This window comes from Stereum hirsutum (genome assembly GCF_000264905.1).
Source record: "Stereum hirsutum FP-91666 SS1 unplaced genomic scaffold STEHIscaffold_21, whole genome shotgun sequence".
Classification (NCBI taxonomy): Eukaryota; Fungi; Basidiomycota; class Agaricomycetes; order Russulales; family Stereaceae; genus Stereum; species Stereum hirsutum.
In genome coordinates this window covers 590,338-721,077 of record NW_006763151.1, presented here as the reverse complement: position 1 = coordinate 721,077, position 130,740 = coordinate 590,338, and the positions used below count along the sequence as shown (strand labels likewise).

The 130,740-nt window shown below is 52.0% G+C and overlaps 35 protein-coding genes across 35 annotated transcripts in view; 17 read left to right on the top strand and 18 right to left on the bottom strand.

Annotated features, from left to right (window-relative positions):
* STEHIDRAFT_126208 (uncharacterized protein) overlaps nucleotides 1-5,044 on the top strand; it is a 6,385-nt gene extending 1,341 nt beyond the window's left edge. Inside the window, exons 5-20 of the mRNA XM_007310787.1 lie at nucleotides 273-457; nucleotides 561-785; nucleotides 948-1,822; nucleotides 2,002-2,023; nucleotides 2,080-2,115; nucleotides 2,216-2,306; nucleotides 2,432-2,591; nucleotides 2,691-3,133; nucleotides 3,239-3,295; nucleotides 3,367-3,606; nucleotides 3,691-4,005; nucleotides 4,088-4,129; nucleotides 4,203-4,331; nucleotides 4,417-4,635; nucleotides 4,698-4,762; nucleotides 4,840-5,044. Coding sequence (XP_007310849.1) covers nucleotides 273-457; nucleotides 561-785; nucleotides 948-1,822; nucleotides 2,002-2,023; nucleotides 2,080-2,115; nucleotides 2,216-2,306; nucleotides 2,432-2,591; nucleotides 2,691-3,133; nucleotides 3,239-3,295; nucleotides 3,367-3,606; nucleotides 3,691-4,005; nucleotides 4,088-4,129; nucleotides 4,203-4,331; nucleotides 4,417-4,635; nucleotides 4,698-4,762; nucleotides 4,840-4,942 — 3,207 coding nt within the window. The 3' untranslated portion in view covers nucleotides 4,943-5,044. The remainder of the gene's footprint in view (nucleotides 1-272; nucleotides 458-560; nucleotides 786-947; nucleotides 1,823-2,001; nucleotides 2,024-2,079; nucleotides 2,116-2,215; nucleotides 2,307-2,431; nucleotides 2,592-2,690; nucleotides 3,134-3,238; nucleotides 3,296-3,366; nucleotides 3,607-3,690; nucleotides 4,006-4,087; nucleotides 4,130-4,202; nucleotides 4,332-4,416; nucleotides 4,636-4,697; nucleotides 4,763-4,839) is intronic.
* A 90-nt stretch (nucleotides 5,045-5,134) lies between these two features.
* On the bottom strand, nucleotides 5,135-5,788 carry STEHIDRAFT_163122 (uncharacterized protein; the record flags this gene model as incomplete). The annotated part of the gene is made up of 3 exons (XM_007310786.1): nucleotides 5,135-5,548; nucleotides 5,611-5,700; nucleotides 5,753-5,788. 3 exons carry the CDS (start codon nucleotides 5,786-5,788, stop codon nucleotides 5,135-5,137), a joined length of 540 nt encoding a protein of 179 aa, XP_007310848.1.
* Nucleotides 5,789-6,479: 691 nt separating this feature from the next.
* Nucleotides 6,480-8,334, top strand: STEHIDRAFT_163121 (uncharacterized protein; the record flags this gene model as incomplete). The annotated part of the gene is made up of 10 exons (XM_007310785.1): nucleotides 6,480-6,552; nucleotides 6,613-6,748; nucleotides 6,818-6,836; nucleotides 6,905-7,003; nucleotides 7,062-7,216; nucleotides 7,279-7,429; nucleotides 7,501-7,581; nucleotides 7,649-7,946; nucleotides 8,014-8,103; nucleotides 8,186-8,334. 10 exons carry the CDS (start codon nucleotides 6,480-6,482, stop codon nucleotides 8,332-8,334), a joined length of 1,251 nt encoding a protein of 416 aa, XP_007310847.1.
* A 152-nt stretch (nucleotides 8,335-8,486) lies between these two features.
* STEHIDRAFT_172882 (uncharacterized protein) lies at nucleotides 8,487-11,993 on the bottom strand (the record flags this gene model as incomplete). Its single annotated transcript, XM_007310784.1, has 9 exons — nucleotides 8,487-9,587; nucleotides 9,644-9,935; nucleotides 9,989-10,434; nucleotides 10,500-10,523; nucleotides 10,603-10,656; nucleotides 10,723-10,761; nucleotides 10,825-11,084; nucleotides 11,156-11,359; nucleotides 11,765-11,993. 9 exons carry the CDS (start codon nucleotides 11,991-11,993, stop codon nucleotides 8,487-8,489), a joined length of 2,649 nt encoding a protein of 882 aa, XP_007310846.1.
* Nucleotides 11,994-12,781: 788 nt separating this feature from the next.
* On the bottom strand, nucleotides 12,782-15,553 carry STEHIDRAFT_68582 (aconitate hydratase; the record flags this gene model as incomplete). Its single annotated transcript, XM_007310596.1, has 8 exons — nucleotides 12,782-13,284; nucleotides 13,356-13,796; nucleotides 13,856-14,237; nucleotides 14,300-14,839; nucleotides 14,933-15,100; nucleotides 15,185-15,214; nucleotides 15,271-15,379; nucleotides 15,435-15,553. 8 exons carry the CDS (start codon nucleotides 15,551-15,553, stop codon nucleotides 12,782-12,784), a joined length of 2,292 nt encoding a protein of 763 aa, XP_007310658.1.
* A 1,556-nt stretch (nucleotides 15,554-17,109) lies between these two features.
* On the bottom strand, nucleotides 17,110-20,375 carry STEHIDRAFT_68511 (phospholipase D/nuclease; the record flags this gene model as incomplete). Its single annotated transcript, XM_007310594.1, has 10 exons — nucleotides 17,110-17,364; nucleotides 17,482-17,583; nucleotides 17,749-17,840; nucleotides 18,094-18,208; nucleotides 18,352-18,537; nucleotides 18,669-18,899; nucleotides 18,990-19,130; nucleotides 19,184-19,264; nucleotides 19,411-19,617; nucleotides 19,689-20,375. The coding sequence occupies 10 exons, from the start codon at nucleotides 20,373-20,375 to the stop codon at nucleotides 17,110-17,112; spliced, it is 2,097 nt and encodes a 698-aa protein (XP_007310656.1).
* A 389-nt stretch (nucleotides 20,376-20,764) lies between these two features.
* STEHIDRAFT_143007 (uncharacterized protein) lies at nucleotides 20,765-22,680 on the top strand (the record flags this gene model as incomplete). Its single annotated transcript, XM_007310783.1, has 2 exons — nucleotides 20,765-20,809; nucleotides 20,867-22,680. Exon 2 carries the CDS (start codon nucleotides 20,902-20,904, stop codon nucleotides 22,678-22,680), a length of 1,779 nt encoding a protein of 592 aa, XP_007310845.1. The 5' UTR covers nucleotides 20,765-20,809; nucleotides 20,867-20,901.
* A 10,513-nt stretch (nucleotides 22,681-33,193) lies between these two features.
* Nucleotides 33,194-33,826, bottom strand: STEHIDRAFT_126207 (uncharacterized protein). Its single transcript, XM_007310782.1, has 2 exons — nucleotides 33,580-33,826; nucleotides 33,194-33,512 (listed from the first exon to the last, which is right to left on the bottom strand). Exons 1-2 carry the CDS (start codon nucleotides 33,711-33,713, stop codon nucleotides 33,422-33,424), a joined length of 225 nt encoding a protein of 74 aa, XP_007310844.1. The 5' UTR covers nucleotides 33,714-33,826; the 3' UTR covers nucleotides 33,194-33,421.
* A 519-nt stretch (nucleotides 33,827-34,345) lies between these two features.
* Nucleotides 34,346-35,640, top strand: STEHIDRAFT_126206 (uncharacterized protein; the record flags this gene model as incomplete). The annotated part of the gene is made up of 2 exons (XM_007310781.1): nucleotides 34,346-34,941; nucleotides 35,139-35,640. Coding segments are annotated over exons 1-2 (949 nt in total), but the record flags the coding sequence as incomplete, so codon positions are not given.
* Nucleotides 35,641-35,891: 251 nt separating this feature from the next.
* On the top strand, nucleotides 35,892-40,440 carry STEHIDRAFT_150792 (uncharacterized protein). The gene is made up of 14 exons (XM_007310780.1): nucleotides 35,892-36,382; nucleotides 36,462-36,559; nucleotides 36,717-36,857; nucleotides 36,950-37,523; nucleotides 37,609-37,623; nucleotides 37,692-37,770; nucleotides 37,856-38,066; nucleotides 38,172-38,352; nucleotides 38,459-38,599; nucleotides 38,688-38,796; nucleotides 38,873-38,909; nucleotides 38,991-39,087; nucleotides 39,244-39,369; nucleotides 39,427-40,440. Exons 1-14 carry the CDS (start codon nucleotides 36,083-36,085, stop codon nucleotides 39,724-39,726), a joined length of 2,409 nt encoding a protein of 802 aa, XP_007310842.1. The 5' UTR covers nucleotides 35,892-36,082; the 3' UTR covers nucleotides 39,727-40,440.
* A 1,695-nt stretch (nucleotides 40,441-42,135) lies between these two features.
* Nucleotides 42,136-42,513, bottom strand: STEHIDRAFT_163116 (uncharacterized protein; the record flags this gene model as incomplete). The annotated part of the gene is made up of 2 exons (XM_007310779.1): nucleotides 42,136-42,395; nucleotides 42,492-42,513. 2 exons carry the CDS (start codon nucleotides 42,511-42,513, stop codon nucleotides 42,136-42,138), a joined length of 282 nt encoding a protein of 93 aa, XP_007310841.1.
* Nucleotides 42,514-44,684: 2,171 nt separating this feature from the next.
* On the bottom strand, nucleotides 44,685-46,526 carry STEHIDRAFT_163115 (uncharacterized protein; the record flags this gene model as incomplete). Its single annotated transcript, XM_007310778.1, has 2 exons — nucleotides 44,685-44,703; nucleotides 44,767-46,526. The coding sequence occupies 2 exons, from the start codon at nucleotides 46,524-46,526 to the stop codon at nucleotides 44,685-44,687; spliced, it is 1,779 nt and encodes a 592-aa protein (XP_007310840.1).
* A 481-nt stretch (nucleotides 46,527-47,007) lies between these two features.
* Nucleotides 47,008-49,702, top strand: STEHIDRAFT_163114 (uncharacterized protein; the record flags this gene model as incomplete). The annotated part of the gene is made up of 7 exons (XM_007310777.1): nucleotides 47,008-47,170; nucleotides 47,235-47,274; nucleotides 47,644-47,869; nucleotides 47,944-48,057; nucleotides 48,146-48,718; nucleotides 48,826-49,132; nucleotides 49,224-49,702. 7 exons carry the CDS (start codon nucleotides 47,008-47,010, stop codon nucleotides 49,700-49,702), a joined length of 1,902 nt encoding a protein of 633 aa, XP_007310839.1.
* A 1,364-nt stretch (nucleotides 49,703-51,066) lies between these two features.
* STEHIDRAFT_68728 (uncharacterized protein) lies at nucleotides 51,067-53,037 on the bottom strand (the record flags this gene model as incomplete). The annotated part of the gene is made up of 2 exons (XM_007310613.1): nucleotides 51,067-51,535; nucleotides 51,674-53,037. The coding sequence occupies 2 exons, from the start codon at nucleotides 53,035-53,037 to the stop codon at nucleotides 51,067-51,069; spliced, it is 1,833 nt and encodes a 610-aa protein (XP_007310675.1).
* A 1,156-nt stretch (nucleotides 53,038-54,193) lies between these two features.
* Nucleotides 54,194-59,399, bottom strand: STEHIDRAFT_126204 (uncharacterized protein). The gene is made up of 6 exons (XM_007310776.1): nucleotides 57,743-59,399; nucleotides 57,358-57,539; nucleotides 57,136-57,191; nucleotides 56,392-56,513; nucleotides 55,840-56,156; nucleotides 54,194-55,646 (listed from the first exon to the last, which is right to left on the bottom strand). Exons 1-6 carry the CDS (start codon nucleotides 58,439-58,441, stop codon nucleotides 54,716-54,718), a joined length of 2,307 nt encoding a protein of 768 aa, XP_007310838.1. The 5' UTR covers nucleotides 58,442-59,399; the 3' UTR covers nucleotides 54,194-54,715.
* A 3,668-nt stretch (nucleotides 59,400-63,067) lies between these two features.
* Nucleotides 63,068-65,265, bottom strand: STEHIDRAFT_116079 (uncharacterized protein; the record flags this gene model as incomplete). Its single annotated transcript, XM_007310775.1, has 3 exons — nucleotides 63,068-63,133; nucleotides 63,154-63,197; nucleotides 64,776-65,265. 3 exons carry the CDS (start codon nucleotides 65,263-65,265, stop codon nucleotides 63,068-63,070), a joined length of 600 nt encoding a protein of 199 aa, XP_007310837.1.
* Nucleotides 65,266-66,305: 1,040 nt separating this feature from the next.
* On the top strand, nucleotides 66,306-66,995 carry STEHIDRAFT_143003 (uncharacterized protein). The gene is made up of 2 exons (XM_007310774.1): nucleotides 66,306-66,325; nucleotides 66,379-66,995. The coding sequence occupies exon 2, from the start codon at nucleotides 66,383-66,385 to the stop codon at nucleotides 66,950-66,952; it is 570 nt and encodes a 189-aa protein (XP_007310836.1). The 5' UTR covers nucleotides 66,306-66,325; nucleotides 66,379-66,382; the 3' UTR covers nucleotides 66,953-66,995.
* Nucleotides 66,996-67,459: 464 nt separating this feature from the next.
* On the bottom strand, nucleotides 67,460-69,279 carry STEHIDRAFT_163110 (uncharacterized protein; the record flags this gene model as incomplete). Its single annotated transcript, XM_007310773.1, has 2 exons — nucleotides 67,460-67,504; nucleotides 67,579-69,279. The coding sequence occupies 2 exons, from the start codon at nucleotides 69,277-69,279 to the stop codon at nucleotides 67,460-67,462; spliced, it is 1,746 nt and encodes a 581-aa protein (XP_007310835.1).
* A 374-nt stretch (nucleotides 69,280-69,653) lies between these two features.
* On the top strand, nucleotides 69,654-72,256 carry STEHIDRAFT_172874 (uncharacterized protein). The gene is made up of 2 exons (XM_007310772.1): nucleotides 69,654-70,212; nucleotides 70,272-72,256. The coding sequence occupies exons 1-2, from the start codon at nucleotides 69,946-69,948 to the stop codon at nucleotides 72,066-72,068; spliced, it is 2,064 nt and encodes a 687-aa protein (XP_007310834.1). The 5' UTR covers nucleotides 69,654-69,945; the 3' UTR covers nucleotides 72,069-72,256.
* Nucleotides 72,221-73,986, bottom strand: STEHIDRAFT_68498 (uncharacterized protein; the record flags this gene model as incomplete). The annotated part of the gene is made up of 11 exons (XM_007310592.1): nucleotides 72,221-72,329; nucleotides 72,388-72,462; nucleotides 72,525-72,598; nucleotides 72,656-72,724; nucleotides 72,783-72,828; nucleotides 72,893-72,996; nucleotides 73,067-73,117; nucleotides 73,174-73,278; nucleotides 73,349-73,417; nucleotides 73,491-73,764; nucleotides 73,829-73,986. The coding sequence occupies 11 exons, from the start codon at nucleotides 73,984-73,986 to the stop codon at nucleotides 72,221-72,223; spliced, it is 1,134 nt and encodes a 377-aa protein (XP_007310654.1).
* Nucleotides 73,987-76,515: 2,529 nt separating this feature from the next.
* STEHIDRAFT_143000 (uncharacterized protein) lies at nucleotides 76,516-78,612 on the top strand (the record flags this gene model as incomplete). Its single annotated transcript, XM_007310771.1, has 8 exons — nucleotides 76,516-76,597; nucleotides 76,665-76,734; nucleotides 76,788-76,815; nucleotides 76,875-76,939; nucleotides 77,006-77,074; nucleotides 77,171-77,283; nucleotides 77,414-78,046; nucleotides 78,179-78,612. The coding sequence occupies 8 exons, from the start codon at nucleotides 76,516-76,518 to the stop codon at nucleotides 78,610-78,612; spliced, it is 1,494 nt and encodes a 497-aa protein (XP_007310833.1).
* A 1,685-nt stretch (nucleotides 78,613-80,297) lies between these two features.
* Nucleotides 80,298-83,850, top strand: STEHIDRAFT_116073 (uncharacterized protein; the record flags this gene model as incomplete). The annotated part of the gene is made up of 11 exons (XM_007310770.1): nucleotides 80,298-80,655; nucleotides 80,706-80,801; nucleotides 80,938-81,156; nucleotides 81,227-81,501; nucleotides 81,558-81,602; nucleotides 81,664-81,693; nucleotides 81,753-81,794; nucleotides 81,854-82,293; nucleotides 82,344-82,656; nucleotides 82,724-83,195; nucleotides 83,249-83,850. The coding sequence occupies 11 exons, from the start codon at nucleotides 80,298-80,300 to the stop codon at nucleotides 83,848-83,850; spliced, it is 2,892 nt and encodes a 963-aa protein (XP_007310832.1).
* Nucleotides 83,851-84,011: 161 nt separating this feature from the next.
* STEHIDRAFT_163105 (uncharacterized protein) lies at nucleotides 84,012-84,223 on the bottom strand (the record flags this gene model as incomplete). The annotated part of the gene is made up of 2 exons (XM_007310769.1): nucleotides 84,012-84,031; nucleotides 84,061-84,223. 2 exons carry the CDS (start codon nucleotides 84,221-84,223, stop codon nucleotides 84,012-84,014), a joined length of 183 nt encoding a protein of 60 aa, XP_007310831.1.
* Nucleotides 84,224-84,996: 773 nt separating this feature from the next.
* On the bottom strand, nucleotides 84,997-85,482 carry STEHIDRAFT_68701 (WD40 repeat-like protein; the record flags this gene model as incomplete). Its single annotated transcript, XM_007310607.1, has 1 exon — nucleotides 84,997-85,482. A coding segment is annotated over one exon (486 nt), but the record flags the coding sequence as incomplete, so codon positions are not given.
* A 2,593-nt stretch (nucleotides 85,483-88,075) lies between these two features.
* Nucleotides 88,076-89,830, top strand: STEHIDRAFT_87820 (SET domain-containing protein). The gene is made up of 4 exons (XM_007310768.1): nucleotides 88,076-88,512; nucleotides 88,601-88,978; nucleotides 89,073-89,269; nucleotides 89,408-89,830. Exons 1-4 carry the CDS (start codon nucleotides 88,115-88,117, stop codon nucleotides 89,770-89,772), a joined length of 1,338 nt encoding a protein of 445 aa, XP_007310830.1. The 5' UTR covers nucleotides 88,076-88,114; the 3' UTR covers nucleotides 89,773-89,830.
* Nucleotides 89,831-95,406: 5,576 nt separating this feature from the next.
* On the top strand, nucleotides 95,407-96,558 carry STEHIDRAFT_68625 (uncharacterized protein; the record flags this gene model as incomplete). The annotated part of the gene is made up of 2 exons (XM_007310601.1): nucleotides 95,407-95,751; nucleotides 96,448-96,558. The coding sequence occupies 2 exons, from the start codon at nucleotides 95,407-95,409 to the stop codon at nucleotides 96,556-96,558; spliced, it is 456 nt and encodes a 151-aa protein (XP_007310663.1).
* A 347-nt stretch (nucleotides 96,559-96,905) lies between these two features.
* STEHIDRAFT_135504 (uncharacterized protein) lies at nucleotides 96,906-99,320 on the top strand (the record flags this gene model as incomplete). Its single annotated transcript, XM_007310767.1, has 3 exons — nucleotides 96,906-96,946; nucleotides 97,018-97,097; nucleotides 97,162-99,320. 3 exons carry the CDS (start codon nucleotides 96,906-96,908, stop codon nucleotides 99,318-99,320), a joined length of 2,280 nt encoding a protein of 759 aa, XP_007310829.1.
* A 4,006-nt stretch (nucleotides 99,321-103,326) lies between these two features.
* STEHIDRAFT_172869 (uncharacterized protein) lies at nucleotides 103,327-104,714 on the top strand (the record flags this gene model as incomplete). The annotated part of the gene is made up of 3 exons (XM_007310766.1): nucleotides 103,327-104,029; nucleotides 104,094-104,406; nucleotides 104,488-104,714. 2 exons carry the CDS (start codon nucleotides 103,327-103,329, stop codon nucleotides 104,333-104,335), a joined length of 945 nt encoding a protein of 314 aa, XP_007310828.1. The 3' UTR covers nucleotides 104,336-104,406; nucleotides 104,488-104,714.
* A 1,582-nt stretch (nucleotides 104,715-106,296) lies between these two features.
* On the top strand, nucleotides 106,297-109,830 carry STEHIDRAFT_172868 (uncharacterized protein). Its single transcript, XM_007310765.1, has 7 exons — nucleotides 106,297-107,223; nucleotides 107,292-107,440; nucleotides 107,527-108,263; nucleotides 108,412-108,560; nucleotides 108,680-108,824; nucleotides 108,936-109,337; nucleotides 109,412-109,830. Exons 1-7 carry the CDS (start codon nucleotides 106,414-106,416, stop codon nucleotides 109,462-109,464), a joined length of 2,445 nt encoding a protein of 814 aa, XP_007310827.1. The 5' UTR covers nucleotides 106,297-106,413; the 3' UTR covers nucleotides 109,465-109,830.
* Nucleotides 109,831-110,236: 406 nt separating this feature from the next.
* On the top strand, nucleotides 110,237-113,206 carry STEHIDRAFT_135502 (long-chain-fatty-acid-CoA-ligase; the record flags this gene model as incomplete). Its single annotated transcript, XM_007310764.1, has 5 exons — nucleotides 110,237-110,640; nucleotides 111,310-112,226; nucleotides 112,299-112,617; nucleotides 112,675-113,110; nucleotides 113,186-113,206. The coding sequence occupies 5 exons, from the start codon at nucleotides 110,237-110,239 to the stop codon at nucleotides 113,204-113,206; spliced, it is 2,097 nt and encodes a 698-aa protein (XP_007310826.1).
* A 2,297-nt stretch (nucleotides 113,207-115,503) lies between these two features.
* Nucleotides 115,504-116,265, top strand: STEHIDRAFT_163098 (uncharacterized protein; the record flags this gene model as incomplete). Its single annotated transcript, XM_007310763.1, has 3 exons — nucleotides 115,504-115,528; nucleotides 115,597-115,627; nucleotides 115,869-116,265. The coding sequence occupies 3 exons, from the start codon at nucleotides 115,504-115,506 to the stop codon at nucleotides 116,263-116,265; spliced, it is 453 nt and encodes a 150-aa protein (XP_007310825.1).
* Nucleotides 116,266-118,039: 1,774 nt separating this feature from the next.
* Nucleotides 118,040-120,122, bottom strand: STEHIDRAFT_135501 (uncharacterized protein; the record flags this gene model as incomplete). Its single annotated transcript, XM_007310762.1, has 6 exons — nucleotides 118,040-118,122; nucleotides 118,207-118,576; nucleotides 118,615-119,060; nucleotides 119,116-119,197; nucleotides 119,253-119,423; nucleotides 120,087-120,122. 6 exons carry the CDS (start codon nucleotides 120,120-120,122, stop codon nucleotides 118,040-118,042), a joined length of 1,188 nt encoding a protein of 395 aa, XP_007310824.1.
* Nucleotides 120,123-120,841: 719 nt separating this feature from the next.
* STEHIDRAFT_116065 (uncharacterized protein) lies at nucleotides 120,842-121,793 on the bottom strand (the record flags this gene model as incomplete). Its single annotated transcript, XM_007310761.1, has 3 exons — nucleotides 120,842-121,195; nucleotides 121,293-121,693; nucleotides 121,724-121,793. 3 exons carry the CDS (start codon nucleotides 121,791-121,793, stop codon nucleotides 120,842-120,844), a joined length of 825 nt encoding a protein of 274 aa, XP_007310823.1.
* A 2,300-nt stretch (nucleotides 121,794-124,093) lies between these two features.
* STEHIDRAFT_38127 (sodium/hydrogen exchanger) lies at nucleotides 124,094-126,189 on the bottom strand (the record flags this gene model as incomplete). Its single annotated transcript, XM_007310588.1, has 5 exons — nucleotides 124,094-124,874; nucleotides 124,926-125,132; nucleotides 125,188-125,264; nucleotides 125,302-125,391; nucleotides 125,917-126,189. Coding segments are annotated over 5 exons (1,428 nt in total), but the record flags the coding sequence as incomplete, so codon positions are not given.
* Nucleotides 126,190-126,405: 216 nt separating this feature from the next.
* Nucleotides 126,406-127,908, bottom strand: STEHIDRAFT_150780 (uncharacterized protein). The gene is made up of 6 exons (XM_007310760.1): nucleotides 127,806-127,908; nucleotides 127,582-127,637; nucleotides 127,432-127,519; nucleotides 127,175-127,351; nucleotides 127,052-127,112; nucleotides 126,406-126,987 (listed from the first exon to the last, which is right to left on the bottom strand). Exons 1-6 carry the CDS (start codon nucleotides 127,812-127,814, stop codon nucleotides 126,539-126,541), a joined length of 840 nt encoding a protein of 279 aa, XP_007310822.1. The 5' UTR covers nucleotides 127,815-127,908; the 3' UTR covers nucleotides 126,406-126,538.
* Nucleotides 127,909-130,740: the final 2,832 nt, after the last annotated feature.

The window sequence follows — 130,740 nt, the reverse complement described above, 5'->3', positions numbered from 1 at the left end:
CCAGCATCATGAACGGTCTGTGCCACTGTACTGACATCATTCGTCGTGACCATGTCCACACCGAGGCCAATCGGCTGGCTGGCGACCGGTTGATGCCTGTGGTGCATTGGACTGTGAACACCATTCACAAGCTATCTCTATTTGACCTTCTCGTGCTCTCGCAAAGCCGCACGCAACTTATTTTCCAGCCGTGTCAACCGCACCCTCCACCTCCTTCCTTCCTCCCATGTCCACGTACGAATACCCACTAACGCCAATCTCCCCACATCCAGATAACCTCCCTCGCACTAAAACTCGTCCCCTCATCCTCACCGTCCTCATCATCAGCATGGCCAGACTGGGTCCTTTCCTCCGTAACCTCTCTTTCCGGTCGAGGTGCCCCGCCGGAACATATCCTCGATTTTCTGGAGATTGTCGCGCAGGAGATGAGTGGGGCGGAGATGTTGGTTGGACATAGGTGCGTTTTTGGGGTCCCTCTCATACTATTCTTCTCTTACTTCATCGCCGTGGTTTGTTGATATTCACGCTTGTGATACGTACATGTTCACGACGATTCACAGAGCGAAAATCCAACAAACCCTGCAAGACGCCGTCCCGCTCGTCACACAAGCCATTGGCTCGACACTCCAGCTCGCGATCTCGGACTTTCAGACGCGACAATCACAATCAAGGGGCTTTGAGCAGGATATGGATCTGGGCACGGGGACTAGAAATGTGGGTGTGGAGAGGCAGTTCCAGGCTGCGATGCGCTGTTTTGAGGCTTGGGTCGTTATTTTGCCTGCTAGGTATGTTTCATCATTGAGATAGACTTGCTAATCTATATCTTCTTCTCTCACTCCTCCTTCATTCCTCTTCCCTCCTTCCTTTCGTTATCCCACTAATTCTTCACTTCCCCTTACAAACACCACCCTCGTACTAACCCCCACTCCTCTCCACCGCAATCGCAGCGACCTAACCCCCCTCCTCCCACCCCTCTTCACACTCCTGCACCCGCCCTCCCCTCCCCACTTCATCCCAAGCACCGAAGCGCTCCTCTCCGTCCTCTCTTCCTCCATCTTTGCCGACGGGGCCGCGCCGCGTACGTTGACGGAACCGCTGCTGGTGTGGATGGAGCGGTGGGGACCTAAGATCGTCGAGCGGATGCAGAGGATGCTTGCTAGTGGGAGTGAAGGGCAGAGGGAAGGGGAGGCAGAAAGTGGGATGGAGGAGGATGAGGAGGAGGTGGGAGAGGTGGCGAGTGCGTTGTGTCGGTTGTTGGTGGGATTGGGAGATCAGAGTACTGAGTATCTGGCTGAGAATATTGTGGAGAGACGGGTGGTCGAGCCTGCGTTCGATCCGCTTGCTATCTCCATCTCTCCTTCCCTTTCCCTTCCCACCTTAACTCCTAACCTCCCTTCTACCTCGTCGTCGAAGTCGCCTCCACCTACGACGCCCCAAAAATCCAAAGCCACCCTCGTGCAAACCTTCCTTCATCTCCTCCTATCTTTCACAGCTACACCGGGCTACTACGGCATAGACGAAGAAGAAAGCGAGAGTACGCTCGGGTTCTGGTATCTCTTCCAGGAGGCGCTCTGGAGCGTCGAGGTGCCGGTGCCGTCCTCCGAGGAAGAGTTGCTCAAACGCGAGTTTGGGAAGAGTTCGGGTGGATTCGGGAGTGGGTACGGGTATCAAGGTGAAGGTGGAGAGGGAAGAGGAGGAGGAACGGAGGAGGAAGAGAGGGAGAGGGAGATGTTGGGCGTGAGTAGGGCTGTTTATGCGAGACTTGTGGGTGTGTTGAGGGAGAAGGTGAGGTGGCCGAGGGGAGGGGCTGGGTGGGCAAAAGGTGCGTTCCTCTGACACTTTTTTGTGACGAGATGGCTCTTCCCCTTTTCCGCACTAGCGTTTTCTCGGGTGTTTGTGCATTTTTGAGTCGATGTATGCGTTCTGATTTCTTCGTGCTGATCTCATCTCATCATTGGTGCTTGATGCTTCGTGTTGGCGGCTTGTACGATGCGCTTGTAGACCAGGTGGACAGGTTCCAAGTGTAAGTGGATTGTCCTGTCGTTTTGGTAGGGAGACTGACTTTAGTCGTTGTGATAGGTATCGAAGGGATGTGGGCGATACGTTGATCAATGCGTGCGTCCCTCCTCTCACCCTTTCCCCCCGTCCTCTGCATCATCTCGCACACGTTACTTGTGTGTAAATTCGCGGTTGTATGCTAATGTTCTGTGTTCAGGTACTATATCCTCCGGAAAGATATGGTCGCGTACTACGTGAACGATATAGTCGAGCGGCTGTCGAAACCGCCTGAGATCGGAATGTGGGAGGTACGCTTCGCTTCCCCTCGCTTCCCCTCGCATCCTTGTCTTTGTCTGTCCTTCTGATTCCCCTGAACTAACTATTCTCGGATTTGCCGTGTACATACCCAACTACCCACCTCAAACACACACAGGAAATCGAAGCCTCCCTTCATTGTCTCATGTCCATCGAGGAGGCCGTCCCGAAGGACGAGCGCGAGCCTTCGCTAGAACGTCTTTTTGGACCAGAGGTGCTGGGGAGGTTGCCGACGAGTGGACATACGAGGTTGAGGAGGACTACGTTGGGACTTATTGGTTCGTCTTTTTTACAGTACAAGTCGTACTCGCCGTGCCTCTTTCGCGTTGTACTCACCATGACCTCGTGAACCTAACTGATTCTGATGCGTACGATAGGCTCATACGCACAATGGTTCACCGTCCTCCCGCCGTCCTCACCTCTCCTGATGACCGTAATCTCCTACGTCGTCTCTGCTCTATCTTCCCCACCACCACAACCTTCCTCACCCACCGCATCCACATCCGCATCCACACCCATCTCCTCACGAACCACCATCACCAACCCAACCACAACCACGAATCGAACCACCGCCCTCTCCCTCCTCTCACACCAAGCCTACAACCCGCTCTCCCTCCAAGCCGCCAACGCCCTCCGCGATCTCTGCGACGCGAACCGCACCGCGCTCGCGCCGCACATCGCCGCGTTCGGGGAACTGCATGCGCAGCTGGCTGGAGGTGTAGGGACGGGGTTGCCGGAGACGGAGAGGGCGAAGGTGTTGCAGAGTATTGCGAGTGTGGTGCAGGCGTTGCCGCCGGAGGAGGGGGTTGGAAGCGTCGAGGTACGTTCTTTTTTTTGATGTCTTTCGTGAATGGGATGCCGGATGGGATGGTGGAGGGTTGGGCGAATTCTGGGGATTGAATTTGTTTTTTCTGCGGAATTGTAGGCGATCGTGAGCCCGGTGGTGGCGAAGCTGTTCGAAGCCTTGAGATCTTCGTCACAGGTGCGAATTATTCCCCCGTAACACATAACAGGCGTCGTACCAAGGTTGAACACCCTTGCCCTCCCTTTTAGCTTCCTGAAGAATCCCGCCTCCTCGCCATCTCTCAACTGCAGGCCCTCACCGGCGTCTCCAAGGGCCTCACACGGACCACGGACATCATCGCACTCGAAGACGACTCTGCCGTCGCGGCCGAGTCGCACAGGATGCAGTCGGCCAGGGACGATCCGAGAATGGTCAAGGTCAGGGAGGGAATGGTAGAGGCGATCAGGGCCGTGGTCGATCTTTGGTGCGAGGATGCCGCGATGAGCGATGTGAGTTCGAGTCTCGTCCGTTGTTCCGGTTCCACCGCATCGCACTAATCGTGTGATATTGTGTGGTGGATGTGAATGTGCCAGGCGATAAGCGACCTCTTCAAATCAATAACCGCCCTCCCCTCCGACGCGACCCTGATCTCCCTCCCACCAGCCCCCCTCCTCGAACTCGTCTGCAGAGCTGCCCAACGCCACCTCACAGCCGTGTGGCTTTCCCTGGCAAACATGCTCATCGTCCAGCTCGACGCGCCGCCGCCGTTCTCGATCAGCTCGCGGGCGCAGGCGCTGAAGGTGCAGCCGAGTGCGGAGGTGCTGGGGATGGTGAGGGATGTGGTGAGGTTGTTGGTTGAGGTTACGGTGGGGATGTTTGGGTTGGGACAGATTGGGGGGATGGAAGATGTGAGTTTTACCTTTTTTCTTCTTTTGTTTTAGGTGATTGTTTGGAGTGTTTGTGAGAGGTGGAACTGATTTGAGACTATAGAATCCAGATATCGTGCAGGCCTTCTTTGGGTGTATGGAGAAGGTAAGCATCCCACGCTTTATGTATTTTGTCATCGGTGGCTTCGCTAACGGCAACTGTTGTCATTCTACATCAGGCCGCACATCACTTCGTAGCGGCGTTCTACCAGCTACCAGGAGAAGTGTTCGATGCACTCGTCCGATGCGCCATCACATCCCTCGCGCTACAAGAACGATACTCGCTGGTCGCCGCTTCTGGCTTCCTCGTACGTACCGCCCTCTCCTTTACACATGCTTGAAGCCTCTCCCTAAACTCACCAATCTCGCTCACCCCTACAACGCCACGTCCAGACCACACTCATCAACCGCACCCACGCCTCCGACACTCTCGGCGATGCCCGCTCCATCCTCGTCCAAACACACGGCCCATCCATCATGCGCGCCATTCTTGCCGGTTTCGCGGGCGTGGCGCCTAGGAGTGCGACGCAGAACTTGATTGAGCTATTGGGGACGTTGGTCACGAAGTATCCGGCGGAGAGTAGGGTATGGATGGGCGAGGTGCTTTTTGCGGTGAGTCTCATATCCTTTATGAGCGTAAGGATGGATATTGATGTGTTATTATTGAATTGTAGAATGACTTTGTGCAGTCCAGAGCGGGGCCGGACGCGAAGGAGAAGTTTGTCAAGGCTGTATTTAGGTACGCCTTTCGTCCTTGTCATTGTCTCTCTAGATTCGACTCGCCACTGACTAATCACGGTCGTCTGCGTCATTCAGTTCTCGATCTGTGAAGCGCACGAGAGAAGCAGCACAGCAGTTCTCGCTGGTGGCGAGGGGATTGGAGGGGTCGAGTTTTGGGTATGCGACTGTGACGATGTGATTTTCTGCATGACGTACCAGTGACTGTCCTTTCCCTTGCGACTTTGGCATAAGTCTCGCGAGGGGAGGGTGTCAGTCGTGAGAATATATTAGAGAATTCGAACAACAATGGGCAGAGACAAAAATCACAGAATTAGAGAACGACAACGTGTATGAACGTAAAAAGGTGGATATGATAGATTCGAAGATGGCCTCACATGGAGAAGGGAATGGAAGTGGCAGGATTCACGGAAGAGACTACCTCTCTAACCGGGACCTCGAAGTAGAACGGAGGCATGCCCGGACGCCTCAACTCGACAACCACCCCCTCCGGAAGACTGAAACGCTCCTCTCCCGCCGGAATGTCGCTCTTTGCCATCCTGCCCGCCTCTTCCCACGACATGACATGGCCAAGGAAAGGAACCTGGCCGGGGCGGAAGTGCGGGTAGAATACGAGCCCGTCGGGCATGTTAAGAGCTGTTTTGGAACGGAGGTCGAAGAGGTCGAACATGTACTGGCCTCGCAGTGCGAGTCCGCCATCGAAGAATCTTATAGCGAGTGACTCCTGTGGATGGGCGGCGGGGACCTGTGTGATCCTGACGCCTGCTTCACCTGGGCGGGGTTTGGCCTGCAGTACGAAACATTGCATCCTTATGTGAGAATTACTTACTATTGGGAAAGAGAACATACGCCGTAGACTGCGACTTTTCCTCCTCCCAGCTCTACCATTCCGTTCATTCTCCGGTCGTAATCGGCTCGGCGGGCAGCAAGCTCGGACTCCTGAAGCTTGTCAGATAAGTACTTAGTTTGACGGCAACTTAAAATACGGCACAGAACTAGCCTGGCCGGAGGAGTATACTCCATCCATTTTATGTAGATTTTAGAGTGGGCACTGGTTATCGAACTTCGTAAGGACAAGCAAGGAAAGAATCTAACAAAAGAAAGACACGGTCATTTCAATTTCCGCTTTGTCCCGCTGTTTGGCTTTGATTGGCCAATGGCCATTGCCGACGCGTCAACGCGGCATGGAGGCGCCGCCACCTTGTTCAAACCTTGTTCTTTCTTCCCGCCACTTGTCTTTCTCTGAGTGGGGTATCCGACTCTCGCCAGACATATGCCACCTCACCATCATCAGCACGCCAAAGTCAAACAGTCTGTACGAGATGCCACATTCGGCGAGCCCCGTGTCACTGACATCGACTCAGACGTGCGTTCTGTGCTCGAAGAGCTTGTTAAACTAGGTGCTCCGCAGATAACACTCGATGAATTGAAGCAATTGCGCAGGGATTCTCCCTCTCTCGTTCATAATCTCGCCTTGATAGCTGAGCGCCTCAGAGGGCGTGATGGATCTAAAAATGTCAGGGCACGGATCGAAAGGTGGGGGACAATAACTCCATAGTGCACAGGGCATCGACGCTCCGCGCCACCGATATTGTTTACCGAGATACTGACATACTCATCCTGGTCGATGAAGAGTTCGTCACGCGAAGACACAAAGACACCTCCTTGCAGAAATAGATCCGACGTGGTCCGAGTACAACAAAGCCGACTATCATCTGATGGCTGCGAGAAGGACTGCAGCTGATCAACAAAAGGCACTGGATGAGCAACTCGTTGACCTCCTTGCTTCTCGTACGTGACCTATTAACGGCCATTGATTTGAGATATCTTATTTATGTGCTGCGTTTTTAGAGCGAGAACTAGATGACTTGAAATCTGAGCTGGGGCGACGACGGCGTGTGCTTCTTCTGCTTGAGACACTGAAAAAGAAGGAGGAGATTCGGATAACAAGAATGAAGGAGATTGACCTCTTGTTACAGAGACTAAGGTAGAGAACTCCTCCCCAGGGATCTTTCAGGTTACTTTTACTGATTCGGATACTATCTTGTCTTTGTAGGGGAGCACAGTCGACCGAGGTAAGTCAAATTCGCCTAGACCACCTCCCACTCGTACGACATGCGTCTAATGGGGCCATTCACACCAGAATGCGGTGTACCATCCGGTTGATTCTCTCGCTTCTTCCAACCCAGCTTCCTCACAAGGCAAATCTCAGCCCATTTCCTTGACTCGGGACACTCTTACAGTATGTAGCGACGCATCCACTCTTCCATGACCTTAGTCTAATTCGATATCCTGTCAAGCAATTACATATCTACCACAGTACCCACAGTCGCATCGCTCGCTCGCTCGTCGCGTACGATGCCCGCTCAGTACGAGACCAACAACGCCGTCTCCAGGAGTCGATAGCGAACGCTCTTCACGTCACAGTCGACGATGACCGAGCGGTTGAGTGGTGGTACGTACTAAGTTCTGATTCCTGCCGACAGGATTACAATTTATGCTGACCCGCCCCGTCAGTGCCAAATTATCAGCCGAGGCTGAGCGTCGGGCCTACAAAAAATTGGTGTACCGCCGACCATCCCCATCAATAGTCATGCAACACAACCCGAAGCAACCGGAATCGACGCATAGTATCCAAAGTTCGGTAGAGGATATAATAGCTCGTCTCGTACGTGGCACCTTTACACAACAATGGTCTACTCATATGAGAGTACCAATTGACTTCTAAATGCTATACAGCATCAGAAGGAGCAAAACCTTCAGCATCTCGCGAACGGGGCCACAGCTTTAGGACAAGGCTGTCTGTCTCATATAGATATGGTACGTGGCCCAGTCACTCACAGCCTTTGACGCTCAAACTTCTGAATAATCGTCATGTCTACCGCAGATCTCGAAGGCTATTCATCATACTGCTCCGGAACTGCACTCCTCCCTTCAAACGCAAGCTCGAGTCTCTTCAAACGATGGGATGATTATGCCCGATCCCACGAATGCTGCCAGTACTTCAACTCAGGCCTACGTCAACCGACTCGTCGAAGACATCCTTCGCTCGCAGGGCCTCCTTCGAAGCGCTTCATCCACAAAGAGAGAAAGCAAAGGAGAGACCGTCGCGAAATTGGAGACGGTCTTGGGTGTCAAGGGACGACAACAGATAGTCAGCAGGGTAGAGGAGATGTTGGAACGAGGTGAGCCTCGCTTTCTTGTATCCTCCTTCGCGGATAGACGACGTTGACCGTTATCTGATTCTCACAGACCACCGCACACGAACCTTCGCGTCAAGGATTACGCTTCCTCTCCCTTCCTCTACTAGTGTTGACCCATCAGACCGCCATCAATTAATCAGTATGCTACCTTCCTTCCCATCACATCCTTAACATCCTTCCCCCGCTCTCCTTTATCCTGAACCTGACTCCGATCACATTAGACGCAACGAACGACTCGGTCCTTACAGCTCAAACAACAGCCACCGACCTTCTGCATGCGAAGCTCAAGCAAGCCGAAGACGTCGAGGGCATGGTGAAAGAGGTGAGGAGGCTCAGGCGGGATGTAAGAGCTTTTGTTGATTCGATTTGAGTGTCGCTCTGTTGGTACCCGTTCTATGAAACGTTGGGATGGAATGTGTATGCCATTCCATATTAACCAATCCATATTTATAATACAGATGGAACAACAGTTCAGAGACGTCTACAGTGCCCGTCCTCCCCATATTCTGCAGAAAGCCAGGTCTACAATACATTGCTCTCTACCTTCCCTGCTTCTACGATCGAACGCTTGTTCAAAACCGGACTATCATACCACGCAGAACCCTCCCACTGAACAGACCAAGCTGGCTTTGCGTCCACAAGACTAGTTGGCCTCTCGCTCGTGCATGGAGGTTCGATGGGCTCTTCAAGTTCGGAGTTGTCCTGGTGGAGTATTCGCTCGTACGTTTCCCGATGCACCGGGTCGATAATGGCGAAGACCGTATCGGAGCAGCCTAATGTGCATATTGCGTAGCGAGGGTGGCCAGTTTCCGTTGCTGGCAGAGTTGTCGCTGAGGGTTTTACAGGCGAGGCCCTCCCGCCTGGCTGAAACACGGTGTCCCGAACGGCGGACGTTGGAGGTATAGACACTGGTGATTCGGTGGCGTTCCTTGCTTTGTCGGTGACGAGTGACTGAGGACTTGAGAGGTCCATAACGATGGTGATATACGGACGCTTGGCCTTATCCTCCGTCGAAGTCGAACCCGTCGGCGAATCAGCCTTCCAGAGGGAAGGGAAAAACCCAAAGTCTTCGACTGAGATCTGGCGACTTTCACTCGTCTTCCGAGGCTTGACCGTCCAGAAAATGGCCGACATCGCATATTCTCCAATCTTCACATCCCAGAGCAAAACCGGAGCGACGAGGTCGACGAATGGGTCGTCGGAACCACAGCTGCAGATAAATGCAAAGCCTCGGATGAACGCCGCCGCCATCCTCTCTGTGTTCAGCTCATGCCCGTCCTTGACGCGAACCCAGTGCGTGATGCGAAGTCGAGCGTGCTGGAATGCCTCTCGGAAGGGAGTCCCGCTTTGGATATTGTCAGGGAAGGATTCGGTGATTTCACGATGTTCTTTGTAGAGCTCTTCCACGAAGTCGATGACTCCACAACCGGAAGCCAAGGTCGAATCGTTGGTCTTCTTGCATCGTAGAGTTGCCCGATCGTAGGCCTCAGTGATCAGAGCTCGAGCTACGAGCCTAGTCCGCTCACCGGCATCCAAAATGCCTGACCCCATATATTCGTCCAGAACATTGATCAGAACCGCACTTTCCGACTGTCTCCAATCGTTCAGTTCTCGAGTTGCAGCCTATGCCGGTATGATGAAAACCAGCTTCGCGTGGGTAAGGGCTGTATAGGACACACCTCAGCAACGATGGGCTCGCTCGCAAAACCCGATAAGAACCAAAGTTGATGTTCCGGGTATGAATCGATCGTTCGCATGTGGTGCATGACCAATTCACCCTGGGTTTCAAGAGCAAGCTGACTATTCTGGCGGCTGTATTCGAGGCAGAGCCGAACATCGACGACGGCCAGTCGTGCGGTCCTTGGACGATATCCCGGCAGGCCCAGTAACATTGAACGGGCGAGATTGATTACTCTAGTAGACATATCGTTCAGTTCCTGGCCTGTTCGACCGTGTAGCATCGCCCAAAAGCTGAAGAGAGGACGTTAGTGGCGATGGACGCGTAAGCGCCGAACAAAGCTCACATCGCGCGGCCAAACTGTGCCATGAATTCGATTCTCGAAATCTCTTGTAGGGTGTGCTCCCTCGGTGCGATGGGAAGACGGGGAGAACAATCGAACGGCATCTTGAGAATTGGTGCATGAAGTGATACGTGCGGAACCCAACGAGCTGAACTAAACAGTCGACCACCCGAAGGCTGGGCTTTCCGAGAGACGTGGGGCACACTGGACAAAAACAGGATGAAGAACGGCGTATGGACGTAGATGTTCAAGACGGAGCAGAGGACGTCGTAAAGAGACTTTGGAGGACTGGAATCGATTTGTCTTCGAGATAGTTCCTGAGATTCGTCAAAGGAGATGATAAAATCGACGGAGCGTTTCGGCTTCGTGTCGTCGCGAACTGATCTGAGTGACTCGAGTAGGTTATCCAGATGATCTGTTGTGCGGTAGTAAGTAAGGTCGAGTTGCAGCTGGTTTGGGATGTGCTTGTCAGAATAAACGTTTTAGATAATCAGTCAAGCAACTTATCACGCACCTCATCTGCTGACTTGTTTTCCTCCTGAAGGACGTGAGGAAGGATTTACAACACAAAAATATTTCATCAGCGTCAAGTCGAAGACTATTCCAATGAAGCGAACGGGCACCTGTCTTCGAATACAGTCTTCGCCAGACGACTCAGTCCTTTTGGCTGCCTATGTAAATATCGCCCTTTCGATGAGCGCAAGCATAATTAAGACATCACATGGAACGACCCAAACCTCTTCCACTGCCTCACGCGACAGGGATTCTTCTTCGAGCTATTGGTGGCGTTCCATGATTCAGACAGTTTGAGCCTATCTCATAAAAGACGGAAGGCCTACCTTCATATCTCTCACCACTCTCTCATAAAACTCATCACGTCCACTGGCACACTCAGCCCGCAGATACATCCTCCACCGATGCGTTAGCTCGGTATAGGTCATCTCAGGCTTCTCTGCGACTATCCTATCGATTTCGCTCTTCGTGGCAGCGAAGAGCGAACCAAAGAACGTGTGATATCGTATTTGCTGGCGAGTCGGCTCCTCGAAGGTCTGGAGGAGCACGTCGCGGATCGATTTATCGGGCGGGGGATAATGGGGGCCTATGACAAAGAGAAGACAACACGGTCAACTTCTGCATTGCGTTCATGGTGAGCAATGGAATAAGCATTACCGATTTCATCGTAACGGTCGTTCTGCAGATTCACAGGGATAGTAAACACGAGCTCCGCCATCTCGTCCACCATCCTCGACTTACCACTCCCGTGACTCTGAATGACCCGAAGCATATGGGAGCAGGCAGCTGTCGATTTCGGCATCCCGCAGATTGTCTCGTAGAGCTGCTTGTGGCTATCGCCCTGATAGGGAGCCGTCCAGGCTGAGTGGATGATCAATCAGGACACAAACCAGAAGACATGCTTGTATGAAGTATCATGCCCTTACCCGCTAATATGCAATCGTAAGATTCTTTTATATACTTAGGAACACAAGAAGTAGATCTTTAAAGGATTTACTCATTAGCATCGCCGTGTCTCGTGAACGCAACGCTGTTTCGCTCGGTGTTGGTCTACGCAAGAAAGCTGGTGTCCGTATATTATGAGCAAATTTATATCAAGTTACCATGAGAAGAATTGAAGGTGAACTATGAAATAATAGTAACCTGCATGTCTAACCCTCGAGAAGTCACCGTCCATCCAACACTCTTGTATGCACCTCTTGATCGTCGGCTCAGCAGCGTATGCTTCCTGTAGAATATCCGGCCGGTCCGAATTTTCATACCAACTGCGGTGTATCGAGACAGATTCAATGATTATACGCAGGACGATCTGTAGTTGGTCGTCCGAGAGTTGATGCGAAGGCGTCTTCGTCCAAGGCTCCCCGAGGCAGTCTGCCTGTATTTCTTCGAGCAACGACTCATTCGCTTGTCGTTCGAGACGCGGTCGTTTAATTGGAATTTGTGCGAGCTTTGAGCGGACTTCGGTACGAGCGATAGGAGAAAGCGACATGGACATGGTGATGAACGGAGAAGAGGAACGATAGTCCAGCACGAGAATGAGCGAAATCTTCTGTTCAAGTTCATCCGAGTCGTCTGTCGAGGTCTTTTCCCACGCAAACGACCGCGTCTAGACAAATCCGCTCTCAAATCATCTCTCAAAGTCCCAAGCGAAAGGCCACACCCATACTATCAAGTCCTATACTTACTACGACTCACAACTTAAATACGCCCGCCCTCTGAATACTTCGCTGACCACCCTCCCACCACGGTCCACCATCCATCCCCCAGGAATCAGTAGACACGCACACGCCCACACACGATTTCGCATATTCGCATTTCCTTTTTCGTCCGTTTGTATGTATGTATGTCTGTAGAAACTGTAGGTACGTACACGTAACGACGACGATCTCGACGGCCCACCACGACGGGCCACCAACACGGAATGGCGACCACGATGTACAATGACGGAGGGCGATCAGTAATATCTCAGTGTCGAATTCAGACTCGAAGAGAAACTGAGGAGAATAGAAGAGGTAGAGAGACGGGAGACAGATAAAGAAAAGAAAAGAAAGAAGAAGAAGAAAAAGACAAGCGATGAAAACAAGCGGAACGAGAGTGTAAAAGTCATGAGAGAGTAAGAGGCAGAAACCCGACGACGACGACGATGACGATGACAAACAACGAGAACGAGTGGACTGGGAAAAGTGATCCAAAGCCGAGGCGCTTAGTTGCCCTTGGCCTTAGCAGCCATCTATACGAACGAACAGACGATCAGCACGCCGTCCTCATCCACCCTCATCGAGTCTAAGTATAAGAAGAGGGACGTACCAAGTTCAACGCGCTCCCCGCCTTAAACCACTCGATCTGTCCCTCATTGAACGAATGCGCAAGCTCGATCTTCTCCGTACTCCCATCCTCCCTCTTCAACACCATCGTCAAATTCCGTCCAGGCGCGAAACTCTCCAAGCCCTCAATCGTCACCTTATCGCTCGGCCTCACTTTCTCATAATCATCAGGGTTCGCGAAAGTGAGCGCGAGCATGCCCTGCTTCTTCAAGTTCGTCTCGTGGATACGCGCGAACGAGCGGACGATGATGGCGAGACCGCCGAGGAAGCGAGGTTCGAGTGCGGCGTGCTCACGGGAGGAACCTTCACCGTAGTTGTGGTCACCGATGACGACCCATTTGATGCCTTGGTCACGGTATTGGGCAGCGACTTGCGGGACGCCTCCGTATTCGCCGGTGAACTGGTTCTTGATCTTGTTCGCCTCGCCGTTCTCCTCGTTGATAGCACCGATGAGACAGTTTTCTGAACGACAATTGGTCAAACGATCAGTCATCGTACGAAGAAGACGATAATAGAGGAAAGAGGAGACGTACGGGAGATGTTCTGGAGATGACCACGGTACTTCAACCAGGGCCCACCAGCCGAGATATGATCAGTGGTGCACTTCCCCTTCACCTTGATCAGAATCGGCAAATCCGTGGGCGTCTTCCCGTCCCATGGCGCGAAAGGCGAAAGGAGCTGGAGACGGTCAGACTTGGGGTCAACGGCGACTTGGACTGAAGCACGGTCGGCGGGAGGGGGTTGGAAGGTGTTTTCTCCGGGGTCGTAGCCCTTAGGGGGAAGCTCGTAGCCGGATGGGTCGGAGAACTTGAATTCCTTGCCGTCGGTTCCCTTGAGGGAGTCGGTGAGAGGGTTGAAGGTCAGGTCGCCGGCGAAGGCGAAGGCGGTGACGATGTCCGGGGAGGCGACGAAGGCGTGCGTGGCGGGGTTAGCGTCGTTACGGCCAGTGAAGTTACGGTTGTACGAAGTGATGACTATCGAGCACGAAACATAAGTCAAGAGCCAAACGCGATAACACGTGAAAGAGACGCACTAGAGTTAGCCTCTCCCTTCTTCACGTCCCTCCTGTCCCATTGACCGATACAAGGACCGCAAGCGTTGGCGAGGACAAGACCGCCGGTCTCCTCAAAGGCGGCGATCTGACCGTCACGTTCGATGGTGGCACGAACCTGCTCGGAACCGGGGGTGATAGTGAACTTGGACTTGGTCTCGAGACCGTGCGAGGCGGCCTCACGGGCGATCGAAGCGGAGCGGGACATGTCTTCGTAGGATGAGTTGGTGCACGAACCGATGAGGGCAACCTTGAGCTCCTGGGGCCAGTTGTTCTTGATGACTTCCTCCTTGAACTTGGAGATGGGGGTAGCCAAGTCGGGAGTGAAAGGACCGTTGATGTGGGGCTCGAGCTCGGAGAGGTTCTAAGGGACGAACAGTAAGTTAGTCAATACGACTTACGAGCGATGCAGGGGACGGGACGTACGATTTCGACGACCTGGTCGTACTCAGCATTTTCGTCGGCCTTCAAGTTGTGTGCGAACCGTTGAGCGTAAGCAGCGATGTCACCGCGCTTAGTAGCCTGGAGATAGTCGACCATACGGTGGTTGAAGGGGAACATCGAAGTCGTCGCACCAATCTCGGCACCCATGTTACAGATCGTGGCCATACCCGTGCAAGAAAGAGATTCGACACCAGGACCGGTGTACTCGACGATAGCACCAGTACCGCCCTTGACCGTAAGGATACCAGCGACCTTGAGGATGACGTCCTTGGGAGTAGTCCAGCCGCCGATCTTGCCCGTGAGATTAACACCGATGACCTTGGGGCACTTGAGCTCCCAAGGAATGCCAGCCATAACGTCGACGGCGTCGGCACCACCGACACCGCAAGCGATCATACCGAGACCACCAGCGTTGGGAGTATGCGAGTCGGTACCGATCATAAGACCACCGGGGAAAGCGTAGTTTTCGAGGATAATTTGATGAATGATACCGGAGCCGGGTTTCCAGAAACCGAGGCCGTACTGCGAGGTAAGAAGCATGAGTATAAACGGGTCGAAAGCGATGGGAATGGGACAAATGTCGGAGGACGGAGGATGTGCTGTCGAAACACGTACCTTGGCAGTAGCGGTAGCCAAGAAGTCGTAGACCTCCTTGTTGATGTCAATCGCACGTGCCAAATCCTTCACACCGCCGATCTGGGCCTCAATCAAGTGGTCGCAGTGGACGGTGGTGGGGACGGCTGCCGTGTCCATACCAGCAGACATAAATTGAAGCAGAGCCATCTGTAATGTAATACAAACGGAGTGACGTCAGAGATGCGCTCACGAGAACGTTTGGAGAAGATGAGGTCAACGCAGATAACGCACCTGGGCAGTAGCATCCTGGCAAGCCACTCGCTGTGAACGCGTTCGTCAGCATCGACGTCAACCGGAAAATGATTGGAATAACGCACGTCTGGCCGGAGCTTGAGGTAGCTGACGCCACGGGCGATGTCCTGATTGTGAGGGTCATCAAGATGACCGTAAAGGATCTTCTCGGAAAGCGTGAGTGGCCGTTGTAACCTGTACTTACTCGCATCAGGCCTGAACTACGACGACAAAAATACGAAAAACACACCGCTCACGAATGATGACGAGGTTGTCTTCGATGCGTTGGTAGTTAATGTACGCGTTCTTCTCGAGGAGAGACATTGGGACCTTGGTATCGCCAATCCTGCCTTCCGCGACAGTGGCCATGCCCTTGGCCGCATGGTGCACGGAGCGCCATGCCTGCGACGTGCGGTGCGTAAGGGAGAGCATCGTCAAAAACGACGGCGACGACAGCTGCGACTTTGCGAGCGACGACGGCGACGAGGAGGACGACTTGTTGAGGATGGAGAAAAGGGAGGTTCGGCAACAGGCGGAGTTACGCCCTCTCCTCTTATTTGGACCCCGGAGCCCCCGTCCGACCCAATCAGAGCCGTCCCTTTTTGCGACCCCGCCCCGGCTCATCACTCCGGACCTCGGCACCGGAACAGCCCGGCTCTATCACATTGCGCTCAATTCCCAGCCAATCCCGGCCCCGCCTTCTCCCCCGCCTCCATCCTTCTCCGCCTTTACCTCCCGACGTTTCCAGTGAATGGTATTGCGAGCGAACGTAACAATTATTCTCGATATTTCTCTGCATTTTGTAGTAGTATGAATCTTTATATCCCAGCGCTTCCCACGAGCGCCGTTGCCTTTCCCAAACTTCTCATTCTCATCTTCTTCAACGCGCTCTGGAGCTCGGACATCCACGGATGCACCGTGCATTCCTTTCCTCACGCTCTGCCATCGTCGCGCACAATCACATTCATATTCTCCGAACTTACGAAGCGCTCCGTATGAAACGCAACGAAGGAAAAACTTTCTGGTCGACCTGCAGACCACCCCGCCACGTCGCCTAGTCATCAATCGCCTTCCGCGCAGTCCCGGACGCGTCTCCAGGCCGCCCGTATTGGCCTGCAGACCATCCTTTATCGTACTGACATACCCGACCTGGCCTGCAGACCACCCTTTATCGTGCCCGACCCGACCTGCAGACCTTCGATTATCATATATCTTCATCGCCGAATTACCGAGCTTGGCCTGCAGACCCATACGTGCTACGCGTCAAATCATCACTCGGACGTACGAGTCCGTTGAAGTTTTCTTGTGTGGTCTGGAGACGTGCAGTGCGTCAGCGTTGAGGGTTATTTTCGTCTTGGTTCCACCTGCAGCGTCGGTTATCTATATATGCAATGACCTGCAGACAGTTTGGTATGACTCCGTCGATTGTTTCGTCGGCGGGGTCGCCCGATGGTAGGAACGAGGAGGTGTATATATATGGACGGTTTCGTTGTACTCTAAGATGTAAGTTATAATGATATGGCCTTGCTGCACGACGATGACTTGGGTGAGGTAGACCTCCTTGAGTTGAGACGGAAGGACGGCCGGCTGGTTTTCTACAATTCCCTCGAAATTTAAACGAGACATTCAAAGCCGAGTCGTCGTGCATGCCATCTCAAAGGTTCCCCATGGCCAGTACGTATCGTCGAACTCGAGCCTCAAACAGACTCGTACGGCAGCAAAACCGTCGGCCCATTACATATCACTCAAATTCAATTCCAGACTACCGCACACGAACCATCGAACGTCCAAATCTCCTCCAACGAGCATAATCCACAGTCTACCATCGACATCTGACCCAATGCGTCGAACGTATTCAGTGAGTTGTGTCCCGAATTCCGAGCTCAATGCCCCATAGCCATCAACACCTCACTTTCTTCTTGAATCTATGCCACCCATGAAATAAGCATCAACATCCACGTCCGTCTGGTCAAAGTCCAGCAAGGTGCGAAACGAAGAGGGACAGGGAGTGAAAGGTAGAAAGACAGGAAAGGGGAGTGTAACAGATGAAAGACAGATAAACGTACCCAAGGTCTCTCCCCCTTCGCGTACTTCTTCACAGGCCGCTCGTAACAACATACATCTTCGATATCCTTCTCTGAGTACAGCGGAAGGACGATCCCGAGCTCGTAATTCGTGATCTGGGGGCATTCAAACCACACCACGTCAGTCAGAGTCGAGTGCGCAATAACAGGAAGCGAGCGAGCGAGGGGGGCGAATGGAGAGGAAACGCAAGAGAAAGAAGAGAGAAGACGTACGTTCAAAACAGGATGAAACCCACTCCCACTCAACGTCCCCCAAGCCGACGGCGTAAAATTATGCGAACCGACATACGCCCATCCTACCGCCTTTGCTTTTTTCTTCTTTCCCTTCCTATTCTTCTTCCCCTCCTTCGCCTTCGCCTTCCCCCTACCGTTCCCACCTGCACCCGTTGTCGTTGTTCCCCGTCCCCGAGCTTGGGCATTAGCTTTTCCTTTGCCTTTTCCTTTGCCGTTGTACGGTTTCGTCCGCCCTTGCGCATCCACCTCCACAATCTCGAGATCGCTATCCGATTCTTCTGCATCTTGCGGCGGTTCGGGTTCGGACTCGGATTCTGATTCGGTGACGCTGCTCTCGTCTTCGTCTTCGTCGTCTTCGGAGGAGGAGGAATTTGAGGAGGAGGAATTTGAAGAGGAAGGGGCGCCAGAGTGATGTATGCTGCCTCTCGGGAGGGGTTCGAAGGTTCCTAGTGCCATCTATGATGATAGTACGTTCGTGAGTGTGAGTGTGTCAGTCAGCCCTCGAGACACTTCATGTCGAAGAACACGAGATGGCGGAGTAAATGAGACGGGAAGAAGGAAAGGAAGAGGAGAGGGGAGGAGAGAAGGGACGCACTTTGCTATGCATGAGCACTTTTCCCCTCTTGCTCTTCGACTGCCCGAATAGCTCCCTCGGGAATTTTGGGGCGTCCCATTGATCCTTACGACAAAACATCGTCCCGCCGCCCTACAGTCCCACAACCACAACCGCAACCACAACCACACCAACCCAGACCCATCCAAACGCGTCGAAACCAAACCCGAAGCCATAAATACTATCAGCAAACCTTGCACAACGGCACGGATACTGTAAGTGTGAAGGAAACTCACAGCCTCCCCAAGCACACTCCCTTTAACCCATTCCCTCGTCGGAAACAATATCGTCATCGAATCCGGGTACGGCAATTTCGACTTCGATGCCTTCGTCTTGTCGAGGTATTTCTCTGGACTCGTCCCGCTCGCGCAGATGTAGAATTCGTTGATCCATTGGGTGGAGTATGTTCCTATCGACGAACCCTATACCAACAAACATCCGCCATATCCGTAAAACCAAAATAAATGCAACGACATTCACATCGATCATAAGCAACTCAAATACAGGGACGAAGAAGAGAGAGAGGCGAAAGTGGAGAGGTACGAAAACACACCTGATACTCGACCCTCAACTTCCCCCTCTTCCCACCTCCACTCCCGCTCCCGACCTCACACCCAATCTCCCTCACAGCCTTCATCAGCGCCGTCTCCCCGACCCTCAGAACTTGTGGCCAATGCTCGTGCTTACCCGCGAGGCTGGGTACGAGGTGTGCTTTGACGCGGGAGAAGTCGTAGGCTGTGCGAAGGGAGCCGGGGTGCAGGGAGGAGAGGGGGATTGTTGGGTGCTATACGTCGAAAAGGCCAGGCGTAAAGAGGGAGTGGCGAGGTCAGCTCCGGTTCGGGATGAAATGGTGTGGGAATAAGAGGGTACGTACGTCGTTGTGCACGAGACTGGTCAACGCGGGCTCAACGTTCAAGGCTTTGAGCACCCGTTCAAAGGCGGTGGGGAAGTCATCTGCTTTAGGGTCATGTGGGATAGGTTTCGAGCGTTGAGGGACGTCTTGGATCCAGACGGTCTGTACGATCAAAGTAAGTTAAAGAGCGGTTTGTAGAGAAGGTGAGGACGTACGTTTTCAATGTCTTTCCAGTCGAAGTCGACGAGGTTGGCAGTCGATATGGCAATGCGGAGACGGCCAGATTTGTAGAATATCTACATTCAGAGAACGTTCAATCCATAAGTAAAAGCCATACCATCTTGCCGAATTATTGTCATTTTCTTACCAGGAAGAACTGGAATATAAACATGCAGGAAATAAGTTAACGAACACCACCGTCTATCTAATGAAATGTACCCACCTTCATATGCATAACCCCATACCCACTCCTCAAAAACGGCGTCACCCTGATCCAATTCGGCAATATCTCCTTGATCGTCTTTTGCCCCTTCTCTGCTTCAGTGGGTTGTGCCACCATCACGACGGGAGTGCTTGGGTCGAAGAATTCGTAGATCCATGAGAGTTGGAGTGCGTATGATGAGATGATGGCGAACGCGACCTGGGATTTCTGTGGACGATATAAAGCAGGAATAGGCATCAGCGATCTCATTCGACAAAATTAGAGACAAAGCAGTTTACGTCGCCAATGATACTCGTCAACCCAAACACAGGCTTTCCATCCTCTCCATTCTTCCCCTGATCAACATGTTTATTCCTCGTCTGCCTGACTTCGCCATCCCAGAACACCTCCTCTTCCTGCGTTACAGTTCCCTTCGGCGCATTTCTACCTCTTGAAGAAGAGGAAGCGTTGGACTGAGTAGCCCCTCCCCTGACCTCCCTCGTCTCCGGAGTTTTCCTCTTCTTCGGCGGTTCTGGCTTCCCACCGCCACCGCCACCCATCCCATCGTCCACAGAGTCGCCTCTCAATCTTTTCAGCCTCGCCAACCTCTCCTTCTCCATCTGCGCTCTCTCAGACAAGAATGGTGTCGGTGTCGATGTCCCCGATGTTTGATCTGGAGTTTCTGATTCTCGTGCGGGAGGTTGATCAGTCGACGTGGAAGATGATGAACCTCGGGGTTCAGGTTGTGGTTGCGCTCGTGGTAGAGGGCGAGAGGATTCGGCTTTGGAGGCCTCCATGGCTAATCGGAGTTGTTCCTGGAATTGAGCTTCTTCGTCATCGTCGTCTCCGTGGACTGGACCAGGGAAAGGTGCGATGGGTGCTGGTCCGGGGGCGATTGTGGCGGACTCTTGGAGGCTTAGGGCGATGGCCCTGATGGTACCAAAGGACAATACGTTTGTAATGTGAGTATGCGGGGGAAGAATCATATGATGAAGAAATACCTCGCAATGTCTTCGTCTGACATCGTACGATATGTCGTGTTTTAGGGATAAGGCAAAGGCTCGTACGGTCGAACAGAGAAGAAGAGAACGCCACAACAGATGTGATGTTGGTGTGAGTGGTGTCGACGAGATACAAACACGTTCGAGATGTCTCTGAGTTCGAGAAAAAAAACCCTCTGTAATAGACTCAGAAGTACTACTGCAAGCTAGGTCACGAACAGATGCTGGTTGAAGGTGAAATGAACTGTCGTCGCGTCGGAGTCGCGTCCTGTCACGCGTCGCGTCGTAAGCACATTTCGGCAATAGCCGGCCTCACGTTCGGAACGTGACAACGAAGTTGAACGAGGACTTAGACCTTCCCTGGGGCCGACGACCATCATCGTACCAACTTATCGCATTGACAGGATAGAGCTATTGAGGTAAGTTAGTACTGTCGCTTCTTTTTTGGTCAGTTGGCCGACATTTTTATGGTTTAGGGCTCCTCTCTGTTTCTAAATCCCTCAAATCCTCGATGCAGGCACTCTCTGGCCAAACCAACGCGGACGACGATGTCTCAGCGCTGTCCCAGCTGTCTTCTGCCGATGGTATAGATGCTGAGATTAATGCTCTCACCACTCAGATTCAAGCGCTGTCCAGTCGACTCACATCCCTACGCGCTGTGCGAAACGATCGTGCTCTGATCTCGAGGCTTCCGTACGAAACGATGACAGCGATATTTCGCGCCATCGACGATCGTCCCCGTATTATCCACAATCAGGGAAGGGCCGTCGGTAGACCTTGGTTGGGATGGATATACGTGAGCCATGTCTGTCGAATGTGGAGAGATATCGCAGTGCGCCACTCCTTGTTGTGGTCGGACATCTCCTTTGTTCTTGGACCAGAGTGGACCAAAGTAATGTTCGAGCGCTCGCAAACTGCTCCTGTCAATATCGACTACTCAATCGTATTCCTTCATCCTATATTACTCGACAAAGCTACACTAAATGCTCACATGCATCACGTGCGCCAGCTTTCTCTGGTCGTACCACTCCACCCCGCGGGCGTCTCCCATGTACGAGACCTTTTGCTGGTGGTATCCTCCGCCGCGCACTGTTTAGAGACTCTAAGTCTGAAGATGAGACCAATAGACATTCCCCCAGCGGACTTTGCTACTCCTTCCGGGATACCTATTTGGTCGGCGGGGAGCTTCCCTCGATTGCGCCAACTGGAGCTTCACGATTTCCTCATTCACTGGGGATACGAATCGGCGTTCCCCTTTCGATCCCTGCTTACCTTGAAGCTCGGGGTATCTCTTCACCGCGGTGCCAATCTGCACTCGGCATATCTACCCACCTTGCCCACCTTGCTCACGGTCCTTGACCAAATGTCGGAACTTCGAGTGCTTCATCTCAACCACATCCTTCCCTCGATACCACTCCAGAACATTCATCTATCACCTCCCCCTCAAATCGTATCCCTTCCCCACCTGATCGAGCTATATATTTCCGGAAAAGCGCACGAGTGCGCCGATGTTCGTCGCTGCCTAGAGGTCCCCATCAGTACAATGATCCAATCCTTCAATGTCACCTCTCAATATGACACTAGAGAGGACCTTCTCATGATGTCGCCCTTCGTCCACTCTTTTGTGAGTGCCTCCATCGAATCTTGCACGAGACTCGCCCTCGAAGACTTAGGCCAAAACATCACGTTTATGATCCACATGCCCTCCGTCCCACCTGTACCCCCTCAACTTGAGTTTCGATGTAGTTTCACTAATGGAAGACATTCTACCGAAGACAATATTGTCCCATCGCTTCTCGGGCACTGTTCATTTGACCATTTGACGACACTCTCCATTCGCAGTCATATGCAGACGGTCCTTCACTGGACAAGGGTCTTTAACGAGTTCAAGGCCATCAAAGATCTGACAATTGCCACCGCTCCTTCGTCCATCAACAGTGTGCTGTCACCGCCCACCATCAACAATTTCTTCGACGCCCTAGCCATTGGCACTGCTACCCGTGCCTCCGAGGCTGATTCTGCCATGATGGAGGCCGAACCCCATCAGCGCGATTCCCATCTACTTTTCCCAGCACTTATAGTCGTGAGAGTCTTCGGCATCGACCTCACACATACGGAGTCGGACGATTCCCTGAGGCGGGGACTGCTTGCAGCCCTCGAGTGTCGACAACAATCCGCGTCTCCGATTCAGAGCATGCAGTTCAGGTTTTGCACGCTCTCGTCCGGGCTACTACAAAGTCTTCGCGAGATTGTACCGGACGTTGTTGTACATCCTGAGAATCGATCCTGATACGATGTAAGGATTGTACGTATATTTATCTGATTATTCCTTTGTGTCCTGTCGTTCTCATTGGCGGTTCGCTTGCAGGGCTTGACGTCGTGCATGGGTCGTTCGAAGATACGGGTTCAGCTCCATCTGCATGCTTCATACTGCGTATATAGCCTCTACTCTCTGGTCAGATTTTTGTCCAGTTTATGCCATAGTATCTCCTGTACTTGTTATTCTTCTTTGGTGGACCATTCTTGCTTGTACATTTCAATCGAATCAAACATTCAAACCCTTTGCAAAACTCGAAAGCCATACCAGGGACTCGCGCACAACCTTTTTTCCCTGTCCACAGAAACATCTCTGCAGATCACAGAGGTACTTTGCCTAACTTGGAATTCGTGAGCGTCCCCTGGCTTCGCTCGTATAAGTCACTGTAAACTTGCTGCTGACTGTTATAGGTATTTTGTCATGTTTAGTCGACCTCGCCGCCCACAATCTTACGACCGCTACGTTTCTGGCTTAGTACGCAGTCATTTCTTTTACTACTGTTTTCCCCCAAGTGTGTTTTCACTCGTCTGTGGACTTCTCTGCCACCAACGCTCAAAGTAGGTGTTCGTGTCCGTCAAACCAGCCTGTCTTGAAATAGTCTTCCAGCTCTCACTGGCTCAACAGAGGTAAACTCTCACATCTGGTAAGTCCTCCGTTTTAGGTATCATGCTTGTCCCCGTCATGATGATTTACACTGATCGAGATCCAACACTAGTCTCAACACAGCTCGGGGTTTTGTTTCTTGCTTTGAGACACCGATGCTCCTTTGGTGCTCATTCACAGTCAGGGTGTCCCATATCCGAGAACGTACTCTGCCCAGCCTGGATTCTTGGCAGCTTTTGTCTTGTCTTGCATGATCCACGTTCATCATGGTTTCAATCCTCTCGATTAACATCGGGATTTTGCCTTTCGCGCAAAGGCGTCTAATCGACGCCACACAACCTTGAACGTTCCCCACAGAGTTGAAAGATAAGACCTCGCTTGTGACGTTGAGCTAGGCGCCGTGAGTGAGAGGCGGGGCAAAATTCCCTTGTATGAAATATTGGTGAGTGATTAGAAGCGCCTTTGCCCGATGAACCGATAGCCTTCCGTTCCTTAGATGCTTTAGAACTGACACTGGGATCGCTGAATGGCCTGATTTATACGCGCCGTGATCCACGTTGTTTCACGGGTGCGGTTGACGAGAATGTTGGTCTATATTCATCTCATGCGGAGAGTCGCTCGACCCATCTAGCTTTGGCATTTACAATGGATTGTGGTATCTATGAATTTGGTGAGCGCTGGCTAGGCTGCTCTAAATGTGACAAAGAGCTGTCTCCCAACCACACTGTATTGTCTCAGTGAGGGCAGCCCAGTCACTTGCGTTGCTCTCTTCCTCATACCTAACCATAGACCATGCATCATGCAGCTTTCACCGACTAATCAAAGAGCTCTGACAAAAATTTCACATCGTCAGACGCAATGCCTAACGCCACAAGCCCTTCGGCCTCGCACATAAGCTCATCTTCTCCGCGTTTTGTCAGCGTACGAGAGAAAAAGCAGGGACGTACGATGTCGTTGTTCCCGATACAGATGGCTTATCTCGATCGATCCCGATATCAGTAACAAAGCTTCCTCTCATGCATTCTCAGACTTCAGGTCATGGGCCTTGTGTACAGAATGGGCTCTTCATGAAGGCACCAGGTTCTGGTCCGCACTCATCGTGAGTGTAAATTTAAACTATGTTTGTCCAATGCTCGCCTCTGTATTAATGGAGTGTGTCTTCTCGCTTGTTCAGACCAGACTGATGTAGATACCGCGTCGACAGATACTCTCAACGTTATTCATCGAGTCAATTGATCGGTCTTTCCTCGCGTCCTTACAACTATCGTAGCATCGTGAACTACGCGCCGTACCTTTGCGTCCACAGTCATACCGCATTCTTTGGACAACACGTTCGTTCACACCATTGTGTGAGGAGTACGTGATTCCTACTTTGTCGAGTCGTTTCACTCAGCTGATTTATTCTCGGGATGGTCGGCATTCAGAGTAATACCAGGTGAGTTCGCTCGATGCTATCCTTGTGCCGATGAATGATCCCCATACTCAATTGACCTATTCGTTCCGACAGACGCGACTTGAAAACCGACCGAGTTGGGAGACCATACATTGGCAGCTGGAAGACTATTCATGGACGCTCTTGACGCTAAGAATACGCCACATTTTCCACCTGATGCGGCATTTTGAATCTCTGCACTCTAACCCTTTGATCTACGTCGCGACACTGTCGAGGAAGAGGGGCTCAAACGACTGTGGCGCACACTACATGCGCCAGAGTCGGATGCCTACGGAAGCCACAAGCGCTGACTTCACCCCACAGGCACTAGTGACGGCGGTGCACACACACAATGCCGAACGGTTCCCAGAAAACATGGGGCTAGCGAATGCTGTCGCTCGAAGGCGTTAAGATACACAGGTTCGTCATAAGGTAAGCTGTGGACGTTACCATTTCCCGATCCTTATCGCGATCCGAGGATTTTCGATCCCCAATGATCCCGATATTGACTCAGTATCCTCCCATCACGATCCGCAATGCGCGCTCGGGCTCCAGTCATACAGAGGCAGCGTCCTTGGCAGTGACCTCTCCCTGCTACTTTTAGACCTCCGCATCCGTCCAAAGTTCGTCTTTTTCCACATACAGTCAAATCTTCACTGGTTATACCCATTTACGAGCACTCTTTCTAAGGACGGTCTCATGCAAGGCCTCGAGTCCCGAGACGTGAACCTTCTCCTCAATCCTCGTCATGACGGAACCCACGTTCATTATGCTGAACCCTATCCTCAGCTAGCATCGGCACTTCCTCGTCCCCAAGTGGGGCCCAAGAACACACGAAGCATAGTATAGCGCTAGAGTATCCTACCGAAGTGATACATAACGTAAACGATAAACGTAGGCAAGTTCGCCCGTTGACCCGATATTGACTTCCGCCGAGAGGTCTCCGTCGACGATTTGTGTGGGAGTTATCCTTTGCAGGTCGTTCGTTCTCAGCTACAGACTGGTATCCGTCATTCGCGATGGCGGGATAGGAAAAGAATCCGTTTCGAGCTCCTTCTTCATTTTGACTAGAAGCCGGAACTCGAAGATGTTCTGGCCGTGCATTCACTGCAGTATACGGTTCTTGGTGTTTCGGGGGCTTCCGCTGTGAATCTCAGGCAACGAGCGGGATATAGTTTGTGTTTATTTATTTATTAACGAGCATTCTGTGGCCGGTATTTTCCCAAAACTGCTGACAGGGAAGCTAATTTTAGAGCACGATGGTAATTGACATAACTTGCCAAGCATACAGCCCAAGTTTTGCCCAAGTTCTAGGCCTAAGGTATGTTCAGGATCGACTCTGCCTTTCTGTATCTCTGAATTGGAACATGCAGCTCTGTGTCTTATCGCGATCCAGTCGCACAAGATCAGCTGGCAGTTTCCCTCCCTTGCTTCCACAAGTTTGCCTTGAAAGTCGTCTTCCATCCTCTACTCTGAAGCCAGTGGGACTACTTACGGTATGTCAGAGTGCTTCTTTATATTTCTGTACAGCTTGATGCGTGGATCGAGATCGGAATTTTTCCCCATTTGCAACGGACGAGGAACGTCCGGGATTCTCTCACAAGCATCGCATAGGTCAATGCGGAGGTTCGATTTTCATTATACGCTAAAATGAACGGTATGTGCCATACATGCTTTGATAATTCTAGCCTCGACACTCGCAAGGTAGCTATTCCTCGCTTGGCAGGACAACAATCCCCCGATGCGCACTTTCCTCTATCATGCTGTTCACCTCTCGTGGATCCCGTATCGTCCCCATCGCTTTTCACGCGTGAACGCATGGGCCCAATACAGGCTTACCATCACGTCGAGATCTTTCTCCCGTCTCATTGACTCACGATTGACTCGTTCTAATAGTTCGGAGACTCAGTTCGGAAGCTCCATTCGTCCAATTCGATTACTTTCGAGGCAGGCTCTGATTCGTCCAGTTCGTTGTTCCTCAGCTGTTATTAAATACTACCTCGTCGAATCCTCCGTGCAAGTCAGTGCTCTAAGACTCAGTCCCCGGTCCAGCATCCTGCACGAGGCTGTCTTCGCCCGATATCATCGTGAGCAAAGCATTATAATTACCCAGAAATTCCACTCTCCCCCGCTGGCCATGAGCGAAGTGCGATCATGATCCCGATTCAATTTTTGTCACGTCGCTGTTGCCCTCAATCACGTAAGTCGTGTTCGCCCGATACAAAGTTTTGTCTCATCACGACTTACGATATTCGAAGGCAAGGGGCGCTTGTGGCGCTTGGCGAGCGGCTAGTGACAGCTACAAACGCCCTGCTGTGGAGGCCAAAGCTTCGCAACTATGGCTGTCTTGAGAGTATTTTATTTCAGAGAAGGTGAGGCAAAGTCTCCTTGATGCTAGCGATGATCAGTGAGTTCATTTGTTTGTTCACAATTCTAGCTTAAATTGCTAGTGAGAGGCTATGGTACTTTCTTGGAGGTCTGGTGAATGTCCGACTCCATACTTTTCAGGTCTCGGCTTTCCCTTCGTATTTCAAAATTCAAGGCCTGGAATGTCAGATCTCGATATTTCTTCGCATTCCTTGCACTTTCGCCGCTGGAAAGTTAGACTTTTGAATAAAGCGCTGCGTGAGTTGGCGTGGATTTCATCGGGATCAGCATATCGGCGCTGCGTACCGTACAAATGCCGGACCCATAAGGCGCATGCAGACGCAAAGAAGGCGGAACATTTGCACAGGTATGGTCTCATTCAATTGACGGAACCATATCTTGCGAGGTTCTGTTGCGTCGCGTATACTGGGGAAGAACGAGCGGTCCCCCGATGGCCCGATAGTTATCTCGATAATCCTCCCGATTCTAAGTTTGTGCTTCTCAATTTTGTCAGTGACGTGTTCCACATGGTGGGCGCAGAGTTGGGTCTATTTTTTGTCAGGGAGGAATGGAGAGACGCCTAAGGGTTCGGATTGCGCCTGGACACCCTTCCCGCACTTACACACTGTGGTAAATATATTTGGCGATAATATTGATATCCGACGAATATCCAGTTCTCGGTTTCGGAAAATATTTGAGCCCTATGCGCAGCATTTCTCTCCTTTACACTCACGACATGTTATTGCTATTCATTTGTAGGGAAAACTTACATGATTTATCACTGCACCAGGTTTAGTCGCTCTATACCCACACTCAGCACTCTTCCACATTCCATCGGATAGAGTGACATCGCTTCTGCTTCGACGATGCTTCATTCGTGCCGGTTCTGCGTGCAAGGTGGTTCGGAGACTGTCAGCGTATGGTGCTTCGTGATGTCTACTCTAATTTGGTCCCAACCTCCGCGGACTTGTGTCTACTACTGCGCCTTCTTCCCGACTCAAACATACGGTGGAACACGGACGCTCCTATGGCTCTGCAGTCTCTTGCATGCTGATATCGAGGACACAGCCCAATGGCCGCACTCGACCATGATCCCGATGCGAAGAATACATTGTGAGATGCTATCGAGATTCAAGGTTAGTCACGGCTTCCCGCCTCTCCGTGGCCGTGCAACTGTAAACTACGTGATATTCTTCTCGTCGCTCGACTCAGTTCGGGCATGGTACGAAATTGTGTGTTTGTTCTTTGCTTCTACCCGAGTTTTTTAATTTTGGTTTTCCCTTCGCGGACAGAGCTGAACTTTAAGATGTTGTTCCAGACATTCACCTTGAGCAAACTTTCTCGCAGGATGGCCTCGAGATGCTCAAGGCTCACTAAGACGTCCGGTCTCTAACGATCAGGATCCTCGATCGTGCATCCCCGATCCCCCGATTTATGGTTCATCGACTCGCTTAGCGGATTAGGAACTCGTGGCATGAATACGCTCTGTAATTGAATGGATCGGGGTCCCCAGTTAGGGATACGTTAGTGGCGTTTAGGTGGCGGTGGCGTCTAGTCCAGCGGCGTTTGGTAATTTGCGACACAGTGAGTCTCGAGGTCTTGCCATACATTTTTTTTCAATGTCATATTGATATCGGTTACTCTTCCTGGGTAAGATGAATATAGAACGGAGAAGATCATTGTCTCTGAATGTGTGCGAGATGAGGGCTTGCCCGTTTGCCAGGTTGATTTCTGATTATGTTCACACAAGGATCCCGAGTCCCCGCACTGGAAAACCCGAGCCCAGTTCTACTTGAAAGATTCTGTTAGAGTAACTATATGCTAACTCCATACCTGGTATCTCATTTTTCCGTTGAATTTGTAGAACATAAAACGCAACCCGATGTCTTCCTTTCGGGCGAGGCGCGAGCCTGTTGCTAGCGGTCTACCTAAACCGGGACCGCGAAACCTCCTCACCACTCCTGCTTACCCCGTATGTATTTCTTCTGGTGCTTCTAACGGTTTTGATCATCTTCTAACTTGTCGAGAGGTTTCATTGTCCCTTACACTTCACCTTGTTTCTTGTTTCTTCGTCGTGATCCGGAGCCCATGCTTCTAAGGATATTTTTTCACTCCTGCCATTGGTTCGTCGAAGTCTCTTTTGTGTCTGTACTCGCACCCTGTCATGATATTGTATTTTTATGCTAGGAACAATTCTAAACACGATAACTTGAAGCTCCGATACAATCTGACGCTCAAGCTGGCAGAAGTCTGCTCATGACCCAGACAAACTTACTGTGGGTTCTCGAATATCTCTGTCCTTGTTCCAGATAAGTACTAAGTACCAGCTCCGTATTCCCGCAGCGTCTCTGGTCAATTCCGTCGATATTCTGCAAGTATAGCCCGTAACCCCTCCAAACGTGGGGGCGGAGCGTGAGCTAGTATGGATAGCTAATTTATAGACGCTTCGTTTGGCAAAATTATAGAAGGAGGGAAGATTTGGGGCGACGTGTTTGCGAGGTGGTGGCGATCTGCTCGTGAGATTTGGCTTCGTATCTATCGTTTTATTTTGCCTCCGTTCCGCCCTACAAGTCCCCGGCATCCTACAGTGATATTGGCTTGCGTTACTGCAGAAATGTCCGTACTACGGCGCAACCATGGTGCACTGTAGAGCGGATGGATGGATAGAATAGGATGTTCGAAGACAAGTTATAAAAATTTCACAGCCACAATTCCATGGAAGGTCAAGTTCTCCGACGGCACATTTGGCTCTTTACCAAGTATACCCCACCGATAAATTAGTCGCTGGCCTTGTCTTCTGAGGGGGGCGTCTCAATGTCATGGAGAAGACATCAAATTCTAAATACGCGCTCATGTTACGCGGACGAATTTGACCGAATGGTGCGGAGGGGTACTCAACGCCCGCTGAGAACCGCGAGGTGGACTCGACGAGCGCGCGACGAGTTTGGGTTAGTACTGCACTAGGCTCAAGCCACGATACGTAGGCTATGTTTCACCTAGAAGGTACGTAGAATTTTACTAGCCATTGTGGTAGATCCTTGAGACGGCGAGTGTCTGCCCTCTTTCTTCAAGTTCCCCATCGTGTTTTCGGCCTTTCTACTACCCATGATGAACCAACGGCACCGCTGTATTTCTCGAGTGACAGTTTTCCTTAGCGCAAGGCACCCAAGTCGGAGACCGATTTGTATTAAAATTTAACGCGCAGTTTGAATCATGACGAGACACTCAGACACGGCATTTTCCATCCATCTCGTTTGTCAGACTCCTGCGCGCTTCGAAGCTTTTCATCTTAATTTTGTATCATATCATATCATATCATATCACACCATCATCACCCTCGAGTTCAACAATAGCACGAGCGGTCTCAAACTAGCGACATGAGAATCCCTCGTGCACAATCTGAGTCACCACACCTCTACTCCACGACAACGGTTTCCTAATACACTCTTCGTTACCTGCCAAGCGTGAAACTAGCTGAAAATGTCGATCCTATAGACACTCCAACTCCGACAGTTAGGTTTCAAAGCTCCGTTCGAAACCGTGCCGTTATGGTGTTTCTCCGAGCGCTAGCCATGGTCTGTGCAGGGTCTGTCCTGACCGTGTGTAGGTGTCGCTGTTCTTAGTGGAAGATGAGTATGGCGTACGTATTGTGTCACACTTGCCAGTCTTTCTGCCATGCTTATTGTTATTGTGGTGAATACAGAACGCAACGTTCAGACCTCATGCGTTTCCATTTGTCTGCATGACAGATACCATTGTGCTCATGACAAGAACCCGGATATTTTAGGAAGGGGCGCCAGACTATTCCCGATCATGTCAGTACTATACTTACAGGTACTTCTACGCCTAAGTATTTCACTTGTGACTCCTATGACCTGGACAACCCACAACCATCTGGGTGCATGCACATGACAGACGTCATGTCTCCAACGTTCCACAAATCTACTCCTTACTGTAACAATTTCCGGGTGAACAAAGTTTGTCGGACATGCGCCACCGTGGCGCCAACGGTCTGAATTATGCCAATGTAAAAAGATCCCGAGGCTCGAGCGATGATGTCGTATAATGTAACGTACAGTATCTCCTGCGTCAGAACATGAATTCACAGTATCAGTCGACTTAGGCCACGACGTCGTGATCTATATCGTCCAAGCCTTCGTCCCGAGATCCCACCCCGAAGGGTGAACTTGAACTCACCAGCAGCATCATTGCAATCTGACCACTAGTACTGTGTTCCTCTAAGTACGTCCACGTATGGTCTAGATCTCCAAGAGGCACTTCTGCAGACGGTACGGTTACAGTATACTTAGTAGAGTAAGTAGTATGAAGATGGACGGTTGAGGGTTGAGGGTTTAGGCCTCCATTATCATTGGGCGGGGCTTATTACACTAATACAGTATGGCTACATGTGTTTGCATGGAGGTGGAATAGAAGGGAATAGACGAATTCGGATCGTGAGTCACATGTGTGTATGTATGTATGTATCCTGAATGAATTCCTACGAGCGCTCATCGAAGAATGTAATTTTAGTCCACAATGCACATCGACTTGACTCCCCATCGTCGCTAATTATACAAGAAAGCCACAGCCAGCTGGCCAGGATTCGAAGTTCGAACAGCAAGGACGGACATTAAAATATTAAGCCACGACGAGATTCGTGCCTATCGTACTCGAGTACGCTCTATAAAACTTAAACTCATCTTTCCGCCCTCATCGGAGGCGGAGTCGAAATCGGACTTACTTCTATCTCTATCTGCTCTCTGGATCTATGTCTATGTCTGGTACCGCACCCGTCACAACTGAATCCCTCCCTTCCTCCCTACACGGTACGACAAAACAGCAACCCATCAGGGGAATGAACCCTTATTTATAGGCAATGCAGATGTGAGATGTTATATCCCAGACTTTGATGCCGAGGGAATGAAACGGAGTGCGGAGTGTCATTGGTCAATGTAGAGCGGGACGGACGAAGCAGAAGCGGAAGCATCGGGGCACGAATCACGAAGGGCGGATACTTAGCGATGAGACTGTAACAGAGCTATATCGGTCTTTGGAACCTCGAGGCTCGAGACCTCAGATGGATATGTGCATGATACATGATGCAGGAAGCATGATGCATGAAGCTTGAGCGGCCCTACGTACCTGTGTGAATCGGCATCAGGAATCAGGATCGATCGGTTTGCGTGGGCTTGGGCGTGGAGTTTCCGCCGTTTTAAGTTAGGGAAAGTAAGAAACAAAGAAAGGAAGGAAGGAAAGGTGGGAGGGAGGGGGTAAGTGTCCATGTTCTCGTCTCGTCTGAATAGTGGATCAGAGGAACGTAGTGATTACCCTGTAGCTGAGTATACAGTATCAAACTTCTGTATCTCGGACTGGACCAGGAGGTAGGAGCACTAGCGGTTCAATTGCTGTGGGTCAAATACCTCGAAGATCCAACATCGAGTGACGCGTAGAAAACATAGAGCGGGAAGGAACATAGGGAGCGGGGCACAGGGAGAAGCACAAAGCGAGAGCCATTTTACACACATTTACGCTCTTATAACGATCGTAGAACGCCAACGCCACGAGCAATGGAACTCTCGCTCTCGAGCTCGCACTCGCTCTCGGTCGTCGGTCGTCGGTCGGTTCGGCTCGACCCTCGATCGACGGTGCAGACCCTCGATGGTGCGCCCCGATCTAAACCAGATCATCAGTAGTAGCTGTGAGTACCTAGTTGATGCTTGCGACTTGTCTGTCAGATGCGTGTTGAATGACTCGGACTAGGCTAGGCGGGTGAGTATGGTCGTCTGTGTGAGTTGTGGGTAGATCGAGAGAGCATCAGTGGACTGAAAGAGAGAGAGGATGGGAATGGTACAGCGGTGAAGGTCACGATCGCACGACGCAAGACAGAGAAAGGATCGATCGGGAATAGAGAAAGATGATGTCGATCCTGGGTGTTGCCGTTCTATTCACAGGTCTCTTTGCACTGCTCGCTGTCATTGTACAGTGTACGGTTCAATCGATCCATCCAGTGCATCAGGAATATTAAGCTTTAGTTAGGTTGTGTCTCAGTCGCGGTCGAGAAGGATAGAAGGAAGGAAGGCAGGGGTGAGTTATGGCAGAAGCGAAAGAACGAACGAAGGAACGAAGATGAGGGGAGGGTTTGGAGGAAGCAAGGAGCTTACGAACGATTCATAATATTAAGCTCGTCTTACGGGCTCACGGAGCGAAAAGAAGGTGGAGGCTGGACGCAAAAGGATGAGACGTGAATCATGTGCAGGGACACCCGAAAAAGGCTCAAGGAAAGCCAAGCTTGGATGAATGAGCACCTCTTCGTCACAAGCGTGAGCGAAGCCTACGAAAAGCTTGTCCTGTGACAGAATTCATCCCGTACATCGCAGCGGGGTTTCCGTATGCGGAAGATAACCTATACACAAGCATAATAACGGTATATGGAAATGAGAGCGCGAAATTGTTGTGGTAAGTTGTCATGCCTTCGATGCGACGATTCCGAGTCCGATTCAGATGCCGATGCGCCGATTTCGTCGTGTCGTGTGATTGATGGATCAGTGGATGATGGCGCGGCGCACGGACCACCAATGATGCGGTCAGTATTAGTGCATGCCATTAAAATTGTGCGATTTTATCGTGGGGGCGTCGATCTCGAGCTATCCTACCAGTTCAGATCAGAGCGTTCTGGTTCCATCGCTTGCGGCGGATAAGGTACTCAGCGAGATGGGCTGCAGAGATCGTCCAGGGGGAAAATTAGAATTATGGTTGGGAATTCGAATCGGATGCGCAATCCAGAGGGGAGATGCGATGTCCGGTCTTGGGTGAGGTAGGGGTGGCTTGGGAGAGCTGGGCACTGGAAGGGCTCTCGTTTAGCTCTCGCGAATCATGAATCCAGGGGTATTCGTAAGCAAATCCATGCCCATATCCAAGAAAAGGAGCGAGATTGCTTACCTTGTCGAAAATAAGAATTGAGCGAAAGAAACGGGTAATTGACCCATAGTAGAACGCCATCCCAAACGAAGCGACATCTAAAACGAGAGGACGACGAGGGCCGGGTGTTGGGCAGGAGAGAGTTTAGCGCTGTGGTGGGAACGCAGAAGAACGGCGCACGGAGATGGGAATCCCCATATGGGAATATGACCTCCCGTCCAGGAAGATCCTTCGACGCTCACGGTGCCCATTCGCTGACCTCGATATATAAAGTCCGCCGGGCGTCTTGCCACCTACAGTCTTCGCTCCCCCTTCCCTCTCTCCATCACCGCCTCACAACATCCCTCGCCCACCGTCGTCCCCGCGTCTTGCACCTATCATTTCCCATCGTCCGCCACGACGACCGACGACGATGCAGTTCGACCAGGTCTATCACAAGCGCGAGCCTGACCTCGCGGATGCGTTGGCCTATAACACACACCCCGGCGCCGGCCCATACCTGGCTTCCAATTCGGCTGCGAATTCGGCTTCTTTCCACCACCAGCACCACCACCACGACGCCACCAACACCATCGACCCTTACGCCCACCAACACCACCCACACGCGTCCTCCAACACCCACCACTCCTCCTCTTTGCCGATCCAGTATCCCGGCTCGGACTCATACCCCGACTATAGCGGCATCTCCTCCAAGGCAGCACCCCTCGCGGAGTTCGAGTATGCGCCGTCGTATTATCAGCCCGGGTCCTCGAACAGTTCGACGTACGGAGGTGCGGAAGGGTACGATGGGTATGGCGGATCAGGAGCGTACGAGCATGCGAGCAACGTGCAGGACGTGCAGGACAGCACCACACAGGCGCAGTGGGGCTACCCGAGCCCTGTCTCGACGACTGGGAACGGTATGAATGACAGAGGTGCGTTCCTTCGTCCTGTTCGTCCACGGACTTCGTCCTCTTCGCTTCCTTCCCCGCACGCGCTCTTGCATGGCATTCGCATCGCATCGCCATTTTATTTTATATAATTTATGCATGTTGGTCTGATCGAGGCTAATCAACGTCATCCCCCTCTCGTCATCCGCCGTCCCGCCGGCAACTCCCCTCCCCACACACAGACATGTTTGCTTCCGTCTCATCCTCCTCCCCGTCCTCCTTCCTTGCCAACGCCATCTCCTACCCTCCCTCGCACGACAACAACAACACCCAAGCGTCATACACACACTCCCACCAGCCATACCCCCGGTCCGACGTCCAACCCATCCCCGTCACACCGACACCGACCGCCTTCTCCACTTACGATTCCTATTCCCAACACTCGCAGTCCCAGTCCCCACCCGACAGCACCGGCATCCCCATTCCCAACGCTCATGCAGCATGGAACCAGCCCACGCCGCCTCTCACCTCCAGTGGCTCCGACAGTCTCAGCATCAGTTCCGGCTCGTCGCCTTCTTCGTCGCATGGCCATCCCCTCGCACAGGACGACGTCACGATCCCGCACCAGCACCAGCACAAGTCGTGGACGCCGTCTGTGCCTGGGTACGATGTTAGCTCGGGGTATATGATGGGTGGGTTGGATATGAGAGGTGTGGAAGGGAATGCGAATGCGATTGCGATGGATGTGGGTGGGATGGGGGGGAGTAATGGGAATAGTCCGACTTTGATCGCGCCGATGGATCTTATGCCGTTCTCGAACTCAGGCTACGGACCTGGTCCTGTGTACGTGCAGCAGCAGCCCCCGACGACGACTGTGCCAGTGCCTGCTCCGACGCAGGTATCCATCCCTCGCGCTTCTGTCGTCGCGCGCCAAAATCAACACCAGCATCAACACCAACACCAACATCAACACGCACAACATCAACATCAACAAGAAAGCCAAGTCGGCCCAAAGCGGACGTCGCATAAGGATAAATCCAATAAGAAGTCGACGGCGGCGAGCGGGCCCTATCCACAGGACAGCAACAACAAGGACAACAAGGAGAAGAGGGAAAGGGACACCACTAGTTCTTCACCGTCTTCTTCGCCCACGTCGAGTTCTACTTCGCCGTTGACTTCGTCGCCGATGTCAGCGAGGGCCGTCCATGCCCATGCCCATGCTCCGACACAGACGCATAATGTGTTACCGACATCGACGAGTCTCACGAAGGTGGTGGGTTCGCCGACGACGTCCCCGCATGCACATCATCATCCGTATGCGCCCGTCGTGGCTACGGCTACGGCTACGTCGTCAGTCGCTGCTACCCAGAGCGTGAAGAATGGAAATGGTGCGGGCGATGTCTCGACGGGACAGGGACAGGGACAGGGACAACAAGTGTCGATGAAGAGGCCGCCGGGGGCTTGTTCGAGGTGTAAGCGGTTGAAGGTGCGTTTCAGTGGCGTTGTGTATGGGTCCTGGTATTATGGCGTTATTGACGGAGCATGTGTGATGGGGTTGTGTGCAGATGCGCTGCGTGTTCAATGATGATGCGTCGGTGTGTCAGAGGTGTACGGCGGGCGGGCATGAGTGTGTTAGTGAGGGGCGGAAGGCGAGGACGCCCAGGTGAGTTTCAAACTTCAGTCATGATATCCTCCGCCGTTCTATCGTACATCATTTCACACCCGTCTTCATCTAATACATATAACCGACGCTGACCGTCTCATTCCCTCACCGCCGACGCTGACCTTCTCGTCCCTTCAACCCTAAACCCAACCAACAGCGAACGCGAATTCCTCCTCCGCCAGATCCGCTCGAAGAACGAACAAGTGACGAATGTCTTGAGGCAGTTACATACCCTTCCGGGGAGCTACACGCCTATAGGGATCGTGCCTGGTCATTTGACGCTGAGTGCGCAGGAACGGTACGTTTATACTTTACTTGTCAGACTCCTTGTTCACCTTTGTCATCGACCCAAACTGACCTATTCACTTGTTCGATCGTTCGCTCACACAGGGAACAATTCACCGAAGTCCTGACCTACCTCGAAAAACGCTCCACACGACCTCTTCCCGCCCCCGACGGAACGACAAAAGCCGTCCAGCCGTTCGACTCGCGACCGCTCGAGGAGGACGGAGAGGTGTATAGCGATTCGGAGGACGAGGAGATGGACGTCGAGCGACATCTCCTTGGCCTTAGCCGGCATTCGCAGGACCATTCTGGGGACGAGGACTCTGAGAACGAGGATTCCGAGCGTCTTGGTGGTCGGTCAGGAAGAGTAGGGGGAAGTGGGAAGGGAAAGAGCAAGGAGCTGGCCCGCCCACGCGCGCTGCCGGATCGCACGGCCCCCGTTGGTTTCCTGGCCGATGCGAGTCTGAAGTACGGAGCGCGCGGGTTCAGTCCCGAGGATTTTTTGAAGGGGATGGGCGCCGCGGGGGGGATGGGGATCGCGAATGGGTTGTATTTCCGTCCGGGGCCGTATGCGGATTTGGATCTGAGGAGGATTATTATTGAGAGGGAACAGGTGCCGGAGATATTGAGTTCGGGGTTGATTAGTTTTGAGGATGCGAAGGCGCTGTTTAGGATGTACGTCCTTCTGCCTCCTCCAGATCTTTCCATGCGAGAGCGAGAGAAAGAACGAGAGACTGACGCGTGTGATGCGATTTGATAGATACTTCGAGCGAATCAACGTGAGTGCCCGTTTCGCGTTTTCCTCGTGGCTGTTTACTGAGAGCGCGAGGGGTGTTCGTTCGTGTAGACGTTCTTGAGCGGGATCGACGAGACGATCTATACGCCTGCGAGTGTGTTGAGACGATGTCCATTTTTGTTCACCGTTAGTGAGTAGCGATTCTCCTCCTCCCTCCCCTCCCCTCCTGTCCGTTCAGGTTTACTTATCAAAAATCCGACATCAACCCCCAACAGTCTGCGCCGTCTCCTCCCGGTACTTCTTCGAACGGCCAGGCCTCTACAAGATCGCGATGCATTTCGCCAAGGCCGCCGCGGCGTCGACGGTTGTGGACGGCTGGAAGACGGTCGAGACGTGTCAGGCGTATCTTATCCTCGCTGCGTACGGCTTCCCGACGCGGAGGTTCGAGGAGGATCGGGGGTGGTGTTATACCGCTATCGCTACCAGGTGCGTGCCTATTCACTATTCACATCTTCTACATTCGATGAGGATGTTCCGAGCTCACCACGCTGCTGTGTCTCCGTGTATGTGTGTATGGGTGTATTCGTGTAGGATGGCGGTCGAGCTGAACCTGAACAAGCCCCCACCGCCGAACAGTACCCCTGCGAAGCCGGAGGACGAGCGGCACGAGCGGGAGATGTTGAATAATCGAAGGACGTGGATGTTGTGCTGTATTATGGATTATAGTACGGCGATGCAGTTGGGGAAGCCGCCGACGATTTTGGAGGATGAGGTAAGTTTGGTGTTCACACGAGTCCTCTCTCTCTTTCTCTCCCCTCCCCCTCCTGCGTCGATTCCTGTCCGTGTATTAACGGTGTGATACTTTTATGTTTCTGTAGTTGATCCGGAACGCGGAGCATTGGTGCTCGTCGAGCACGTTCCAGCACCCGTACGATGTGCATCTGCCGGTGATCATTAGCTTCTTGAGGATCATGAATGGGTTCATCGAGGCCGTGTCGAATATTCCGCTGCATCTGCAGGTGCGTTTTCTCATTCCACCTTCCCTTGTGTTCAATCCGAACTTTGTGAGCTAACAAGTTCGTTTTGTTTACTTTCGTGGTATTACAGAGGGACGAAACGCACGTCACGGCGAAGATCAAGGAGTTCTATGATCGTGTAGACTTGCTCGTGAAGGTTAGCTTGAAGAGGGGGATGAGAGGACAAGATGAGCGGGATGGTGCGTTCAGCCTCTCCCTCGACGTCTTCGCTTAAGCGAATTTGAGCCTAACCGTCGTATTTTATCCATGTGCTAGATATGGCCATGATCCTTCGCGAGGGCATGATCGCTTAGTACGTCGTTTCTGTCGCGATTGTGTGCGTGGAAGTCAAGAGGCTAAATATCGTATCGCGTTGTTCGTTGTTTGTGTACAGTCTAGGGCATTACTGCCGACTCATCATACTTTCGTATGGATATCAGGCTGATCTTGGAGGATCGGCGAGTGTCTCGCAGGCAACATTTTTGGCTGGGGTGAGTTTGGGTTCCATTTTTGGAGCCGCGCCCCACACCCCGATATAACACACTCCATTCCGCTTCTCCCCTAATATAACCCCTCCCACCCACCCCACGACGATCACGATCCGAAATGTAATGGATGGCTGACTTTGGGGTGCGTTTTTTCGGCAGTGCATCGATGCGTGCTTCCAGCTGGTGGACGTGTGGACGAACCAGATGTTGCCCACGGGAAATATGAAGTACTCGCCCGAGTTCTTCTATATTGGTGCCGGCTTCACGGGAGCGTTCTTGTTGAGAGTGAGTCCATTCCCCAACCCGTCGTTATTTACAGCACTAACACGAACGTGCGTTCAGCTCCTCCACCCCAGCCTCGCGGAAACCATCGATCAGAACAAACGCGTGAAGATCTATAATGTCGCCCAGAGGCTGATCTCGTCGCTCGCTTCGCCGGTCGTGGCGATCGACGAGGAACATACGCCGAAGCAGTATGCGACGTTCTTGGAGGAGTTGATGCGTAACATGGTAGCGCTTTGGGAACAACAGGGCGGTGTGGGCGCGTGTGCTAGTACTTCGAGTGCGAATGCGGGTGGAAGGCAGCACACCAAGAGTCAGAGCGGTATGAGGGAGGCGAGGGTGCAAGAGGTTGCGTGTTGAACAGGTGTGCAAAAGTCCTCGAAGTGGGTGAACTTCGTTCCGAGTCGTGGATAGTCCCTCTCCCCTTCCCTGTCTATGGCTGGTCCCTCTTGCGTTCTTGTCATTGGTCGTTGTCGTCGTTTCTTATGTTTATGTTTCCGGCTATGTTATGCTTTGTACTGTCTTGGATCGCATCGTTTTCTCGTTCTCTCTTGCTCTACCTTTCCTTTTCTTCTCTTTCCCCTCTATCGTTTCTGCTGGTTTCCTCCGTGCTAATATCCTTTCTTTGTACTCGACTCTCATCTCCCCCCTGAACTCGTCTCCTCGTTCGAAGTATTCCGTTCCGCCGTATATACATATACTCCGCCTCGCTCTTTATTGATTTCATTTGCATCGGAGCCTGTTGCTGTTGGCTCTCTGTACTCTTATTCCCTTCTACTTCCTCCTCTTCCTTTCCTCTCTCCCTCCGTTTCCGGCTGTTGCATTCCGGCTTGCCCGATACCGTCCCCCCTGGCTCGAAGTACCCATAAGTAATTTGTTTTTCTTTGCATGCGTATATACATAACCCCATACAATGGCTCATGAAGTTTCTTTTGTTGTTTCTTTTCCTGGATCTGAATTTTAGTCCGCTATATACATAGGTAGCTCTCGAGAGGAGAGCTCGATTTACCCCCGTTTCTACGTACTCAGAGTCGTACTCAGCTTCCCCCTTTGTTCCTTCGTACTCAACTTCCCCCCTTTGTTCCCCTTCGTACGTTACATGGCTCCACTCGCAGTCGCAGTTGTATAATCCGATTCGCATCAGATCAGCAAAGCGTTCCATGGCCTTCCATAGCTCGAATCAGAGATCGATTTTCCTCAGGTGAGTGACAAGGCCGCCTTTGTATCCGTTCTTCGTTCTTCTCCTGCCTCATTCAACACGATATCCGTGACGTCCAACGCCCATATCGGTGCCCCGTGGACGCACAACGAAGGCCAGAGTCCCATAAATAGCTGTCCACTGACACCCGTCCGAATGTGGTTTTATTGCGATGGACCGTGGCCTCGAGGTCCGTACCGGTGCCACGCTCGCATTGACACTAGCTAGAACTCTGGAGGGCTCAGCTCATTGGTTCCTCGAAGGTTAAGTAGTCTGACTCTGTATGTCCCGAAGAGTCTCGCGGGTCGAGACTGGGCGACGTTATTTTGAGTATTAGGGCATAGGAGTAAGGCGAGTTGCTCTGCATGGTCGGCGGATGGGGAAAGTGTCAGTTGAGCCTTTACGATTTGCGCTAAGCTCGTTGGGTATAAGTGAGGAGGATAATCTCGATTCTTCCGCCCCAGTCAGTCGCTTTTTGACTCTTTAAGTGCTCGTTTTTGACAGCTCGGTTGGGGCTATACTGAACGGAGAAAAGGCTGAGGGAGGGTTCGCGTCTGAGCGAGTCGAAGGAAACAACGCGGGGTGCCAGTGGTGAGAATATAACGGCGGGGCTGAGTTCTAGCATGGATTTACAAGTCACTATTGAACCACTGGTGGCTTTCTGTCCCTTGCACGTTTACAAACACCGCTGAGAATCTCAGGCTAAGGCGGCCAGTTCTTGTGGTGGCCTACAAGTGACTCACCGGTTGTTTATCTCCATCCCCATGTGTGTGACGGTTGGGCGGGTTAACGGCCTTCAGATAATGTTCGCCGGGACCGTGACGTTGACGGTGGCGATTGATTGTGCGAGAGCCTGTGGGATTCAAGCAGTGAAGAGAACTTTAGAGATTCTGTGTGCTCCATGGGTCTGCAGAGCTTGACTGGGTAGTGTAATTAATGATGCGGTGGAGTTCATAGGTTTTGAGACGGAAATTGTGGGGTCGTTTGAGGTAGAATTTGCGTTAGAGTACTTGTCGAGGGACTCGGAGGCCAGGATGACTTCGAGCAAACTTCGAGTGCCGAGTGGCGTAGGTGAATCAATGTACTGATGAATACTCAATATATATTGCTCCATTAACTCGACTGGTGGTGGAATTAGACAACATCTGGAATATGCTTGCGTCAAGAACTTGTGGCAGTGCTTTGCGCGAATGTTGCCACATTCGAGCGATTTCTTACGCCACAATGTGTGTTCGGAGGCTTCCGGGATGTCTCGTCGTGGGAAATTTGTGGGTCAAGCCGCCCCGCCCAAGCCAACAAAACTTCACCACATCTCACTTTATAGGTTATACCACGACGGCAACCCCGAATGCGAGTCAGCATGGCCAACGCGGTCGGTTGCATATACCAGAGTAGTCAATGGAAACACTCCATTAGCTTTGAAGCAAGCTTGAGTTGGTGTTGGGCGCTCTGCCACACAGTGACCGCAGAATAGCTGAAATCATAACAGAGTGGTTTTATGGCATAACACAGGCGAGGTTGTGGATATGAACAGGGTGAGCCATCCAGCCAGCTTCCATCGTCACGGACCGTCACTTCGCCTTATTTTTTGACTTCTCCCGCATCTCCTTAATTGCTTTCCCCGTAGCCTCCCAGTCCTCCTCAGTAACCCCAAGGGCCTCCCACGGTTCCTGGTCCTCCCCTACCGGTGGATTCACCGGCATCTTACGTGGGAAAGAGCCATACCGGGTAATCCCATCCAAGTCCAACACACACACCGAGCGCAGCTCCGAAACTCCATTATCGGTGAGCCATTCCTTCACTTCCAAGTCCTTCTCCTGCTCCGGGCTATCTGGAAGGAAGGAAGGAAGGTATATTCAGAGTACAATACGGTCCCATGAGGAACAATACTCCTATCTGTAGCCAGGTACGTGCACTAAATACATACTGCCACAGAGGCCATCGGACATCTCTACCGCTTTGACCCTCCAAAGAGCATCTCACGGTCTCGGATTGCCCAAAGCCAAAAAAATCCACCACCGGAGCCCATCCACCACACACTGAACCAGAGGTGAACCCAGAACGTACCGTACTACTGAATGAAAAAACACATTGCTTCCAATACTAGACGCTGCATCGAGATAAGTCTGAACCTGTGATGATGCCTACAAATCCTTGCCCGAGGCGGTGGATGATGCAGTCATGTCTCGGCCTGCTCACTGTGTCGTCGTGCGCACGTATACTGAGTGAAAGGAAGCAAAGCCAAAAATCTTTCAGTAGATAACGGGTGTCTGGAGGCCCCATAGTCGAGCGATATAGTGTTGAGTCGCGATGTGGTACCACAAGTGCGAGAAATCCGAGTTTTTGAGGCTAGAAAGCGGTGGCGGGCTTGTCTGAACCAGTCATCTCCCCAAAAACCTGTATGCTTAGTGACTGCATGATTGACTGCCTTCGAAGACGCGTCAAGTATCGAGCTAAGTCAGTGCGAGGCTTCTGAGATAGGGAATCCCAAATGGCGGTCCACTGCGGATAGGAGCGCGCCAGTTGAAGTACTACTTGTTTCGTCGATGTCGACTTCACAGTCAAGCTGGTGATTGTACGTCGAAGACTGAGGATAGTACACTAGATAGACTTATATTATTAGTGTTGCCTATGTACGGTGAAAGATAGGAAATTATTCAATCAGCCATAACATGTCATGGATGTATCCGAGTCGATGTGCAGCTGCGAACTTCCGCATAGGAGCGAGGCATTCGAGTTTTCTGTCTGAAAGCTAGGAATAAGTTCTTAGTGCACCATCATATATTCTCCCCGTACACTGTCCATGGAAGGAAAGAAGGTCAGGAGTGCGGGAGGGAGTGCTGGCTGTGGCCCGCGACCAATCCTCCAGCTGTGTCAAGGGCTTGTCGAGTCCACAGCGAAATCGTTTTCAGAGTTGGGGTGCATGCAAAGTATGTTATATACGACGACAAAGCCTTCTCGTGCTACTAAAAGTACATGTTGATGCTTTTGGAAGGTACAGAGGTAGACATCGAAGGCGTAAGGGGATGGATGCCTCGCCGGAAGTCCAGGCAGTCCGGATGACATCCACTCGCCTTCCCTGTACAGTGAAGTATTGGTGCGGGGGGTTTTTTTTTTCTTTTTTTTTTTTTTTTGCAACTTCTTCGACATCGTGAGCGTGGGGTCATTGCCTCCGACGTCAGAGGATGCGCGAAGGTTGAGGTGAATGGAGAATGTCTCTCGATACTATTTCGTTGCAAGCAGGGCTCTTCAGTCTCAAAGATCAGCGAGCGTCATCCGAGCCCCCAGTAATCCATCCATCCCATAGTTTCACGCAATCAGGCTCTGGACACTCCTCGAGGGTATCAATACTCTCTCGAGGGCCTCTGGCTCTTTGATTGGCATCTGTCTTGAGAATGTAGGAGGCTCGGAAGTGCCGACTTCGAACGTACCTCACGGACAACCTGGTCCCGGGTTCTCCTCTTTAACGGGTCAGAACTGTGTGCAAATCATCATTCCTGGCTTCGCGTCGGGGTGTGTTAAGCCAGGTCGATGACATTTGGGCAACATGATCCATGCTGCGAGAATGTCGTGCCTGCCGTTGTCCACGAGCCAGTTATTTATGGGACACTCAAGTCTCGTGTCAGGGACCTCATCGTCATTTATGCCGAGGTTTTTGTTCAACGTTCGAGCGGCGCTGAGATCGAAGAAGTAGCCGCCAAGTTTGATGGTCGTCATTGGAATGACACTACCAGAGAAATGTGGTTAAGTTCGAACACAGACTTGAGAACAAGGACACTCACCGTGGGCGTTGGGCCAGGTCGATGATCTGGTTCTCAATCGATGAAAGCCACGATTCTTACATTATCTCTCGGGCCGAAAAACACGCGCTAAGTTGCAGCACGTAGCATTGACCTCGAGCACCGTGTTGAAGCACCTTCACGTATTGTGCGCTCTCAAAGTTGTACAATGCCAACTACAGAGTCATTCCGATGTCAATTACCATCTATATCTCCGTGAAGGACACGCGCACGATTAGATTGATTGAAACGTATAAACAAGAAAGGGTCTACTGAAGAATAGAGACTGTACACGCAGTATGGAGCATGCAGATGGAGTCGAACCCATATATTCGAACGACCTATGTGCGACGTCGAGCCCTGCAAACGAACCACCAATGAATACGACAGGACTCAAAGGGACGGTCAAATAAACATACGTACACTCCGTATCTCGTATCAAGATCGATCTCAGCCTCTTGAACAACCTCGAGTACAACCTCACGAAGACTTTGTAGTAGCCTAGGCGAGACCTTGCAGTGACTGAACTGGATGCTCTTAATCGGAGACGCGGATCGCTGTCGACACTCGAGGGACGCAAGCAGTCCTCGCCTCAGGGCATCGTCCGACTCCGTGGGCGTGAGGTCGATGCTAAAGAAACTCACGACTGTAAGTGATGGTAAAAGGAGATGGGAACCGCGCGGTCGGTCCTTCAGGGCAGAATCAGCCTCGGAAGCACGGGTGCCAGTACCAATGGCTAGCACGTCGAAGAAATTGTTGAAGGTGGGCCACTGCGCATTGTTGACGGACGAAGGAATGGTGGCGATTGTGAGATGTTCGATGGCCTTGAACATGCTAAAGAACCTTGTCCAATGAGGGATCGTCCACATATGGCTGCGAATATAGAGCGTCGTAAGATGGTCAAATGAACAGCGTCCGAGAAGCAACGGGAAAATGTTGTCTTCCGTGGAATGTCTATCGCTCATGAAAACACATCGTAATTCCAGATGAGGGGGTACATTTGGCATGAAGGGCATGTGCATGATAACCGTGATTGTTTGGCCTGAGTCTGCGAGGGCGAGTCTCATGCAAGATTTAACTGAGCTCATAAAAGAGTTAATGAAGGGAGACATCATGAGAAGGTCCTCTCCAGTAGCATATTGAGAGGTGAGATCAAATGATTGGACCATCGTACTGGTGGAAATCTCTAGGCAGCGCCGAAAATTGGCACACTCATGCGCTTTTCCGGAAATCTGTAGCTCGGTCAGGTGGGGAAGGGATACGGTTTGAGGGGGAGGTAATAGATGAAAATTCTGGAGTGGTATCCAGGGAAGGATGTGGACGAGATGAAGCACTCGAAGTTCCGACATTTGGTCAAGAACCGTAAGCAACGTGGGCAACGTGGGTAGATACGCGGAGTCCAGCTCGATAACGCGGTGAAGAGGTAGTCCGAGCTTCAAGGTAAGCAGGGATCGAAAGGGGAACACCGACTCGGGTCCCCAGTGAATGAGGAAACCGTGAAGTTCCAAGTGGCGCAATCGAGGAAAGTCCTCCGCCAACCAGCTGGGTATAGACGAAGGACCAGTCAAGTCTGCTGGAGGAATGTCTATTGGTCTCATCTTCAGGCTGAGTGTTTCTAAACCGTGAGCGGCGCCGGCTACCATCAATAAAAGGTCTTCTACATGGGATACGCTAGTGGGATGGAGTGGCACGACCAGAGAAAGTTGTCGCACGTGATACATGTGAGCATTAAGTGTAGCTTTGTCGAGTAATATAGGATGACCGAATACGATGGAATAGTCGATATTGATAGGAGCAGCTCGTGAACGCTCGAACATTACTTTGGTCCACTGTGGTCCAAGAACAAAGGAGATGTCCGACCACAACAAGGAGTGGCGCACTGAGATATCTCTCCACATTCGACAGACATGGCTCACGTATATCCATCCCAACCAAGGTCTACCGACGACCCTTCCATCATTGTGGATAATACGGGGCCGATCGTCGATGGCGCGAAATATCGCTGTCATCGTTTCGTACGGAAGCCTCGAGATGAGAGCGCGATCGTTTCGTACAGCGCGTAGGGATGTGACTCGACTGGACAGCGCTTGAATCTGAGCGGTGAGAGCATCAATCTCAGCATCTATTGGATCGGCAGAGGACATCTGGGACAGCGCTGAGACATCGTTGGTTTGGCCAGACATTGCCTGCATCGAGGATTTGAGGGATTTAAAAACAGAGCCCTAAACCGTGAAAATGTCGGTCACCTAGTCAAAATAAAGCAGCAGTACTAACTTACCTTGATTTCTCTATCCTGTCAATGCGATAAGTCAGTACGAGGATGGTCGTCGACCCCAAGGAAGGTCCAAGTCCGCTTTCAACTTCATTGTTGTCACGTCCAAACCGTGAATTTGATAATTTGCCACTCGATCATCCACGTGGCCCTCTTTTCACCTCGATTGACCCAGCAGCTGGCGCGTTTTGACCGTCCACCGTCCATTCAACCCAATTCAGAAAAAAACGTTGTTCGCCTCTCCGTACGTATATAATGGCACTCCTTTCAGATCCTTGTTCTCCACTTTCACCATCAGCATCTCCCCGAACGCTACCAAACACTTTATCAAGTTGGAATTTCCCTGTGGCGAAAATATGGCACTAATGGACGTGATGATGGTGGATGTAGAAATGTCTGAAGCCACTCCTGCGACCGTAGAGGTCCCGACTATTACAGACTCGGATGTCAAGATGGACGTTGCGACTGAGGTGGCCACTGCGCCGGTAGCAGATGGGATGGAGCTGGACAGCACGGACGTGGACGAGGAGAAGAAGCTGCTTGCGATTCGTCAAGGTGCGTTTGTTACACTTTTGTTGGAGAAAGAGCGTGAAGTTGACTTGGTGCGTTGCTTGTGTAGTTGAGTTCTACTTCGCAGACTCCAACCTGCCCTATGACCGGTACGTGTATCGTGCTCATCATTTTCATCTGTCTGGCATATGCGTTTTGGCTGGGTATGACTCGTATGATAGTCATTCGAACCAAGCTTTGGCCATGTGGAAAACTCCTCTTTGAGTCTATGGACATACTGCTGGATATATGATCCACTTAGAGGCGTGAGGTCCAATGTGCTGTAATGTGCTCTCATGAGCTCATCGGAAGCTCGAAGCGGTGGCACCCTTTCACTTCTACCAGCCACATACAAAGCTTGGCTGTTGTACCCCTATTCTCACACCAAACACCTCGCAGTCCATACTCAGCAGCAATCTTCTTCTTTCTCTTGTATCTCCGCATAATATTCATTCGCTCACCTCACCTCATCCTCATAGCTTCATGTGGACCCTCCACACCAAAAACCTCGACCACTGGGTCCCCCTCGAAACCGTCGCCTCCTTCAAACGTATGCGCGAATACACACAAGCTCTCGGCTTGCCTGCGCTGGCGGCGCTGTTGCGGACGAGCGAGGAGCTGGAGGTGGATGAGGAGGGGAAGAATGTGAGGAGGAAGAAGGAGGTCCAGGAGCCGAAGGGACAGTGGGAGAGGAGCGTTTATGCTGTGCGTTTTTCTGTCCTTTTCTCATATTGGGAGTATGGGATGAGATATTGACGAGCGATGTGTGGCGTATACAGAAAGGTTTTCCGGACGAATCTGAAGGACTTCAACGTGAACTCGAAAAGTTCTTCGAGAAATGGGGTAAAGTCAATGCCGTTCGTATGCGCAGGGACGAGCACAAGAAGTTCAAGGTGTGTCTTTCTTTTCAACGCCCTTTCTTCTTCTCCCGCCAATATCGCACTGATCCCTCGTCGGTCGTATCCGCACTACATCCCACAGAACTCCGTCTTCGTCGAATTCGCAGACTTCTCCTCCGTAACCGCCTTCCTCTCCACCACCCCTCCCCCCACCTTCTCTCCCTCTCCCTCCTCTCCCTCCTCCTCCGATCCTTCCTCAACCTCCCCCGCCCCGGAGCCCCTCCTCATCATGTCCAAGGAACAATACGTCACCTCCAAAATGGCCGAAAAAGGCATCGCAGGCAAACCCCTCGGCATGTCGCAACCCGGGCGCACAGGCCTCGACGGCACAGAACACAAGTTCAACGCTTTCAAGCTCGTCGATCGGGATACCTACGGCGCTCGAGGCGGTGATCGCGGTGATCGTCATCATCCCTCGTCGGCAGCTAACGAGCCCAACGACCCGCATGCGATGAAAGTCGATTCGGTGGGAGCGAAGGGCAAGGGTGGGAAAGAGGTGATACTTGAGTTTATGGGGAGTAAGATTAAGGTTTATGAGAGGGAGGGGCAGGGGTGGATTAAGGATGGGGATGTGCCGGATACGAAGGGCGCGACGATGAGGTTTGAGGTGAAGGGGTTGGGCGTTGGGGGAGAGGTCAGTTTCGATGAGATTAAGGTGCGCTTTTTTATTCGTTGTCTTTGAGCTTTGGGGTTTGGAACGTTTGTGCTACGGAGGAGGACTGTGCTGATTTCGGACCTTTTTTTACTGTCCATGTTCATCAGACCCCGCTGAAAGGCCGCTTCGCCCGCGCGCCCTTCGTCAAGTACATCCCCGCCGTCGACCCAGCCACTTCCTCAGAACCTGCTTCCACCTCCGAAACCCCAGCCGCCAATGGAGACGCGACATCTACCACCACTCCCCCGGCCACCAACGGAGAGCACAAACCCCGCGAACCGCGCTACCCGCCCCAAGCCCACGGCTGGGGCTTGGTAGGGTTCGATGTGCCGCTGAAAGAGGAGGACGTGGCATTCGTGAAGGAGACGATTAAAGAACTCGGGGGAAAGGAGGTCACTTGGAGCATGGCGGGCGGTGAGTATCCTTTTTCTTCTTCTCTTTCTTCCCGTTCACTTGGAGACTGAGGTTTGATGTGCTGACTCCCTCCGACTCCTCCGATCGATAGAACAAGAAGAACGGATGTTCTCCCTCGACCGTGCCCGGTCCGCTGCGCGTCGGATCTATACATTCGCGACCAACTCGAACCCTTCCTCGCACAACTTCCGGGATCGATCGGAGTCCAACGGTCGTGGTGGGCGTGGTGGAGGACGTGGTGGCCGGGGCGGAAGGGGTGGCAGAGATGGGGATAGGGGAGGGCGGGGTGGGAGGGGACGTGGTGGCCGAGGACGAGGTGGACGGGGAGGGGGGAGGGACCGGGATTCTGGACCGAGAGAAAATGGGAAGGATGACGCGAAGTCGGAAGGCGGTGAAGCGGCGGCTACGGGGGGAGCAGGCACAGGCGAGGAGAAAGCGGAGGTGGGTGAGAAGAGGAAGAGGGCGGTCGAGCCGGATGGGGGACATGATAGCGGGTTGAGGGGACAGGGTGTTCCGACGATCGTTAGTACGAGTGCGAAGAAGGCGAAGGTGGATGGGGAGGAGTCGTAGTGCGGTAGAAGTGAGAAGTGAAAACGGGCGTGTAGTCCGATTGTAATATGTCTTGCTCCGTGCTCTGGCGAAAAGTCGACGGTCTTTTTTCTTTCTCTGTTTTTCGCGATGCGTCGCTCAGACATGATCTGCTTTGCTGATCTAGTGCGCTGTCCTTAGTCTCGGCTCTCCCAAGATCTTGGTCGTGCTCGTGCTCGTGTTCATAATTGTACTTATACGTCATGTTATCCGAACATTCAGTTGTACCAGTCGATAATAAGAACATTGGGTATTGTTGTGATTGTATGTAGACGAGACCCCGTTTATGAGATACTGAACTCTATCCAAATGCAAACCCATCAAGAAATAAGCCGTTGAAGATGACGTCCCATCATGACAATCCAACGCCTGCACCGACCCAACACAATGCCCAGTCCTCGTACCAGCATCACGATGTAAGCACCCACTATGTCGAAGACACGAACAATACGCATGAACCCCGTGGCAAGCACCACCACCGAACCAATCACTATCACAATCTCTTTCGACAATTGCCACCCCATGGCCAACAGGAATATGGCCATCGCCGTAGTTGCGACACTGAGCAAAAAGCTAGGTATCCGTGACGAAATGGCGAACGAGATGTGAGTATCGTAGATATCCTTGACGTGTTCCTACGATTGATTGAATCATCTCCGTCACTAATAAGGTTGAGGAGAGCATTGGGGCTTACCTCCCATTGGGCATTGTTGAGGTTCGCATATTTGAATATGTAGAAGCCAGCGAAGAGTATTCCAAAGCCTGAGGTAATCCCTGAGACGGCAGTAGCCATTTTCGGTACAGTACCTAGATTGAAAGCCGTTCCTGATGACGCGGAAAAGAAAACAGTAGCGACCACTCTAAGAAACGACAATCAGCCGCTACGCTCAGTGTGAAAACATGATGACGATTGAGACTGACGCTGCAATGGCAAGCATCTACAGCAGTTCGTCAGAACATAATCTTTACTGGCATGGGAAGACAATGGTACTTACAGCGAGTAAAGCATTCCACCATTCTTGTTTGATGCGGGACTGAAGGTTGGACCACCCATTGTCCGTGGAAGTCGCGTTTTCGAGGTCCTTGTAGTATGTGAGTGATTGAATTGTATGCGTGAGGACTTCTCGAAAGGAAGGGTTGACGGTCATGTTTTCGGCATCCTCTGGGGCCAGCGCGGTGTTGCGGATAAGTGAGGGAAAATAAAAACGTAACAGGGCTACGCCGAAGGCCAATGGCATCAAATGTAGGTGGTCATTGAGTAAACCTTCCGTCCTCCCTTCCTCCCACAAACTTGAAAGGCCTCTCGTCTCCGTGCAGGCGGGATCATCCGTAACGGTCCCTGTATTTTAATCGGTGAACGATTGGACACCGAAATATTCATCGAGAGACTCGTCTGAGGACTCGCCTTCCGATAGTAACCCAGTATCATAACCCTCGACATCGTCGTATGGGTCAGAAGGGTCGGTCTGTGACCGGAGTATAATTTCCAGTTCAGAACAGTGGTCGGTTTGTGAGCGGAGTATAATTTCCAGTTGGTTGAGCAGACCCGGCTTGTCAGGATGCGCATCAGGGGTAAGCGAAATAGCTTGTCGGTGAGCAGAAATAGCGTGGTCGACGTCTGAGGAATTGCTTGTATGCTCGAACCGACGCAGAAATGACCGTCCGATGCTGGAGAGATACATGGGCTTGTCCAGATTACTGTCCTGAGTAAGCTCAATGGCCTCCTGCTGAGTAGAGATGGTCTGATCGAGGTCGAGGATATTGCCGAAACGTTCGAACCGGGAGAGCAAGGAAAGTCCGAGGTCAATCAGAAGCCTTGGCTTGTCCGGATGTATATCAGGAGCAATTGTAAGGGCCTGGTGGTGAGCAACGACAATTTCCTCATCAACAGAGGTATTCCTCGTATGCTCTGGCCGACGCAAAAATAGCTGGTTGGTGACGCTGCCAAGATACATAGGTTTGTCTGGACGATTATCATAAGTGAGCTCGATGGCGCGCCGCTGAGCAGAGAGGGCTTGATCGATGTCGAAGACGTCCCCGAAACATTTGAACCGGGCGAGAAATGATAGTCCTAGGTCATTCAGACGCCTGGGTTTGTCAGGATGCATGACAGGAGTGAATGCAAGAACCTGCTTGTGAAAGACAATAGCTTCCTCAACATCGGACTCATCCCTTGTATGCTCGAACCGACGCAGCAACGACCGTCCGAGGTCGCTGAGATATATAAGCTTGTCTGGATGGTCATCAGGAAGGAGCGCAATGGCATTCCGCTGGGCAGTGAGGGCCTGATCGATGTCGAGGAGATCGAAGAAATGTTCGAACCGCAAGAGCAAGGAAACTCCGAGGTCATTCAGGTGCCTGGGCCTATCTGGATGCGCAGCAGGAAGAAGTACTAGGGCCTGCTGGTGAGCGACGATAGCTTCCTTAATATCGGAAGGATTCCTCGTATGCTCGAACCGACGCAACAATGACTCGGACCTTCCGGAGTTGCAGAGATACATAGGCTTGTCCGGATGATCATCAGGAAGGAGTGCAATGGCATTCCGCTGAGCAGTGAGGGCCTGATCGACGTCGTGGATGTCGAACAAATGTTCAAACCGCAAGAGGAAGAAAAGTCCGAGGTCGTTGAGAAACATAGGCTTATCCGGATGCGTATCAGGAGTGAGTGCAAGAGCCTGCTTGTGAACGTCGATAGCATCCTCAACATCGGAGGCAGCCCTCGTATGTTCGAATCGACGCAGGAATGACCGCCCGAAGTGGCCGAGATACATAGGCTTGTCTGGATGAATATCAGAGGTGAGCTCGATGGCCCTCTGCTGTGCAGAGAGAGCCTGATTGATGTCGAGGATGTCGCTGAAATGTTCGAATCGGGCGAGGAAGGAGCATCCGAGGTCGTGGAGGATCCTGGACTCGGCAGAATGCCTGTCAAAAACGAGTGCAAGGGCCTGCTTGTGAACGGCGATAGCTTCCTCAACATAGGAGGGATTCATCGTACGCCCAAAATGACGCAGTAATGACCGCCCGAAATAGCTGAGATATTGAAATTTGTACGGATGATCTTTAGGAAGGAGGAGAATGGCAATCCGCTGGGTAAGGAGGACCTGATCGATGACGAGGATGTTACCGAAATATTCGGCCTGTGCGAGGTAGGAGAGTTGGAGATCATTGGAATGCCTGAGAGAGCCATATTTCCGGTGTGCATTAAGAGCGAGGGCAAGGGCCCCTTCGTGAGCAATGATAGCTTCCTCAATATGTGAGGTGTTCTTCGTATGCTCGAACAGACGCAACACTAAGTTGCCGAAGTTGCCGAGACACATAGGCTTTCCCGGATGATCATCAGGAAGGGTCGCAATAGCGTCCCGCTGAGCAGTGAGGACCTGATCGATATCGAGGGAATTGTCGAAACGTTCGAAGACGAAGAGTTCAGTGAGGGCAAGTACGATGGAGTTCAGGCGCCCAGTGTTCACCGGATGACCATGAGAAGTGTATGCAAGGGCACACTGGAGGTGATGTATCCTGTCACGACGCTCTTTGATTGCTGTATTCACCTTATTTAGCGTTTGCTAGGATGAATAGTTGTTATGTTTTTTTTATTGAATGAAGAGCTTGCTCATTAGCAGGCGTACCGTCACTGGTATCGCGGCAACTGTCACTTCTTCCTGCCAGAGCTCGAATTCGCTAGCCGTACCCTCCATCGAATAACCAGAGGTTTCGGGGTCTGTCAATATGTACTCAGCAAGAAATGTAACAACTACGAGAAGGGATACGAGAGGAACGTACCGAGTGTCGTCAAAGTGTCAACGACAGTGAGGAGCTACTCAAAGTTGTGGATGTTGAGGTGCGACAAAAGTTCAGTGGAAAAGAGACGCCAAAGAGACGCTGGACTCGAGATACAGCATTCCTGCATAGCATGCTCAAGGCCGCGTGTCATCTAAGAATACTTGCATCGCGGGAGCGTTGTTGAATCCAGCGCTCCTGGCTTCAATCGCCGATGCTATATTAATCTTTTAATGGTGCAAATGATGTAGTCAAACGCATGAAAGATATGAATTAAGCTTGAGAACGCGTATGGTATTGATGAGGGGGAGCGATGTTACTAGTTTACTAGAAACGATCCATACAGTCGGGCAAAGGTTTAACGTTCAAGGTTGGAACTTGGGCAAAGGCGGAATTCGAAAACGCTAATCGTGCGCTAAACTCAACGGCAAACGCCGGCGCGCGAGTTGAGAAGCCAGGAGAAGCCTCGCCACAGAACAAGAGCTGCGTCTATGGCCCACATGTTTGTATTCTCGGACGGTCTTTCCGCTCGCTTCTAACTTTCTACGATCACAAAACACCATCTTGAATCCAACGCCGCTGCCACCAACTTCTCATCAGAGCGTGCCCTACTCCGACACCAACGAACCAAGATCCCGACCTGGACAACATATAAATCACCCATCTGTGCGAGGATATCGACGAACGTCTATGGACAACGTATAAAGCACGCACAAACTCGACATCCGATCCAAGGGACAGACTGACTGTCGAGCCTGTGCGAATAATTTGGTCGTACATTATATACAGGCAGAGCGCCCCGCACCCTCCAGCTACACCAAGCCACACGTTACCTCAACGAAGAACCGTCCACCATCCAACCGTCATCCGACCACCACCCGCGTAAGTATGTACAGCAGTAATGACAGAACGAAACTAAGCGAAAGTATATCACAGCAAAGATCCAAAACAACGAGCGAGCAAGCGAACGAAAGAATGGGTGTAAAGCCGTCAAGAGTAAAGGGGGAAAAGGGCAAGCAATTCCCTTTGATCCAAATCTGAAACACCCAAAGTATTCTCGGACCTACTTCCCCCTCGACTCCAACTTTCCACCATCTCCAGCGCAAACACCATCTTCAGTTTCGCTCTGCAACCCACCGACTTCTTACCAAACTTCGCCGTCGTCGACACCCCTCCGAGTCCAACGCTAACCAACCAACTTCCAAGCCAACCCTCAGTTCAAAGCCTCCTCGCCCAACAAACATGCAACACCGCCACGATTCCCGGCTTCCTCTCCACCTCCTCCATAAACTCCCTCCCCAACCTCGCAGGCACACCTCCCCGTCCTCCTCCAAACCTCCTTCCTGCACCTCTTCCCCAACCACCAGCACCACCTACACCTCCTCCTCCAGGTCCTCCTCCTCCTCCAACTCCGCCTCCAGGTCCAGCGCCACCACCTCCAGGGCCAATTCCACCACCACGGCCAGCCGCAACGGCAGCAGCGACGGCAGCTTGCATCCTCCGATTATCATCCGGCTCACTCATTGCTCCCCCGTGTGCGATACGTGAATCATGTCGATCGAGATCATCAACGGTAGCCAGCGACTGAGCGAAACCCCGCGTTATCTCTCTGAATGCGTCCCCTATGATCTCGAGGCCGTACGTCTCAGTCTCCGGCCTACGCCCACCATCGCTTCCGGGGCTATTGGGACTGTGTAAAGGCGAACGAGGTCGCACAGGTCGCGGTTCAAGCGGGTCAGGTTGCCATTGTGATTGTGATTGGGGAGGTGGAGAGGGAGAGAATTGAGGATAGGGACCTGGTGGGTCTGTGAGTGGGTAGGGATCGAACGGAGGGGGGCCGTGAGCGCGTTCACGTCCGTGTCCGTGTGTGTGGCCGTGTCCATGTCCATTGTTGAATCCACCGTCCGGATGCGCGTGTGCGTTCGCGTATGGATTGTGAGCCTGAGGATGAACCTGAGCCTGAGGATGTCCGTCGTGGCCGTGGCGTGCCTGAGCCCTCGGAACCTCAACCTCCAACGCCTCACCCCGCCTCCACGGCCTCCCAATCGGAAAACAGAACCTCTCCGTGTGCGGTTCGCTGAAGACGCCGGGTCCGAGAGAACGGATGAGGTTAGGGACCGCGAGGGCGAGGGTCGGTTGGGATTTACCGCTGTTTTTGTGGTTGATTTGTGGGGGAAGGGAGGAGGGGGGAGAGTGAGGGATGAAGTCAGTGCGTGCTCTTTTTATGCGGTGAAATGGACGAAAGACGGAAAGAAAAGCAAGGAAGGCGACGTGGACGAAATAAAGGAGAGGGGACGGGGACGAAAAGGGGAGAACAAAGAAAAGAACGGGAAAATACGCACTTCACGCCCTCCCCGAAATACTTAAAAAACCTCGTCGTAGCCGGTATCCAGCTCTCCACCGTCTGCCCACTAACACCTCCGACGCCGTGTGTCCCATTCGCACCGTTGACATTTGCACCGTTGGTATTGGCGCTGGAGTTGGCGTTGGTGTTGGCGGTGTTGTTAGCGTACGAGTTGGAGTCAGAGTCAGAGTTGACCCCCGAATACGGATGATCAGGATGCAAAGCCGGATAAAGCCCCCATTCGTAAGAGAGGAAGAGTCCGCCCGGACGGAGCACGCGGGCGGTGTTGTGCAGGAGGGAGGTGTATGCGTGGGACTGTATGGATGGATGGATGGATGGGAGTATGTCAGCGCGAGTTTGGGTTCGGGTACGTTTGGATATGTTTGAATAGGACGCGCATCGGAAGTAAGTTGAGACGAGGAGGAAAGGGAGAGCGGGGAAGGGGAGGGGAGGAAAGAGAGAAAGGGGGAATATATGCGTCGCAGGACCGCCCATGGTCACAGCAATAAGAAAACGAACAAAAACATAGGTCTAAGGAAGAAAAACGCACCGACAACAAAGTAACCCTCGCATGCACCATATCCACACTGCCCTCCGCAAACCTATAAGGCTCCGTCACGTCCGCGATCTCGAAGCGGACGTTCGGGAGTGGATATCGCGTCGCGATGGGCGCTGTTTGGTGTTTGTGTTTGTGTTTTGGTGGTTGGTTGGTTCACGTTGAGGTGAAGGGGTTACGAACATAGAAGAGAACAGCAGGGAAAGTAAGATCAGCATCAAATCCACCCGCAAAATCACGCCCCATTTTGGTTAGAAAAAAAAAGGCGCCAAAGGGAAGACCATGAGACCCATGCACACTGGCCCATGAACGATACACGACGAACGATGAAGACAGAGCCAAAGCTCCGCGCGTCCGAGCGCAGAACGCCTGCGATGGGAAATTGGAATGGACTCATCCCGCGAATAAACTCCATAACTTCGAACCCCGCATTCATCCACTCCTTCAACCATTCACTCCGAATGATGACTCGGACATAACGCCCAGCCCAACGCGAGTGGTGACGGAAGCAAAAAATATCAAAGAAGCCGGCGGTCGTATCACTGCACCCACATCGCGCCACGTTGTCGGGTCGACGGAAGCAAAAATGCGAGGATGTGACAGGGAGTTGAAAGTGACGGTACGAGAAGGATGAGACGGGACGGAAGTAAATGTGTATCACGCAGACGAATAGACGACGAAGAGTGAAAGGCAAATCGAAACGCGAAACGCGAATGAAAGAAAAAAAAAAGAACGCACCGAGATCGATTCCGCGAAACTTGACGTGCGGAAATTTCTCAGCCATAGCCATCACCCTACATAGCACACCGCAACGAAACGTCAGCTCTTTATTCCCTCAAAAAAATCTCGAAACCTCAAACTCTAACAGTACACGAAGGCTCGAAGGGGAGAAGGAGGGGGAAAAGAGGAGGGGAAGAAAAGGAGGAGGGAATGAGGAGAAGAAAAAGAGAGAAAACGCACCACTTCCCAGTCCCCGTCCCCAGATCCACGACCATCTTCTTCCGCGTCGTCGGAGAAGGCGTGTCGATGGAGGCGAAATTTGCAGTTGAGGAGGAAGAGGGAGAGGAAAGAACCTCGTCGACGGGCCCGTGATAGAGCGTTCCGAAGACGAGGGTGTGGATCTTGAGGTGTGCGTCGAGACGCTGTTGTTGTTTGTTGGGAGCGCCACATAAATTATTCAAGGTCAAGTCAGCGTCAGCTCATGACTCGACCGAAATGCGGGTAGGAACGGTAGGATGGGAGGATGGGAGGTGGAACGATGCATCGGACGGTATGGAGGTGTGATGCATCGAAACGTAGCCGGTATCGCATGGTGGTAAGAATACCGAGGAAAAAGAAAACGCACCTGCTGCTCAGGACCATCAACGGGCAACGGATATCGATACTGAGAAGTACCATGAGAATGGAAGAGAGGGCCATGACCATACCCGTAGGTCGGCCCTCCGTTGAATACATCACCTCCTACACCTCCTGCCCCTCGTCCAAACCCGGGTCCTGCTACATCTCCCCCTCCAGCAACACCACCCCCTCCACCGACAAGCCATAACCGACTAGCGCGCTCCTCAAAACAAGGCGCGAACTCGTCGGAGCCTATCTCCGTCAGGTCGGACGAGGAGCAAGAGTCGGAGGAGTGGGCGTCGTCGTCGTCGTTGTCGGAGGCTGAGGCTGACTCCTCGTCGTCGTCTTGGGTGTCGGCGGAGAAATCAGCCATGAGGAAGTCAGGGTCCTCGTCGGTAGGATGGTGTTGGTGGTGGTGGTGGTGGTGGTGGCCAGAAGCGGCAGAACCGTTGTAAACAGGCAGCACTTCTCCATGGGAATGCAACGAAGGTACCGCCAGCACGGTGCCAGTGGGTGGCGCAGGCGCATACGAACCACCGTAGATCGGCGGCTCGTGGGTCCACGCATTGAACCCATCGAACCCATTGCCATTGATAGCCGGAACTTCATACGCATCATCGACAGGGCCTACCGGTCCAGGCGCGGTCGACGTTCCTATCACGATAGAACACGCCGGGTCTAAGTAGGGTGGTTGGCCGAGACTCATGAAGGCGAAGGCTTGCGTACCGGTCGTCGTTGGCACAGGGGCTTGGTGAGCGAGAGAGAGAGAGGAAGGGTTCGCCGGGCTGATGAGGGGACCGAAGCCGGGGGGGACGTAGTTGGTCGGGAAACGAATGTCGTGTTGGGAGAAGGAGAGAGTGATGGGGTCGGGGTAGGGCAGGAAGGGGGTGTGGTACCCAGGGGAGTCGTCCTCCGAGTCTGGGGAGGACGCTCGTGGGTCGAGTTCGATGGCCATATGCGATTGAGTTGAGAGGTTGGACGCGAAGGAGCGTAGGGTTGTTAGTGGTGGGAGACGAAGGAGAGAAGAGAGAGAGCGGGGATGGAAAAAAAGGGGGATGTTATAAGGTGTTGGACGGAGTCGGAGTAGAAAGTTGAGGAGCGCGATCTGGCGATGCGATTGAGATTGGCTGGCGAACTAAACCCCGCTCGGACGAAGCGCCGCCTTGTCCTCGATGGCTTGCTCTCGACACCGGTCCCGCGACTACTCGTTCTGCATGTCCTACCACCAGGACTCGTCTTGTAAGTATTTATGGTGAGTTATCTGGAGAGCGAAAGACAAAAGGGCAGGCTGTAAGCTTGGGGGCGTCGTCGGAGTCGGAGTGTGTCGAGCTAGGCACAGAGCTGTTGGTATGGAGCGCACGACAAGACAAAACAAGGCTGACTCGGAGGAAAACAAACCGGAAAGTGAGGAGAATAAATATTTGAAGGGCCGCCGGGAAATTCGAGCGTTGGAAGCGACTGGATGCGCACAGCGCCCTTACGTACGTTCCCCGCCTCGTAATCACCCATCCACATGGACCAACAACATCCTCCAATCACCGCCCCTCGCCAGCTAAGCATACAGACCCCTTCTAGCCTCCCCCATCCCTTCACATTTCCTCCTTCTCCTCTTCTCTCCACAGAACACTCTCAGAGTGCAGGGACAGCGAGGCGACGACGCCTGCCAGGACAGCGGAAGTCGCCGCAGTAAGCATCATCGGTTTTTGCTTCCGTCGAAGCATCTTTCCTCGTTCCTGGTTGCATCCAATTTCAAATTCAACGCTTTGCTCCCGTTTCCCGGCGTCTGTCTCAGTCTGCGCCACCTGCGCCACCGTCGCCTCCTTCCTCCCTCCACCCTCCAAACTTTCCTCTCTACGAGTCAGCCCATCGATCCACACTGGCGCCGATACCTTCCAACGCTCGACCAGATTGTATTCTTTCTATCCAACTGGTACATCAGCCAACTCCTATCCCACGCATTGAAATTGACTGCAAAGATTTGCAAACGGGACACCGAACTCCGACTTGTCGATGAAGACTAGAAGCGTTTCTTCTTCGCCTCCAACCTCGTGGTTCGTCTTGTTCACCTCCGCTATCAGGTCCTGCTTTGTTCGACTCCTGACTTATGATTTCTCTAACTTAGGTTCGATCGCAGCCTACAGCGAATCTTGGGTGGCAGTCACGGTGCGTGTCTCTCGGTGCTCGGTGTATGTAGGTATCTTCTTGGTATCTTCCCCTTCCTCTTGACTCTCACTAGGCTTGGTGGCAGGACATTTATCTTCGGGGCGCGAGCACGAGGACTAGCGTGTCAACGATGATGGACGTCGACATATCAGTTGTGAGTCTCTCGATCTTGTGTCCGTCTCTGCGCGGCAAGTCACCGCCATCGTCTGAATCAGAAACTTGGATTGAAAAAGTCAGGATCTATCCCGATCTTCAAACTGGGTTGAATCTCATTGTGGCGACTGTCGACCATTGCTCATTATTCGTACTTTTCCTTAGTCCAGGCCACGTCATTAGTGTGAAGAGGAGGCTCTTCAGCCATGCGTCCCTCGTCGCTCTCACATCTGGCAAATATTCTGTTGAATGATTCCTGTGGCCTATACGATCTCGGAAATGCCCAGCATGGATTAGTGAACGATGCGTCTGCCTAGGTCCTCAGTCCATTAATAACCCGCGTTTTGCTTCGCTTTGTTCTTATCCTCTTCATGGAAGGCTAGTCGAGACTGAGGCTTAGGATCGGAGACAGCGGTAACTCGTCTATACCGACTCGCGTTCTTGATCGATATAGTGACCATCAATAACAGGCTTGCTCTGGTGGCAGACAATAAGACAATGCATCGTCGGAGCGCGAAAATAAGGGGCGGTGTGTCAGTGACCTAAAATTAGGATGGAATTCGACCTCGCTGCGAGGTTGAGCTGTTGCTGGTTGAAGTTGTCGATGTCGTGGTGAGTGCTGATCCATGACTATATCTCTTCTTGTGCATCCATTTTCAATCAATGCGTCCCTTGTCTCTCTTTTGACAAATCTCTGTTTGCGACGTTGGTGGGCGGTAGGCCATACTTATACTCCTATCAAAATACTCAGATGAATCCGAAATCATGCGATATGCATCTTCCCAGGAACACAGTGAATGCTTTGCTTTGTTCTGAGGTCTAGGGGCAGCTTGTAAGTGCCTATCGTTCATTCGTAGTTTTGACCATCGATGGCAGGCTCGCTGCAGCCTGCGAAGTTGAGCATTGCGCTGTTGCTCAGTGGTTGAAATTGTCGATGTCATGGTGACTGGTGAGTGCCAATCATTATTTATACTTTTTCTTCGACATCTATTAGCATGAGGAGGAGGATCACCACTTACTACGTTTCTCATCGCCCTGGGTTTTGAAAAATTCTCTCTGTTGGTTGTTTCTTATTACCCATATTATCGGAATACTCAGTGTGCACTGTGAATCATGGATCATGATGCGCCTTCCCAGCCTGATAGTGCCTTAATTGATCACTAATGAGGGCTTTGCTTTATCCTTACTCCATTGTTGGAGGGCTGGTCGAGACCATGACTCGTAAGGCACTTGAGCTTCGATGTGATCTCATCTAGTACATTCACCCCATTCCATCCCGGTCTTCCGAATCTCTCCCTCATTCGCATTCGCGCTCTGAGAACCACTCTCCAAATCCAGATCCTTTCAGGCTCTCTCCTCTTTCTCTTCTTTGTTTGGCTTGAGTCAACCCATCGTGACGGTGACGAGTCACAACTGTCAATGCGTACAGACGACGACTCGGACGCTAGGCCTTGTTTTGGCGGTGGGCCTCCGAGCTGTTATTACTCGGGGTACATACCGGCACTAGTCTCCGTGTGGACCAGTGGTCTCCGCGCTACCAAGATAATGTGCAAGGTCCACTCAGGACCGCCATGTCAATACAGTGTATTATAGGGCATGCTAACCTGCCTTCCCTTTCCCATTCCATGAAATTTTTTCACGGTCCCATTGAACTCGCGTAACTTGGATCGCGACGATGAGGGGGTGAACAGGGGGTTTCGCGAGATCTCCGTCCCACGAGTACTCGACCACTGGATTGCAAGTTGCGGACTGAGCGGACACGCTCCAAGTTGGCAAGATCTGGCACGCCCATTTTCTCTGAATGATCCTGCTTTGCAGGTTTTGTTTCGGGCCTGAGCTGACCGTCTAAGTACGTCTATAAGGCCGTTGCTGAGCTTATGACGGCGTCGATAGTCATGATGACGATGATGCAGCAGGAGGAAGAGGAGGATTACGGTCATAGAGCGCCAGACTGGGATGTTCGTCATAGATACTGCACTCATTCGATCTCACTTTTTAAAATAAGCCTCAGGCTGGAGATAACGTTCTCATTTTCAAGTTCACGCCGTTCGTCGATTCCTCCGTGTCAATGAGGCACTGTATCGACTCCATGCTCCCGCAGAAGTATTGGTATCGACTATCGGCGACGTGGGCGGACCCTGCTTAGGCTTCAGCCTTCTAGGCGTCACACTCTCAAAACCTCTGCTGAAGCCGGATTAAGGGTGAAAGATGTCATTCAGCTGATAATTTTTTGTTGAGGTCTCATTCTTCTTTGGCCATATAACGTCGCTTTATGTTCGCAGCCATACGTGGATCATCTATCGTTGATCAAGCGTCTTTACCTTGTCAGTGAACCCAAGGCAGTTACGACTTAGTACTAAGATGATCACCCTCAACAACCGGGATGTGCTGTCGCGCCGAACATAAAGAACTTCTTCCTTGCATTTGTTTTTGATCCTGCCTAACACACTTTCGAGGTCGACCCCATCGTGCCGAGTGACACCAAACAGCCACAACTTGCTTTTCAATTGCACCCGTTACCACCGTGTGTCCGATTTTTTCACACCGACTTAATCTTCACACAAGATGATCGGTGTGTGGGCCTTCGAGGAAAGCTAGGGTTCGCTTGGCGGTAAGTTTCTGCAGCATCACGGCTCTCTCTGTCGGACAAATTTGATGTCTATTTCGAAGTGTGAAATGTCTCGTCCGGAGCCTAATTACTGCAGCAGATTTGTTCCGCTGTACCTAACATTGCTGAAATTTTGAAAAAAGAAATTGATATACTCTGTAAGAGCGAAGGTGAGTTCACGCGCCTGGATATCTTTATAGAGTGATCCTGTCTTATGCATGGTGCCTTCCACGATAACAATAAATTACAGGCCGCTCAACATGAGGCCGTCCCCAATCGCGTGTTAAATACTTCGTGCCAGTGTACAGTTTCCACTTCCGTAGCAACTCCCTGTCCGATTTCCATAATATTATATCCTCCAAGTGCCACAAAACGTCGCGAAACCAGTCCCAATCTATAATTTAGCCTCTACTTATATACCCCAACGACGACCCTCCCCTTGAACCCGTTCTGTACTAGCTTGTGGCTAACCATCTGTTATCAAAGACACTTACTAAAGTCAGATCTACGAAAAATCCTTGGCCATCAATAGAGTGTACTGAGCGAAAAGGGTCCGTACATTATTGTTACTTAAAAAAACTCAGTACGCGCTTGGTCAAAGAAGGCTGTCATGGGTGGGCTGCATATGTCGATGTTCTGTAGGTTGGGAACGAGCCAGCGCAATTTAACTTGTGGCGCGAACTTGTAACTTGACTTGCCTGCCAAATCGGGCATGACTTAATGGAACAAACTTGTGGCACTTGCGTACCTCTCACTTGTGGCGCACTTGTGCTCCTATAATCCTCGATAACCATGTAGCTCACCAGCGATGACACCCATAAGTATCACACCTGGTGTGCCCTACATCGTTATTCTCCCTCTTCCCGTGTTGACGCGTATCTCAACTACGAATCTTTGTTACTCCTGCTCCGACTCGCTCGTCGATCACTTAGTCTCGGTTATAGCGGGCTTAAACCTCCACTGCGTACACTCTTGCGTAATGATTTCTCGAGCTAGCGCTGTAGCTGGAACCTACCCTCGGAGATTTGATTTGTCTAGACGGGCTATAGATGTCCAGCATGGCGATACGGGCCATTGCAAAGATGGAATCCTTGGGACCAACTTGGGACTTCCATCGATGATATAACCCTCCCGTTGAGGTCAAACAGAGCGGTAAACTTCACGCGTACGGGTTATATCTGAGTGGAGTCCCGAAGTCATTATGACCTCTTTCGACCATGGCGAAACACTAGCCTTTTGTTATCTCGATCTCTTAACGTTCTCTTCACTCTAGTTTTCCCGGTCAGCATGTGTCTGAAATACCTTTTCCGCTGCTACATTCAGCACACTGATCAACTTATGACATGGTGTATGATTCACTTGCGTGTGCTTGTGTCAAACTTGTATGACTGCAGTAATGCAAACTTGAGCAAACTTGTAGGGCCAAGTTTCTCAAGCGAGCTTGTAAAGCACGCATGCTGACTTGCAAGTTAACTAAGGTAGCCTAGTCTGTCGAAGTAAATGTGATCATCCAGTATATATCTAGTCGCTATGAAAGTCTCGCTGTACTTGGATACTGGGGACGCCCAAGTCATCGCTATTGGCATGCTAAAAGTGATGCTTTAGTGGGCACCAGTAGTGGAAAGCTCAGCATCGGTCAAGGTACTTAGTAGGAGGCAGGCAATACATTGATGAGCTAGCGCTTCTGATAAATACGATGGTCTTTGACTACTGTGTCCGCGGAGGCATCATCTACAGTATCCGAGTCCTTACTTGTGATGCTTGTGGTACAGAGGCAAACGGCCAGCTACCCGTTGGCGATTGTGCACGCGAACTAGTCAAACGCGTGATTACATGTAGGTATGTCCGACAAGGCATGGTAAGTGTTATACCAGTGGTAGAAGGACATATTGATGCCTCATGATCTCAGAAGTTTCACAAGTGTGCCAAGCTATACAAGTTCGTAAACGCAAGTTTGACAGCCAAGTGAGCTTGCAAACTTGCGAGTTAACTGGGACAAATTAACTTGTACACCGACAAGTTTGCGCAAGTTAACTTTTGGGCGTCGCAAGTTCGTATTACAAGTTAAAATGTGAACCCTCGTTGGGAACCGTTGATTGGATAGGAGGGTTTGGACCGTCTTTCGTGATGGTCGATATCCAAGCCGTGCTCCCGAAAATCTGCATCATATACAAGAACCTCGGTGGCTTCGGAACCACCGGATCCTTGTTATATGCCTGGTTCAAGTAATCCCTTGCCCATCCATCATAACGGTCGGTTTGAGAGGCGCCAGCTCCGAAACTGACGTGCTGGTTCTTCACCTCAATGATGAGGAAAGGGACGTCTGCGTGTAGATCCTCCGTTCCTTTCACGACAACGAAATCGGGGATAGGATCGTCATCCCTGCGTTGGACCGGCTGGTCATTGGAGTCGATGGATGTACGCGCATTAGGGGCCGTTTCAAGGGACCGTAGGCGTGGTTGTGCTTTGACCAAAAAGTTCTGATCCGAGTCGTATAGCTTGTTGAGGAAAGAATTGACAGGACCGTAGAATGATGCCTCGTAACGAATGTAACCGTATTTCATGTTGTTCAACCTCTGAACTAGCCATTGTGACGGTGCGGCCATGGGAGGGATATTAGGATTCATCGCGTACTGCAAGGTGGGATACTTAGTACGGTAGGTTAACTGAAAGGATGCAACATGGTAGTCCACTCACTGAATTGGAACGGCAGATTGAAGGGAGATGAAGCTCAAGAGACTTCAGAGATTGGCTTGATTAATTGGAAGGAATCTTCGTGATGATGATCCTTGCAGTCAACGAAGACCATATATATATAAATGTTTGCTCAGACCCGGTCCCTACCGCGCTAGCAGCTTGGAGAAAGTCGTAATTGTTGTGGATGACGAAGTGGAGAGGCCGTAGTGTGATTGCAATTCTTACAACTTTGTACTTACAATAACATACCCTCAGAGACGATTGAATATTTTGAACTACGGAAAGACCGGGGATGTTATTGCACGTTTCGTCCAATTGGCCCACGTCAGATAACTTGGTTCATTCTATTGTCGAGGCTGAGATCGACTTCATGCGGCAGGGATGATCGACGAACCTCTGATAGACAGCAGCTACAACGTCATGATCTACCTCTACCATTTGACGCGGTCGACCAACGGCTATCACTTCTAAATTTCCGCAAACAAGAATGAACCCCCGTCGAGAGATCACCGTTCAGCCCTTGGGATGTAATGAAACCAGTTTCACGAGCTGTTGTGATCATTCACCTTCGGAAAGCTCTATTGTTTGTCAAGGCTCACCATAACTACGATTTGATTAGAGCAGTAGTTACATCGGAGACGAGGCGCATTAGGCACCAAACCGAGCGTTATTCGATTCCCTCTGCGGCAATTGAACTTGAAGTTGCTGCTGGCTGTCGCGTGTCTGTACGGGCCTGTGCCTCTTCTTGAAAGTCTGTGGCGTGTTTCATTCCGTGAGAAGTGATGATGGATCGATCAAGGATCGTAGAACAGGATGAAACCGACAACGACGATACGCTGCAAGTCGACGAGGCACAGTTGTCGCAAATATAATCATGACCGGCCCGATCCGAACCGACGTGCAGTATAAAACGTGGCGCCCGTTGTTACTTGTGAGGGCATCCACCACTCTCAACACTCACAGTCACCAGTGAGTACATTGGCTATAGTTTCTGCTCGCCGAGGTTGATTTGAATGCGCTAGAACAATGACCCTCTTCACCAAGCTTGGAGGTTACTTCTTCGACTTTTCCAACGTTCGAAACCTTATGGACAAACTCGGGATAGAGTACTCTGAATCCGATGTCAAAGAGTACCTCTACGAGCGTCCCATAAATGAATGGCTAGCCAGCCACAAACCAAAATTCCTTTCGTCTCGCATACAATGGCCACTGGACCCGATCACCCCCGAGTCCACGGATGGCATCATCGTCTGTACGCAGTACTGGCCCGTTCATCACGAGGACCTTCCCGGTCCGGATAGGGAGGAGAGGGAAGAGGACCTGGAGGTGAAGGAGTGGTTGTGCGCGAATGGAGTGGAGAGGAGTGGGATGCAGTGGGTGTGTTTTCTGGATAAATATGGTATCGCGGGGAAGTCGGGGAAGAAGGACACTGCTGAGACGAGGCAGATGACTGAGGACGAGCTCTGGGCGAGCATGAAACATATGGGGGCCCTCGTCAAAAAGGAAATGGCGGAGACACGGCGACGGTTGGAAGAAGAGAAGAAGAAGAAACAGCAGGATGAGGAGAAAAGGAAGCAGAAGGATGCTAAAGTGTAGAAAGTTGGTTGCCATTGGGGGTGGCTAGAAATATATTAATAATTACGAGAGGTTGTTTAGGTGTGAAGATACAAGCATGGCTGCCGGAAGAATAGTGTTCATTACAGTAAAAATCCGACCTCAATTATCGAATGGCTCTGGATCGATAAAACAACTATGAAACCCTCGAGACTCTGAATCTTGCCGAGGTACACCGTGAACGAACACACCACCGTACATCGTTTTGGAAGGATTGAGACTGGCTATAAGACGTTTAGGATCGGAGGAGCAGAAACATGGTGGGATGTGTTGTTCGTCCAGATGGTCCGAAACATTATGCAACGAGATTCGCTGGTAGCCGTTGACGTAAAGACCTTGTTCTGAGCTTTAGACATGGTTGTATCGAAGTGTGATTTTTGAAACGATGATTCACGTCGCCAGCCAGGTGGATAAGTATGGTAATATCGATAATGAGATTTTCTCTGCCTTCCATTTGGCCGGCATCATACAGCCTTCACTCGAAAGTGGTTAAAATCCATGGTTCGCGCCGATAGGGTATACTTGCGGGAACACCTAGTTGTATTGTTAGCACCATAGCTGGAAGAAAGGTCGCAAAGCCTCTCCGACAGGACCGGGCAAGAACGTACCTTCGGCAGATTCAAGATGAGAGCATCGGGTTCTTTGACCTCCACCAGTGACACGATTGAGCGAAATAACTGGAGTGTGGTCGCTGAGATGTTGCAGAGGATGAGATGGATCTCTTGGATTGGGTCAGACGACGCCTGACGGCGCCGAAGATGCTCGACGAATATTTCATCTTCGCAGTCGGTGTCGAGAAATACGAGAGTATGTAGGGTTGGAAAAAGGGTTCTGCGGGGCGTGTCACTGGCCGGTCCAAGTACATGGCCTTGCACAGTCCCCGATAATGCTTGGGAGAATGAATATATCGAGGAATATCCTCCGAAGCTGACCATAACTTTAGAGACACAATGCATCGACTGAAACGCATCCAACCATTCATCGCTCGTTTCTGCATCCTCGCAATGAAGCAGCAAGAAGTCGATTGGTGTCGCGCTGAGACGACTAATGATCTTTTCTGCGAAACGACGTTCGCCGTATGTTCTCAAGGGAGTATAATTTTGGCCCTCCATGTGAGCATAGGGCACAGCATCCCATTCGACGGGAATTCGTATGTCCACAAAATGGATGATATCGTGGATGGCTATACTTCGGCATCCGGCGGGGAGTGATTCTAGGAGAGGCCTGAAGGACGACGTAAGAGCAAGGAGATCCTCGCCCCGACCATCGTACAATTTTGTTTTGAAGGATTGTGATGCGTTTGCTGGAATATCGAGGAATTGACGCGCATAAGCGCAATCGCACGCCGGACCGACCATGCGGAGTTCCGTGAGGTGTTTGAGAGAAACATGTCGAATCTGGGACGGAATGGTCGAGACCGTGGATGGCCGCGCCAGAGGAAGAAAATAATCGAGATGTAGGATTTCGAGCTTTGGCATCTTCCGAAGCACGGATAGCAGAGATGGAAGGTCAGGACGATAGGTAGGTCTAACGCGCCAAATTTCCGTCGGATAGGAACCGTCAGGCGATAGGCTGAGCTTCAGACTCGAGAGGTTGTGGAAAGGGAATTTGTGAAGCTGAAATGAGATGTTTTGCAGTTCAACGTGTCGCAAACGTGGAAAAGAGGCTGATACCCAATACGGCGGCAACGGACAGAGACGAAAGTTGTCTACGGGAAACTCGAGTTTCAAGCTCAGAGATTCCAACAAAAGTGCTTGACCTCGCATTTTTTCTAATGCCTTGGTGAAGTCGGGGATAGTATTTCCGTTCAAAGGGGATGAAGCGGAGAAAAAACGAATGCGATGGGTGAGACGATCTAACGGAATGGTGCTCAAAAGGCAATTGCAATCGTCATAATCGCTGCGAGCTGTAGCGTACGAAATGGTGAGAGGTGCATCTCGAGATCGTACGAGAGCCTCGTCCATCCAAGCAGGCCCAAGAGCGAGACATACGTTCGCCCACAGAAGTGGACTGTCGAATGCGGTTTGGCGCCACCACCGACAAACATGCGTAGCGTCGATGAGATTCAGCCAGGAGCGCCTTGTAGGGGTGTACTTTGTAAGAGCACCATACTCTTGGTGGTAGACAGGCTCTGCGGACAAGGAGCGAAAGATACGGACCAAGATTTCCGAAGGGACCTTAGAGATTGGAGCATCTGCGTTGCGCCGCGATCGAAGGTCTGCGAGTCGGTGGTTGAGAGAGGCAATTTCATGAGCAACGGACTCAATTTCGGCGTCCAGGGGATGAGAGGGAGTCTGTCCGTTTTCCATGCTGTGGATAGGTAGACTACAGAAGTGGATAGTACGTTTGGGATTGGTTTGGATATCCGACCTGCGTGAAATGATATTGAAGAGAGATGACTAACGCCATTATAACATTACCATTGCACTCACGATAGATAACCCTGATCTGTCGAGATAGTCAACAAGCCTACTACCTTTTGTGGTCGATGGATTGGCAGCAGTATTCGTGTACGCCTTGTAGAGGATCGTCAGACTGCGAGCGGCAGGATCGTGATGAAAGCTGAAACACTCAAGGGGTAGCATTGCCGGAGCCCGCCGAAACCCTAATAACCTGCTCATGTCTCCTCTCGGCCAATCTCACGGTTTCCTCCCTCTTTCCTTCCTCCCCTGTAGAGCTCAGACTGAATATTTCTGATTCCTTACGGCCGTATACGGCATATTATCTCACTGGCGCGCAGACTATATGACTTTATTCCTACTAAGGGAGTTTTTTTGGGGGAATGATTCACTTTTAGACCCATCCATGTCTCGGAGAGAGATATTGGACTCAGACTGCCAGGCCAGACTCGAATGGGCAGATATACTGTCCACCACAAGATGTTTCGTCGCATCTCTATTTCCTCGTGTTGACCACAGGCTGCAATATCTTTTGCTCTCAGCGCCCGGCGCGCATCCTCATCTTGGGTCGCCTTGATGCCCTCTTTGCACCTCCCACTTCGCGAACTGTTAATATCTCGAGATGGAGGGTTTCTCCTTGATGGAGACACCATAGTAGCTGCTAGCTCTGGTATCGAAGATCAGGAGCACTCTGGGTCAGGGAACGAAGGCTCGCATCAAAGTCCTTTCCATAGTCCCGACACACCGGTCTCCGTACAAGCAGACCCGACAGATGTGCCTTCATCAGACTTGCCTGCGTCGACTGTGACATCCACTTCCTCCTCTCTAGCTCAAAGCACCTCGGTGAGTTACCCTCATCTCACATATCTCGCATTTCGCACAACTGAGACCTTTATTCCAAGGCGTCCGAGACGCAATCACAATTGCAAACCACTCAGACAACGACTTTAACCAGTTCTATGTCGCCAACACCTTCGACTTCGTCTACTACCTCGTCACCTACAACTACGACTTCGACTCCCTCTTCGTCCTCCAATATCATTTCCACTTCAGAATCTTCTTATGTCAACCCCTCATCATCAACCGCGGCGGCATCAGCCACAAACACCACCCTGCCTGACCCTCATATCCAGAACGCATCCGCGCATCACTCCGTATCCTTTTGGACAGGGATAACCTGCGGTGGCATTGCGGTCATCGTTATCTTCTTCGCCCTTCTCTGCTTTTGGCGTCGTGTCCGCTCTCCTCGACGCCGAAAGCGAGATGAATGGATGCCTCCTTCACCGGCCGGTGGTTCAGGAGACTGGTGGGCGCCTGCGTTCAGCAGCAATGTCGGCGACTCGAAATTCGGTCGTCCGTCCTCGGCAGCTAAGCGCCCCAGCTTTCTTCGCCGCTTTTATACCGGCATTCGTGACCCCCAACCACGTCCCGTCTCCGTCATTGCTCCTCGTTCTATCACACACTCCACATCTAGTTTCGGGGATGGTCCTTATCCCGCCGCACGCGTATCTAGCCAGTCTTCTGCGGATAGCGAGGACGGAAACCTGGTCGTCGCGAACCTCGCGGACGGTGATATTATGAGCTCGGGAGACGAGGGTAGCAGAGCCTCGAATGTTGGAACGCCAAGGGAGCAGCAGATGGAGATGAGGCCGAGATATCTGGGTTTACGCGATGGAGGTCTTGTCGTTCCTTGGGCCGCACCTGCGCCACCACCACTCGTGCTCCAACCCGCCCGTCAAGAAGAAGGAAACAAGTGGCGCTCCAGGCTTAGGGACTATCCACCTCGAAACATCCAGGCAGACAACCAGACAGCCATCGTCGCTCCTGCGTTTCCTCAGCCTTCAATTCCTCAAGGACAGGCGCCGGCCGAGGGTAACGGATGGGGATGGACGAATGCTCTCCGCACAAATATCGCCGCCGCATTCAATACGTTCGCTGGTACTGCCGCGAGCCAGAACTACGATCCCCCATCCTCACGTCCCACGTCCAGATCCAACTCTCTTTTCGGTCCTCGACGTCAGCCCTTGTCTCGTGGATCGTCGCACAAGCAATCTTCCTTGGAGAGTAGTCGCACCGGCGCAGTTTTCACTAATATCGAGTTGACACCTACCAAATTGGGCTCAAACACGACGGGAAGTGGAGACTACTTCAGTGTATCGAGATCGAGCTCTCACTGCCCAAACCCCTTCGATACGCCCTCGTCATCCAAAACCTCACCAAGTGCAGACCTCGTCCGACCACCTCCGCCGGCCTTGTCCAAAGAGGACTACGTCAGCCTTTCCCGGTCGAGTAGTCACTGCTCAGGTCCTCGTCGGATGCCTCGAAATCGGGCGGCCTCTCGTTCTCGCCGAACATCTCGTACGCGTACCAGTAGCAGCGAGTCGGACGACGATACTATCCCTCCCGTTCCGGCTCTTCCTCCACACGTCAATCCAGCTCCTTACGCCTCCGCCACACCAGCGCGACCGACGCTTTTGCCGAGGCACTCTTCCATGTCCGCATTCAGTATGTCTGTGGGGAGCGACATGTCCAGGACTTCGAGCCTTGCGACGATCAAGATTGGGAAGTTGACGGAGAAGGAGGAGAAGGCGAGAAGAGCATTGAGGGAGAGGAGAAAGAAGAGTCTTGGAGTTAAATTTGAGTGGGAGTGGCAGGGGAAAAAGGCACCTGAAGGGGTGAATGTTGCACGCGCGGTCTGAGGCAATCGGGCTATCGGCACTATTGTCTCTTACTTATGTACGACTGTGGCCTCGTTTCATACCATCTCTTTCTCTTAGTGAAAACGAGTTCGGGGCTGTATCTTGTAGACATAACGCTACGAACTGGACGTCCGAATAAACTTGTTCAACCTTCATGCGGGGGTAGCCCACTCCTTCTCCGGTTGCAGCCCCCATCCTTCCAGCCATTTCTCGAACAAACCAGCGATCTTCTGGTGGCCTTCCACAGTCGGGTGAATGTTACTGGTCATTATGAATTCGGATCAGTTCAAACCTCAGCGATGGTGATGAACCCACATACTCGGGAAAGACGTCTTCGTAACTAACCCATCCAGTCGTGTTGACGAGAAAGACATCCTTGTCGCCTACTGCGTGGCTGAAAGCACAGATCAGTTCACGAGACGAAATTGGGACAGACAATAACGATTGGCTACTCACCGTTCGTTCACTATCTCGGTGTAGCTACCGTTGTAGTAGAAGCTGTTGGGACCTGTCGGTTGTGGCCATCCCCACTACAGTACAAATAGTTGAGTCCCTGAGAGAATGCACATAGAAGGGATGTGACCTACTGGGGTAAATACGAAGATCGGTTGGTGGACGTAGACGGTGCGCAGGCGAGCAAGAAAGTCCAAGTATGTCTAGATTCCTGTGAAGTCAGCAACCCTCCCTGGAAGGCTTGGGAACTAATAAACTTACGTCGACGAATGCATTTGCAGTGATATTCTGTGAGGCGTCGTTCGCGCTAAAGGAGATCACACTCGCTGAATACAGGGAGAAGTCAATGTCGGAATGTTTTCAGAACTCACCCGATGTGACTGACTACGTGCGTTGCCGCAGGCACATCTTTCTTGAAATCCCAAGGCGTGGTGTAGTTGTGGTCTGTCGTATAGTAAAAGCCTGTATCCTCTGTCTGAAAGGATGATAGATAGAAAATTGGCCTGTCTGGCGTTACCTTTAGAAGGAGATTACTCGAAACGTACCTTGAAGAACTGGTAGGATACTCCGTGAACGTTCCCATACGAGACTATATCCTAGGATAAAATATATTTCAGCAGCCTGACGCAAGTGGATAGAGAAACTTATATACGGTCAGTGCCGCTCCTGGCTGGGCGACGACAACATGTTCCGCTTTGAAGGATTCGCTGACCAGAAATGGCCAGGCTTGGTCCACACCTTTAGGAAGGTATTGCCCCTACGTATCATCGACAGTCGATCGATTAGCGAAATACGCTGATTCACGGCACTGTCATCACCATACTCACAGCTGAAAGCGAATCCCCGATGAACTGGAAAGCAAGTCTTGACGGTTTGTAGGGCAAAACCTTTGCACCCTACGGTGATATCCGTATATGAGCCCACAAAGCGATTCCACAGTATAAAACGAAGGGTTCGAAAGAGACGTACAGAGTTCAAGGTTATATTCTCTAGATTGATGCGATTATCCTGCCAACCCTCCGTATTGATCCTGATCACATTTTTGCCGGTGGTATTCTCCTCGGAGTCACTTTGGAGAGATTGCAGAGGGAGGGTGTTTGACCCCTCGGAGACATTGACCGTGGTGAAATCTCCATAGTTGAGGGATACTCCGATGGAAGCGAGGAGACTTGTTGTGTGAGGACCGAGGTTCAAAGTCATAGAGGACAAGTTCTCGACATGGATCTTGAAGCCCGATCCCGCCCTGTATCCATCCAGTGAGTAGCTAGGGTCAGAATAATACTGATGAGAAGGAATCATTACCGCACCACCAGGTCCCAGGCGAATCGTCCCATCGTCCATGGTAATAGATGAGAGGATCTTTGTTCTGTACAACTATGGGTGATGTACTTGCATCAGCACGTACCAAAACTATTGGGGCTAGAACAGCAATCAATAATCCGAGAGTAGGCAAGATAAAGGCCATGAAGCTCAGGTCGAGAGGTGATACTGCCAAGGTTCGGTCGCGATATCGATCTTGAGCACTTGTATTGTGAGCAAAAGTTTACTGACAATCAAAGAGCTATGCATGAATTATTCCGATGACAGACCCCTCGAACCCCGAAGATCATCCGTCTACATGTCGAAAAGTGGCCCACGACTGCCAGCGTACGGGACGGAAGGGGTCATACGCCGAACAGCTGTCGTATCAAGTGACCTTCCAGCGTTTTGACCATGTCACCACGAGTCGACTTGCTTTTAAACGCAGTAAAAGTAGGAATATATCATGACTATGGCTTAGGCTGAAGAGCGGCCCTACTCACAAGCGGAGCATGAAACTTGTTTTATTCATGGTAGAGTTTACGATAGTTATCGCAATGCTACCCCGACACATTTCCCTCCCAATATTATCCCTCGTTCACTTTGTCGTTCTCTGTCCTGGGGTCAAAGTCAATCTCCCGGTCAAATCCGCCTGTTCTTCTACAACAGAGCCGGGGATCACGATCCAACCTCGCTAAGTATAGAGAACTGCAGGAGCCTTTTATGTGTTTCCTGAATATCGCAGCGTGGGTGCAATCTGACGATGACTCGCCTGCTACATGTTGGTTTCGCTTTGACGATCGAAATACTTACGCGCATACGCACTCCAGGACGATATCCTCGTGCGAGCTCATGATCTGGAGAAATTTCAAAACAAAACTAGACGGTAAACATCGACATGCATCATCCGCCCTCAAAAGGGGCATGACGTGTACATTCATATACACAAGGCGTAGAACACGAGCATGTGGGGAAGGCCGGCTAGAAAGCCAAACGCCTAAACGACTATCATATAAGGAATACGAGATCCTGCTTTCTGTATCTTAGAGATCGTTCTATATGAACGGCTTTCGCCAGGTCTGATAGCACGTGGTTTGTCGACACACTTGCATACGCCTCCACCGACGATGGTCAACCATTGGCTAACACCCACGCGTGGTACATCACTTCCAAGCATTGCAGTTGCACAAGTCCAAGATCATATGTAACGCTCGAGGCTGCTGTACAGAATCACATGCACGTCTTTACGCTGCGGCGAAGTCAACAAGATGAGCAGTCCGAGGACCTGCAAGGTCATAAAAGATCGGAAGGATCCTTTGTGCCACACAAAGGAAGTCCGATTGATCTCTGAGAGGCGAGACGGACGCTTTGAACGCCAGAAACGGCAGACAATGAACAATGAACATGAGACATCAGCAAGCCCGAGCTCGAGGCTAGGTATCTTTGCAATGATGGTTCCACGCCCTGAGAGTCGATTGGATATGATTTGTTGCGGTTCCGAGCCGCGAGGTGTTCGAGTCGCTGGAGGACGTTGTATCTCAGAAAGGGAGAGACGGAGACGCTTTGAACGACTATACCAAGCAAGACGAGAAGGACAACAACAACATTTGCCTCGCAGCACTGCGCATCGATCGTATCGTTGAAACGAACATGACGAGGACGTACTTCCGTGATGTGCATCTGGACCTGTAAGTATGGAGGGTTGCCTCTGCTTTTTCCCCCCAGCGCAAGATGTTCAGGAAAGGAAGATATTGCGATGATGGTGGTGACGCAGCTGTTGAGGTTGTCGAGAGGACGCTGTGGCATCATATGCTCCCATTTGTGCATATGCATAGCTCCGGCGAGGCACAACGCCGATATCGGCGACGTAGAAGGCACAGCATCACCGTCCAGAGAGTAGAGCGGAGCGGGATGACTGGAAGGGAGGCCTTGCAAGTAGAGTAGATATGTTCGGAAATGTGTTCGCAGCGACGTCGTCGACGCTCGGAAGTGGTGGCAAACGTGGCGAAGGAGATGTTGATCCGGGGGTCGATGCCCGGATCAGCTGGGGCGGGTCCGGCGACGGCGGAGGTATGGAAGCACAAAAGGCTCAACGCAATCTTTTTGTTCGATCTGCTTCCATTTCGGGGGATCCACGCCGGCGTTGTGCAAAGTTAATCTTCCGGTTCCGTTCGAACAAAATATTTACCACAGATACTCAACTGCTATTTTCTTTCTCTATGTCGGTGGTTTAAACTTGAAGCAAAGAGCCTGCGATGTGGTCAATGCTCTGTGAGAGAAGCAAAGAAAAGATTGTGAAAAGACGAACCGACTTTGTTGCCATGTGCCTTTCTGGGGGAGTGGTGTTCGCACTACCCCATTTGGAGTCGCGGAGGGCCCTAAATCACGTAAACGCTCGGGTAACTAACCCATAAAGGCCGACCATTGTCCATTTTGGGTCTTTAAGACGACTGCATTCCTTTCTCCTCCCCGCTTCAGCACCTTCTCCTCCCTTTCTCCTCCCTCTTCTCTCTCTCTGTCTCTTTACTTTCTACAGATCCAGATCTCCTCAGGGCTTTCCTTCGTTTAAAGTGACTCTACGCAGTGCGAACTCGTCTAGTACGATCCCCCCACACCCGGATACATTCCCTGTCCTCCCTGCGCACCCCCTCCGTCCCTTCTAAATCAACCGTCCTCAAGTTATCTCCTTCACGACATGTCTTCTATTATCCTCTCTGCTGCCGTTGTGGCACTCGCCGCACTTCCCCAGTTCGTTGCTGCTCACGGAGCTGTCAGCCGTACGTCTGCCTTGTACCCCAGTTTGGCTATGACCTTTGACTGACATCACCTCGGAATGTGTTTCAGAAATCGCGGTTGATGGTGGTGACACCTACACTTCGCCTCTCATTGGCGGTACCGCCGATGGTCCCATTTGGTATGTCCAATAACTTTTCTAGCTTCCGGACCCGTCTGACCCCCACTCTCTAGGTTGATTTCCGACAGCGACCCTATTACCGTGAGTCGACCGTTGCCTTCATCTTTACAGCATGATCCTAACACACGCGTTCGTTTTAGGACACCTCAAGTGACAACTTGCTCTGTGGTAAAGTCGGAACCAAGGGTACCTCCACTCCCGAGCTGTGAGTTTTTGTTCGAGTGGATCTCTGGTTTTGTTCTAAATTTAACCACTCTCCATCCTTCAACAGCGCTGCGGGCTCTACGATCACCTATTCCTGGAACAGCGGGTACACTGAGGGTACCGACTGGCCTCACAAGTACGTCTTTTTGCCCCTTCAATCCTGCGTTTTGTTTCGATGCATGTTGTGAACTATAAACTGACGATCCGCCGATCATGATCTTAACATTTGTAGCACCGGTCCCATGTTCCTTTATATGACGAAGTGTGACGACGACTGCAACAACGTCGACAACTCCGCGTCGTTCTTCAAGGTCCAGCAGCTCGGATTCGAGAGCACCGGAACTTGTGCGTACAGCCTCGCCTTTCCTGACTTACAGTGAACATGTGTCTGACTGTCTCCTTGGCTTGTTCCTTTGCTCGTTGTTCGTTGTTGTATATCTTTGATGTGGTACGAATTTGGATCTGGATGAAACAGGGTACCAGGCCGACCTTAAGGCTGGTAAAGGTGTTTCGTTCACCATTCCCTCCGATCTCGCAGCCGGCAACTACCTCCTCCGTCACGAAGTCATCAACCTCGCCTCCACCGAGGAGATGTACCCCTCCTGCTCACAATTCGCCATCACCGGCTCCGGAACCAACGACTACAGCTCCGCCGACACCGCCACCTTCCCTGGTGCCTACGCGTCGACTGATGCCGGTCTCTCGGTCGCTGGATCCGCGGTGTACTCCATCTCGAGCAACGCAGGATACACGTTCCCTGGTCCGGACCCGATTGATTCCTCGACCACTGAGGGTGAGAGCTCCGGTTCATCGAGCTCTTCCGGATCGTCTGGATCGTCCAGCGCAGGATCAGGAGCCTCTTCTTCCAAGTCCGCCGCTCCCTCTTCCTCCGCCGCTGCCGCTGGTGTTTCGGCTTCCGTCTCTGCTTCCATCGGTCTCGGTGGTGGAGCTGGTACCGTCCGTGTCGCTGGTAGCACTTCTGCCGCAGCTTCTGCCACCGCAACCGGCGCCGCGACGAGCGCTGCGGCTACCGCTACTGGTGCGAGCAGCTCGAGCTCGGGTTCGACGGACAGCACGGCGTTGGATGCGTGTAATACTGCTTGGACATGTAAGTCCCTTTCTCGCTCTATTCTCTATTCCACTCCGCCCTACTGCATCATTCCCTCCGCATCTCCCTGTAGTATTCTGTGTCTTGCTTTTGACTGACTTTTGTTTTTGTTACTGCTATCGTGCCATCTAGCCTGCAACACCGCATGGACCTCCGCCGGCGCCGACGCCTCGACCTACTCTTGCCAGACCACCTACACCTCCTGTGTAGCCGCAGCCATGGGCGACTCCTCCGGTTCCTCCGCCGCCGCAAGCACCACCGACGCGGAGACTAGCAGTGCCGCCTCCTCCGTCGCCCTCCCTTCGTCCACCCTCGTCGCTTCATCCGGTTCCGTCCTCGCTTCTTCCGCCGCCGCATCCGGTTCTGGTTCAGCAGCTGCGCCATCCTCGTCGTCCGCTTCCGTGGTGGCTTCGGCTTCTGCTTCGGACTCGGAGACTTCGAGCGCGGCTGCTGCGTCGGCTTCGGCTTCGGCTGTTGGGAGGCGTGCGATGGAGGCTGCGAGGTTGGCGAAGAAACATCATAGGAGGGCTCAGGGCGGGAAGAGGCACGTCGTTGGTGCCTACTGAGCGCTCTCTGGTGTCGTGGCCCGCACATCCTCCCCTGCGGTGGCTTGACTTGATATCGTCGTGATTTCTTGATTTATTCGTCCCCCCTCCGCTATGCTGAAGCTGGAATCGCAGTTGTATCATTATCCATCCCGTCTTCCTATCATATCGTCTTATGGTAGCTGTCATCACATCGTGGAAATCTCACGCTCTCTCTCTCCTCTCTGTCTTTATACGTTATACGTTCTCTTTGCTCTCGTTGATCGGTCATGTTTCCTTTATTTATGTTTCCCGTTCAGTGTTTATACCTTCTTTATCCCCCCTGGCTTGCCTCTCTTGTTACGATCGTTTACGATTGTGACATGTTACTTACTACTTACGACTGCGTGCGGTCCCCCGAACGGCCTCTAGGAGGCTCGTTCCCATTTTACACCCTACTTACCCTCACTGCTTGATGCGCTTTCTTTTTTGGCTTTTTTGTGGTTCGTGTCGTTGGTATCGAGTGTATTTCGACGATGTGGGCCTAGTACTTAGTATGGGATTGCGAGTAACGAATGTTGCTTGTGGTCTCGTTGAGTATGTGTGATGTGTGATTGTGAAATAAATTGGTTTTTGTGGGTAGGTTTTATTTTTCTTGTCATTGTCCCTTTGTTTTCATTAGGGGTTTTATGATACGGGCGTTTCGATGACCTGGGGCCAGAGTTTTATGAGCCCAGAGATCAAAGTGGCGCTGGGTTCCACACTCCCACGAGAGGCTTCGCGCCGCTCTGTATCGAGTGCCCCTTGTCCACTCCTTATTTCGGGCTGTTTTTCTTCAGATTTTTCACGGGATTCTATCCAAGCATGCTTACGTTGCCTATCACGAAGTTTATAGAAGATAATAGATGCTGGGAGGACCCCTGTCTATAGAGGGCGAGGTCGTCCACCGATCCGGACAAAATTTGGAGGTTTGGTGGTGGAAGGCCGTCCGCAGGACGGACAAATTTTGGCACTTTTGGGGGAAGGCCGTCCGCCAGTCCGGACAAAAAACCCGCCGCAGGCGGGCACCCAGCGGTGTGGCATCAGCTCCAGTTTGGGTGGCGACGTCCTGTTCGGTCACTGTGTGTGCCTCCCTGGGGTCACTGACGGTCCAAAAGGCAGGTTGTCCATCCAAAGGGCAAAATAAGCCTCGCAATGTGCTCAAAGAGCGAGTCTGGAGCAGGCCGATTATTATTATTATTATTATCTTTTTCTTTTTCTTTTTGGAGGCCGTACCCGAAATCCGGACAAAAATGGCCCCCGCAGGGAGGACGTCCGCGAAATCCGGACAAATTTTGGCGGTTTTGGGCGACTCTGGTCCGGACAAATTTTGGCAGTTTCTCGAGTGCCGCGGACGACCTCGCCCTCTATAGACAGGGGTCCTATGCTGGGGTGCTGTCACCAACATGCGAAGGCTAACGCGGAATAAGCCGAACGCTGTTGGCTTCGTCGTATGCGGGGCCGGCGCTCGAGGTGGAGCAATCTCTGGCCAGGCAGAAATGAGCTCTGGGGCCGTACGTATCATAAAACCCCTATTGTGCCGCCTTGCTCGACGCGATGTTGCGACACCAGTGCGGCCCGGTGCGGCTCAGACCGCCACACAAGCTGAGACTGAATTTGAAGTTGATTCTTTCTACGGAGTCCGAGTCCACAACCGCGTCCAGCTCCTCTTTCCTTCGCCCGTCGCCATGTCGCATTCGACTGCCTCTGATACTTCAGACGATCTACCCCCGCTAAAACAGGCATCATACACGATCGACTCGGACGATGAAGATGCATCCAACACCCACATTCTTCGAAAGCTGAATGACTGGCCAAGGACACCTCCGCAAGTTCTCGATGATGAGCAACTCGCGAAGCTTTTTGATGCCATCATTAAGTATAGCTTTACAACTCCGCCAGCGGACCCTGCGTGGACTGCTATGGCGCAGAGCAATAAATTCAAAGACCATGCTCTCGAGCTGGCACTTATCATTGAGCCGACTTTGAAGAGGTGGCTGCAAAGGTGTTGGAAGACTGGCGACTTTACGATCATTAGGGGTGCCGGTCAGTGATATCTCAGGTTCTTAATTTACATCCTGTCTATTTACTCATAGCTCGCACCTCAGCCTTTCTAAGCAAAGAACCGCCGACAAAGCGTGCGCCTACTAATATTAATACGGGGGCGACCGTCGACAAATCGAAACTCATCAGTAAGCCCATTCCCTAGTCATCCATGTCTGCGTCTGACCCGTTTATCCTTCCCTTCTGACACGTTCGCTTCTCAGATAAAGGTAGGTTCTAAACACTCGGATGTATCTTTTGGCGGCCGACTGATCACCTTTTCAGCACTTGATATGGCCTGGAAAACTCCCTACCAAGGCGATTACCACAGGCAGCTCTATGAAATGATCTGTGCAATGAAGACCGAGGGCGACACGAAAGACTATTCGAACACGGCTTCCATCATTCAAAGCTCGGGGTGCGGAAAGTCGCGCATTGTCGACGAGCAAGCAGATCTTGTTTTTACGATCCCACTGAACCTTTGGGGTGCTAACAAACCGACGCGTACGGGATTATGTATCTGCTATCGTACTTCTGCACCAGATACTGATACTGACTCTCTTTCACCCTTTAGAGCTCTCTTATCCACCACCCGATACTGCAATCCGCCATGCGCTCGTTCTTCCGCTTCAAGACGAAACTCGCCAACAACTGCGCTATCATACGTTCTTCCTTTGTCTCTTCGCGTCTACCAGGAAAGTAGTAGATGGTATGATCAAAGAAACACCTACGATGACTTACGACGAGCTAGCGCACCAGTGGAGGATGCATCTGTGGCCCAGCAGCGCGGGAGGAAAAATGCAGAGCTGTCGTGACGAATTCCATGGTGGTGTAGTCCGTGGCGTTGAGGTAAGTTTGTCCGATATCTCATTTGATGCGCTACCACTAAAGTCCATCCACGACAGATCGAAGAGGCGTCCCTCAAACGCGAGGTATTGAGGGAGGCGAGGGTTTGTTCTCTCATGTGTACCAACCGTGCTCTCGTTCTGAATTGCATCGACGTTTGCTTAGGCAGTGATACCCGGAGAAACCATGAGCGAAGTTCGTACAAGCAAACAATCTTCAATGGGACAATACTAATCAAGGTGTGAATATTCTAGACTGAAAACGACTTATCCGATGCGGCAATCTCGTTAGCGGCGGTGCGTATTGCGTCGCTCGAACTATTCATCGTTTTATGGTCCTCTCACATCAGCTGCAGCTTCTGTGTGCTGAGAAGCGTGCTGGCGCAGAGCTCGACAACCTCCTGAAGTCTCTCGAGACAGTTTGGGATCCCACGAGACCAAATCGTTCCGTGAAGCTGGTCGTCTACTTTGACGAAGCTCATGAGCTGACGAAGACGCAAGTCACCAAGTCATCTCCCTCTATAACGCTCTACGATGTTCTGCTTTCTGTTTTGAACGAGCACGTCACTAAGCCCTTCTTCGTCTTGTTCTTGTCCACATCATTCGATGTCGCCCGCTTTGCTCCATCTCCGACTGCGATGTTTGGTTCATCTCGTGCTTTTCAGAGCGACGCTCATCATGCTCCGATCACGGAAACTCCGTTCGACTGCTATCCCAAGCTCCTCATAGAGCCAGACACCTACACTCTCCGAGACGTTTTAAGTATCTCGTTCATGGCCAAGTTCGGTCGCCCGCTGTACGTTTCAAAACGTCCTGCCATATCCTCGGAGACTCACATCATTTCAGCTTCTGGACCATGCTCCATAATCTCACAGACGATGATCTGACCAAGCTGACCAAAAACATCGTAGAGCTCGCCCGAAGGAAACTCCTCGGTCCCATTGTAGATCTCAATGCCCGTCCCGAAAGCTTTGGGGATACCGCACGACTTGCTATTATTGACGTTCGGCTCTGTCTTGCTTACGACCCGCTCAACACTCGGCTCGTCTTCGATAAAACGTCTGAACTGGTTGCTCACCATATGCGGCTGGCTTACTCTGTTCCGAAACACGGCGTCTACTTCCGTTCAGGATATTCTAGCGAGCCCATCCTTGCCGAGGTAAGTGTCGTTCATCCAGTGTCCTCATCGTGGTTTTTTTTCTTGGCTTAATGCTGGTTGAACCTAGGCTGCGACCGTGCAACTCAATGCCTGGCGAAAATCAAATAGTGCGATTATGATCGACACATTGAACCACCATATGAGCTCGGGCCTTCTGGATCGAAGCGAACGTACCGAGGTCGTAGCTCGTGCATTGATCACCGAAGCATACGACCGTGCTACTCTGCGATGCCGCAAGGACGCCGGATCCCCATTATCGTTTGGATGTGGAGCCGTTGAATTTATTGAGGAACTCTACAGAGACCACGGCACGATTACCGAGGCTCACCCGGACAATGTCTCAGGAGGCGTCACTTTCCGCGAGGCGTTCAAGCACGCTCGACTACGGATCACGCAATGGGTTCGTGTCGAGGACGATCATGAGCTGAGCACGGAAAGCATGGCGGCGGCCTTCATTCGAGGATATGCGTTCATCTGCCGGCGCGGGGCGTCGTTCGTTGATCTCGTAGTTCCCCTGTTACTGTGGGACAAAAAGATTGGTGAGGGCGTCATGTCGGCTATTTTTTTGCAGGTAAAGCTCAGGAAGGATAAGGGGAGTTATCATATCAATGCTGGGACCTCGGATTCTTTCCTCGATCCGACTCCGACGCGAACACGTTCATGGAGAGGGCGGCGAAACGTCCATACATCACTATCGTCATGGACCTTGGTTCACAGAATTCCCTTCCTGAATACGCCCGATTCCCTGCTAAGGCATCAGATCAGAAGGCGACAGAGGCTGTCCAGAATACGAACGTTCAGAGGACAAAGTCGACGCCACGAAACACCCATCCGCGCTATGCGATCCTCGCGACAGGCTGCTCAGACACGGTGTACGCCGTGATCCACCGGGACCATCGAACGAAGTGGCAACTTTTACTTCATCAAGACAACCTTCTGGGCGGTCATCCGCGCCCACACAGCATCCCTAGCGTGCGAAATATGAAGCCGTTCTGGTCTTTCGGTCCAGAAAGTTATGCGTGGTACAAGAGCGCGGTCCTAAACCGAAAACTTGAAGCGCACGAACCCGGATCGGGCAAAGAGGACCAGGGTACTTTATGCGTTCCGATGTACGAAGAGACTGTGGACGATACGAGCGAAGGAGGTGGGTATAGGTTGGGCTGGGAGGCAGGCGAGGATTACGGTTGGTGTTGAACGCAATGCTGAGGGGTTCGGTAGATAGACGGGGTTGCTTACGGAAGTGTATGATTTTATCATTTTATGTATGCGCGCTTTATGGGACCTGGAGGAATAGATAAACATAAAATAGCCAGAAGACGCTACTTAGTATCAAACTACACAAAGAATTACAATCGTCAACCGCAAGCTCGACGACCTGGGCAAAAGATGAGTGAAGGAACGTACCATAGTCCGGTATATACCTCTCCGTCCTCCATTGGCGGATGGAACCACATCGCATCCTCGCGTCGTTGAGGTCATGCTGTTCGGCGTAGTGGAGGAGTTGTTCGCCTTTGAGACCGATACCGAACCAGAGTTCGAGGTGGACGATGCCGTCGTTAGCTGCCATGAAGTGGCCGCGATATCTGATACTTGGAGACTGGAGGGGAGTTTATCCTTTGGGATTAGTCTCGAAGTCCAGCCTCGATCGAGGAAGACGATCATTCATCTTTACTATGTGGGGGGTGGGCACAGACGAAGCACGGTCTAATATCTTTGAGCATAGCAAAGAAATAGAGGTAGCAAGAGAACAACAAGAGAGCGCATACTGTCTGGTGGAAGTCCGACCACAACCTTCCACTCTCCTCCCAGTCTTGAATCGCCTACACGCAATATCCTCTCAGGCCATCAATTTCTCCACACGCACGCTTTTACGCCCGTCTCCTCCCCTTGAGCAAGGCCCTCGTCATGTTATTGAATGGCGTAGTTGTGGGAATCACGCATCGCCGTCGGACTCGGAGTCAGACTCGGGATCTTTGTTCAAGTCAGCATCGATAAGTGTACTGACGGAAAATATCATCAATACATCAGGCTTCCATACTGAATGAACAAAGATCGAAAACACTCACAATTGGCGTCGTCTCTCAATGAAATAGTCCACCGACGATGCCAGCTCATCGGGAGATGGATCTCGTGAGTATAGGTAGATATTACCATTGATGCGGCCTGCAATCCATTTCCGGTCCGGTGAAAGAGTTGAAGGCCAGTCCAGGATGAAAGGCTCGTCTTCGGACCATCGACGTATTTTCTCATCGATAAGAGTGTACATTGTGCATTCTTCAAACCAAACAAGATCGCCGAAAGATCCCGCTTGGAGTGAAGTCGGCACTCGTTTTCCACTCTTCACATCCCAAATCCTGAGGTTACCATCGCCGGTTGCTGCGATGAATCTATCATCGGTGGAGAAGTAAAGGCGGAAAACAGTATGTTCTGTTTCTCTAACAAGCGAATACGACACTTCGAGTCCACATCCCATATCAAGATATCACAGCTTGCGTCGGTGAATGCGACTCTGCTGCCATCAGATGAGAGCACCACGGAGTAGATCCAGCTTGTATCCTCTTCGAACTCGAGCAGCTGTTTGCCTGTCTGTACATCCCAGATGCGGATTGTACGATCGTCAGAGCCAGAGACAATACGTCGGTCATCTGGGGAGAATGCAACAGCGCCAACCAAGTCAGTGTGGCCTTTCAGTGGACCAAGAACGGTCTCTCCGGTCTCGACGTTCCACACTCTGAGTGTGCAATCTCTTGAACCAGAAGCGAGGAGCTTCCCATTATGGGAGAATGCAAGGCTGAGTCCATCATCGGTATGTCCACGGAACACTTTCTGCAGATGCCAGTCACCGGCAGGCGACCAGTCTTTGAATCTATCGCGCTGAGGAGTGGCAACGGTGGTGGTGGATGAGGTCAAGCTGCTATCGATGGAGGACGAATTGTGAGATTCGATGGTATGTGACAGGTCGGTTTGGTCCGCGTACGAGTTGACGGCCACTTGAGGCAATGGCGGTGCATTATATGTAGAAGGTTGCACGTAGGAGGGCTGGGCTGGAGGCTGATGATATATACCGAGCGAATGAGCAATAGAAGAGGAGGTAGCATTATACGCATGGCCGATCACGGGATGTAGGTATGATTGTGTGGTTTGGGGTGCTTCGAGTATCCCTTGAGACGAGCGTCAGTTAAGATCAACATTACTCCCGACGGGCAAGGGCGAAGTTAACGAAATGAGGTAGAACGTACGAGGTGAAGCTACTTCGCGCAATGGCCACTGAAAGAAGAGATGAGACCCGGTGCAAAACAAAATTCAATGGACGATGACACACCTCGTTTGCCTGACTCCCAAATCTGAGATAATTCCATAACATTTCAGCAGCCATGTCGAATGATGGCAAGGATGTGTCACCAAACGTCGTCTGCTGGGTCGTATACGGAGTTGGCTGTGGTGGGTTGCCTGGGGATATAACGACGACTGGTGGTACGGCATCGTGTGTATCAGGTACAGGATTCGCATTTGATCCTTGGCCTGTAGAATCGATCCGCATGGCTTCCGTATCGTCTCGTTGAACTGGTCTAGGTAGAGGAAACAAAGGCGTAAGTATAAGAGTCTGTCGCCATATAGAGACAAGGAACCTACTGATGTGGGGTGAGGAAGGATTCACCGGAGGCGGCGCCCTCGTCCCGAACTCCACGATGAGAATGGTCAAAATCAGCTTGTCGTTCGTCGTGCTCCAAGTGTGCTTCTGGCTCATTGTATTGCGCTCGCACAGCGTTGGCCTCTGTCGCCGTAGACATGGAGAGTGATGGACTGTCCGATGTAGTCGTCAGAGTGGGGTTCAATTTGAGGAGCGTCGGAAACAACATACGTATACTGGACAATCTGCAGTTCCGTCAAGGCCGAATCGCTGTATGTGTTCGTCTCCGTCGAGGCCGAGGCCGAGGGTTTCTGGGTGGGCTCCTGACGACTTGCCATGGCAGTATAATGAGTTTTCCAATGCTCATCTTCAAGCAGAACGGTCACGGCCTTATTGTACTCCGCGAGCATGTCCGATTTCGGGATCTTTCCGTCCTTGAACTGCTTGTGAAGATCTGTCCACTTTACTTTCAAGTCCGGATGATGAGCCTTCGCCATATCGCGGGCGTTCTTGGACCGAAAATTCTTGGTACGCTTCGGAGCAAGCCGTTTGCGTAAGCTCTGAGGTTTGTTCTCGGCGTGCTTTCTGAGAATGCTCTCCTGGTGGTTCCCGATCCACCGCCCAATTCTCTAGATGTAGGTACTCGTCAGACTTCATGAGGGCTGGATATTGAGCATCACGCACCCGTGCATTCTCGTTCCATCTCACCATTAACTCCTCCTCAGTCTCGACCGCTCCACCGACCTTTCTATGAGGGCGGCAAGGAAACTCGTCTTCAAAGTCAGAAACGATAGATTTTTTCCACTGGGCCTGCTTTTCGTCCTTCTTGGAGCGCCCTGCATCGTTGATGACGCGTGCCAGGAGCCAGGCTTCCTCTTCCGGTGTCCATCGAAAACCAGTCTGTGGCCCATGTTAGCGCGTTCTCAAAAATTATCAAAACCAACTTAAAACACGACGTGCCTTATTGTGAGCCATTCAGTATCGAATATCAGACTATCGAGCAGAAAGACTGAGTGATGGTAGGATGGCTGACAGGTGGGTTGTGGGAAGGACGAAGGACGAGTCGACATTATAAGGGTTCGCTATCATCCATATATAGCGCAGACGCCCATTTGCACAGACAACACAGCAGCGGGAGTGACGTTGTATGGCGGTATCAACATTCTGAGCCGATATGGATCAGTCACAAGGCAGTCGACAGTGGTAGTGAATCCCACGCTCCTTGACATGGAGGAATGTGCGTGGCAGTCGGTGGAGACGCCACCAAAAAAGGTACGATAGAAGGCCAGTCGAGGACCCTAGTAGGTCTCATGCCCGTGGCTTGCCTTAGCAGCACGGAAACGGAGCAGACGCGTATGAGCGCTCGAAGTAGAATATGGACATACACAACCATCGAGCACAGCCTGTTCATGTGCGCTATAGCATCCCTAGTGCATATATCAAGTGTGCGAACGGCAAAGACATGGACCAATGGGCATAGAGCTGAAGACCGAAGGATGGAGAGCAGACGAGCCTGGCATCATCAGCCAATGTCGCACACTTTATGGGCAGAAAACCGAGTTCAGAGGAAATGATGAATAAATATCGACGTAGTGGAAAGGAGAGACGATGAACAAGATTTCTCCACGCGTCGACGCTCATAATAATAATGTTCAGAGCGAAAAAAAGGCTCGAAGTCATATTTACGTAATCCCTCCATCGTGCGTCCTCCAACTCGAAATGTCTGCAGACGCACAAACGTTCGATTCTCCCCAATTATTCCCCAGCTTCCTCGCTGGTACCCAACACAATTTCTCAGTATTATAACGAACTCGTAACGACCCCGTTATGTCTTCCTCGACAACGCCCACCGACGACGAGCTCAAATCCTCACTAACCTCTCTCCGCACCTCCAACCCCTCCCTCGGCATCCCCAAACTCCACGCTCTCCTCCTCTCGTCTAATCCCTCCTGGACAGTCTCCGAAAAACGGACGCGTAAAATCCTGCAATCCGCAGGCTTGGTCAACGCACCGCCTCTCTCGAAAAAGGTATCTTCGAATGGGGAGGTGGGGGTGAAGTATCCGGTCAGTAAGCTAGTGAAGGGGCTGGATGTGAGTAAGTGGACGACGAAGGTGGAGGTGAAGGAGTTTGGGGCGAAGAAGGGGAAGGGGTTGGTTGCGAAAGAGGCAATCAAGGAGGGAGATGTGCTTTGGAAAGAGGACCCTTTCGTACTCGCGCCGGAGTGGTACGTTATATTATACATTTCGTTTCCTGTCAATTGATACTTACAAAACAATCTGTATATAATACTACATATCTATCATGAATCGTAGGGACATCTACGACCTCCAACAAAAATCCGCCGCCTGCGCCTTCTGCTCGACCCCTCTAACCGCAACCCCACTAAGCGTCTCCTGCCCCTCCTCCACCTCCTCCATCCACTGTCCCGCCCGTTTCTGCTCCCGTCTCTGTCTCTCCCGCGGCACGAAACACACGCACCCTCTACTCTGCCCCGCACAGAACCCGGCGTCGGTCCCGCTGTTGGCGTTCGTGAAGAAGAATAGGTGGATGGGGCTGCATGCGCTGGTGCAGGTTATTGCGAGACTGCTGATTGCGGCGCAGAGCGGCGAGGAAGGACAGATGGAGAAGGATTGGGATGTTGTGAGTGCGTTGGCGGAGTTGAGTTTGGAGGATAGGGCGAAGAGTGTTTGGTCAGTCACGTCTCCCTTCTCCTTTCATCGCACTCTTCCTCCTCCTCCTCCCTCTAACGCCCGTTATTAGCACTAACTCAACACAAAATAACAGGTATAAAGGCGCAGAACCCGACCGCCCCACATGGACAAAAGCACACCAGCTCTGCGTCCAAGCCTTCCAAACGCCTTCGTCTCCTCAAGACCAAAAGAAGCTCGCGAAGATTCTGAGGAAACCTTTGCCTGAACATATCGCGAAAGAATTGTTCGAGTATGGCGGGTTTTTGAGGGGTTTGGGAAAGATGAATCTGAGTATGTGCTCCGTTCTTCCGCCCGTGAAATATTCCCCTATTGACGCCACATCACACATCACACGCCACCCCCTATCCACTTCTCATCCCCCTTTACGTTTTCTTTCTTTCTGCATATGCTTGTGCCCGCACCAAACAGACCTCGAAGCCCACGGCGGTCTTTACACCCTCCACTCCCACCTGAACCACTCTTGCGATCCCAACCTCTCCATCCGTCACCTCGACCCGCGCACCTCCCTCTCCCGCATCACCGTCATCGCGAAACGGGACATAGATGCTGGCGAGGAACTCACTGTCACCTACGTCGATCCGGGGTTGAGGTTGAAGAGGAGGAGGGAGGAGTTGGGTGGGTGGGGGTTTGGGGTTTGTAAGTGTGCGAGGTGCGAGGAGGAGGAGAGGGAAATAAAAGAAGGAAGGGGAGAGGAGGAGGGAGAAGGAGAGGGTGGGGAGGGGGTGCCAGATGATTTGGAGAAGGAGTTGAAGGCGGGGTTGGGGGTAATGTAGTATAAGAAGGGTGTAAGTATGTTGGCAGGACATGAAGAAATTAAACTGTCAATGAATCAAGAAAGCGTCTTTTGAGGTTCGATACTGCTTACTGGAGTTGTTCGCGCAGGTCTTCCATTGAGACGGGTGCCTAGTCTTGGGTTTCGATACGGGGGATAAAAGTTGGTTAGAAGATGAACTAGACATTGGCAGTAGTTTGTGAGTTGTTGCGAAATGGAGGTAATGTATGGCAAGATCACTTTGATGGGCCGTGGCCTGCGTGGAGGTAAGATTCCAAGTATTACTATCGATTTGGCGTTGATTAGCGCGGTCACATCCTGCCAAGGTGAGGACCCGGTCATCTTGTACTGGCTGGTCAGAGACATCGCTCTGAGCACGATGAGAGGATCGTGTGGGTGGCGACGGGAATGCTAAAAGTACAGGAAAGAACCTGAAAATCGGCGCGTGTCCTGTGATCGCCGCAAGCCACCACATCCGGGAAGTCCCGACTCGTCGTCGTGCCACGACAAAAGAAAACAACCCACGATTTCTCCTCATATTCAGCATTCTAGGCTTACCTCTGTTACATCGTCTGTATGACTTGGTGCTATGGAACGAGTGACATGGTTGGTACTGCGAATTGTCACCGCATATCGTACCGCTTCGCGCAGATTGGCAGCTCAACTCTTGTGGCTTGCTTGTGGCTCGCAGTGCATATCTCAGGGTTGATCTGCTGCAGTCTAGCGAAGGTTTCTCGCTTCTCTTTGTTTTCTGTAACTTTTGGTCGGCCGGGCGCTAGTCACCAAGACCGCTCCCCATGATTTTCTCTTCGCGACTCTGAATCGAGTCATCCGGGCTCTACATTTGGATAGTAGCCCTAATACAATCGTCGATTCTTCGGGACGGTCGTGTCCTAGATGAGTGCCCTCTACAAATCACTGACAATGGGCCTTGGACCATATTCATACACCTGATACGCTTTGAAAGTCAACGATATTGGTACTATTGCCCGTAAGAGGATGCACAATCCCCTCCGCCTGTCTTGAACGCCTCCTCCAACCTCGTGCTCACGCTCTCTAATCTTCTTCCATGACCCCAGGACAGCCCTATATATTGCCGCATCACAAGATCCACGCTGGATTGCGATTTCCATCGTCTTTCGGCTCCCACAGGTCATCGCAAGAACCCACGCCTCCTCGGTGAGCCAAGAACTCGTTCTTCCCCCGGCCCATACCTTCCTAATCCCGTCGCCCCATCCCAAAACCCCATCCTGCCCAGCCTTGCCTCAATGCGAATCCATTTGGCCTTCTTCATGCCTCGCATCAACCGACCCGACAAACCGTGACCAAATGCACCGAAGACGTCGAAACCCAGTGGCTTCGTCCCCCAAAACAGGGTCGGATGTTCTCACCGTGATGGCCCATGGATAAGGATCTGTGATTGTTGGACGCTGGTGTGGGAAGGAGGCCGTTCGTGAGTGTTTGAAGCGTCTGCCGCTGAGAGAAAGAAGGGGGAAGGAGATGGTGCCGGGAGTGAGGGTCTTGCGTGATTGGATGAGGAGACGCTCAGTGGGTCCTTGTAGGGCCTTGCGCGGTTTCTCGGGTTCTAAACTTCGAAATCTGCTACTGGTACAGTCCCGTGTGCTGGTGAACGCTAAGGATTCGGTTGACTTTGTTCCCCGGTGAGTAGGTGCGTGCGTTGTTCTCTGCGCTGGGACACTCGGTTTCCGCGTCGGGTTACTGTGTCGAAGATGATGCGCGAGCGCATCATGAGGCTCCTGGGGTCTTGGCCATCGTAGGTTCTTGTGGACGCTGGCTGGTTTGTTTCTGGTGGCATGCGCGTTCGCGTAAGTCACAAGTCTTGTCAGTGGGCGAATGAGGGGCCAGAGGAGATGGATCTGGATGGTAAGTTGTGATGTGGTCCTTAGTTTCGGGTCGGGTTGGACTTCATGTGGTCTGATTGTTGTTGATGGGTCCTGGGATGAGATGATGAGCCGGTCGGCGGTGATAGATTGAAGATGAGTGTTCCTACTTGAACTTTGTTTGTCCGGTACAGGTGTGTCGATACAGTACAATGAACCCATCTCGCCCTAACTGAAGAGACTTTGTCATCTTCTCTAGCAAGAGTATACGCTGAAGGGCTTTTCATTTGAGCGATCCCTGGCCATACGTCTATATCGCAACTTAGCTATCTCTTCTCCGCTAACTGCTCTCCATCATCTGCAATTACCTGTTGATGGAACAAACGACCTATGTTTAGGTTATTTTCCTCGGATGAGACGGGCGACAAAGGTGCGCAGTATGTGTATACCTTCTTCTCGTCCACCTTCCTTCCTCCTCCGTCTCCTTCCACATCTTTTCTCCTTCCCGATGGTACAAGGGCGACCATCAGCATGAGTGTTCTGGAGCCGAATCGCAACAACGCTTCTTGGTAGGTGATATCACTCGAAGTATTCGATCCATGTCAAGCCCACTCTCACTTACACCATCCAGCACTTCGCCTTCGCTGGTATCCCGAGTCCATCTGGCTCCAAGACGTCTGCGTCTCTTTCACGTCCTCAGATTCTGACCAGTAAGTACAATAGCAGAACCACAGAGACGGCCGTTCTGGTTTGTGTCACACCGTACGAGTCCGCTATCCCTCCAAACGCCTCCCGTTCTCTTCGTCACTACTTAAAGTGGAGTAGAGTTGGGACACCGAATCATCGGGCCCTCCTCGAGGCATCATGCTTCAGCCTCAACCGCACATAACTTACATGACTTACACCTGTGCAAGTGTGTCTCCTTGTGGATCTGAATCTGAATCGTCTTAGCTATCAAGATCGTCAATTACCGTGGCTCCACGGCTCGGACCCAGAGCTTCAGATTCACTCGAGGACCCAGCAATTCAACCCTCGACCTGCCATATCCAGAACCATCAAAAGAGTCCACATATACGTACGTATCTCCAAAAAGCGCGTGGAACGAACGCATAAGAGCACTGGTACTTGTGCATGACGCGTGAGCAAGAACCAAAGCGATGTACATATTGAGCAGGGACCAACTTGAAAGCAATCCCGCACGATCCCTCCGATCCCTCTCCGTGGGACCTGTAAGTAGATATGCCAGTCTACATAGGTCTGTACCGGCGACCTATCCCCGGAACTTCGACGGGCAGGAGTTTCTATATGCGTGTGCATCGACACTGGTACAGTAATGTGTGAAATTCATGTAGATAGGTAGCGCTGAGCGTCAGATAATTGTAGGCCTGGTTCTCTGCATCGACGTCGAACCTCGACAGTTCAAGTTTACGGTGGCGCTCTGGTTCAGATTCAGAGCCAGGCAGACAATTGGCGTGGCGACTGAGTACTGAGTACTGAATACCGATGCGTGGTCATGCATCATGATCATGGAGCCAGGAGCGGTGCGAGTCACAAATCCCGCGAACTCAGGACAATATTATTAACGGCCTCGTTAGTGTGAAGGTCAACCGGTCAATGCCTCGTTGTGAGTGGCAGGCATCGATAGACTGGGCTCCTCGGACTCGGGAGCGGTTTGGGACGGGGTTGCCTGATAGGGATTTGGGATTGTGGGATTGTGTGTATGGAGTGTGGATGAGTATGAGGGGAGGGGAAGTGGTTTTGAGGATAGGCGAGGATTGTGCATGCGCAGCGGGCGACTCGTCTGCATGAAGTCACGTACAGAGCTAGCGTAGAGTAGTAGGGAGATTCAGATCGTTCCGGGGGCTGTAAGTACGGTACTGAGTACTGAGTAAGTACTTGAATGTGATCGTCATCCATCCCATCTCCCACCGCATGCCTCATCCTGACTCAGGTAGTAGCATACTTACCCAACCAACGTCGTTCCTGTCCGCTGAGCCGCCAGAAGCCTTACTCACTCTGGGCTCTATAACTTAGCTGCGTACCTTATCCGATCCTTGTTGTTCTACCCCACAATCTGGCTACATTAACTCATTATGTACGACCAGGAATGGAAGCCAAAACGACGTCGACGAGGTACAGATAGTGTATTCATGTCGAGGCTATACTTACTGGCCGCGGTAGGTTGTGCCACATGTGGTTAGCAGACAGAATGCGGCGAGAGAGAGGAAGGCTTGTTCTGTTTTGTTGGGCGAGGAAGGAAGAGTCGAATGGGGATGACCAAGTTGCAGACCTCATATCTCAGCCGAAATTCCTCAATTCCCCGCCAAGTCCAAGTCCAGCCGTTCGGAGAAAACAAGTGACCAGGATTGGAACCGCAAGCTTATGCATAAGTCAGGTGTAGCATTTTTGGAGACGTACAGGCTGAGCTCGAGGCTGCTTGATCTTCGGCGCTTCTCCTGAGCATGGCAGAGGAGAGGAGAGACGCCCATGACCCGAAAAACGATCGATATCGCCGCATACGTATACGTCCTCCTCGTCCCGGGCGCCTCGCTCGTACCTTCCAAAAGCGACATAGGAGGAAACGAGGAAGGGATCTAGAGATTTTATTGTGGTGTGAAGCTTCGAGTCAGAGCCAAAGTGCGAGACTGGGAGAGCCAGAGGGAGCTTGGGGGGGATGAAGGCGGATATAGCTGTGAGAACTGCGAGGGGATGTAGAGGGTAAGTTTGCGAGAACAAAAGATGGGTTCGATGATATGATTGTGTGGCGCACGAGAGAGCTTGTTGTGTTTGTGAACGAGCTCGGATGTTTTTCATTAGGCCAGGATGCCTGCATTGTCGCCGAAAGAAGAAGATCACGACCGAAGTTCTGATGGACGATGGGGAACGGGAGAGGGCCTTCCGGAGGACCCGAGGTGTGGGGGCGCTCATCGCATCGGTGAGGAATGGAAGTCGGGGGAAGGCACGCCGAGGAGGGGGGTGGGAACGTGCACCCGGGGTCCTGGTGGGCGCCCAACTGCCATCGATTGCGGGCGTGACTAAGCGGTGTGAATTTTAATAGGGGATGCCGTCAGGCCGTCTGCGCATCTCGTGGCTTCTTTTTTCTCTGGCCCCGAACCACGTCCTGCGACCCAAGCACACAGCCCCTGATACCCCTTCTTCCGAACGACGACGACCTCGACGACGACGCCCACAACGATGAGCTCGATGGAGGACCGCGTTCAGCATGTCATGGAAAGGCTCCATGATGGCGTGTGAGTACTCTGCCCTTTTTTCACAATTTTCCCTTTTTCGCGCAGAAAGGGAGTGGCAGCGCGGGGAAACGGTGGAGGCGGTGCACCAAATCCACGGAATTGTCCCGGTGCTCTGCCCTCCTTTCTTCCCTTTCCTCACTGTTGTTGTCTGTGCTCCCTGTGGACATTCCATCTCTTCGTCGTTGTCGTCGTTGTCGTTGTCGTCTTCGATATATCTGACTCATTGTTTTCTTTTGTGCTCACATATAATCACGACTGGCCAATCCAAACTTTACACACGCGCAATTCCCAAACCGTAACCGTAACTGCGACCCATCAAATATCAATCGTAATAATCGGACCCCGGTTGGCACCGCCCTCCCGCTCCCGCTCCCACTGGCGCTTGTCCACCCAACACCCACCTCTCCCTCTGACTGTCCTCCGCCTATATCCCGCCCCCTGGTCTCTCCTCCCCCGCACCCCCTTGCCTCTCTCCTCGCTTGTGTCCTCCCGCAACTCGTGTTTTGCATTATTTAATTACCCATCGACGCTTTGCACGCAATGATGTTTCGCGATCCCAGCGAATATGATCTTAGCGTCCGTCAACAGCCTAAGCAGGCGCGTATGTGCGGTGTCGGTGGTATGTCTTCTCACTTTCTGCGAAATATCATCTCATGCTCACCAACGTCGATCACGACAGCCGACAGAAGACCAATAGACCCCCCACCCATCGTCCAACTCCGCGTAATCGACCACAACCGTCGCTCAAACAAATCCTCCTCCAACAACCCAAACCCAAACCACCCAAGCGTACCCCAACGCTCCTCCGAATCGCCCTCTCCCCAGCCCCACCACCTCCACCCCCACCCTCATGCTCACCCTCACTCGGGCGGCGGACATGGCCCCGGTGTGGGCGCAGGCGCAGGCGGGAGCGACGACGGCCACATCGACGCGAGCATGCTCACCCCGGCCGGGGTGGGAGGAACACTGGGCGGTCCGGGAGGTTTCGGACAGACGTACCTTCAGAATCCTTATTATTTTATGTTTGCGAGCTTGGCGAAGCCGGATGAGGATGTCGAGTTGCATTGGATGAAGGTATGTCATTCTCTCTGCTTTTCGTCCTGTGCTTGTTCCGTATTGGACGTACGATCATCGCGGTCCACCTCGACGCGTCTATCACGCGTCGCTCGATGCATACCTTGGGATCCGCATACGTCTCCCACTTGGCTTTTGCTCGTTTCTTTGGGCTTCTCGGTCCGGGTCCGGGTCTACGCCTGAATATGGCGATATGCCATGTCACCGGGTACGGCAATGCGTTATCCCTGGTCATCCCCGCACGCAGTATTCGAGGAGCTGAAAGGAGAATGTCGGGTTACGCATCCCGGGGACCGAATTGCGTTGTACAGTAATTGTGTTTGGATCTGCATTTTTTGGTTTCTCGGTTCAGGTTTGATGACAGACGGACGACGATCTGTCGGGTCGAACTTGGATTTCGCTCGTAGACTCTCATTTTATTCATTCGAATGCTCATCACTTTTGCTTTCGTAGGACGGCAAGACTCGATGCACGACCGGTTCCGTCGTCTCTTCTCTGTATCACCTCAAGGATTCGGAGAACGACAATCGCGACGCTGGGTTTTTCGTCTTTCCGGATTTGTCGGTAAGACAGGAAGGATCGTACAGGTTGAAGCTTAGTTTGTTCGAAGTCGTAGGGTAAGCACCTCCCCAAAACCTCTCACCCGCCCTATCCTATCCCTTTCCTCTCCCTCTGGATTTTCGTCTCTCGATGAGCGGCTTTTCATCGTCATCTTCTTTTTTTTGCTTTTGTTTTTCGATTCCACCGTGGTTGGTTTGGTGTCCGCAAACGTGAACGTGACTGGTTGCCCGGCGTTGTGGATTGGCCATGGCCGTCTAATCCTTTGGATGAATGACTGGTACTCCTGGATGGACGCTCCTCCTCGTGGATGGCCCTTGCCCGTTCTCTCTCTGGTGTTTTTAACCAATCCCGTTTGGCCTTGACTCGTGGTCCTGCCTTGATCTGCCCTGAATCTTATCCCGTCGCACATGAACTCTCCTTTCCAATGGCACAGCGAGGGACTCCATGCGCAAGCATCTCGTTATAATCTACTTGATTGTGGATTTTGTATACTGACGCTTGATAACTTTTCGTTTGCAGGTCGAACGTGTATCATTGCAAGAGTATATTCTCCGCTCCGTTTTATGTGTATACGGCAAAGAAGTTTCCCGGCATGGAAGGTTCGTCCTCTTCCGCCTCAGTCGCTTCAGTTGTATCCATGCTAACAATGTGCCGATTATGCAGAATCGACGCCGTTGTCCTGCTCCCTTGCCGACCAAGGCATTAAAATTCGTATCCGAAAAGACATTAGACAACGCAAGCCTCGCTCCGGCGCCGGTCCCTTCCCCGCCATTCCTCACCCCCAGCAACTTCCCACTCCGGTGCCCATCGTGGACAACGACGATCATCATCGTCACGAGCCACCGCCGCCCGAGGTAGACAGCGACGGCGGACATAGCGTGGATAGGAGTGGGAGCAGGAAGAGGAGCGCTCGGGACGACGAGAGAGGTGGAGAATCGAAGAGACCGAGGGTGGACGATCAGATTCCTCCCCCTCCGCCTCCTGGTTCTACTATGCATGGACATGCTCCGGCTGCGGATTGGAACATCGATCCGGCTTTGGGAGGGAATCCGGGTGGAGCACCGGGAGGGTATGATCAACAGCACAGGACTATTCCTCCCCCTCCGCCCCCTCCGACGCATAGTGCTGCGCCGACGCCGTACCAGCATCACCCGCACCCTGGGTACGAACCTGCTCCTCCGCCTCCAGGAGTTGTCGCGCCGCCACCGCATGCTCATTCTGCGACCCCGACTCATCCTCCTCCGCCTCCGCCGCCACAGCATCAACACCAACAAGCGCCCCCTCCACCTCATTATTCTGCGCCTCCTCCGACGCACGCTGCTTATGCTCCTCCTCCTCAACATCAGCACCAGCCTCCGCCTCCCCAGCATCCCGTTGCGCCTCCCCCACACCCGTACTACACGAGCTGGGCTCCGGCGCCACCCCCTCCCCAACCTTCCTACGATCCGCACTATTCCCATCCTCCTCCGCACCATCAATACGGGCCTCCACCACCGCACGCTCAGCACCAAGCCCCTCGATACTCTCCGGCGGAATATAACCCGTATGGACCGCCGCCGCCACAACATCAACAGCCAGTCCAATACTCGCCGTACTACGCCCAATACGCCCCACCGCCCGCACCCGGTCCTGTCCCTGGTCCGCCCCCGCCCCCTGGAGTTCCGGTTCCGGTCCCTGTGGCTGTAGGCCAAGGCCCGCCGCCCCAGACGCCTCCGACGAGCAGTCCTGCGACGTATCCCGCCGGTGCGAACACGACGCCCACGAACGGGAGCGCGCCGCCTCCTCCACCTCCGCCTGGTTCGGCCGGAGGGAGAGGAAGCGCGGGTCCGCCGCCATTGCAGCAGCCACCCCCGCCTGCACAGGCGAGTCCGTATTATCAGTCTGGACCGCCGCCTCCGCCTCCGCCGCCTGGGTCTGCGCCGGGAGGAGGAAGGCCACCGCCGCCTGGCCCCCCTACGGGATATTCGACGCCTCCACAGCCTGCTGGGGCGCCGTATGGGCATTATCAGCATCATCAGCTGCCGCCGCAGGGTCCGCATGATTATAGAGATCATCCGTATTATAGGCAGCAGCAGCCGCCTTTGCCACCTCAACAACAAGGACCGCCGCCGCCTCAACAGGCGCCTCAGCAGCCCCCGCAACAGGATAATAGTCCGTATAGGGAGGCCTATAGGCCCGATGCGTATAATAGAGGACCACCAGGGCCGCAGGGTGGGCCGCCGCCGCCTCCGCCGCCTGGACAGGAATATGGCAGGGCACCGGGCCCGGAGGGATATTATGGGAGGGGGTATTATCCGCCTCCTCAGCAACAGGGAGGACCGCCGCCGCCAGGGCCGCCTTCGGGAGGTAATGGAGGTGGGGGACAGACGCCGGTGCATCAGCAGCAGCAACAACAACAACCACAGGGATCGTGGGGGTATCCGACGTATGCGAATGGGCCGCCGCCGCCACAACCTGGTCAGCAGCAGCAACAGCAGGTTCCGGTGCAGCAGGGAGGACCGCCGCCGCCGCCGCCGCCTCCTCAACAGTGGGGTGGTAGTGCGAATGGGAGTGGGGGGGCGAGTGTGGGTGGCCCGGGTGCGAATGGGGGGCCGGGGGGACAGGATGGGAAGTTGCATTTGCCGCCGTTGAGGGGGGATGGGAGGGATGCGGGGGGACGGGGCGAGAAGGACGGGAGTGGAGGGGGAGGGAGTGGAGGGGGAGGAGAGTCGAGGAGGAGGGCGAGAGCGAGGGGGGATGAGGGAGAGGGAGGGGGAGATAGGGAGAGGGAGAAGAGGAAGAGGAGGTTGAGTATTGGACAGTTGACGGAGAGGGTTGAGTAAGTCAGTGCGGATGGGGGAAATACGTCCTTTTGGACGCAACCCTGTTCGCTTCTGCTCGTTCCCCCCTCTCTTTGCTCGTGATCGTGGTCATGTCGAAATGTGTGACAGTTCTGTTCTATGCCCGTACGCCTGTTTGTTCGTTTGTTCGTCGCTTTTTCTTGCCTTATTGCTTCGTTTCGTTTCGTTTCGTTCTTGTATTCCACCCTCTTTTCTTTCGATACGTCGTCGCAGTCGCAGTTGCGCATACATACAAACAATAATCCGTCGCCGTCTTCCCCGCTCTGCTTAAGCTCCGAAATACGTCGACTCCAGGACTCCGCGACTCAGTCCTCGTTCACTGCTCACTCCTTCACTTTATTTTTCTTTCCATCCACCTGTCTTACCTCTCTGAACGCTTTGAACGTTCGAACTTCTCGCCTCTTGCCTTAGTCTTAATTTCTCTTCGAATCTCGTTGACGTTGTGTACAGTTCGCGGTTTGGTTGAGGACCTTTCGTGAAGTGGTAGCCATGCATAGTCACGCCTACTTATACAAATATGCCTCGTATGCTATGTACATATGAACAAGTTGAAGTTGAAGTGCTCGAGTACGAATGGATGATTCCGGTGTTGTGTTTATGATTTTAGATGATTTTATAGCGTGAGGCGTTCGTTCCGAGGAAAGTGTTGTTTCGCGACACCGACTGTGGCCCACTGGGAAGCTGGACAGGCGTAGAAGCTGGCGACTTGGGTCTTCAATGAAATCTTTTGCTGATTTAGATCTTATCAGTCCTGAAACCCATCTTGTGGGCTGCTTCGGTTCGGGAAACGATGAGATGTCGAAGGAGGGTATTTGTGTGGCACTTTTACCCCTGACTGATATACTTAAACACCTCTGCCAGGCGTCAGTTTGAACACAGTTACTCCAAAATATAGATCTAGTTTCGTTGCCGATACGGGTGGCACAAAGCACGCTGAAAGGAGCCATACTGCCCTTGTCCACCGATTTCAGAACCGTGATTACTAAGTAGATCATAGCATACAGAAAGTACCCATAATGTGATATTTTGCATCTATATACTTACCCTAATATTTGTGGAATGATGTGACCTCCATATCCTGATACTGTACTTTTCAACGCAGATGTTCACGCCACCGCCCCTCGGAGTTTGCCGTGATGACATAATTCGTTCGTGTCCCGGTTCACGACCGGCTTGGGACATGGGACCATGTTCCTTTCCCGTCGCGACTCTCTTGGGTTTTCAATTGCTTTGGCTCTCCTTCCGGGTCTCAAAAAGGTAGTTTAACAGTAGGAGTGTCACTTTTTACCTCCTATTGCTCTGAAGTGATAACATATATATATTCTGGGTGAAAAAGAGCATTTAAAACAAGTGAGAAGAGAATGCACGAAAATATTATATTTTCGATTGTTTTACCACATGTCCCATTTTCAGGTTCACAGGTGGTCCGGAGGGTGGGACTGTCCCATGAAGGAGGTTCGTTCATGACCCCCCTGGGACAGGGGACATGAACATCTGCGTTGAAAAGTACAGTATTCATTCGGTTGTCATGAAAAGACGATATGCGGCATACTTATTGGCCATCTCATGGCCACCGAAACTGTCTGCAAGATCTCTCGCTATATCATATACCAGTCCATTAGTCTCCCACACTTGAGAAAGGCTATTAAATTCGTAAATCTTTTGAGAGAAAAAATGTGGCTCAACGTCACTGCCGGTGACGAGCACGATTTTGCCGTGCCAAATTGGCGCGGAAGTCGAACGGACCGCTTTCGACACCTTTTGATTTGTTTCTCCTCATACACTCACTCGCTCCATACAGAAGTTAGCATATGTGCTAGGATAAACAACCCGAGCATATAGTAAAAATTCTGTGGTGCCAGCATGAGAGGAAACCATAGAACAGCAAGCTTTTCACTTCTAGGCCACTTTTCAGATCCGGGTCATCGACAGTAACTTCTACTGATAAAGTGTCTGGTTACTCATAGATATAATTCATTATGTAGAGTGTAAGAAGGAAACGTAATGGATGCACGAGAAAGCCCGGCTCAGGTCCTCGGCTGCCAGCCTTCCACCCAGGATCCTACTTACGTACTTATTAGTCCGCCATTGTACGTACGTACGCGCCTTCCATTCCGGGATTTCCCTTGAATTCCATTCCTGTTCTTGCTACTGCTATTGCCGTCGCTCCTAACCTTAGTCGCCTCACTCATACCGGATTGTCTGAATCCCGAGCAAACACCTTCAGCGAGAATGCCTTAAAAGTGCGGTCGGGTCGTACATTTATTTGACGCATTATTTGCTTACTATTGGTAATTTTGAGGCCTTTGCGTTCCCTTAATTTATGTATGGAAATTTTTGATCAATAATCTCTGCCTGGTTTGTTCAACGTGTTGGGAGGGTTGTCGTCATCCACCAATCCAGTTTGAAGCTACTTCGTGGTCCTGGATTCCAATCATGACCCTATCTGCTTTACTTATGGTGAATTCTAAAGGCGTCTCCTGAGATTATGAACTGGAGAAAGCTTCACCCCGAATCCCAGGTTATTATAGGAAGCGCGAAAGAATTCCACACGAAAATTCCACCTGCAGTATAAGGCTGACTAGAGGAAATATCACAGCTATGGGCCTCTACTAGATCTGTGACGTTCAGTGTCTGACCGTGCTCTAAACTCGCTTCTCGTTCCCACTCAGGGAATTCAGGGCGCTTTTGTTACTGATCCGCGCGATTCTTCCGCTTGGCGTAGCGCCCGATCCAAATAACGCATACGCATCACAGTATTCTCCCTCGAGATAGCGGGCGTCCAGTCTCTATCCGACACCACCACAATCTCATCCATCTCTTACCCGAGGAACCATTCAACTATGATGCCAGCTTTCCATTCTGTACGTTCATTGATCAGTGGTTGCTTGCCCCTAGGTCACCAACCCGAAGAGTCTGATTCGGTACTTCCTGGCACCAGGCATGACCGTCGAGGTATGTTTACTACACAGAGGCTCCAACCAGCCTCTAATTGACTCCTTTCTAATGCGCATGACTGCAGACACTTCAGTCAAGAGCTCTCGTATGGGAAAAGCGATCAGAAAGGGATTAATGGCTGTCGTGCAGGCAGTGCCGATGGCGCTATGGAAATCCAACGTGCGTGTTAGCATCTCATCAGTCTACTTTTTAGTACCCCAAACGCATGGCCTTAAAATGTATCATATTGGAACGCCAGCCATCTCCAGTGTCTCCAGAAGGCGTGTCAGTGGAGGCGCGCTCGCACCCGTCGCCTCTTCGTTCAAGTGTTTCTGCATCGAGCTTGACGGGTGGTTCCACTTCAAGCTTGCATAAATCCGCCCAGGTCTCTGGCACGCGCTCGATTACAATGACTCGCCCAGATCCAACGGTCCCAGTCGTAACTCTACTATTTCCACCTACTCCCGACACAATCATACCGGCATCAATTCCGACCACTCCAAACAGTCCGACAAGACCAGTATCAGCCTCAACCCGGCCATCAGTAGCACCAAGGCTTCGATCTACAGTAGTAGAAACTGACAATTGCGCTCCAGAGAATGCTGGGGTCAGTAATCCGCCTACGATACAGTGTAGGCCCACTCCTTGATCCGACCCCGGTCCTTGATCCACTGCAAATGTGCTGCTCACAGCTCGTCCACCTTGGAGCTCGAGCATGAATACTGTCAATTATCAATATTTGAGGTCATGTCCAGTATATAAACCAACATGTGCCACTATTGTAAGGGGGGAATCGTGCGGGGTGGGGTTGGATCAAGGAGTGACTTTTGTGGCGATCGGGTGCCACATCACTGTTTGGTCTCCAGAAAGTGCATATTTGCCTTAGGAGCTTTGTGGATTTTATCCTGAGGGCCCTTAAGAACATTTCGAACCCCAAAGCAAACACCTTGCATGAGGATGTGAAGGCGGGTCAGAAAATAAATAATTTCGAAGTGGCGGATCAAGGAGTGGGCCTACACTGTACATCTCATTTTTTTGCATTAAACTCGAAATGATTACCTTACAGCTGAATATTCAAGTCAAGTGGAACTCTGCGAACAACAAATACGTGTGTTCACTGCTCGAAGCACTCGGACATGCGCTGCGGACATCATCCGCCCTTCGTTCCTCCTTTGCCGCCTTGTTCATTCAGGACGCACAAAGATCCGTCACTAAGGAAGAACAAGCGCAGCACAACACTACCCTCGATAGTTTTCTGGACTCGAAAGTCTTTACCCTTGTGGAGAATGCGGAGGTCACCGATTATTCTCGCTTGATGCTGCCCGACACGCCAACCTCGCCTTACAGGATCGAGCTTGCGCCGCACCTCTTGCCCGCTTTGACAGAGAAGCAACACCCGGACCTCATCTTCCTGTTCCTCGTATGCATGGTGCACGAACTAGCACACGGATACACCTTCTACGTTCGTACCCACGTACGCGTCAGTCTTGGAGGCTCGTCCCATACCCTCAGCGCTTGTGCAGTTGGCGATCGAAACCGTGACAATGATCCTACAAGCCCCGTTCCGGGAGGAGAGTCTGGATATGTCGTGGAAGATCGGTGGATTCAGGGCACCTTGAAGTGTTTAGTGGATAGCAGCTGCGGGTGGAACTGGGATTGGGAGGCTCAGTGGGATCAGTTCAAGGGATTCCAGGTCATGGATGAGACCATGAACATGGGCAAAAACGAGAAGGAAAAGTTTGCCCGCGCGCTAGGTATGTGATGGTACACTTCACGAGCGAGAGAGATGTGCTCAATAAGAGCTTTCACTCGATGTAGACAGCAAGGAGGTGAACCGGTTTGTCTCAAGTCTATTGGCGAAGAAAGATCCCGGAGCGCTTCGCCTGGGACCATTGCTACCACATGACGACAAGTATATTCGCTGCCGGAGCCCTAACTCGACTCACTCGAACACCAACACTCCCAGAAGTCCTAACACCGTTCTCGAAGGGACCACACTGGTGGATGCGGTCAACTGCCGGATAACACGTCATGAGCAGAATGGCGGAAGGGGAGCATGAGAGGATGTACTCGACGAGGTGCAGGTCGGAGACTAGCGAGGGTGACGAGGGGGAGATATGGAGAACGGTAGGTGAGTTGACATCCTTTGGCACCCGGCCATACTCTCAGTTTTTGTTACTAGTATCGCGGTCTTACTCATCATTTTCCGTAGGAGGGCTTGGCCCTTCCACTCCGTAGTCCACCTCTCATCGGTATATCTTGGTTGCTGAACTCTGCTTATGATCTACGAAATCTACAACGTACAGCCGCCCACGAATATCATAGACGACCATGTATGCGATGCCCAATACACGACATTGTTTGTTTCATGTTACCTGATGTAATAACGTACAGTCTACCACGGATATTGTAGATGACCATGTATGCCCATTGATGCCCAATCCACCGAATCGTTTGCTTCATATGACCGGATACATTCAAAGTCATTTTCGTCCGTGAAACACCAGGCTCTACTACAGAGCATCCGAAGATCTCTTATGTGTTTAGTAGGGTAGTCCTAATCGAAGTTCTAAACACCCTACGGACCTGACCCAGGTTTAAGTTGTCATCTCTGTCGCTGTTTCCGGCGGGTATGGATGTGGATTGTGGTGAGGGGGAAGAAGAGGGAGAGGGAGGAATGCGGGACGGGTATGCCAGTAGGCTTGAGTTCAACCTCGGGTTTGGAGATGATGAGCCAGGAAGGAGGAAGAGGAGAAAGAGGGGAGGTTAGATAATGAAGGGAGCTTTTCGTTGACATCGGGTTCGTCTTCATCATTCCCATCGGAGGGTAGTATTGTAGACTCAAAATCGGGTCGGTAGCAAGAGTTTGAGCATTATCCTACTCTGAAGTACGGCGTAAGAATAGACAGACCGTACGAAAGGGAATGATGCTGGCAGTTCCTCCAAAATCCAGGTCGATCCTCCGAGTGCGGATGAAACGCGGGCAGTATGATACCTTTCGTCACCTAACGCAACGAGATGCAGGATTTGGCCGGGCTGATCTCCTGGAATAAATACTTACACGCTTTGAACGTGGTCTGTGCATTGTGACCATATAATCGGCAGCGCGATATCATGGTCAGTACGAGTAAATTAAACACTCCGAGTCGATATTGTGAAACGAGCAGTACAAGCTGCCATGGTTTCGTTTTACAGCTGAGAAGGACATTCCGGCGATGGTCATCTCGCGGTGAGAATCGAAAATCCGTTTTATGTCGTTACCATTGCTGTTAATTTCGAGTCAGAGTCAGAGCAAACGGGCGGCGGGCCCGTGGGAACGTGCACGCACGAGGCACTTCGAGCAATTGGTCACATCATTGGAGTTTTGATTCCCTTGTAGAACAATTCATCAAATGAGACTGGGCGAGAAAGAATCGCGAGGGACCTGGAACGAGAATGTTCAATCCAGGAAGGGAGACGCAACAAAGAGAACGCAAAGTTCCATTTGATGTGGCGTACGGAAGATCTGGGGCCACATTCAGGCAAAAACGAATTCCCCGCGTTTTCTCCCTTGCATGACCGTCCGAAAAGCTTTCCGCAGCGCACAAGAGCATGTAGAAATCCAACAGTATCATGGAATACCCTTTCTGCCCATCAGAGACCAAAAGAAACGACGAAAAGAAATCGCGGAGACCGCAAAGCTTGAACGCAGAAGTCGCGCATCTTCCGAGCGCGGGAAGATGCCGGTACGTTCGCGTCAAAGACTTCCGCCAGATCTGGAGCGTGCGTGGCTCTCAGCTGAGTGGCACAAATTGGGATATGGTAAATAAAAATGAATAACAAAATACACGACAGGGCCGCGGACGGGAAACGTCAATCCGGGTTTTCTCATCGTCCGTGCGGACGACACATCCACAGGCCCATCGCAAATCCGGCGCGCGTTGCGTTTCGAACACAGGAGCTCGCTGGCTCGCATTTCCAGATCAATCCGTGCGTGCCCCCGCTTGCGTGCTTCCTCCTCCCCCTCCCTTCCTCCCTCCCTCCTCCCTCCCTCCTGCCCTCCACCCCGAACTTGCCTTTTTCGGTCATTTTCTTTATACCTGTTCATTGAACGTATTCGCAGCGCATATCAGGTTTGTGAAAAGAAAACACAAATAATATGGACGGCGAAGACGTGCAGATACGTGTCGAGCCCGACACCGCCGTCGTCGACGCGCACGGACCGCCCGTCGAGACAGTCGCCCCCATCATCGACGCTGACGACCACGCCTCATCGCACTCGGACGAAGGAGGCGAGGAGGAAGGCGAGGGCGAGGGAGAAGGAGAAGAAGCGGAAGACGAAGAAGAGAGCGAATCGGGCGAGGACAGCGGCTCGGACGACGACGACGAGGACGAGGGCGAGGAGAGCGATAAGCCGGTTTCGGCGGCTAGCGTGAGCGTGGATGCCGAGGACGCCGGGATGAGAGGAAAGTCCAAGGCGGAGAGTCCTTCCGGAGCCGCGGGCGCTAATTCGGACCCTGTCGCCACATCTTCTCTTTCACCTGTTCCTGCTGCCCTCGCCACACCGGATGCTGGACCTCCTGCAAATACAACAGCAACCACCACTGCCGATAATGCAACGATTAATGATGCAGTCGCCGTCGCCACTACCACAGATCTCACAGCAGCCACCACCGTCGCTCCTCCTCCCGCCCCTCCCAAACCCAAGACCAAACGTCCCCGATCACCTTCCCCGTCCCCACCACCTCCACCCCCACCCCCGCTCACAACAATCCGACTCGACATCGCGCTCGGTGGTCCAGAGAAATACGAGGTCGATATCGCCGCGATGGCGAAGGCGACGGGACAGAGGCCCGCTACGCCGCCTATGCTGAAGAAGAGGTATGAGAGCGAGACGGAGAATGAGCCGGAGGTGCCGGTGCTGCCTAGTGAGTTGGACGTGGGTGCGAAACCGAAGAGGGGGAGGAAGGTGAGTTGTTTTATCTTCTGTTGCTTGCACATGCCAATGCTTTTATTGATTGATGTTGTGGGTTATAGAAGAAGAATCTGGGACAAGAGTATTACGACCTGAATGATCCGTTCATCGACGATTCAGAGCTCGCAGTCGACGAACGTACCTTCTTCGCGCAGACCAAACAACAGGGGTTCTATGTCTCCTCTGGCGAGGTCGCGCTCCTCAAAGACAAGTACGTTCCTCTTTCTCCCCACTCCACTCAGTACACTTCCGCACCTCTCATACCAACTAACCGTGCCCTCATCCCCAATTCAACAGAACAACCCCCAAAAAACCCAAATCCCGCCGTCCCCTCCTCCCCCCTCCCGAACCCATCGCCGGCCCCTCCAACTTCCCACATCCCTCCCACTCCTCCCACACCCTTTCCCATCCTTCACACCCCCTTTCCCACTCGACTGCATATCCACAGGGCTCAAATGGCCATACGTATCAACATGCGAATATGACGCGGACGGGACCTACGCATACGGGTGCGCCGAGATCGTCGTTGCCTGGTACTACTACTACTGGGACAACAACGACGGGACTGTTAACCCGTGTCGGGCCACAAGGGTCAAATACGCGAGACGGCGTCCGTGTAGGAGTGAGCCCAGGATCGGGGATAGGAACGAAAGAGACGCCGATCGCGTTATTGGACGATACGTCCGACGACGCTCGAGGTCCCCCTGGCTTCGTCTCCGGCGCGGGTGCGGGAGGAGGAGGGGGTGGAGGTGCACCGCTGGGCGTAGGCCTAAACGGAACAGGCGCAAGCGCGGGACTAAAACGCAAATCTATGGACAGCAACAGTAACACCAACCCCAACATGAGTGGAAGTGTCGGTGGAGGGATGGGTGGGAGTGTAGGAGGCGGGGCGGGAGACGTGAGTATGATGAGCGTGACGAGCCAAGGATCGGTGGGGACGGCGGGGGGGAAGAAGAAGAGGAGGGTGGAGATTCATCCGTTTCATCCGGAGTTGGAGAGGAAGTTGGAGGAGTTGAGGGTTGCTGTTGCGAAGGGTGCGTCTCTCATTCCCATCTCCATTCCCCGTCCCCTCATCATGACTTCCCTCATCCTCATCCCCATCCCCATCCTCACTCTTCCTCTTTTCTCGTGCACCACTTGCCGGGCCAACGCTGACGTCGTGATGTACATCGAAAAACACAGAGAACTGGGACGTAAAAGGCAAATTCCCGCCCGGACTGAAGCCGCTCCTCGCACAGGTCGCGCTTAAGGCGATCACGCTGAACGAGTACGACGATAATTTCTTCAATCTGATGCCGAAGATATTCCCGTATAATCGGTTTACTATGAGCGTGAGTTCCGTTTCTTCACTCCTCATCCCTCACTTTCACTGTATTCCTTCGTTCTGCGTGCTATCCTCTCGAGTTTTCGAGTTGCTAACACGATCTCTACGACGCGAACAACTCAACAGAAACTCATCAAACGCACCGTCTTCACCGAACACACCGCGCTGCTCACAGAACGGCAGAACGAGCTGTTGGCCGAGCTGAAGAAGCAGGCGGACGAGGGGTTCGAGAGGGCGAGGGAGGAGTGGGAGAGGAGTGTTGTTGTTTGGGGTATGTCCGATTTTTTTTCTTCATACACTTCATTTGGAGATGCTTTCCTCCCTTCTTTGATTGAGAAATTGATCATTGAGAGATTACGAACTGACGACGTTCGTGTAATAGAGAAGAAGCAGGGAAAGCCGACGGAGGGCGCGACGTCCGCGGAAGGAACGCCGGTCGTACAACCCCTCCCTTCTATCACAGCCGACGACAACTCCATGGACGTCGACCACGACACTCACCCCTCCTCTACCAACGGAGGTGCGGGAAAGGATGCCGCCGCACCCCCCAACACCGCACAAAATCCGCCCGCGAAAAAATACCGCATGACGGACTCGATGAAGAATATCGTGTGGAGCCTAGTCTGTCTGAGCAATGAATGCTGTCGGATCGAGAACGAGAAGAATTCGCTGGAGGGGTCGACGTCGCAGGTTAGTGAGCAGGGACTGAGGAAGGTGCTTTATCAGAAGATTGTGGGGAGTTTTCCGGAGGGGTGGATGAGTAGTGGGTATATTTCGAGAGAGGGTGAGTGTTTCTTTCTTTTTTTTAGTTGAATGGGGATGTGTGGAGAGGTGCTGATTGATTGGGACGTGTTATAGTGAGCGTGATGAAGAAGAAGCTGGAGAAGGAGTACGAGGGCGCGGAGGGATGAATGTGGGGATCATTGCCTGTTGTGTTGTTCTTCTTGACTTGTTCTGTTCCGTCATGTCCTGTTCTCGTGTCGTGTCAGCCAGCGTCCCCGCTCTGTCTCTGTGTTTTATCTTACTATGTATATCGCCTGTATGTAGCGTACGACACCTACGCCGGACTTTCTACTCTAGTCCTTCTTCCTCTCTTGCCTTCCACCCCCCACCTCTTCCCTTCTCGCCTCTTTACCCCTTTCTCTTCGTTTTTGCGTCTTGCCCCTTTCGCTCCTGTCACATACATTTACGATCGTGGGTCTCGAGTCTCCTGATCCCCTTTATGCCATTGTATGGTTAGGAGGCACGACTCAGATTCCGAGTTACGCCCTTTCGAAACGCTCTCCTCCTCTCCTGTCCTGTCCTCAGGTCCTTGCGCCACCAATGGCCATTTGTCCTCCCCTGGAGAGACATGCCTGAAATGACGCGTCGAACGGGACATGTCATTGTTTGATCGAACTTTGGGCACGTGGCGGGCAATGAGGTAATTGGGGCTGTTTGGATTGGGGCTGCAGCCGCGCGTAGTAATTGGGTGTATTCGGCGGGAAGACCCACACAGTGCCATCACTTCATCCTCACCTTCACCACGACCACCACGACCACCACCTCAACCGCCAACAGACAGACAGACGTTCTACAATTTTATAAGTTAGTCTCCTCGTCAGTCGTCGTCAACTATACTAGCATAGCAGCCTCGTCGTTACCACAACGCGTAAACGAATGTCGACCAACAACAACAAAGGCATGCCCGTCTGGGGCGTCGGATCCATCGAAGTCGGCCCCCCCGCCGCCCCAGGCGAATCCCGCATCCGCCGTCTCGCAAAGACCGCCGACCGTCTCATCTCGCAGCCGCTCGAATCGATCCACACGGTGCACGACATCCTGACCTACGCCGCGCGCACACACGGGAGCCGGAACGTGTTCGGGTACCGGGATGTGGAGAAGATGGTGGAGGAGGAGAAGGAGGTGAAGAAGATGGTGGGCGGGAAGGAGACGACGGAGAAGAAGGTGTGGAAGTATTTTCAGTTGAGTGGGTATCGGTATGTGAGCTTTGGTGAGCTCAGGGGGACTGTGGGAGAGGTGGCGAGGGGGTTGATTGAGCTTGGGGTGGGGAAGGGGGAGGTGTTGAATATATATGCGCAGACGAGGTCAGTCTTTCTTTTTTTTGTCGTTATTTTCGTGCGTTTTGTTTCTTGTGTTCGTGTGGATGACGTGGTATGTCTTTGGGACCACGTTTTGCTGGACGGGCTTACTTGGGTGTCTTTATGCACTCCGGCATGGAAAGTATATACAGAGATGACCTCAGCGCTTCTTTGCACGACGGCATGATCTCTTTCTCTTCGCGTTCAACATCGTTACCGACGACTCCGGTTCGAACCGGGAACCGCGACGCGTGTGTAGCTGTTGTTCATGCAGTTCATGCCGACCACACAAGTAACACAACTATGCGAAAACTCGTTGCAGTGCATTCTCGATATCTTTTCTTGCACCACTACGTGGAGCCATGTAAGACGAGTCGTGCTGAGTCGTGGTCTGCGCCGTTGGCGCCGGCCCCTATTTCGCGTGTTTGGGCCGGTGACGTCGTCGCGGTGCAGTAATGCGGCCCAATTATCGATTTCACAACAGTTGAAGCTTTGAGGACGGATGATTCTGAATGCATGCACCCGAGCACTCATAGCTCGATTCGCTCGGTGTGAACGACGCGGTTTTTGACCGGCGCTCTCGAGAACTACTTATACGCCACATCAATGGCTTTTCATGTTCACCGTCTCACTCCAAGAGCCCAAAACTCACATTTTTTCCCTCCCACTTCACAGCCCATCATGGCAATACGTCTCGTACGCCTGCGCCATGACCTCCGTCATCTGCGCGACCGCCTACGATACCCTCGGCGAATCCGGCCTGACCCACTCCCTAAACGAACCTGAATGTGTCGCCGTATTCACGAACGCCGAGCTCCTCCCTGTCCTCTCCAAAGTCCTCCCCTCCACCCCCTCCGTCCGTCTCGTCATCTACGACGGCACGCCCAAGCCGGACTTGCTCGCCTCCCTCCGTGCCGCCCACGGTGAGGGAAACGAAGTGAAAGTCCTCAGCCTCGACGAAGTGCGCGCGATCGGAAAACAGCAGCCGAAAGAGTTGGAAGAGAGCAGGATTCCAAAGGCTGAGGATATGGCCTGCATCATGTATACCTCCGGGACGACTGGACCCCCCAAAGGCGTGATGATCAAGCATTCGAACCTTGTTGCTGCCGTGGGGAGCGTGTACACCCTGTTCGGACATCACCTCCAGATGGACGACACCTACCTCGCGTTCCTCCCGCTCGCGCACATCCTCGAATACGTCGTCGAGCTCTGTTTCGTGTTCATCGGGATGACGCTCGGCTATGGGAGGGTGAAGACGCTGACGGACGCGTCGGTGCGGAACTGCGTGGGCGATATCAAGGCGTTCAGGCCGACGATCATGATTGGTGTCCCGGCCGTGTGGGAACTCATCCGGAAGGGGATTATGGGCCAGGTGAACGGGGGCGGGACATTGAAAAAGAGCGTGTTCAATGGGGCGATGAGCGTGAAGAGGGCGAAGGTGCCGGGCTTGACGGGGGTTGTGGATAGCGTGGTGTTCAGCCAGATCAAGGCGGCGACGGGGGGGAAGTTGAGACTTGCGCTTAGTGGAGGGGCGGCGTTGAGTAGGGAGACGCAGGAGTTTTTGAGTTTGGCGCTTGTTACGGTTTTGCAGGGTTTGTCTTTCCCCCCCCCCTTTTTTCCCCTATTCTTCTGCGTAGAGAAACTGATGCAGATTTGATCTACAGGCTACGGGATGACCGAGTCCTGCGGTATGTGCGCTATCCTTCCCCCCGAAGCGATGCAATACGGCTCCGTGGGCCTGCCCTCTCCCTCCGTCGAGATCAAGCTCCTCGACGTGTCCGAAGCGGGCTACTTCGCGAACCCGACGAAGCCGGGCGAGCGCCCGCGCGGGGAGGTGTTGATCAGGGGTCCGTCGGTGACGAGCGGGTATTACAAGAGGGACGATCTGAATAATGATGAGACGATATTTACGAAGGATGGGTGGTTGAGGACGGGGGATGTGGGGCAGTGGAATGAGGATGGGACGTTGAGTTTGATTGATCGGTTGGTGTTCTCCCTCTACTCAACGCAAATAGATGAACTGACGACGGGGACTTATAGGATCAAGAACCTCGTCAAGCTCCAAGGCGGCGAATACATCGCCCTCGAACGCCTCGAAGCAACTTACAAATCCTGCCAATACGTCTCCAACATCTGCGTACACGCCACCACCGACGCCAAACAACCCATCGCCATCATCATCCCGCACGAAGCGCATCTCCGCGCCGGTCTTTCCTCCGCCTCCTCGTCCTCCGACGCCGGCCAGATCGAGCACAAAGATATTGATATCGAGACGCTGTGCAAGGATCGGAAGGTGCATGAGCTGGTGTTGAAGGAGTGTAATGCGCTCGGGAAGAAAGCGGGATTCAAAGGGATGGAGATGCTTTGTGAGGTTGTACTCACGCATGAGGAGTGGACGCCGGAGAACGGGCTGGTTACGGCGGCGCAGAAGGTGCAGAGGAAGAAGGTGGCAGAGAGGTATGCGAAGGAGATTAAGGTCCGTCTCTTTTATGCTCGCTTTCTCTTTGCTGCGACATTTTTGCTCATTGATGGCTGGTTCTGGTGTGATCAGGAGGCGTACAAGAGTCAGTGATCGGGTTCAGGGTTAGAGTAGTCGGCCCTAGGAATACGATCGGGTACGATAGGCCGGGACTTTGTGCTTTACCTAGACGGCTTGTTGTTCGTTTGTGCGATCTACGGGATGGTGTTTCTCTTTTTGCCCTCTTTCTTACTTTCTTGTCTTTCTCTGCTGTCGAGTCCCTGTAATGAATGATCTCTCTCGTTCATGCCTTGAAATTGTGCATGTGCAATGTGATGGATGGATTCTGTGGCCATGGGTGGCGACGGGGAGTCTGGATGATACATGATGGAAGCTTTCCAGTGGAGACCAACACTCGTCACTGATAAGCTCTTCTGCAGAGGAGTGCGTCCGAGTCCGAGGCACCATGCTTGCATATGCATGCGGTTCCGCTGACGATGCAGTCTGTGGGCATGGGAGTGTGGCGATACACAGGGGAGAGGGAAGCGAGGATTGACGTCTCCCATCCGCGGCCCTGTCCTGTATTTTGTTATTCATTTTCATTTCTGTTACCATATCCCAATTTGTGCCACTCAGCTGAGCCACGCACGCACGCACGCTCCAGATCTGGCGGAAGTCTTTGACGCGAACGAACCGCCGCGCTCGGAAGATGCGCGACTTCTGCGTTGAAGCTTTGCGGTCTCCACGATTTCTTTTCGTCGTTTCTTTTGGTCTCTGATGGGTAGAACGGGTCGCTTGACAATGCTGTGGGATCCCGACACGTATATCTCCGCAGTGGATAGCTTTTCGGGCGGTCAAGCAAGGGAGAAAACGCGGCGAATCCGTTTTTGCTTGAGTGTGGCCCCAGATCTTCCGTACGCCACATCAAATGGAACTTTGCGCTCTCTTTGTCGCCTCTCCCTTCTTGGACTGAACACTCTCGTTCCAGATCCCTCGCGATATATTCTCGCCCAGTGTCTCCGATGGACTGTCTTGCTAGTACAGGGAATCCAGTGGTATGTCTACTTGCTACCTCGAGGTGCCTCGTCCATGCAGGTTCCCACCGTCCCCTCGCTCTGACTCTGACTCGAACTTGACACGAGTGGTACTCAATTCGAAGTCCCACAGATCAATGTAAACAGACTCAATTCTTAGTTTTACCGCGCGATGTCCAAGAGCAGCGTGTTTTCCTGAGTCTGACAGACCTTTGTGTTACCTTGCGTCGCAGTTACTAGTAGAGTCCCACGGATCTCACTCTCTGGCTTGAGCTCTTGTAACCACACTCCTAGTCCACGAGACGAGCTCAATAATCACCACCACAAATCATCCCGGGCTCTTTCTTATTTAACCTTCCCCCTTTCACCACCTCTTTCTCGCACGCCTTCCACCTCCAAACCCGAAGTCAAGCCCGCGCTTACTGACACTCCCTGCCTAAACATCCTCACTCTCTTCCTTCTTTCGTGGATCTCGACGACTTCATATTATGATTGTCAATCCTTCTATAAGTCTGCTTATGGCATACTGCGCTTCAGATCCAACCAGTCAGTTCCTTTTCTACCCTTTTCCCAGTGCCGTAATTTGTCAGACGCACTCTAAGTTTTTTGCATGCCCGCAGCTCTAGCTTCTCGCAACGAGGGATAAGGGACAATGGAAATATGTACAATTCACGACCGAGGATCTGTTGGGTCAAGAGATATGCCGAAGTGCGTGTATCCAGAGCTGCTCATCCATATCCTTTCGACACAGAATCGCTTTCGGTCGGTTGAGTATCGCTCGCGCGCAATACTTATATCCCTTTGATGCCGATGGTTTTTGCGCTCACAGAGCATGCTCCCTCTACCACGGTACAGTAAAGATGTGAATGTTGCCATTTGCCATAATTGACGATGGTATCGTCACAGGAACCTCGCACGCGCAATATTAATGGATCCGTTTCTGCTCCAATGTAGACCCCAGATCATCCGTACCGTACGCCACATCACACAAATGGATGGCGCAAATTCAAATCCTATATTTCTAGCACCTCTCGTCTTGGACTGAACTACCTCATTAATATTACGGGAAACTCGCGATTCGTTCTCGCCTGCTCTCATTCGATGATCTGTCTCGCAAGAAACGGCACGGTACGTCCATTGACACTTCCTCGAGGTGCCTCGTCCACACACTCTTAATTCTCACGGGCCCGCCGTCTCCTTGCCTCTGACACTGACAGGCTCAAACTCGAAGTCGACACGAGTGATAGCCAATTGCAAGCTCCAAGTCCCACAGATCAAATAGACGCAAAACGGACTCGAAGCTCGGTTTTCACCATGGCATGCCAGATCGGCGTGTCCTTCTCAGTCTGGAGGCGAAGCCGTCCGTGAAAGAAAACCATGGCAGCTTCTAACTTACTTACTAGTGAGTACCATGACATGACATCGAGTACCACTCATACTGACAAATGATCTCACACTGCCTACTGTAAGGCCACAATGCAGGGACGACGTTCAAAGCGGTGTAAGTAAATACTTGCCCCAGAGGAAGCGGCCTGGCGGAATTCTGCGTTGTGTTACGTTGGTGATTACTCTACTGAGTAAAATCATCGTACATACATAGCATACCCACCGGTTCTGCCTTCTTGGTTCGGAGCACCGATCTGGATTCTGAACGGACTGACATCGACATGGTGCCTTTTCGCGCGGTTCATCCATCGTTGGAGTAAGTTGAAAGTTACTCTCACATTCATGCTTTTTTTCAGGCCCAGGCTCAAACCAATAACCCCCGTCTCCCTGTCCCAGCAATGGAAAGACGAAATTACTCTACATTCTCCCACTCTTAAAGTTTTCGTTTACGAAGGTTGGAACAAGCTTCCCGTTCCCATCACCCACAACACAGCTGTTCCCATCGGCAAACCCGAACTCAAACGGATAGGCAAGCTCAAACTCTTAACACTGACCCAGCTCCGAGTTTACAAGACGACCCTCCGATGGAAAACAATGAAGACGAACCCGATGTTAACACAAACTATATATCCCTCGTCTAACCTCCCCCTCTTCCTCCTCCTCCTCGCAGGCCTGTCATCTCCATATCCGAACTCAAAATCAAACCCACCACCCCGTCCCTCTCCTCCCTCTCCTCCCAGTCCCTCACCGTAATCTGTAGCCTCGCCACCCCCGATGGTTCTACTTCGGCATAAGTAGGCCTCAAACCCTCCGAATCAGCACCTTTTCTATCCTTTACTGTTTGCACAGCTTCAAGCTTCATAATTTGACGAATTCTAAGTTGCCCCTCACGATGAAGGTCGTGAAGGTCGTCCAGGAAGAGATTTACCAGTCACGACACGAGCGAGTCTCACCTGGGTCGAGCATCTACCGATGTGCGTGTGTTTAGAGCTGCTTATTCATGTCCTTTTGAAAAAAGAAATCGCTTTCAGTTAATTAAGTACTGCTGCTCCCGCGCGCAATAGTACCTAAACGGTATCCCCTTGATGGAGTTTTGGGATCACAAAGCACGCTCTTGTGACGTTGAAAGTGAAAGTGAAAGTGATTGTTGCCATAACTGACCATCGTCACAGGCGGAACTTGCCGCGGTTTGTTGCGTGTCAAAGACCCTTTTGGGTACGGTTCTTTGTTCGAACAAAGCGGCACACACATATATATAAGGATGCTTTCCTCTTCCTCCTCTTTCCATCCTTCGCATCTTCTTCATCATCTCGTCAGTATTCCTACATAGATATCTGAATCATGTCACAAGCACCACAAGAACCTTCACTCGCGGTTACATACCAAACGATGCTCCTGAGCGCATCCATCGTGCTCAATACGCTTAAAGAGCTTGGATACAAAGGCGCACTGTTCGGTGATGTCGCGGCGAAGCTGCACAGAGCGTTCCCTTATGAATATCCAGGGCCAAGCACGGTAATATTTATCTTCATTCTGCTCTTCCCCTCAATCCGAGTCTACAGACTGACCATACAGCATCTCAACGCCCTATACGTATACTGTAGATCGTCCAAATTCTTCTTATGCCCGCTTCGTCGGTGCAAATAATGTCCGAACCGATCCACACCATCCTCGAGAAGATCGTCTCATCTCATGCTCATGCTCAGTCCCACCATCTGACACTCGTCTCCAATTTTCTCCAGCCTGAGCTGCACGAAACAAGCGGCATCATCCGTTTCGAGGAACCTCAGACTCGGACCTCTTGTAACATCCTACTCGTCCTTCCCGGAACCCTCGGCCTGCCTACCGACCTCACAGGCGGAGACCTCGAATGGATCATGGCCCGCGTCGGGCACTTCTCCTCGTCCTCCCTCTTCCAACTCCAATCTCAGTCCCAGTCCCAGTCCTCCGCCCAGCTGACGACGCTGCCTACAGTCCCTCTGGGGGTCTTGCTTATCAACGCGCTCGAACGATGGAAGGAACATAAGACGAAGAGTCACACGCGGAGTGTGGATATGTTGTTGGAGGCGAGTTGGAGGCGAGGGACGGTGGGGACGGTGACGAGGAGGGATGGGCAGGGGCAGAGGGTTTATGAGCCGGGGAGGGGTTTGGGGGTGGAGAGGCGGGGGAGGATCGCGGAGATTGTGCAGGAGTTTTGTAACGAAGGGAAGTGAGCACTGAGGGCCGGTTCCGAGTGCGCGACAAAGATTTCAAAAGAATGTGTACCTTTGCGACTTAACTAGATGTTAAGATATCTCAGCTATGCTTTACGATTCTATGAGAATTGCTCATGAAGGGGTATACGGTCGTCAACCTTCGATCGACGTCGAGCGCGATGAAGAGTGTTGATGCCTGGAATGATAGGGGGGAATAACTAAACACGACGTTGATTAGAGGCGGAAGAAAATAAAGGATGGATGTTCATTTGTTTCGGACGTTGTACGTACAAAGGCGGGGCATCTACACAGCACGAAGAACTACGACACAGCTACGACCCATGCCCTCCATGACCAAACAGACTGGGCACTTCGGGCAACTCCACACCGGGGACCACGGGAAAAGGGCGGTAGGCTGGCAGAAGAGTGACAGTCAGGTTCCGTATTTTCAAGCCACGGCGACGACGACGACAAAAAAGAGGACGCAAAAGGGACTGACGCCGTGCACCATCAAGTAATAGATCCACGAGATCCTTCCTTTCTTCCAGTGTGGTACTCGGGTCTTCAAGTCTCGCCAGAATCCTGTGACTTTCATCCGGACTGAGCAGCTCGCTACCAGTCTCCGATACACTGTCACTTCTCTCCTCATCATCTTGGTATATGCTAGCCCCATTACTGGACACCTGATGAGATGCAGCGATCTGACGGGGGAGAGGGGGCATACTCGGAACAGCTGTCGGGAGAGGCTCGACCACAAAAGCGGACGGGCGATATAAAACTAGGTCGTAAGCCTCGAGGGTCAGCTGCGCGAGCTCGAGCTGGCGGTCCGTCAGATCATCAAATGCGTATTTCTGTTCATGATACCGAAGCTTCCTCCCGCATTGAGGATGAGAAGGAATGGGTTCACGTAGTCGAGAGTGGTGCGTTTGCGGGAGGTGTAGGAAAAGGGAGGGTAGGGCGCGGAGTCGGAGGGAGAGTTCCGTTCACGCAGTTCGCGATCGATGACCGCCCAGTCGGCGTACGTTGGCGGCTCATGGGTTTTGAGGGCGACGAGGTGCTGACCGCGCGGGAGGAAAAGCGCAGGGTGGAGAAGGATTAGGTCGAACTTCATATGGACCAAGGCGCTTTTGGCCCCACTGCGAAATTTATAGAACTGAGCTTGATGAGGTCTAGCTGGGCTTAAAATACGCACCGGAATATCCCGAAGACTGCTCGGGGCTGGAAGCGCTACCAATCTGTCCCACTCCAGGTTGGCCTCCCTCAAAATTTCAATCACCTCTTGCAGCGAATCCTTGCATAATGTAATGGAGTACGTGGCATATAAGTCCAGGTGTCGGTGATACGGTGGATACACTAGATCACATCAGTCAGACACACAAGAATCACAATCAGGAAAGGAAGGTCGTACAAAGAACCATATTCTCCAGGCTTTCCAGCGTGAAGTCTCTAGTTCGGCGCACGATAGCCAGAACACTTGTCAAAAAATGAAGCTAGGGGGCGAAGTCAAGATGGGGTCAATCGTGCCGGGTCATGTCGATCACGAACAGTGTTCACTAGGTGGGCTGCTTCAAGGGAAAGACAGGAAAACCCGGTGAGAAAGCAACCAGGGTCATCCGCAAACCGTGCTCTGTCCTCGTTAAAGGCTTTAGCATCCCGGCTGAGAGACCTTTTGGTCGAAGTCGAGCCCTGCCCGGTTGGCGTCGGTGGCGAGCGCAGCTAAGGTAGATCATCGGCGGTGATGCCGGGTGTCGTGGGGAATTTGGAGACTGCATTTGGCATATAGAGGGCCCTGAAATCATCGATAACTCTGGAAATGGCGAGAGGTCGCTCCCTGCGTGGTACTGAAGCAATACTCAAGTCGTAAGTCAGTGTAAGACAATGGGCCAGGGCAATCCCTGCCTTTTCTGGACTCACCGGCTCGCGGCTCGCTCCGACGCGCCACACTCTCGTCTCAGGCTGACGCGGACGAGTCTCCTCGTCGACTTCGACAAGTAGTAACTTACAATGCAGTACTGTAGTTTTTCGACCAATTGTTCGCCCGATTAGGAAATTCCTAGGGTTGGGGTTGGCCGATGAACCTCGATTTCTAATCGGAGCTCATCGGCACCCTCAGAATTTCTTGACCGTGACGCGTGACGAACAGTTGGTCGAAAAAGTACAGTACTACTTGTGACCAGGGTTTCCCAAACGTTACTTACATTACATTACCGCCACGTAATGTAATCTAATAGTATTCCCTCGAAATCATGCGCGTTGAGATCCGGAAATGTATTGTAATGTATTCCCCCTGTATTGCGCCCAATTCGTAAGTAATTGTAAGTAATGGTATGAAATCTCTTGCGTGCACGTGCATCATATCTTTTTGGTTCAGCAACTCACTCGCACCAATGCTGAATGATACAAGTGCTGCAGCATTGCAAGTGATATACACATGATTTTCCCGTGTTCTTACAGTGTTGAGTCGAACGGCAGGTAGAACAGCAAAAATGTGGCGAAAAGCAGGCTACGGGCACTCATCCCCAAAAGGTGAATGTGGCGGCAATCGAACAGTCGGGGCCTATCCGGAGCTTCCACCTGACCCAAAAATGTCTTTGGTGCGTACGGATCATACAAATGAATAGTATTGAATAGTAATCATTTCGCACCTCGACTGTAATCGAAAGTAATTGTAACGAAATAGATCCTAGAAGCGCAGCCGCCGTAACTGTAAGTAATCGTAAGTAATCGTAAGTATTTCTAAGTAATACCTCGTAATTGTAATGTTTGTCCCTCCCTGCTTGTGACTTTCGTTAACCGTCTTAACCCCGACACAAGGACGACGATTTACTAGACCAATCTCGAACAACCTATGCTTTTACGTCGAGACAACCTCTCGAATGCTGACTGACAGATGTGAGTCGCAAAACATACTGAGCTCCAGTCGAGTGAGGTTATGGAAGGGAAGATCGCTCCGAGGAACTGCTGATATATTGTACAGAGACAGCTTGCGAAGAAGCGGGACAGACCGAGTGAGAGATTGGCGGGGAAAATCGAATCCTGGGGTGTTGTCAAGCAAGATTCCCAATTCATGGCCTGATTCCCTCATACCGGTGATGCGAATTTCTTCCAGACTCGGCGCTGATTGGAGAAGGTCGTCAATAAACTTGTAGGCTCTCTTCTGTGCGTTCGTCGTATAGCCAATAAACCTGAAAATCGTGGTTGTGCCTGTAAGTGGCCTCAAAATCGCCGTTGGCGAGCAACGGGATGTAAAGGCTTTGTATCAGCCGGCCAACAAGACATGACAGCCCCCCTCGAATGACGAGTGTGCACAAACTGTTCAACGGGACGAGTCGTCGTAGGGGCGGAATGACAGGGTCGTTGACATTTCCAGTGGATGGGAGCTGGTTACGGATCTCAAGCGACTGAAGAACCGGGGTGGCCTGGAGGACGTTGAGAAGGGAAGTGAGTATCACACTATTCGCGGCTGCGTCTCTCGGTGTCATCCAAGCCTGTGAGGATGTGAAGTGGGAACCTCCGCCACATGTGCAGCGGTATACGATGCAGAGATAGTCTACGAAGGCATGGTAAATCCTGGGCGGAGAGTACAGGAACAGTGGAGTGATGTATCGTGCCCGAACGGTTCAAATAGGCGATGCGTAGTTCTTCCAACACGGGCACGGACGTGGGAAACCCTTGAAGTAATCTTTTCAGTGCTTCCTTACTGGTAGTGACACCGATGCTGAGGCTACTTAGACGAGCTTGGATACTGGCAATGGGGATTTCGGAGAGGGGCAGCGAGCTGACAGTGGGTGACCAGTAGATTTTTGCAGGAACCGGCTCTGAGCGACGAAGAAATTCCTCCATCCAATACTTTCCGAGCTGAAAAGGGGTGGCGGTCCACAGAATGGGACTGCCAATGGCAATTTCACGCCAGGATCGACAAACATGCGTGATCCGAATCCATCCGAGGGTCGAGCGCGACGGTTTGTCTCTGATGAGGGAGAAGACTACGATCAAGAGTTCGTTCGGAAGCTTACTGATGGGAGGTATGATGGGCAGCTCTGTGTCCCCAGCGTCGCAGTCCTGATCCTCGACGTGGTCGGACATCACTTGCCAAACGCGATGATCGCTAAAAGTGATTCAGAGGACGATAGTTCAGCTTTTGCGATATAAAGCCCAGAGGCCAGCCATATGGGATTGGATGCACCTTGGTCACTGGATACTAACTCCGAACGATGGTTGAAAGGCGTAGTTACTATTTCCTTTTTAGAACCTGTGAGGAAGGATTAAGAAAGACAGCTCTACCAAAGGTAGAATTTCTTATCAATACTTACGGCCACAAAGTGTAAAGCCTTTAGTCTGGGTGGTGAGGTGATAATACGGGGGAGGTGTTGCGTGGGGAGTTGCGTGCCTGTTAGAGGCGAATGTGGATAGCAAGTAGGTCCCGTTATAGATCTCGTTCATCTCCGGGATGCAATACGGTATTTGTATATTTGTGCATATGGACGATAATTCCCGCTACTACTGTAGTGGGTCTTAGGTAGCTCTGAAAAGTGCTTCCGTTTCGCAGGCGATCGAGTATTCTGGTTTTTCTTACCTAATGTCAGACTTCGCCCTTTGCAGTATTCGATTCTCACCCCTGTTCGGCGAAACCCATGGCTCTTGTCCATGTTCATGTCGCTTTCCACGACGTTCGTCCCGACCGTCAAGTCGCTTTCTTCTTTGCTGCTGCATCTCAGTCGTCGTAAGTTATCTGGAGGTTTTTTGTGCGTCGCGACACTCGATCTCATAATTATAAGTATGCGTCTCTTTGCCTGAACCGTGCTATATTTCCGCAATGCCTTCACCTGTTCCACCGTCGGTCTCTCATGTCGACAACTACGCCAGTTCCTTTCCCAATTTCGAAAATAATATGCATGACACGAATGGCACGCTACGTCTTCAGTGTCCTTGTATCGCAATCGAGAGCCGAGTCTATACCTTTTCCCGGGCCCGTGAACACCAACTAATGCGGATGTACCTACTGAATATGTACTCGGCTTGAAAGTATGTCACAATACTGTACTATAACACAGTGAGGGAATGTATTATTTCCTCAATAATCATCGTGTGATTTGAGAGCCACTCTGCCGTGGCGCATACCAGAGCAAGTCAAAATGGTGAGTAGATTCAACCCTGGCGCGAAGACGTGAGCGACGGTAGCGGGCGATGCCACTCGGTGGCCCTACTTGGTCTTATCTGATTTGGGCCACATTCTTTCTTGGGCCCTGTAAGCCTATTTGGAAACCATGCCCTATTGCCTCGTGGCCTACACTTCTTCCACCGCCCACCAACTCCAGAGATACAGAAGTAAAAGCGTAAGAAAACGAAACTCCAAGCAGTCAAGGCGCAAAAGGCATAAAGATTGAAAACACAACAACGCGCATCATAAATACCCACTTCGCACCGTCTTATTCTCTCTCTGTCAAGAGTCATCACGGAGACTTCGACGGGCCGAAATCTGTATTGCTCCTCAGATTCGGACTCGGCAGCCCCCTCTCCATCCTGTTCTCCGCTCCTGGAACGCCCCCGTGTGGAATCGGCATCATCATCCCATCCTCAAGGTCATCTTCCTGTCCGTCCCTTCCGTTCCCACCTATAGCCATCCCCAAACCCATCGACATCCTCGAAGGCACTCCCAACTCGACTTCTGCTCCCTCATCTTCCTCATCGCCTTCCTCCCCATTCGGGCCCAGCGAAGAAGCCCCCGCATCTCCCTGTCCGAAAATCTGACTCCGCCTCGCCCTTCGCGCATGGAACGTTCTGCTGGCAGTCGCATTCGAGAATAGCGGCAACAGATACCGCTCGTCGATCTGCTGGAACCACTTCCCGTCCTCCGGCGTCCTCTCCCCACTCGCCCTCCCACCGTTCGCCGCAGAACTCCTATCTTCCCCTGAAGCTCTTCGCCCATTCGAGCCTGATGCAAGCGGCAACACCTCCCCACCATCACTATCGTACGACTCGCTCGACGCAGCGGAGAACGCCGAGCCAGACTGAATCGGCGATCCAGGCCCACTCGTCAACCCCACAGGCGCACCAGGTCCCAAAGTAAACCCAGCCTGGTGCTGATGATTCCAACTGCTCGGCCCACCACCAATACCCACACCACCTCCACCACCTCCATTTTGCTGTTGTCGTCCATAATGGGCTCCAATCCTGGCAGCCGCCGCGTCCCTCGAGTCCCTCCTCCCTGGTGGCCCTTGTTGCTGCGACGCGAAATACGACCTCGTTCCGCCACCTGGTGTCCTGGGCGTATGGAGGGACATATCTTCGTCGACGTATCCTCCCATTCCCCATCTTCCGTTCGAGAAACTGTTCCTCCTCGATCCTGCAAGACTCCAGTTCCTAGCGCCACTCAACATCCCACCTTCGTCCTCCGAATCCGACGCAGCCTCGTCTTCCACACCCGTCCGGATGCCCAACACCTCCAACATCCTCGCGGTCGTCCCTCCAAACATTAAAACCGTGACGACGACTACGATCAACACCGTAGTTCGCAACGTCTGCGCGTTCTCGCCCTGGAAGCCCGCAGCGAGCGCGACACCGACCGCGCCCCTCAAACCCGCCCAAAAGAGCATCATCTGGTAAGAATGCGGCAGTTCGTCCGTACGTTGGCCGCGGGCGTGTCTGTGGAAGAAGTTGATAGCCTCGGAGAGCGGGAAGACGGCTGCGTAGCGGGTGAAGACGACGGCCACCGTTGTAATCGTGATGAACAGTGGTTTCACATAGCTCGTCACGGCCTCGGATGAAGGCGGACTCGTGAACAGCGAAAGGCCCAGGTAAATGAAGATAAAATTCTCCGAGAGTTGTGCGAGCGTGGCGAATATGTATTTCGTGGTCCGTTGTGTGCGGCGGGACATGGTGTGGTAGGCGTAGTGCTTGAGAGTGATGCCGCAGAAGAGGAGGGAGACGATGCCGGACATGCCGGTTCCGTTGGAGAAGAAGTAGCAGGTGTAGGCGGAGAGAGCGACAAGGCAAGATTCTATGGCGGGATACATCGCCAGGGAGGAGTGTTTGAGGACGAGGGACATGGCAAGGCCAAAGAAGATACCGAGCGCCATGGAAGTGCCGAAAGAGAGCAAGAAGATGCCGATTCCGTGGAACAGGGAGGTGAGGTAGATCTCGGTTCCATGGAATTGGGAGAGGGTCCTATGGGATGTCAGATACAGCTGAGTCGTAGAGAAAGATGTGATTACTTACTCGTACATGACGATACTGACGGCATCGTTCAACAAACTCTCGCCGAAGATGACAGTGTACAGTTTTGGGTCGACCTTGTATTGATTGAATATGGCCAGGATAGTTACCGGGTCCGTAGCAGATAACGTGGTTCCGAAGATAAGGCACTCAAGCAGAGAAACTTCGAGCTTCTCCAGGCCGAGGAAGGAGTAGATGTATACCAACACTCTGTACTACGTGTGATAAGGGCCACTGTAGTGGATGATGAACAGCTTGAACGTACCCAACCCCAACAGCGGAGATGAAGGTACCAAAGAAGGCAAAAGTGAGGATGGAACCGAAATTTCGGAAGAAATTCTCCTGCGCAGTAAGTCAGCAAAGACGACGGAAGGAAGACGCAGTGTCTACTGGCCTGTTTCAACTCATAGCCAGAGTTCAGAATGATTGGGGGAAGGAGCAAGTTGAAGAAGAGGGTGTGTTTGAAGGTCTGTAATATAATGAATGATCAGCTAGACAGCATAGATGGGTTGGAGTGAAGGTATAGCGAAAGCTGCAAAGGTAGCAAGACATGACGAGACGATAAGCAGTCTCTGTACAATCCATGGCAGACGTTAAACGACAAATAAAAGCATCAAGAAGCTAGTAACGGGAAGACAGACAAGCCGGCCACGTTACTGAATTATCAAGGACTGTATTCCTTACGGAGCTGCAGAGGAATGTAGACGCAGTCATTTGGAACGGATTATAATAAATCGCGTCTTGCAATGCCCCCATACGCTCCAAAGAAAGATATCTCACTATGTTCGCGAACATTCGCGTGCAATGACCTAGAGTATATCATTCTGGCCCTACAAAGGGGAGAGTATGCGCACAGGAGACGAAGGACGCACGCTCAAGCAGAGAATCGCCATATTCGACTCAAGCGTTTCACTCATAACCCAGACGAATGCAGCGTCACCTCCCATAGTAATTTCATATCCCTCATCACTGGAACACGAGAAAGAACACTCACCAACATTTCCCTGATCAAATGTCCCGGTGCGAGCCTAACGATAAACCCCACAAACATCCCCGCAAATATCGACACCAGCGTCTCATGTACCGCGCGTATCCTTTTGATCTGCAGATAATACGACGTCCATAGTGAAAGGATAAGGAGCATGCAAACGAGGAACAGAGACCATGACGAGTAGAACTCTTCTTCCTCGGGAATGGGGATGTCGGTCTCAGATGGGGATGCTGCCGCGGCGGCGGCGATGGTGAGTGAGGGTAGTTGGATGGCCATGAATGGCGTCCGAAGTGTGGGTTTAGTCGTCGACAGTAGCAAGGACGACGTGGAGAGTGGGGAGATACACGGTCTGGAACGTCAGTGACGATGATGAGCGCTGTAGAAGTCGTTGTTCTTCGCAAAGTCCAGACGCCGCCACTTGATCGAGTTGCGTGGCGAATCCTGATTATGTAAGTAATAATATACTTGAATATTCCTGTGGCACTTCTCCCGAATTCCACCAAAGGAGGTGTGGCGCTCGGTACAGGCACAAGGAAAGAAAATGGTATCATTCATTCATTAACAACAAAGCCAAACAATCCAGGTATAAAGTACAATGTCCCTCAACATCAAACACGGTCGTTCTCTAATGAAGGGTCTTCGCGTAGACCTGCTTCCAGCTCTCCCTGGGGGTCCACGCTTCCCAGTACTTCACAATCTCAACCGGAACATCTTTGCCGCCAAACCCCTTCCTAAAGGCCTCCAAACCCTCCTCGCTCTTCGTCGCCCCGAACAAACTCGCCAAATGCGCCACCCGCGCCGCCACATGGAAATCATCGACGCCAGGCTTCTCTCCGCCCAAGAACGGTCCAGCTCCCGCGTCACGGAGTTTGGCGGGGAGAGTCTCGAAGTAGAAGACGGTGAGAGCGTCCCAAGTGGCTTGCGATGCTTTGTAGAACTCGGCCTTAGTGGCCTCGTCGGCGGTGTTGGTGTAGAGGGAGAGGAGCCAGCTAGAGCCGGCGAGTTTGCCGGTGTAGAGGGCTTCGAAGGGTTTGGCTTCGGGGGTGGAAGAGTATTTGGTGATACCGGCATGGCCTATTTATGAGACTATAGTCAGAATTCATGCGGAATTAATGCATCATGTAGGTGTGAGACGTACGGTTTTCGACGAAGACCTTGGGGAAAGCGCTAGACTTCGCTGCGAGCTCCTCCGCGTTCCTCTATGAAGAACAGATACTTCGTTAGACAGAAACTCAGATTAATACTGGAAAAAAATGCTCACAGCGGAAAGCAACGCAAAGTTCGGGTCGATGTTCGCTTCATGGGTCAAGGCTGTGATTTCGGTGGCAGCCTTCACCTTGACAGGCGCGATCGACGCCAAATAGTTCACCACGTCTGTCGTGTTCTTGTACACCGTGCCATCAGGACCAACGATAGTAGGGAGGGTGGCGTTCTCGTTCTGCAGATATGGCAAAGAGTGCGATCAGACGGACGAACCAAGGGTGCTGGTGAAAATATGGAGAGTGGATAGATGCTTACGATCTTGACGAACTCGGGCTTGAAATTCTCTCCGTGGACGAGGTCAACATATTTCTTTTCGACCTTGTCTGCGAGGCCAAGCTCCAAGCTGTAAGAAGGCACATCATCGTTAGTGTTTAAAGCATGGACAAAGTGCCTAGAACCACGTACACCGCGAGTTCAGCAACAGCGGACCAGACCGAGAGTTCGAAGGTGTAGAGAGTTGTCTATTATAGGAAATGAAGCGAAAGCGAAAAGGGGATGCACGCAGATGCAGATCAGGTCAGCGACTGACGGTCGATTTCGCAATCCGGGGAACAGAAACAGAAACGAACAAGACTGGTCTTGCTGGCTTTCTTGGACGATCGTGACCATGGCCAGTGGAATCTACGTACCGAAGACATCGTTTACAGAAATAAACCTTGATACGATCGATTGATGTTTATAGAAGTATTTGATAAACTCGAAGACTGGTCCTGTGAGAGAGGAATGAGAGTGCTGGAAGATGCGGTATGCCCATCAGTACCGCGCACATCCCCCTTCTTATATGTCCTCAACCACCCCAACCCGCGCGCAAACCTTAGCCTCGTATTGCGTGTTGCGTGCATAGAACAGCAATCTGAGGTTATCTTGGCGCCTGCCGCTGAAACTGCTGAAACAGCAAGCTGAACAATCCTTCAATGCGAATCCTCCCAATCCTCCCATGGCAGGTGACTGCCCGTGACCTGCCGAAGCGAGCATCACAAAGCCTTTGATCGTTTTAGACTGCACTTACAGGTTACCCCTCGGGGAGTGCGGGAACCTGTGTGGTGGGATCAGAGATAGAAGATGCGTGCATGAGTACGCGTAACTCTTCCATGCACAAGGAGGAAGTTGACGATGTTTGTTGGACGGATTGGTTCTGCGGGCGAAGTAGCACGCGATTTTGCGTGTCAAGAGTCGTTTGATATTCTCACGGTTGCGCCACAGACCGGCTGAACGTGATCTTGACGAACTGTGTGTAAGCCAATGATGAGGACGACGAAAGAACCTGAGATGCGATAGAGGTGATCAAACTTGTTTCTTGCAATGTCAAGTTGGGAGTTCCGGCTCGCTACACAGCGTGAGGCATTGGAGAAATGAACATGAGTAAACAGGTCACGATCCACGAAAATATAGATTACTGAGACTCACAAACGGTAACGTGCTCCAAACTAGTACGCGGTTACCGGTAGTGAAAGATAGTGACCAGTCAAGAATGGCAGGCACAGGGGAACCCATTAGTAGCCAGGCCTCCGTGGAAGTAAGATAGTAAGGAAACGAGCACGATAGTGTACGACTAGGGAGACTCCCACATTGCCCGAGATATGAAACGTTGAGAGACGAAGTCAAATAAACAGCCCGTCGGACATCGTGTACTTATAACCTGTGCTACACCTCAAGGCGTCAAATAAAGCGATCAGTTGACTTTTAACAAGGAACAGAGACAGGGCAAGGCGTGGCAGAATGATCAAATCAGAGCTGAAATTGAGGATATCAGCGGAGTATATAAACCAGGAGGATGTCCCTCGACGACTGCCCTACTAGTCTGAGAATCTCTATGCGTTAGTGTGACAGCATGCAGCGTTGGAGGTATGGGGCGCAAGAAATTGGTCGAGCCATGGTAGTACGCCCGATTGAGGCCCGATCCTGGTTATCTGCATACGAGTATGTACGTGAAAGGCCCGGCCAACAAGGTTCCGCCCACAAAAAGTATCGTTTGTTCGAGAAGGATGAATGTCTGTCGACGCAGTATTTGATCGGTTGGAGTTCCAACTGCCTCTGGGACACCCACGAAAAAGATGATCGAAATCGGCGTTGAAGGTATGTACCGTAGATTTTACACGAGTTTTGACGGCCCAGAAAGATGCTCTGTGCACATGGATGAAAGCGCGCTGCCGTGCGCTGCTCGAGCCTCTCGAAGCGAATCGGCCCTCTAAGGTGATTGTCAGAGGCCCTGACCTTGATAAACTCCGATATATCGCAATAGATTGAAGGATCCAGGGGATAAAAGCTCGGTGATCGTCGCTCGTGAAAAGACCAGTGGGGGAACTGGTATAAATGCGCTGAGATATAAGTCCGAGACTAGTCTTGGAGGTTGTGGAAGTTAAAAGACACAGCCCACAGCCTGTCGAATTCCTATGTATGCTGCCGTCAGCGTTCGAGATCTCGCAATCGTACGACGATGCACTCACTTCTCAATAACGCGAAAGTCATGGGCCAACGAGATGATCTTGATGGAGACGACTGAAGCAGAACAATACGAGCATCAGACCTATTGGTGAGCACGTGTTGGGCACAGAGAAGAGGAAGGCTTGGGTGGGAGTACACACCGCGAACAGGGGAAAATCTGGAGAGGTTCTGATTCAGATAATATCGTCTGCATCGGGGTAAACACGTTAGTAGAGAACCAATTTGACTGTGAGCGCATATCGTCAACCTGAGAAAATCAAGGTAAGGATAAACCGGAGTAGCCTTCCTTTCTTTCGGTTGAGCATTGTGGTGGCCAGCATATCAATAATTCGCACGTCGTCGGGTGAGGGTCTCATAGCCGCCTGAATTCTCGAGGTGTGAGATATATATCCCTCTCCCTTCACAGGCTCACTTCCCGAGTCCACCGTGGCAGCGGAAGACAGAAACGCGAACCATGCATCTCCGATCGCATAAGGTTCCGACGAAACAGGCATGCCCACGCGAATACCGTCCGACCCGGGGAAGGATGATGCATGATGCGGCACGATGTCAGGAAGCCGGAGGTTTTTCAAGTTAGGCTCAAAATGTACTCGGAATGGGCGACAAAGGTGACGGCCGAGGGCGAGACATCCTATCAGCACGAGTTCAACGTGATGATCTTCATCATTGATGCCAGCCGGGCGACGACCCCATTCGAGAAGAAGGACGGCATAGACAGCTGCAGCGAAAGCCAAGCCACGAATATTTGTGCAGCGGTGAATCGCCGATGGCATGGACGAGTTGAACGATTGATGCGCTGCATACTTGGACATGATGCGGTTCGTGGAGGCGGGGTAAACATAGAGTAAGAGAAGAAGGGAAAGAAGGAGTGCGCTCACCACTAGTTTCAAGTTGTTCGTCGAGATGATGGAAGCGGCGAGGGAACGAAGGAAGCAAGACCAGTGGGGATACACATGCCCACGATTATATTGCCAGTTGAATGTCACTGTTACAGAGATCTGATACTGTTTCATGCCATAAGAAGTAAGCCAGTATCCAATCAAGGACTAGTACCGTACTCAAAAGACGAGTTTCGTTTGGTAGAACAATGCGGCCGGGAAGGCACAGCCGCGTGCGCGC

What these genes read in the sequence shown, in the direction of transcription:
- STEHIDRAFT_126207 (XM_007310782.1), bottom strand. Translation starts at nt 33,713, where the DNA reads ATGGCATGCACTAATACTGACCGCATCATTGGTGGTCCGTGCGCCGCG. An exon ending in TCGGAATCGTCGCATCGAAG is followed by an intron (nt 33,513 to 33,579) that starts GCATGACAACTT and finishes GCTTGTGTATAG; the next exon opens with GTTATCTTCCGCATACGGAA.
- STEHIDRAFT_150792 (XM_007310780.1), top strand. Translation starts at nt 36,083, where the DNA reads ATGTCAGCGAGGGCCGTCCATGCCCATGCCCATGCTCCGACACAGACG. An exon ending in ATATTCCGCTGCATCTGCAG is followed by an intron (nt 38,600 to 38,687) that starts GTGCGTTTTCTC and finishes GTGGTATTACAG; the next exon opens with AGGGACGAAACGCACGTCAC. An exon ending in AGGACAAGATGAGCGGGATG is followed by an intron (nt 38,797 to 38,872) that starts GTGCGTTCAGCC and finishes TCCATGTGCTAG; the next exon opens with ATATGGCCATGATCCTTCGC.
- STEHIDRAFT_126204 (XM_007310776.1), bottom strand. Translation starts at nt 58,441, where the DNA reads ATGAGTCTCGGCCAACCACCCTACTTAGACCCGGCGTGTTCTATCGTG. An exon ending in TTGATGGTCCTGAGCAGCAG is followed by an intron (nt 57,540 to 57,742) that starts GTGCGTTTTCTT and finishes AAACAACAACAG; the next exon opens with CGTCTCGACGCACACCTCAA. An exon ending in GTTTCGCGGAATCGATCTCG is followed by an intron (nt 56,514 to 57,135) that starts GTGCGTTCTTTT and finishes AACACCAAACAG; the next exon opens with CGCCCATCGCGACGCGATAT.
- STEHIDRAFT_143003 (XM_007310774.1), top strand. Translation starts at nt 66,383, where the DNA reads ATGACCCTCTTCACCAAGCTTGGAGGTTACTTCTTCGACTTTTCCAAC.
- STEHIDRAFT_172874 (XM_007310772.1), top strand. Translation starts at nt 69,946, where the DNA reads ATGCCCTCTTTGCACCTCCCACTTCGCGAACTGTTAATATCTCGAGAT. An exon ending in CTCTAGCTCAAAGCACCTCG is followed by an intron (nt 70,213 to 70,271) that starts GTGAGTTACCCT and finishes CTTTATTCCAAG; the next exon opens with GCGTCCGAGACGCAATCACA.
- STEHIDRAFT_87820 (XM_007310768.1), top strand. Translation starts at nt 88,115, where the DNA reads ATGTCTTCCTCGACAACGCCCACCGACGACGAGCTCAAATCCTCACTA. An exon ending in TTCGTACTCGCGCCGGAGTG is followed by an intron (nt 88,513 to 88,600) that starts GTACGTTATATT and finishes CATGAATCGTAG; the next exon opens with GGACATCTACGACCTCCAAC. An exon ending in GATAGGGCGAAGAGTGTTTG is followed by an intron (nt 88,979 to 89,072) that starts GTCAGTCACGTC and finishes ACAAAATAACAG; the next exon opens with GTATAAAGGCGCAGAACCCG.
- STEHIDRAFT_172868 (XM_007310765.1), top strand. Translation starts at nt 106,414, where the DNA reads ATGGACGGCGAAGACGTGCAGATACGTGTCGAGCCCGACACCGCCGTC. An exon ending in GTCGCGCTCCTCAAAGACAA is followed by an intron (nt 107,441 to 107,526) that starts GTACGTTCCTCT and finishes CCAATTCAACAG; the next exon opens with AACAACCCCCAAAAAACCCA. An exon ending in GAGGGTTGCTGTTGCGAAGG is followed by an intron (nt 108,264 to 108,411) that starts GTGCGTCTCTCA and finishes CGAAAAACACAG; the next exon opens with AGAACTGGGACGTAAAAGGC.
- STEHIDRAFT_150780 (XM_007310760.1), bottom strand. An exon ending in AGCCCGAGTTCGTCAAGATC is followed by an intron (nt 127,352 to 127,431) that starts GTAAGCATCTAT and finishes CCATATCTGCAG; the next exon opens with AACGAGAACGCCACCCTCCC. An exon ending in CAAGGTCTTCGTCGAAAACC is followed by an intron (nt 126,988 to 127,051) that starts GTACGTCTCACA and finishes TCTCATAAATAG; the next exon opens with GCCATGCCGGTATCACCAAA.